Genomic DNA, 144,179 nt, shown 5'->3' on the forward strand with positions numbered 1-144,179 from the left:
TGTGTGTGTGTGTGTCTTTTCATGAAAGAGGTAAAAGTTGTAAAATGAACTTACACCTTTGATGAAGACTCAACACGACCTGAGGTCACAAACAGACAGATAAATGAATAGTTGACAATTTCTCAGTTAAATTAATAATCTGTAACATTTACATTTGCACACATTTCTTTGCTATCACCTATGACTACGGTAACGTAACAGAAATGCAACCTGCAGCAACAACAAGAAGTATGAAACAAAAGAAGCAATAAAAAAAACAAGTAGAAATTTAATTAGGTTAAAAAACAGTTACAAGTAGGCCAAACGGTAAAGAAAAGAGCAAATGGGGACATTAAACACCAACATTTTAAATACTGGAATGTATCATAAATCGTTCACATGTATGGAGCATCGTGTTCAGAGCACTGAAGTCGCACTTGTATCGGCTGATGGGCCTCAGCTGTTTCTAATCATTGGCTCATTTCACAGCTGCATGGACAGTAACTTCCAATCACATTCCTGCAGGTGTTTACAGAGCTGACATTATAACCTGACCCTGTCACAGCTCACTGCTCAGATTCAGATTTAATTTGTTTTAATTTAGGTAAACCATCCCCTAAAAGGTGGCGATTGTTAAGGATACAACATGAAACTGCAGAGTTCATCTCATCAGCTTACCTGCAATTTGTATGGTCAAAACAAATTACTGACAATGCTTTTAACAGCATTATATGACAATACACTTTTCTACAATAACTTAAATACAACTAAAAGAGAAAGAGACTTTAAATCAGTTTTATTATCTGTTATTATCTCTACTAGATAAACCAAATGTTCTTCTATTTCAGACACAAACGTCTTCTCAGTGTTTCTCACCTCCAGTGCTGCTGCTGCTGCTGTTGGTGGCTTGTGAGGAATTTCCACATCCCATCTCTCACCTGAGTCTGTAAAAGCACAGAAGAAGAGGAAGGAAAGAATAGATGAATGAGAGGAAGAAGCAGTAAAGAACAAGACATGTACCAAGAAATAAATAGGGAGCAGGTGCTTTCTGTCTTTCCTTTTTCTTTTCCTCTGTGTCTATCTACTGAACCTCTCAGCATGGAGGAAGGATTAAAATGACGGCAAGAAAAGAGGGGAGGGGAGAGAGAGAGAGAGAGAGAGAGAGAGAGAGAGAGAGAGAGAGAGAGAGAGAGAGAGAGAGAGAGAGAGAGAGAGAGAGAGATAGGGAGGAAACTGCTAGAAGCAGTGTGTTCACCCCTGCTGTTGAGAAAGTGTATGTGTTTTAATGTGTGTTTTAGCGTGTCCGCTGCTTTGAAATCTCTGCACAATTTGAAGGCAGTAGATCAAAGTCAGCTTGAATCAATTTAATTTCTGCCTGAATACAATAGTAGTGGACTTGAGTGGGATTAAGGGAGAGCAGAAGGGACAGTAAAATGTGGAAGTTCAGCTGGAAACACACCTGAAGAAAACCAACTTCTACCAACACACACACACACACACACACACACACACACACACACACATACATTTATGTCTTCACAGTCAGACATGAGCAACTAAGTAAATGCAGAGCTACTGTACTGTAAACTAGTCTCCAGATATTATTAGATGTATTTTTTTGTGTTTTTGTGTATTTAAAGTGTAATATAAGTGTTTACAAAATGGTGAACTTGAGGTAGCATTTCAAAGTGTTGCAGTGATGCAGTTACACGTCAAATAATTGAATGCATGGAGGGAGTTCCTGAAAATATTTTTTTCTAAAATATCAATAACAATCTACTGCAGTCTGGCACAAGAATGCAGTGTTTTGCACAAGTTCTCACGCGTGACTGCAGCGGAGCAGTTTGCACATAAAAGGGGAGGAAACTGAGGAAAACATCTAGGTGAAATGGTGGATGAATATGTGACAATATAAGTTTTCCGTTAACACACAACAGAAACACATGATATAAAATATTAATGTACAGCAATTTCTTTTTGTACACCTGCTAAAGGTATTACCATACTGCATGTGTGTGAGCAGCCGATGTCAGACCGTACTGACCCACAGGCAGGCTTTAAATGGTTTTATAATGAAACACAGTGTCTCCACATGTCCACAGGTCAGCTGACTGAGCAGATTACTGTGTGATGTAGAAACAGATGTATAAGGGGGGAAATGGAGGCTTCACTGATGCTAAAACGTTATAACATGCATTGTGTTAAATCATTCCTAAAACGACCTGGTTAGACTGTAAGGTCCCATGGCATGAAAATTTCACTTAATGAGGTTTTTTTTTAACATTAATATGAGTTCCCCCAGCCTGCCTATGGTCCCCCAGTGGCTAGAAATGGTGATAGGTGTAAACCGAGCCCTGGGTATCCTGCTCTGCCTTTGAGAAAATGAAAGCTCAGATGGGCCGATCTAGAATCTTCCCTTTATGACGTCATAAGGGGAAAGGTTACCTCCCCTTTCTCTGTGTTGCCCTCCCAGAGAATTTGGCCCACCCATGAGAAAGAGAGAGACATCATGGCTTGAAAACAAGCGAAGCATGGCAGTTGGTCAAGGCCACACCCCCACCCTCCACCTTGCCCCCCCCTCTCTCCTCCTCAATAGCATTTAAAGCTACAGACACAGAAATAGCACATCCTAAGTAAAGGTCTTTGTGGGACTGGCTCTAGTGGCTGTAATTCTGCACCAAGGCTGAATTTCGGAAAGAGACTTCAGATACAGTATTACCACTAAGGCCTTTAAATCCTTCATCATTCTCCGGTTGGTGGGATTGATGCTGTTGTTCATGAGCAGGTGTAGGAAGTCAGAGGTGGGAAACATAATTATCAAGCTCTGTGTAAAACCAACAACAACCAGATGCCTCCAGTGACATGTTTGTTTGATTTCTCACAACTATTAATTGTGGCATGCTGAAGCAGTTAACATTATCGCACTGGTGTGATGATTTATAAATAAACGTGCAGAAAATCTTCAACCAATTACAGACAATCTTGTGATGCTTTACATTCTAATCTTAACACTGGAAGTATCAGCTCCAAAAGCCCCAGACAGGAGAGCATCTTCTTTTCTGGTTAACTGACAAATAATGTGTTATTTGGATGAGTTTGGCCTCTTTCCAAGCACAATGACACCTTTAGGCTTAAAGCTGGTGTAGGCAGTTTCCTGGAAAAAGGAAAACAAATGCCAGAATTTGAAAATCCAGCCTCCTCCTGCAGCCTTTCCCTCTCTATCCTCAGCCCCTCCCCTAATACAGTACGAGTCATTTATTTCAATCATCTCCATCGTCATACTGATCCCGATGCCATTATATAGCTGCAATTCTATGAGAATGACCATCCTGTTTTCTTTGTAAAGCCCTTTGAGATGACAGACTGTGATTCGAGGCTCTAGCTCGCTACAGAAACATGAACTTGAATTAGCCGCAGCCGAGAGCTTTTGGCTACGGTTAGCAGAAGGCTAAACTATTAGCAACATTTTCTCTTTATCTCTGAAACGCTTTGCCGATATTGACACGTGTTTTATTGCGTTTGTTGTCAGACCTTCTCTAAGACTCTTTGTGAGAAGTCAGTCTTCCTTTATTGGGTTGCTTTGCAGTTTAGGCAGTTGTTGCCAATGCTGGAATAGCAACTTTTTCTGCAGGACTTTCGGCCATTGAATCATGGTTTCACCATCTTAAGGGACGTGCACGCACATTTGCATTTATAGAACAGCCAATAGAAGTGCCTTATTTTTGAAATGACCTGTGATTGGCCAAAGTCTCCCATCACGGGCTAGATTATCTAAAGCCTGAAAACAGAGAGGAGGTGCAGAAGTCTAGTTTTCTCTCAGACCACTCGAATTACAATATGCTGAAAGGTTATTATGGAATTTTTGACCCCCAAAAAACTGTCTAAACAGCTAGTCTCTAACTGTATGTTTTTGGTGCTGAGCAGGTAGTGTACAGCACAGTGGGTTTATAGAGCTTTAATGCTGCCTGCTGTGGCTGAAAACGACACCGAGTGGAGAGAGGGAATCATAACAGTAAAGTTGTGGGTCAGACAGCTAAACATTGACCTAAAACACTTCTAGATTTTCTTATAGCACCCAAGAGCATCCGCAAATTCCCCAAAATCCTTCTGGCCTTCCGTTGTTGATAAGGGGGTTTAGAGTAGCAGTAGCTCAGTCCGTATGGAGTTTGGTTGGGAACCGGAGGGTGGTAGGTCCCCGTACAGAGTGTTGCTCGGTAGCTGGAGAGGTGCCAGTTCACCTCCTGGGCACTGCCAAGGTGCCCTTGAGCAAGGCCCTCCCTCTGACATCTATCCATTAGTGTGAATAACATGTATAGGTCCTGAGCATGTGTGTGTGTGTGTGTATTTCAGGCCTGTGTGTAATGTGTGTGCAACTGTACTAACAGAGTGAAAAATGTGAATTTCGGGATAAATAAAGGCATTGTTATGGTTTCGTACTTTTCTGTTGTCTGTATTGTTTGTGTATGTTTTTCCTGTGTTCTCTGTCCTCCCTTGTGTTTAGTGTTGTGTCAAGTTTCTGTGTTTAGTTGATGTCATGTTTTCTGTCTGCTTTTTCTCTTTCCTGTTTTATTTTGATAGTCTGTTTTCTGCCTTGTCTTGTCCTGCTTTACTTTGTGTTTTCCCGCCTGTGTGATTGTCTGATGTGCTCCACCTGTTCCCCAGCCCTGGTGTCACCTGTCCTGCGTCTTCTCGTTACCCAGTTTATTTAGCCCCTGTGTTTCTTTTGTCTCTTGTCAGATCATTTTGTGTCCTGGTGCCGTCAGTTTGTGTGTTCTCTGTGTCTGTTCTGGTCCGTTTCTTCCCCTCCTGTATTTCCCTGGTTTTTGACTCCCTTGGTTTGTTTTTGGATGCCTTTTCTTGTTTTGGGAATCGTTTTTTTTGCCTGCTGCTTCATCCAGGACTCCCTTTGTTCATTTTTGTGTTTGGACTAATAAATCAGACCTAACAAACCTTCTCCTGCCTTCCTGCCTGCCTCTCACTCTGCGTTTGGGTCCACTATTCCTCACTCTACATAACAGGCATGTCTTCTGTCTAAACTGAAACCCTTCAAAACATCAACAGCAAGCTAGGAGGACTTTTGGTGATTTGTGGAGCTGTAACGTCACTGCCAGAGCAATCAATATTATTTTTGTAATTTAACTGTTTTGCAAAAGCCCATTATTGATAGATTCTTGTCTGTGATTGGTTGATATTAATAACAGACTTTACGTTTCTGTCTCACTGCAGAAGAAAAAACACTGTTCCTCCACTAGGCTCAGAAGTACGTCTTGTTTTTCACCAACCTCGTCCTCTCTGCTCCTGAATCTTAGAATGACTCATGCCACCCACACACATGAGCTTGATATACACACACACACACACACACACACAGACTCTTCTACGCTCACCTGAATTACAGGGCTAAGCAAAGTGACTCTCAGAACATAATTAATAATTTCCAGCAGGAAGTGAAAATTACTCCTGGACAGATGCTAAGGAATTTCATCAAGCACTCAAGTTTTAATGTGCAGCATTTATATAAAAACCTCTGTTTGTTCAGTGGTTTTATTTAGAAAGATTTAAAAGAAAGACAATTCTACGTTTCTCTGACTCTCTGTAAGCTGGCATTTAGTTTTTAGACATTTGACTGGCCTCTGATGTTTTCTGGAGCTACCAATTTAAAAGTGTAAAGTGTGTTTTGTCGGACAGGTTTTCCCTTATGTATAGATGAGTCCAGATTTGCACATTTAAGGAAAATAAATGTCAGGGTTCTGGGAGGTAAAACTGGTTTATAAGCTGCAGTGAGGCAGCATCTTTGTCTGATCCATTTCCAGCTCAACACTGACACATGTGAATACAGCAGCCAGCAGACATTACATAGAGCAGAGCTTGATTTGTACAGTATATGTTATTGTGAAAGATCGAGGTAAAGAATAAAGACAATTTAAACAAACAGGATATGAACACATGACTCAACAACAGTGTTTGAGTTGTAGCGTTTGAAGCTGTAGTTCCTCATTAGGAACAGAAGGTGGCAGTGTTGTCACATATGTATCAGATTTAAAACGAGGCATTTGAATTTATTTGAGCCATTTTGAAACAGATTTGCACCGACCCAAAAATATTTCTTGTTTTTATGTTTGTGTCCTTAAAGAAGTCTGTATATGCGGTTCAGATTCTGTTTAGATGGACTCTGTCTTTGTCTCTGAATTAATTATTAATAACACAAAATATAATCAACAAAATAAATGAGGATGTGATAGTATAGATAAAGATAAAACTTTATTTATATCTGGGAGGGAATTAACAAATTACCCAGCAGTATATATATTGTATATATATTTATTTTAATGTATATTCAGCAGTATATAAAGTAATTAAAATGACCCCACCATTACCAGCTGGCACATGAATGTGATGAAAACATAAAAGCATCAATACTTATAATCCAATTATATAATGTACATTATTCTGAAATGGGCCAATCTGCATAATGAGTACTTCTACTTTTGGTATTGTAAGTATATTTTGATGCTAATACCTTTGTAATTAAGTAACACATTTTGAATGTATGACTTTTACTTGTAACAGAGTATTTCTACACTGTGGAATTGCTACTTTTACTTAAGTATAAGATCTAAGTACATTTCCCGCCACTGCTGATCTATAAATGTTACACTGGTCTTCTGTGGCACTATCCACACGTCATACTCTCTGTAGTCCTTAGTTTGGCACTTTCCACACACCATAGACCCTACTTACGGACTTCTACAAGAAAACTCCTCCTGCCTCCAACTTCACTCTTCATACTCACACTGTCTCTCTCAGCTGCAGGACGCATCAACATCATCGACAAGACGTGCTGTCGATGTTCCTCACTTGGAAATGTCACTCATAATCCACTTTGTAACAGCTTTGGGTGAGTTAAGTTTTCATTGTTAAAGTTTTTTTTTTAAATGTCAAACCTTTCTGAGGTGCTGTCAGGACGCTGGGTGGAATTCATTCTGCTGTAGCCTAGCTGCCAAAAAAGTTCGTTCCCACGCCTGCAGCAACAACACATGTAATGAGATCCATATGTAAACCATTATTCATTTGTTTTCACCAGAAATTATGGTGTATTTAAAGATGAGAAAACGTGAAACTGCGGCAGGAAATTTTTTTCTTAGGGTGGTGATGGTGCAGTGGATATGACAAATACCTTTGGTGTGGGAGACCTGGGTTCGAATCCCACTGCGATACATCAACCAATATCTCCCTATATAATTCCTACTCAATTGTTGTATCATAGATAATCCATGTGATTTTAATTTAAATGAACTGCTCCTGAGTTGTATAATTGAAAGCAAAATATGACAAGCTTCGCTGATTTGTGACAGCATTCCCAGTTTTTTTTTTTTTTTAAATCTGGGCTTCAGGACTTTCACTGACATCTGTTTTCCTGCGTGCAGCCCTGTGGTGGCCCGTCAGGGCGCTGCTGCCAGAGTTCGGGGATGTTTGCACCAAAGGCAGCTGCTACCCCGCCACAGGTGACCTGCTGATCGGCCGCGCGCACAGGCTCAGCGTCTCCTCCACCTGCGGCCTCAAGCGGCCGGAGCGCTTCTGCATCGTCGGACATCTGGAGGTAAGAAAAGGGGGCTGCTGGGAAAATAAACTCTGAGCTTGTGAGCAGTAAAGTAACCCAGGGCCTCATGGGTGAGCTGTTGCTTTTTCTCTGCAGAATGTAGAACAAAATACACATTTGGGAAGTTTGATTAATGCGTTTTTGTCTGGAGTTTTATTTAACACCATGAATGACTTCTGGTGGGAAAAAAAATGCTAATCTTGGACTCTGCTGAAGAGGTATAATGATTTATCATTCCTGCTTTATAGGTTTATCTGCAAGGAGCAGAATGAGCTCCAGAGTGTCCTTGAGCTTATAATGTTGTTTGATACAGTAGTTACTTTGGAACTACACAGAGTGAGAATGTTTCTTCAGCTCGGAATGTTCTTTGGTTTTTGCTTTTGTCTCTGTTGTGACTGTAGAGTGCAAGCAAGAATGCAAACTTGAGTTACATATATATATATATATATATACACACATATACATATACATATAACACTTTTCAAAACAGCAGTTACAAAGTGCTTTACAGGGGGGAAATGGGGGAAAGGAGGAGACGAGAAGACGAACAAGAAATCACCCGCAACGTGAAAGTTATAAATCAAAACAAAGAGAATAAATGAGTGCATGTATTGTTTTGACCACATTTGTAGAATGATAAAGATTTGGATAAAAATCCTCCATTAAACACATGCATGTCATGTTAAGATAGAGAAAGACTCTAAAGTGATCAGAATAACAAGTAGAAAACAGTTGCATGTGATTCCACCTGACATAAAAACTTCAATTACGTTTCAATCAGTCATAAGACGTCTAAAATATGCAATAGCATTCACTGTCAGTCGAAGCAGACTGTACATTTACTCTCATTTTATGCACAGAAAACCACATTTGCATATAGAAAAACATTTTTGCACTTTTTATACCACAGCCCTGTACATATTGTAGTATATATAGTGACAAGCTGAACTTTATATATATCTATTTCTGGTGTCCTGTATAATAGGAGATAGATGTTTGCCTTTATAAGTTTAGATGTACGTCTGTATATCCTCCTTTAATTGTCATATATATGTTAACAATATCAGCCAGATTGAAGTCATAACGATGCATAATGATTACCAAACAGTACAGACGTCCTGTTGCCAAGAACAACGGCATTTTATACTAATATGATCATTACTGCAACTTTATTTTAAAATGAATAAATCAGGCTATACATTGGCTTTGATTAAACAAATTAGGTAATTAGTAATGATTTATTGTCTCTTACTGTAATTTGCCACTTTGTTGGCAATAAAGTCAGTCTGTTCTTTACAGAAGTTGATTTAAAATGTATCAGCACTGCCGGCCTTGTACAGTACATGGCATTGTCATGACCCTGACTTATTGCTTATTCTCTGTGACTTCTTGCAAAAGAAAGAGGGCCGGTTGAAGTCAGCCATGATTCCCTCATATTTAAGAGCCCAATAAATCTACACTGGTATGATTATGATGAAAAAAACAGGATTCAACCCTGTACACCAGCTTGTTTTGTGTTTTTGTAACTTTAGTGATAATACAACCAGAGATCAACTCTCTGTTTTTTGTCATTGTGTTTAAAATGTCACAGAAATAGAGAAATATGGCCATCATAAATTCCCAGAACCTAAGGCGACGTCTTGAAATTGTTTGTTTAATCAACAGCCCAAACCCCAAAATATATTTAGTTTACTGTCCAATAAGATGAAGAAAAGCAGCAAATTTTCACATTTGAAAAGCCAGTGTTTGGTATTTTTTCTCTTAAAAAAAATGACTCAAACTGTTAACTGATTATCCAAATCTATCAACTAATCAATTCATTGGCTAATAGTTTCAGCTCTACATCGTGTGCGGGAGAATGCAGATGTACAGTATCTGCTTGCTGTCTTGTCTTGTCGAGTGGGAGTTCAGACATTCCTCTCCACAATAAAAGCGCTGTGTGGCTCACAATCCCTTCCCTGTGTGCATATGAACCGGGGGCGAGGTAGGGGGATATTCTCCTTTTATCAAACACCCTATGGCGAGTTGACTGTATGAATGGTGTCCTTATGAAATGACACACTGTGGGGCCTTTTCTGAGCTTCCTGAGGATGAGCACAATCCTCAAGAATGAGCTACACGATAAAGGAGGAGAGAGGAAGTGAGCCTCAAGTAGAAGACATTTTTCCACCAAGCAGTGTTAAGTGAGGCCACTTAGAGAGACTCCGCTCACATTTCAACACTGACATTTGGCAGGGGCTCGGTGAAATTGAGAAACTCTTCTTGTTTATTCACATGTTGCAGTATTGTGGGATTTAACAGTGTGTGTGTGTGTGTGTGTGTGTGTGTGTGTGTGTGTGTGTGTGTGTGTGTGTGTGTGTGAACCGGAGTATAGCCTGTGTCCATGCCAAACCATCTAGTGTGCTGTTGACAAATGCAGTGAACATGATATATACTGTACATCCTTAATTTAAATTCACGTTTAATGGGTCTCTTTCATCACACATAATACCAAAGTGGCCAAAAGTATGTGGACACCTTAAACTTACACCCAGATGTGATTTTTGAATACTCATTCCAAAGCCACAAGTTTTATTTTGCTGCTGTAACAGCCTCCACTCCTTCAGGGAAAACCTATTCACAAGATTCCGGAGCCTGGCTACAGAGATTTGCTCCCATTTAGCTACATTAGTCAGGTCGGACACTGAAGTTGATAAAATCAACACTGAAACAGCCCTACAACTATAACTAACTATATATAACTATAACTATATATATATTGAAACAACTATATTGACTATATTGAAACAAGGCTGACAAACAGTAACATACCTTGGCAAATGTTAGATGCTTGTTAGCAGAACAATAGTAAGGTGCCAACATACAGCAGTGAAAGGCGATGTTGACAGGCTTTCAGGGGGTTATTGTTGTTGTTTCACAGAGATTGTAGTTGACTGAATAAGAGTGGTGTTGGCTAAAAGGCTCTGGATTGTAACAATAAGGGGAAACGTTATGAAATGTCTACCTTCACTCTTTCAATTAGGCTACTGTGACCCTCTCTCTGTAGTTGACTGAAAAAGAGTAGTGTTGGCTAAATATCAAAACGAAAAATATCTCATCCCCCCTCACGGTGTGCAATCGCTCGTAGTATATCTGGACAAGTCTTTGCATTCCATCTGCCACAGTACACTTGCACGCTGTATGTTAGGAAGAGGTGTTAGGCCTGACTCACAGTTCATCCCAAAAGGTGCTGGATAGGGTCGAAGTCAGGGCTTGGTGCAGGCCAGTCAAGTTCTTCCACACCAAACTGGGATGCTCAGGTGCATCATCTTACCCAAATTGTGGCAAAGCTGAAAACACACTGTATAACATTTTATTTATTTATTGTTTGCTGTTGATTTAAGATTTCCTTAATTGGAACTAATTGGCCAACTTCAACCAGGAACCAAACCATTAATAACCCCACCATCAAACTTTACAGTTTAGAGCTAAAGTTAATTAATCAATAAGTGGATCAACAGAAAATCACTGCAACTATTGCCATCACATGCAGGCTCATTGGAATATACCGCCCCCCATCCACAGCTTGAGAACTACCTTTGCAAAGGTGCGCCATATTTTTCTCGCGAGCCAATCAGAGCAGCCTAAGCAAACTTTTTTTTGGGAGGTGGGCTTAAAGAGACAGGCGTTTCAGACATTGTTTTTTTGAACATTAAAGCATGTTCCATTTTCTTTGGAACTACTTTCTATCAAATAAGTCACTATAAAAACTGTTTATATCTTTCATGGATTAACCAGAGTAACAGAGATACTATCATTCACCTTTGTGTTGTATTCACTGTACATTTTTAAACCTGGGTGAATAAAATGCAAAACTATCAGCATATTTAACTGTTTACCACTCTCTGTGTGTCAGGACGAGAAGAAATGTTTTGTGTGCGACTCCAGGAAGCCGTTCAACGAGTACAACAACCAAGGCAGCCACACCATCGAGAACCTGGTCACCACCTTCGCCCACAACCGCCTCAAGACCTGGTGGCAGTCGGAGAACGGTGAGAGACAGAAAACACATGGGAGGAAAAAAGTGTGTTTGTTGTTGAATGAAAGAGACAGAACTCCTGTTCACTCCTGGTTTGAAATGAATGCACAGCAGCATATATGTGGCGTGTGAGCTCTGACTGAGGCTGTTCTCATGGGAACTGTAATGACTAGACAGGAGATCACAGAGCCTCTCACTGCAGCCAATCACAGCAGGGCCAGGGGGCGGGGCTTACAGGTGTGCTGAGGAGAACAGGTGTGCGGACAAGAAACAGATGTGTGTCATCACTTGAACACAGACAGATGTTTAAAGTTGAGAGCAACAGGAAGCGTATAATGAGACCGGTGCTTCAGAGAGCTCCACAGGGAGAACAAGAAACATGGGTGGAGGAAGTATTCAGATACTTTACTTAAGTAAAAGTACTATCACCACATTGTAAAAAAAAACAAAAAAAAACTCCAAGCCCTGTATTTAAAATGTAACCTAATGTAAGTATAATCAGGAAAATGTACTTGAAGTATCAAAAGTAAAAGTACTCATTGCAGAAAAATGGCCTCTGTGAATGCATATAGCTACGATTAGCAGCATTTTATTCTTGTAGTTGGTTGAGGTGGAGCTAATTTTTATCTATTTTGTAAAAGGCTGCATTATTTATTATTCTGCTGATTTTTTTCTTGATCAATTTGTTTAATGTTTGGTTTTATAATATGTAAGAAAATATTGAGAAATGCCCCTCGTCACAATTAGTGACACTTCAAATGTCTTTTGTCTGACCAACAGTCCAAACCTCAATATTATTCTAAGTAACAAAGCATGCAGGCAATATTCAGATGTAAACCAACAAATTAATCAAACAGATGAATTGACTCAGCAGAAACAACAGTATCAAATTCAGTCAATTTGATGGTTTTAGACAAACTAAAAGAGTTCAGGTGCTGAAACCGAAGAGGCAGGCTGTGTTTAAAGTGACTAAGCTCATTTGTTTTGCTGGTTTTAACACTCAATTGAACGCTAATGATGCTCGAAACGCTGATCCGCCTGATCAACAGCACACTAGTTACTCTGGGCAAACAGATAATCATCACATCCTTATAATTTGAGCCCTGAAAGAAATCACACTACAGTAAGTAAGTTCCCATACAGACTAAAACAACGCCTGCCTCTTTACTCCCACATTCATGCTGTACACTGTTCCCTCTCTGAGTGGTGGGAATCTGTCGGAGGTCTGAGTCATGGAGGGAGCGGCAGCCAGCAGTGCAGATGTCTTTGAAACAGCAGGAAGCTGCAGACACACAATGGTTTTGCTTGGGATTTCCTAATTCCCTCACAGTCATCCTCCAGCTCCATCTTGGCTTTCTGAGCCATTTGCACTAGCTGTTAAGTTTAATTTTAACTAAGTTTTACCTCTCCCAAGGAGGTCATGTTTTCGGTTTGGTTTGTTTCTCTGTCTGTTATTCAGCAGGAAAGTATGGAAAAACTTCTGGCCCGATTTTCATGAAACTTAAAGGAATGGGCCAAGGAAGAACCTATTACATTACACTAATTATTTTTCAATTTCATTAACATTGGGAGATAAGGCATTTGGCCTCTCCGAGTGACTCTTAGTTCATTTGTGTTTGGTTTGGATAACTACACATCACTAAATTAAAACAAGTTGCACCACACTAACTATTTTTTATACACAAATGACAGTAAGATTAATTATCTTAATTAAATATATCCCTCCAGATATTTATATATAAACAAAAATAAAGACTACAACCATGCTGTGAGGATGTACTTTGGCACAACGGTGCTTTCAGCTAAATGTTGACAGGTATAATGTTAACCATGTTCAGCATCTTAATTTTGCACATTGGCATGCTAACCTTTGCACTAAACACACAGAGGCTGATGGGAATGTCATTAGTTTTGCAGGTATTTGGTCAAAACAAAGCAGAGTGATGCCTACATTCACAAAGTGTCAGCAGTTACGTTTGATATATTGTATAAGTTATGTTGCTAGCTCTAGATGCTAAAGTGACTTCTTAGTTACACGGTTGATTGCTGTTGATTGGACAGTGCTACAAATGTTTACTAGCAACCAATTAACACATTACTAAGACATGTCCTTACGTTTTAATGTTGCAAACCAAGGTAGTAAAAGTTAAAACCACATTTACACATGAACATACTAAAGAATTTAGGAGGAGCTGGTGCAAAACAATCCAGAACCGGAGCTTTAGATTGATTAGACTCGTATGGGAATGCTCGAAAGCCACAGCTGCATAAACATGTGCAGAAAGAATCTGTAAATAATTAAATAAATGGTGTTGAAGTGTCTGAGAAAGTGTGTCTGGGGTGTGTTGACAGTTCCTATGATTGACTTGTTTTATGAATGGGAATCAGTCGAGAAAGAGATTTAATTGTTAATTTCCTGTGTGTTTCCTTTCACCTGCAGGTGTGGAGAATGTGACCATCCAGCTGGACCTGGAGGCCGAGTTTCACTTCACACACCTTATCATGACCTTCAGGGTGCCTGTTCTCTCTGTTTCTCACACACACACACACACACACACACACACACACACACACACACACACACACGTGTGTTTCATTATCTTTGTGGGGACCCATCATTGACATAATGCATTCCCTAGCCCCTTACCCTAACCTTAACCATCACAACTAAATGCCTAACCTTAACCCTTACCCTAACCCTAACCATAACCTAATTCTAACCCTAATCCTAAAACCAAGTCTTAACCCTCAAACAGCCCTTTAACCTTGTGGGGTCCAGCATTTTGGGCCCCACAAGGCTGTGCAGACCCCACAAGTATACTGTATTCCCTGGTTTTTGGACCCCACGAATATAGTAAAACAAGCACACACACACACACACACACACACACACACACACACACACATATATATTATACACTCCCGTACCCACGGAGATAAACACAGCGTCAGACAGCTGTGCTGGAGGAATGTGGAAAATCGTTCTGGTCTCTGGAGAACGGTGGGAAAAGAAGAAGGAGGGAGAGGATGAGTTTGAGGCTGCTCTCATGGTTGGCCATGACGGTGGCCAGCTGGATTTGTCTCTGTAACTCTACATTATAGTCAAAACACACACTCAAAGACACACTTTCCATGTGTATCCTGTCCCATCCTGTTATGGGATTAGATGGCAGAAAAGATCAACACATCTAACAGCCTCCACCCTTTCAGGAATATCATTACTTTATGTTCAAGTTATGTTTATTATAGACAGACAGACGGACAGCAGTTTAGAGCATTTAAGACCAAAAAGCAAAGACATATACAATAAACAGTGACTTAATAATAATAATAACGAAGAATTGTAATATTATAGGTACATTATTGTAATGAAAATTTTCTACAGTACATCTTGATAAAAAATGGCAGGAAATGTACTTTATCCAACATAAAAAGATCCCAAAACTTCTATTTTATCAGAAATAGTTTAATGTAGTTTGTTTTTTCCTGATCATTTACACCGAAATTTGCATGTAAAATGATGAATGCAAAGAAGTAATTAGTTGAGATAAAACTGGATGTTAATGACATGAAAAAGCCTTAACAATATTTGGTTTCCAGTGGAAATTAAAGGAAAAGAAATTGACATCTGAGGGCGAGAGAGCAGATTGGCTTTTCTTTCACAATAATAGTTGAAAATGTACTACCACTACAGTTTGGTTTTCCTGATCATTCACACAGACACAACCATCCTGACATCTGTGAGTACAAGAAGATACAGAAAATCAATATGATGATTTATATTTAGTGATTTTTCCCTCCATCTCTGTTGACAGACGTTTCGGCCGGCTGCCATGTTGATCGAGCGGTCCATGGACTTTGGGAAAACATGGCAGGTTTATCGTTACTTTGCCTACGACTGCGAGTCATCCTTCCCCGGCGTGCCCTCCAGGCCGATGGTCAAAGTGGACGAAGTTGTCTGCGACTCCCATTACTCAGACATCGAACCATCCACAGAGGGAGAAGTGAGTTTTACTTTTTATTTACATTTTTGAAGGTTTTTCTTCTGATAAGAGTGTCTCGATTAGATTGTAGGATATACATATATAAAAAGTGTGTCTCTCTAAAGTCACTTTCAGTACAAACTTTCCTCTGGTTTTCTCTTTTTGTCTTATAGGTGATATTTCGGGTGCTGGACCCCGTCTTTAAGATTGAGGACCCCTACAGCCTGAGGATACAGAGTAAGCTGCTCCTAAATTGCCGTAGTGCATGTCCCCGGGAACTTTGGGTGGAAACTTGGCTTGAGAGAGCAATTAGTTGAAATCAATTAATTACAAACTGTCTCTATTATCCCTTTTATCAGGACCAAATTTGGTAGTTATTTTTAGTAAACGTACTGGAAATATATGGATATTATGGACCTGTAAGATAAAATGTGACTAAATAATCAAGATAAAACAGACAGTGGTAGACAAAAGGTGAGGGGCCAAAGGAAAGACAAAGAGAAAGATCCAGTGAACACACGACAGTAATGAAATGAATTGTAGTATCTTTTAGTCGTCTGTAGTCCAGGTAACAGCTACCTGGAGCAGAGTTTCAGGGGTCAGACGGGAAGAGCGCTGCATGGAATTTCACATGTGGGAGTAACTGGGCCATCGTACACTCTCCACCAGACTGAGACACACTCACACACACGCATGCAGAGGCCTCATGTTAAGTATGTGGTGAATGCTGTGGGTGTGTGAGGAACAATGGCGGCCTATTTGAAGTCTGAAACTCAGCAAGAAACTTGAAAAATGTATAAATAAAGCTCTATAAACTTGTAATATACTTAACACTCAATTTCCTGTGTGTGTGTGTGTGTATGTATGTGTGTGCAGACATGCTGAAGATCACTAATCTCCGGGTGAAGTTCACCAAGCTCCACACGTTGGGTGACAACCTGCTGGACTCCCGCGATGATGTGATAGAGAAGTACTACTACTCCCTCTATGACATGGTTGTCCGCGGCAACTGCTTCTGCTATGGTCACGCCTCGGAGTGCGCCCCTATGGATGGAGCAACGTTTGATGCTGAGGGCATGGTACATCAAACACATCTAATGGTCTTTAACTGCAAAAGGCACTTCGAAAAAGCTGGATCTTGAGGAGAGATTGTGTGTTCACAAGGTCTAGAATGAACTTCCATGTCCAAAACTGCCTGAATGTTTTGTATCTTGCTAATTGATACTAAAACCTTGAAAGGAAATAAAAGATCCAGTTATGAAGCTTGAAACCGAATTCAACATAACTCTGGTACTACAAATGGTGTAAATTTATTTTGTGTGTGTGCAGGTCCATGGCCGTTGCGCATGCAATCACAACACAGAGGGATTAAACTGTGAGCGCTGTCAAGACTTTTACCATGATATGCCTTGGAGACCTGCAGAGGGACAAAACACCCACGCCTGCAAGAGTAAGAACACAAACATAAATACAGAGTTCACTTCTCTTTCTGTTTTTGCTTTAGCTTTGTGCCTGTTCACATTTTCGATAATACGCTTATAAAGTTTTAAGAGAAGATTGACATGTCTGTACGTTAATTACAATATAGAGCTAGTGTCAGCTGGTTAGCTTAGCTTAGCATTAAGTTTGAAAACGGGGAAACAGTTGTCCTGGCTCTGTCCAAAGGTGACAAAGGCCACCTCCAAAGCTCACTAATCAACACATTACATCTAATTTGTTTAATCTGTATAAAAATGAAGTGTGAAAACGACAATTTGTGGTTAACCAAACTACGCTAGCTGTTTTCCCCTGCTTCCAGTCTTCAGGCTAAGCTAAGCTAACCTGCTGCTGGTGGTGGTTAGCTTCATTTTTAAGAAAGTGGTATCAATCTTCTCTTAAGAAGAAAACAAATAAAGGTATTTTCCAAAGTGACAAACTGTTCCTTTAATGTCCTTCACTTACATGTCCTTCACAAAAAAAGCACTTTACAGACATGACGCTAGAGCTGCAATTAATGATTAGTCGATTAGTCGATCTGCAACTATTTAATAATCGATTAAAGATAAAAATGTCAAACACTCCCTGTCCCATCTTCTTAAATACAAGGATTTTCTGCTTTCCTCTTTTAAATTGAATTAAATATATTTGATTATTGGACTGGCATTTTTGATAGTTGTAGCCTTATAGTGTATAACACAGAATTGAAACAATAAGATAACAAATAAATACTCACAAGCAATGCAAAATACAAGAGTAAAGTCTATACACTTTACTTATTTTAGATTCTTTTTAATTTTCTATTCTCTTGGCTCTTTAATGACAGTTTTCAGTTGTACTTAAATGTCCTAAATGTCTTAAATGTTTTTTTATAAAGCACTTTGCCTTGTTGTACTGTGCTATATAAAAAACCTGCCTTGCCTTTATACTGTGCTTGAAAATGAAATAAAATGCACAATTCCTAAAGAAAGACGAGCAGCAAATCTCACTTTCTTTCTCAGAGTGCGAGTGTAATCTTCACTCCACATCGTGTCACTTCGACCTGGCTGTGTACATGACGACCGGCAACATTAGCGGAGGCGTGTGCGACGACTGTCAACACAACACGATGGGCCGACAGTGCGAGCAGTGTGCACCCTTCTACTTCCAGCACCCAAACCGAGACCTGAGGGACCCCAACGTCTGTGAGCGTAAGTCACCTCTACGTTACCTCTCTGAGTGTTCTCCACTGCGGTGTTCCTCTTTATGGTCCACGCTACTCATTACATGGACAGTCTGCTGAAATGTTGGTGTCCTCCTCCAGGACATGTTTCTTTCAGCACCATCTGGAGCTGCATCCTTTGAAGTGAAAAGCAGAAAGTAGCTGTTGTTACATCATGATTGTAATTACCTGCTGAGTACTGGGTACAAGTGGAAATAGTGCAGTAAAGTGAAATACAGCCTCCCCCTCTCTTTTCCTCTTTACTAGACTTTTAATTACACACTGCTTTTGCAGCTCTTTGGGCTTCACTATCTTGTCCAGTGACAAATAGCTTACCGGTGATGTAATGTTACCACAAAATAAGCTAATGTCATTTTGAATTTTTATTTTTTAACAAAATGAAAGGAAATCCCTTCATTGTCCATCAATCAGCTACAGAGCAAGATTTTTCAACATTTACTGACCAAAATCTGTTGTGTATATTTGTGATCCCGAGAGAATTTTGTTGAGGCTCCATCTTTTTGTGTTGCTTCACCATTAGGCTAACTTTTTCCACTTAAATATCATAATCTACTGGGCAGATTTCCCTCACTATGTCTGTCCATTGTGAAATATGTTAATCTTTTCACATGACCATAAGATGTTGGAATGATAAGCATTCATGTGTCCACGCAGTCTCGCTAATGTCATTTTTCATGTCTCCACAGCATGTAACTGTGACCCCTCCGGGTCTCTGCAGGGCGGACTGTGTGACTCGCACACTGATGTGGCCGCCGGGATGATCTCAGGCCAGTGTCGCTGCAAAGCCAATGTGGAGGGCGAACGCTGCGACCACTGCAGACAGGGACACCACGGACTGGGACAGGGGCCTCACGGCTGCCTGTGTAAGTCACAATTAGTTATAATTCTGTTTAGGCCCTTATTATGCCCCAAGTTTGTTTGTATTGTCTGTTAAATATCTCAGTTCACATAAAAAAAAAAAATCATCCTTTTGCTCAGAAAAACCAAAGTAGTTATATACATTTTGCTGCCATATTTATTCTAGCTCTCTGTGTGAACAGTTGACTACATTTTCGTTATTATTATTAGGTGAATTAATGGATTTTTTTGTTTTTGGAGAACTTCAAATTAAAACTGACACAAACATCCACAGTGTGGATAAACTACAGTCAGTCAAACAGACTGACATAGTTGGATCTGTTGCTTCATTGTTTGGATGTGTGTTTTGGCAGCTTGTACCTGTAACCCGCTGGGAACTCTGCCTGGAGGAAACCCCTGTGATTCAAACACAGGGAGGTGCTTCTGCAAACGCCTCGTCGACGGACATAACTGCGATCAGTGTCTGGTGCGCAAACACAGCTCAGTTTGGATACTTTTACCTCTATACATGTGTTTGTGCAGTGTGTATGAACAAATGTCTGTTCTCCATTCTTTTCCCTGTAGCCGCAGCACTGGGGTCTGTCCAATGACATGGATGGCTGCAGATCATGTGACTGTGACCAGGGTGGGGCTGTAAACAATAAGTATGTTTATATATCTCTTTTATTAATTACTTATTTAAGTTTAGAGCTCATAGCATGCAATGTAGTTTTATATTTATTGTTGGATGTACTAAGAGTACAGATACAGGAGTTGGATTTCATTTCATTTCAACACAAATGCACAATAACAGAAAAATATAGGTACTGAGATACATATAATACCAAATCTCTCCTTCTACAGCTGTGAGCCTCACACAGGACAGTGTGTGTGCAGGGAGCACATGTTTGGACGACGCTGCGATCAAGTCGAGTCCGGCTTCTACTTCATCGCTCTGGATCACTACACCTACGAGGCTGAGGACGCCGAGCATGGACCTGTGAGTGTGTTTATTGTACCGCCCCATCTATTTACCCCAATGTGTAAACTACAGCTTTGTTGATCTCTTTCTGTCTGTCAGGGTGTGACGGTGGTACCGAGGCCTTACCCTCTGGATCGCAGTCCGACATGGACCGGTATGGGTTTTGTTAATGTGCCAGAAGGAGCTTACTTAGAGTTCACCATTAACAACATCCCAGAGTCCATGGACTATGACATCCTTATTCGCTATGAGCCGCAGGTCAGCACACACACACACACACACACACACACACACACACACACACACATAAACATACTGTGGTTTCTGTCCATATTGTAAGTTTAATGTGTATCTACACTTTGGTATATAAGTGTATAATAAGATCAAGAACAACGCTACAAACACAGAATATTTGTGGTTTTAATTTGTAATTTCATTAAAGTTTTAAGTGAAAAAATAATACATGTGTCTGTATATGTTTGCAGCTGCCAGACCAGTGGGAGCAGGTGGACATCCGAGTGCAGCGTCCCCTCTTCAACCCTCCAAACTACTCCTCTCACTGCGGCAACTCCATCCAGAGTGGAGACGAGCAGTCCATCTCTCTTTCACCTGGATCCAGGTAAAAACATTAGTTTACTTCACTACTGTGTCTCTCTAGCAAGACATCCACTCCTCACACTGACTCTCTGCTGTGTTTCAGACACGTGTTGCTGGTGACGCCGGTGTGTTTCGAGCAAGGACTGAACTACACGATCCGTCTCACTCTGCCTCTCTACTCGTCAGTCAGTGACGTCCAGAGCCCGTACACACTCATCGACTCCGTACGTTGAATTTCATTCCTCAACCCCCAACTTATCTTAAAGGACAGTCCTTGTCCTTGTTGATCTTCCTTCCTGTTAAGAGATCAGACTATAGACACTAAAATCATCCATGTACACCTTGTAGATTGGTGGCTCCATGCTAATACTTAAACACACATTATTAAATGTTTTTTCTGTCAGTTTGGTATGGCAAAAGGCTTTAAAATACTACACCCTTAAGGCTCAGTTGTGGTTCCTGAAGAGAAGCCAACCAGAGGCGTGAATCAAAGTTGAAGCAAATTCAAAACTCTTTGTCGTTGTAATCAGGAACAAAACTCTGCACCATAGTTGATAAATTCATCCAAATGGACCCAGAATACAAAATTAAATGAAAAAACTGAACCGGGCTTTTAATTTGGCTCCCTAAACATCTGAAATAACGCCTGCTACTCTATTTCTTAAAACCAGTTTTTTTATTATGGTTTCCATTCCCCTTGACCTCCTCCTCCTCTTCCTCCTCCTCCTCTCTTCATAGTTGGTGCTGATGCCCCGGGTCAGGGAGCTGGATATGTTCCATGGGATCGATGGTGACGGAGCGTGGGATACGTTTCAGCGCTACCGGTGTCTGGAGAGCAGCCAGAGCGTCGTCAAAAGCCCCCTGACTGACATCTGTAGCGACTATATCTTCAGCGTCTCTGCTCTGCTCCACAAAGGAGCCATGGGTACGTAGTTTCATGTGTGTGTATATAATGTGTTTGTACAGTGGCAGACATTTTGTTATTTTCTTTTTGGAAAACATATAAATTGAAATATGTTTATCTGTCTATCATTTAAGGCTACATTACAACTAATGATTGTCAAGTAATATTCCTCATAATATTCTCATAAATGTCCACCTTTCTTTCTCTCGTCTTATCTCCCAGCATGCCAGTGTGACCCTCAGGGTTCACTAAGCGCTGTGTGTGAGCCCAGTGGAGGTCAGTGCAGGTGTCGATCCAACGTGGTTGGCAGGAACTGCGACCACTGTGCCCCGGCTACGTTTCTCTTCAGCCCCAGCGGCTGCAGGTGTAAGTTTTACATGAATGTACGGTTTGATGCTTATTATAGGCCAGACGCAGCAGGCAAAAACATTGTTTTCGTTTCTTCATGTAGTGATCAATGTTGAGATTTTGAGCTGTCTGCTTTCAGACTAGTGGAATTTTACTGCTTTTTCTATTTGAGTCTGTAGATTCCCTAAGGTTATAGGATACATTTAGCATACAAGGTATAGGATGCTGAGGATTTGATTAGATATTATATCTGTAAACAGTGTTTTCCAATAAAAGGTATGCAATTTTGCAATACATATCTTTAAAGGCAGTTTCCTCAAAATCAGTTTGTTCTCAGAATTTTGAACCTGGCTTTGTGCAATGTTCAGATTTCTCTTTAATAAGATAATGCCTCATTTGCAAATTCAAACATAAAAACTTCAGAAATAAAAAAACATTATCCTAATGTAAGTAATCAACTGGGGAAGTTACATGGTGCTATCTATTAGTTAAGATGTCTTACCCTATTCCCCTGTAATGTCTTAACCCAGTAACAAGAAGAAGTGTAATGATTAAAATGTCTCCCTCAGCTTGCGACTGTGACCCTCGGGGTTCGATCAGCGCCTTCTGCCACGAGGCGACAGGCCAGTGTGAGTGTGTCCCTGGGGCCACAGGGCGCCAGTGTTCCCACTGCCTGCCCGGCTTCTGGGGCTTCCCTCAGTGTAGACCGTGCCAGTGTAACGGCCACAGCGAGTACTGCCACCCTCAGACTGGAGAGTGTCAAGGCTGCAGAGACTTTACCACTGGACACCACTGTGAGAGGTAGAAGCTAGGCAGAAAGCTAAATTAAAGTGATTAGAGTCAAGTGAACTGGAAATATTTCTACTTTACCCCCTTTTCTTCACTTCCAGGTGTTTGGACAGTTACCATGGCAACCCAGAGTTGGGTTCAGGTGGCCACTGCCGCCCCTGTATGTGCCCCGATGGACCGCGCAGTGGACGGCAGTTTTCTGACAGCTGTTACCTTGTGGCTAATAGTAACCAGCTGGTGTGTGTGTGCAGCCCTGGCTACAAAGGTATATAAACACACACACACAGACACACACACACACACACACACACACAGTAATTATTAATAACAGATTTGTTTTTATGTAAGCAGTTTTTCAAGTGCTCAAAGCATCACAATGTCATCATGTCTTCACATGTTAGAACCCCAAACAACACTTGAGTTCCCCTCTCATTAGCCCGCTGAACATGAATTGACTTCCTGTTTCCTTTCCTCATCCAGGTGCCAGGTGTGATGAGTGTGCTCCCGGTTACTTTGGGAACCCTCTGGTGCCCGGTGGGCGCTGCATGCCCTGCCAGTGTAACAGCAACATCGACATGCACGACCCAGGGTCCTGTGACGCTCGGACGGGCGCCTGTCTCAAATGCCTGTACCACACTGAGGGCTACGGGTGTCAGCACTGCAAACAGGGTTACTACGGCAACGCTGGCACTCAGAGCTGCAGGAGTGAGTACAGAATTCAGTCTAATTCCATGTTTATATCCTGTATAAATACAAGCAGAGGTGGAAAAAGTACAAAAATATTGCACTCAAGTAAAAGTACCAATACTTTGATGAGATATTACTCAAGTACAATTGAAATTACCTACCTAATTACTCAAGTAAAAGTAATAAGTAGTTCATTTAAAATGTACTTTAAGTAAAAGTTACTTAGTTGCATTAAAAAAAAACTGTAAAACGGGGCAGGGGGATCTCTCTCATGTAGTGAAAATAGGACAAGGGGTCATAAATCCTAAACTATTTTGTTTTTAATTAAAGAAAAATTTATACAAATGTATAATCATCTAAACACTTACCAAAATATGCTTCCGCAGATTAGATGTGGAGTTATTGAATGCTGCCAGTTCAGTCACCTTTGGCAGGCACATCTGGCATTGCATGATGACACTATTGGCCCTCTTGAATTTAAATGAAAAACAGTCTTTCAAATGTGGCCAAGGATTTTCGTCGTTTTGGGCAGCAGAATTCGATGTTTCAGCTAGCATTTCTACTGAAACAGCCTTTGATCCGTCGTCGCTCGCCTGATCCAGCTCCATCTCGTTCTCAATCTCCTACAGAAAGGCTTGCTTGGCGCCTGGTAGGCAGCCTAGATGCTGATCATTCGTCACTGTAGTGGTTCCGGGCACAATTTTTTTTCTTCCTTTCGGTTTTCGTTAGTCAAAGTTTTTTTTTTTACTCAGTAACGGATGGGATTTGTAATGTAGCGAAAAACGATACTTCACTCAAAACGTAATCAAGTACATTTTAAATTACAGATTTTAAAAACTACTTGAAAAATACACAACAAAACTACTCAATACAGTAACGTGAGTCAATGTATTTCGTTATTTTCCACCTCTGAATACATGTACAACACTGTCTCTTCAACAGTCCCAAAAATCCAGTATCAGTTGGGCCCTAACATCAATCTTGTTTTACAGTGGGTTCCCGCAGTGTTCCTTTAAATATAATGAATACTCACGCTCACAATTTTTACCCAAAGATGTGGGTACAAATGTCCGAAAGCCAAAGCTTGTTGAACCCTGATCAACATCTGTCCTCCTCTGCGCAGAGTGTATGTGTTACTCGGCGGGCACATCACCTCAGGCCTGTTCCTCCCCTGATGAGTGTCAGTGTAATCAGCACAGCGGCCAGTGTCCCTGCCAGCCTAACGTGGTCGGTCAGAACTGCGACCGCTGTGCTGTTGATACGTGGAACATCGCCAGCAGGACGGGCTGCCAGCGCTGCGACTGCCACCCCGTCCACTCTTCTGGATCCTCCTGCAATGAGGTGAGTCAGACACTGTGATGAAAACCAAGACCCATAACCACTCAACATCCCACCTAACATCCAACATCTGTCTGCATCGTCTCCTGCATTAGCATTGCAACAGCTGCTTTAATTTTCTCTCCCACGTTAAGATGTATAGCTGAACTGAATCCCAGCGCTGCACCACAAAAACTTACTTTACGTACTCAGTGAACTGTTGTTGGCAGAGTTTTCCTTACGCAATGTGGGGACTGGCTCGGACGTTTTCCAAACAATTCTCATTGAGAGCAAAGTTGCAGGGCGGTTGTAAGTCACTGTGACCAACCCATCTAATCACAGAGGCCTGTGTTTGTGTTATATTTTTTGATATATGGACTCCAGCTGTTTGGGCAAAGCAGAGCTGCAGAACTAACAGAGAGAAGCAATTCCCAAATGCACAGATCTGCATGTGTATGCACAGAAACATGCACATAAAGAACATGATAGTGTGTGCACACACACTCGCACACACAAACAGTTGGGTTTCTGTGTTTACTGGCTGCTCTCCATCAGAGGAAGGAAGTCTCAGAATACACTGTGGAATAACTGAATACACATTTCTCTAAGAGGAGTGAGTTGTATCAAACTACACAGGCCCATTGTGTCTGCATGTGAAATAAAAAACATAAAACATGCTGCATTAATCCAAAAGTAACTATTTTAGACACAAAATCCACCGTACACTTACTGTCTTATATTGTGTTGACCTGATGTTCTCTGTGTCCCTGTAGGTCACAGGACAGTGCTTGTGCAAACCCGGTTTTGGTGGCAAGACGTGTCGGGAGTGCAGAGAGCTCTTCTGGGGGGATCCAGAGGTCAAATGTCATGGTAAGTCACCCATCACCAATACATGAGCAAACATAAAAACATTCCCAGCAGACCAGGGAGGATCATAAATCTGTTCATGCTTCCATTGCTCTATTTTTTTCATCTGAATATTTCTGTGAATGTTGTGTTTACAGTGTGTTTTTGCTGCCCTCTGGTGGCCAAGTCAGTTAATGGAGGTTCAAATATTCGGTTACAAATTCTCTGTTTTCTTTAGTAATGCTCTGCCAGGCCTGGCCTACAGCCACAGTCACCTCCTGCTTTTTTCAGGAGCTTTCACCGTGGCCCTCAGTATGTGAAACATATTAACAGTCAGGTAAAAGACTTGGCCAGCCAAGAACATGCCACGTTTAGGCCATAAAAGAACTCCTCAGTTGCCTTGTTCGTATGTTCGAGATCACTGTCCACACACTGGGGAACTATGGATCAAAAAGGTCCTACACTGTTCACCCAATAAGGATGTGAACACTCTTATACAGCCTTACTTTAAATCTCATGGTCACTTTTTCATTTCAAATCCAATGTGCTGGAGTACAGAGCCAAAACATCACTGTCCAAATACTGCCTGCCTGTATTCTCAAGTTTATATAACTCATTAGATCTTTTTTTTCTCCCTGCAAGTTAAAGTTCTTTTGGATATGGTTCCCTGAGTCACCGTGTTGGAGGACTTGAGCTTTATATTGTTTTTCCATGTTTTTTTTGCTCTTTTTTGTGTGTTTTGGTCCTTCTGTGTGCAGTTCATTATGTATGAGGAAGCATACCAGCGGTGGCTGTGAAATTACTTTGGTGAGTTAAGTGAATGAGTTGGTTACATGTCAGCAGCAGTGAATTAGCGTTTTATTGTCTGCTGAACAAGCTGCTGGAGAGCCCATCTGCAGAAATGTGCGCCTCACAGTAGCTGGCTCACCCTCAAAGAAAGAGAGAGAGAGGGAGGGAGGAGATCTAGGAATGACCTCTCGCTTCCTGCTCATGAGAACCAGATGTTTTCCAGAACTCCCAAACATCCCATTTTCGTCATGCACCTATGCCCAGAGGACCCAGGAATTATTACGGCTGTATTCCCCAAAGGTCTCTTAAGCTGTTAAACCAGCTGAACCTCGCTGCCCATCTCCACAGATGATACACTTATGGAAATCTGAGCACTGTGGCCCCCGTACTGAGAAATGTGTGGGAGTAATGTGTAGTTACCCGAGAGAGTGTTGACAATAAAGCCTCTTAAAGATGCTGCCACAGCTGAGAGGTTGTTCTAAAGTCCGGGTTTCAATGTCTGAGGTCTAAATGTTTGTCTTGTCGTCATCTTTGTCTGCGTGGTGTAACCAAACAGGGCGACTGTTATAAGTATGTGGCTCGTGTATGGCACGTTAATGGCCCTTAATCACCGTGTATGTTCTGACCCTAATGTGCTTTTAAAAACAGGCGTACTATTCCCTGACAAAAACAAAACGTCAAACCCTACACTCACCTTCTGCTCCATAAATCATGCAAATAAATGCAGCAACACTGATGGTTGAAACCTCTCAAACGCTGCATTCCTTCTTTCTGACTTACACCAAAACTCCTCCTCTTCTTTCAATTCTTCTTCCCTGGGGGTGGGGGGGGGGTTCATTCATGTCTGACATTCATGTCTGACTTTATTAACTGGAGGTTGAACATAATTTGTTTTCAAATGGCTCATTTCCCTGGAGAGACTTAAAAAACGCTAACACAGTGTCATATAACTGTGTTATTGTCAATAAAAATGGAGTTCTTTAGGCCTCACGTAAGCTTTAGACCAAAAATAAGTTATTATACTGTATATATATATATATCTTAATGTCCGGATATTTTGTTGACCTTCCATGCCAAATGAAATGGAAAGCCAACAAAGAAATACATTTTTTTTACATTTATTTCCTTAAGTATGCACATGTATTGTTTCATAATTTCTACTTTATTTCACCTTATTTCTTTGTTGAGTTTTGTATTAATTAGGCATAGTTGAAGCTGACCATTGAGAACACAGTTAGATTTTTTTGGGAATATGAAGACTTGAGGGCACTTTACATTTTATAATTTTAAGTTATGCAATGTGTTTGTTTTTTAAAAAAAGAAGATCGCAATATTGTTTTAGATGCAGTATCCTGAGATTTGATAATTTTTAGGCCAAGAAAAAATAAAAAATACATAAATGAATTTAACAAATCTTCCCACCAGAATTTATTACTGACAGAGTAGAGAAAACTCTCACTTGTGAAAACCTTTCACCATTATGTAGAGAAACTTACTAATACAATATAATAGAACACTTTAATGAATTAAACATGTAAAAGTATTCAAATTTCAGTATTTGGTATTTTTAGTCTCCTCAAAGTTATCTGAGGCAGGAAGGGGTACTTGAACTTACATTAATTCTTCTTCATGGCGTATGCCTCTTCCAGGATTTATTTGGATTCCTGGAATTAGTTTCCCCCTGACTTTCCTCCCTGTGTGTCTCCAGCTTGTGACTGCGACTCTCGGGGAATCTCCAGCAATCAGTGCCATCGTGCGACAGGTCAGTGTACTTGTGCGAAGGGCGTGTCCGGCCGACGCTGTGACGAGTGTGCCAGAGGCTACATGGGTGAGTTCCCCACCTGTGAACCCTGCCACCAGTGCTTTGCTGTCTGGGACACCGTGGTGGGCGAGCTGACCAATCAAACCCAACGTCTGGAGGCCCAAGTAACACAGCTGCAGACCAGCGGGGTGACAGCGCCATATAAAGACCTGGTCGGCAGCCTGGAGAGAAACGCCAAAGCTGTCAGAGAAATAGTAGAGAACAACCCTGCTGCAGTGAAGCTGGAGAAGATTCAGGACCTGATGCATCAGATTACGTACGTACATGAACAAATAGAGAGCTACAGAAAGATGTAGCAGACACGTTTTTGTTTGAGTTCATCACAGTCTTGTTGTTTCTTCAGCGGTGTGATGTCCTACCTACACGGAAAGCTGAACACGACAGAGGAGAACTTGAACGTTCTCCACAGTGATGCCAACGCCACCGACGCAGACTTGGACGCACTGACTGCCGAGGCCAACCAGCTGGAGCTGAGTGTCCAGGACTTGAGACAGCAGGTTCACAAAGCAAAGGACGCCAACATCCAGGGTGAGAAACCAAACGGAATGAGAGAAACTGTGTGTTTTTAAAAACCTTAAACTAAGAAGCGTGTCATCAGTATATTGCGTCACATTCATCCTAATAATAATAATAATAATAATAATACATTTTATGGGCGTCTTTCACAACACTCACAGACACCTTACATGTACAAATAATAAAAGATAAAAACAGATGAACAACGATAAAACTAAATAATAAGACCAAACAGAAATACAAAGCAGTACACTGAGTATGACAGTTTGAAGAGGTAGAGGTATCTGTCATACTTATTCTCACCCTGGAGCTGTCACTTAAAACTGTTTGGTAGTTAGCTTATCTGAAGAAAATGCTGAATGATTTCAATTAAATGTGGTAGAAAGTTAGGGCATGGACCCAAGGACAGCTGATTCGGTTTGGTACAATTCCAGAAATTTGTTTTAAATGATTTCTTCACTCTGCAAGATATGAACATTTCTGCTATTTTCTCGTAATAACTGCACTTACCTGAAAAAAAGTTTCCAAGAAATTGCCTTAACTAGTATTAAGACAAGTTTTGGTTTAACTTAATCAGAATCATATCTAGGCAGCATAGTCATCACAGGATTCCTGACTTGCCCCTGAAGTAAGCTTTTATAACCACCAGGTAGCGTTTTTCATCAAAAGAGCTGAGTCATGTTGAACCTGTGCTGAAAACAGATAAGATAAGATAAGATAGACTTTATTAATCCCACACTGGGGAAATTCCTGTGCTACAGCATCTCAAAAGAAAGATGTACACACATCAGAATAACACAAATACACATTAAGTACACATAGGAGAAAAGATATACATAAAATATAGGGAATGGAAAAATAGAATAGAAATCGTTATTATAATAATAATAATAATAATAATAGTAATAAAACAACCGTATTTACACAATAAACAACTTTATATAAACAGGCAGTATATAAACACAGATATACAGATGAGTAAGGTGCGAATGAATAGAGATGACATATTGCACAGTTGGAGGTGACACAGAGTAATAAATAGATAAATGTAACCCCTAAAACCACCATTAATTTAATAAAAAACTATATGCCACTATATTCTTGTCATGTAACCTAACCTTAGCGTACACGTGTGTGTGTGTGTGTGTGTGTGTGTGTGTGTGTGTGTGTGTGTGTGTGTGTGTTTTCAGGTGCCATGGACACCATTGCAGCTGCACACATGCAGTCTAAGACGGCAGAGCTCCGCGCCAACACCTCCACCAGTAATCCCGGAAACACAGTGGAGGGGTCGGCCACAGTACGGAAAGCCACGGAGGACAAACTGAGCAGCGCTCAGAAGGAGTTTGACCGCAAGCACCAAAGAAACTCGCAGAAGCTGGATAAACTGTCCACTGAGCTGGACAAATTTGACCTGTCACCACTTAGCAAGAAGGTGAGAAAGACTTTCTGTATTGTTTCTATTACAAAAAGGCAAGAGTAAAGTTTCATCTGAAAGAGCCCGTATTATACTCCTTTTTAGCATCATATTTGTACTCTTGAGGTCTCCTAGAATAGGTTTACATGCTTTGATGTTGAAAAAACATATTATGTTTCTCATACTGCCCATTGCTGCAGTGCCTCCACCTGAAACACTCTGTCTGAGCTCTTGGCCCACCTTCCTGAAAAAGCCCAGTCTGCTCTGATTGGTCAGCTGGCCATACTGAAACAAACTGCTGGGCGGGCTATACTTGCTCAGGCAGTGCCAATGGGCTGCACATTTGAAAAACTGGGCTGCCATTCTCAATAAATGACTCATTACTTGAGGAATTTCAATTTCAAACCACTAGTGGGTGGTGATGGCGCAGTGGATATAACACATGCCTTTGGTGTGGGAGATCTGGGTTTGATTCCCACTGCGATACATCAACCAACGTGTCCCTGAGCAAGACACTTATCCCCTAGTTGCTCCAACCTCTGATATATATAGCAATTGTAAGTCGCTTTGGATACAAGCATCAGCTAAATGACAATGTAATGTAAAACAGGAATGTGGGAGAGCTATTTTTTAAGCAGTTGAGAAAACTCCATTTGGAGTGTAATGTGTTTTTACATGTCTATTACATACATAAACTATGTAATACACTAAACGATGGCAAAATCCAAAAAAGCATAATAGGGGCTCTTTAACACTGAATGTTTTTATCTCTCTCTGCAGACATGTGGTGGTGCAGCTGAAGGGGACGGCTGCCCTGGCTCCCCCTGCGGTGGTTTGGGTTGTGTCGGTGAGGACGGAGCGCCTCAGTGTGGCGGAGAAGGATGCGAAGGCCTCGTCACGACCTCCCAAACTGCTCTCAAATCAGCCAAAGACCTGGACCAGGATATCCTCACAGCAATGCAGGAGGTGGACAAGCTCTCCAGGATGGTGAGTGAACGTAGTTAAAACTAAACTCATGTAGAATAACTTAAGATGGCTGTGAGCAGGTCATTGATTTTTGTTTGTGGTCAGGTGTGGGAAGCCAACAACCGCGCAAACGAAGCCAAGGTGAACGCTTTGGAGGTGCTGATCAAATCCAACCGGAGCAAAGAGAGAGTGGAGCAGAGCAACGAGCAGCTCCGCAACCTCATCAAAGAGATACGAGACCTGCTCACCAGTGAGTACACCGCAAAGTAACTTTATTTTCCGTTTTATGGCAGCTTGAAAAAAGTAAGAGTTATGGCTCAGAAAATGATTTTTGATTTGAGTGATTTATTAAAGAAGACACCTTTGAATATTATTGTAACTGGATAGAAGTAGCTGGAGGCAAACCTTTAACTATGACTGGACTGCAAATACCTTTATCTTTATGCTTTAGTGCGTAACTTTTTGATATTAATGAACGTCTGTTACATTCAAGCCATGCCAAATGAGTTGCTACAAAGCTAATTAAGACTATCAGGGGGGTGGGGGGTGCCGTGCGCGGTCATGGAAGGCTTGTATCATGTGGACGCGCCAACAGTCATTAATTAGAATTCCTCATGGGGGCGGCAGAAACTACGCACTATAGCTTTAAGGCTATGATACAGTATACTGTATGTCAAATAGTGGAAAGACTGGACTAAAGATATACATGTATGTGCTTAAATCTATTGGACTAAGTCTATTCTGTCAAGATAAGTGATTTTTGGAAGTGTGAAGTTTGAAATGTTGCAAAATTCTGAGAGTTGGGTAAAAACAATTATGCAAATTGTAAAATATTGTGTACAGAAAAATGAATGTCTATTTTTTTTTCAATATAAAAGGGTCTAAAATAAAAGGACTTAAGCTCTGATTGACGCTGAAGTATTGATTGTTAGTTAGAGAACTCGACAAACTCAAAGAAACAAACTCAGAGAGAAAAAAAGCATCCACTATGTTTTGTTTCTGATTATCTGATTATCCAGATGAGAAGGCAGATGTGTCAGTGATCGAGGCGGTGGCCAACGAGGTGTTGGCTCTGGAGATGCCGACCTCGACAGAAAAGCTGAAGGAGCTGACGAAGGAGATCAGGGAGAAGGTGGGCACTCTGACCAGCGTGGAGACCATCCTCAGTCAGAGTGCTGACGACATCCAGGCTGCAGAGACGCTGCTGAAACAGGCCAAGGCTGCCAGGTAACATGCGCGCTTACGTTTGGATCGTCTTGGATGTTTTAAAAATTTAAATACATTGTTAATATTCAACATAACAAATGTCCCAGCCGCTCACAATAATCCACAGAACACTCCTGTTAATAGAGCATGGAGTTCCACATTTAACAACGTATGAGTCTGGGTTCATTTTAGTTCATTTTTGCTGACTTTTCTGTGCATTTGTATATAATCACTCAAAATATTATTATAGAACAGTTGAAAAAAAATAATATTGTTTTACCTTTTTTATATGCATGAATACAGCAGGAGAATGTAAGAAATACAACTATAATACAGTTTATTTACATGTAAAGTGATTTTATCCCCCTTTCTTTTTTTTTTAATAGTCTCTACATGATATATAAATAAAGTTATGTTGCTATAAATAAAACATACCCAGTGTATTAACTGTTAACATATATATATAATATACACTATCTGTCCATCAGTGAAGAGGCGTCTAACATGAAGGAGACAGCAGATGTAGTGAGAGCAGCCCTGGTTGAGACTGAGCGTGCTCAGAGTATCGCCATGGACGCCATCCAACTGGCCCAGAACAACACAAAGAGTACTCTGGACCTGCTGATCTCTGTGAGTTTTACCTCTGACCTGCAAGGTTACTGTTGTCATGGAGATAAAACCACTAACAGCTTGTAAATGTTGGTGTTTTAATAAATATTAGACCTGTTTTATTCCCTAATGTGATGGATGTCAGTGATGACTGATTCAACTATAAGGACTGAGTGTTCATTATTCTTTTAACCACTGATTTTTTTTTCATTTGTCTGTCTGTAAAATGTCTGAAATTATTATGTCCAGCACGATTTTTCTAACACAGAAATCAAGCTCCCTGTCCTGTGAACTCACATTTAATCAGAAGCTCACATAGACTGTATATAAAGATCTTCCCAATTTGCAAAAGTGAACGCAAAATATCCCGGAGATAAAAGAGAAATTTTGAAGCCAGGGTCTCCGCAGTAGTGATCGGGCAGTGGAGCCGCAGTATCAAGGCTCCGCCCATACAGCCGCTTCGAATAACTAATAGAATGTAATGTAATGACTTACAATGCCCTTGATGTTAAAAAGAAACTTACATTGTCTTTTTATGTAACATAGATCTACATCTGGCCACAGTTGTGCACATATTATAATGATACAGAAGCAATGTCTTATACTTTAATGTGTGTGTGTGTGTGTGTGTGTGTGTGTGTGTGTGTGTGTGTGTGTGTGTGTGTGTGTGTGTGTCAGGTGGAGTCGGAGACGGCGATGTCGGAGCTGAAGCTCGGTAACACCACGGGGCGTCTGGTTCAGCTGGAAAGGGAGGTCGGCCTGCTGAGACAGAACAACCTGGAGGTGGACCGCCTGGCGAAGACGGCCGACTGGACCACCGACCAGGCCAGACTGAACGCCGAGGAGGCCCAGCAGGTCTCTCACACACACACACACACACACACACACAGACACACACACAGACACACGCACTGTCAACATTTGGAATGTGGGTAATGACTACTTTCCATCAGTCTAACAATGTGAAAAAAGGTGCATTTTCATCTGCTGCTGTCATCCAAGTAATGTGGTTATTTGTTTCTGTGCATGTGTGAAGGAGTTTGACACGGAGGTGAAAGATAAAATGGTTGAGGTGGAGGACCTGGTGGAGGATAAAGGGGAATCGGTGCTGCAGGCGAGGAGAAGAGCAGACATACTGCAGCAGGAGGCCAAAGAGCTGCTCGCCCAGAGCAGCATCAAGCTGCAGGAACTCGGAGGTAGCCGCCAAATGTTTGATGGATTTTCATTTTACATGATTTTACCATTTTCAGTATATTTCATTTAGGACAATTATAAAATATAATGCATGCATTTCATGTCACGTTCAGGGGCCGCACAAAATTATTTTGATGACATACTATACTATGACTTTTTTTTAAACATTTTTATTACATACTATGACTTTCTTTTTTTACACTGTGATGACATACTATGCCAAGACTTTTTTATCACATTTTGACGACATACCATACTATGATTTTTTTATGAACGTTTTATGACATACTACACCATGAATGTTTTTCATCCATTTTTGTGACAATCTAAATATGACAAAAGTTTAAACTTCCTGTGTTTTCAGAGTTGGAGAGTTCCTACGAGGCCAACCAGTTCATCCTGGAGGCAAAAGCTGCAGAGCTGGCCGAGTTGGAGCGAACCGCCCGTAGGCTCCTAGAGGAAATCAGCCACAAAGTGACGCTGTACAGCACCTGTCTGTGATCTACCTGGACGCTCCAACACCTCAAACTCTTTACTGTCCTCCAGTGTACTGGCTGGGATTTTAATGGTGTCAAATGTTTTTAAAGCATTTCAAAATACTGCTCCCAGATGATTCCCAGAGTATTTTATAGCTTTTAGGACCAAACACTGTAATATGTTTGACACTGTCAGTGCCAACAACTTAACATTCAAGTATGTTGAACAGCTGTGCCAAAAAGGATTTTAACAATGGAAACAAGTTGTAAAGCTGCCAAAGACCATTAAAGTATTGAAGTAACGAGTCCCAAAGGAAACCACTAAAAGCCAATGTGACCTCAGTGCTCAAAACCAGGAATGTGTAGAGAATATAGAACAAATTTAGCTGTATAAGATACTACAATCTGTGTATTTAAATATATGACTGAACATATTTGATAGAAACATTTTATACATACCTAATAAGCCCAAAGATATAAAAACATTATGTGGACCAAAAAGCATTTGTAAATGTTTCTGTGAAATGAAAAAATATTAAATTGTGATTTGAAAACAAAGTTCTTAAATCTTTCCTGTTGGTCTTTAATTGTGTTTTTGGTGTATGGTTGAGTGCCTAGAAATTATGTTTTTCCTATACATATTTCCCCGATTTTGATCAGTTACACCTGCATTAATCAATAAGATCCAAATATATATAGATAACACAACGGCAGAGGACAGATAGGATGAAATCCAGTAAGAAAAGTTTGAAGCTAGTTAGCTTTTAGCATGACTAACAGTTTCTCTGGTGTTACATTTTTTCCAAAGTTGTTATGTAACGAAAGTACAAATACTTTTTTACTGTACTTGAGTAGAATTTTCACGTATTTGTACTTTACTTGGTTATTTATATTTCTGTAAATTTTCCTTTTCACGCCACATTTCCTAAATAAAATATTTACTTTTACTCCGATACATCTCCCCAAAGCATCTTTGTTACTTGTTACTACAAAGTAAAATCAGAAGAAATTTGTTACACTGCAAAAAAGGAGTTTGGCGAATCATTACTCATTGTCTATGTGTGTATGTGTCTAGGTCTATGCTTACTGTCTATGTCTATATTGTTGTCTATATTGATTGTCGTCCTGATGTGTCGACTTACTATTATTAAGCACAACCCCAGATTTTTTTCCCCCATGACTGCAATGAGAATATGTTACACAAAGACCAGATTTCTTTAAAATCAAATTAAAATCTAGTCACAAATGTACTTTTTAATCAGAGTTAGTGTTACTCTTAAAATGAATTGACATCTTTTGGCCAAACTGCATTGAGATGTAAACTTTGAAGTTGAGTAAAACGCTTCTTGAGGCAACAATCCTCAAACAGTATTTATTGAGATCTGGTTATTAGAGACAATATAAACTAATTTAGACTTTTGTGGGCTATTGTTATTTTTACAATGGACATTATGATGAACATTGTTGGCCTAGTATTTTGTGAAAACAATAGTCATTATTATTTTTATATTATATCAGAAAATTACTTTTAATACTTAGGTATAGCAAATATCGGATACTTTTACTCAATTAATATTAATATAATAATATATTTTTTTTATTAATTTTTTCAACATACTATACTATGACTTTATCACTTTTTCGACATACTATACTATGACTTTTTTATCACTTTTTTCGACATACTATACTATGACTTTTTTTTCCGACATACTATAATATGACTTTTTTCGACATAATATACTATGACTTTTTTATGATTTTTTCGACATAATATACTATGACTTTTTTGTGATTTTTCGAGGTACTATACTGATTTTTTTCGACATACTATACATAGATTTTTAATGGCTTTTTTCCGCATACTGTACTATGACTTTTTCATAATTTTTTTCGACATACTCTACTATGACTTTTTTTTTCGACATACTATAATATGACTTTTTTCGACATAATATACTATGACTTTTTTATGATTTTTTCGACATAATATACTATGACTTTTTTGTGATTTTTCGAGGTACTATACTGATTTTTTTCGACATACTATACATAGATTTTTAATGGCTTTTTTCCGCATACTATACTATGACTTTTTTTTCCGACAATACTATACTATGACTTTTTCATCATTTTTTTCGACATACTCTACTATGACTTTTTTTTCGACATACTATAATATGACTTTTTTTTCGACATAATATACTATGATTTTTTTGTGATTTTTCGAGGTACTATACTGATTTTTTTCGACATACTATACTGACTTTTTCCAACATGCTATACTATGACTTTTTTATGACTTTTTCAACATACTATACTATGACTTTTTTGATTTTTTTCGACATACTATACTATGACTTTTTTGATTTTTTTCGACATACTATACTATGACTTTTTTGACCTTATTGAAATACTATACTATGACTTTTTTCAACACACAATACTGTCTTTTAGACACACTATACTTCATTTACTTTGACAACTATACTACTGAAAATGTCATTGGCATGCCATAAGTCATAAAAATCAAGACACAAACACATAATATTAGAAAATAACAATCAAAATATGTACAATACAATACAATTAAAATGTAAGAGCTGTACACTTTTTATAAGTGTTAATTTTCTGCAGAAATGTGCAAAATTGTACAAGAAATGTTCAAAGGTTCATAGTACAAAGTACAGCATAAAAACAATATGCAATGTACAGAGATATAGTCCCAAATATGTCTACTATAATAACGTACATAGATGTGAAAGCAGAGCCTCCTGCCAGTGGAGTGATTTGAAGAGTTTGTCCATGGTGGGTGGGGGGTTCAGTCAGAATCTTTCCTGCCTGCCTCGTGGTCCTGGAGGCATACAGGTCCTGGAGGGATGGCAGATTGCAGCTAAATCACCTTCTTAGTGGAACGAATGATACGCTGCAGTCTGGTTCTTGGCTGTAGTAGCAGTGTAAGGGTATCATCTGCAACCTTTTTAACTTCATGTCCCGGGTGATGATGGAGCCGAGGAAGCGAGGACTCAACAGTGTTACTTACATACTGTACTGTGACTTTTTTGTGATTTTTCGAGGTACTATACTATGACTATTTCTACTTACTATACTATGACTTTTTCATGATTTCTTTCAACATACTCTACTATGACTTTTTTTCCGACATACTATAATATGACTTTTTTCGACATACTATACTGACTTTTTTTTCGACATAATATACTGACTTTTTTATGATCTTTTCGACATAATATACTATGATTTTTTTGTGAATTTTCGAGGTACTATACTATGACTATTTTGACATACTATACTGACTTTTTTATGATTTTTTTCAACATACTATACTATGACTTTTTTCAACATACTATACTGACTTTTTTCGACATACTATACTATGACTTTTTTGATTTTTTTTCAACATACTATACTGTCTTGTTTCAATATACTATAGTATTATTTTTTTATCAGTTTTTTCAACATGCTATACTATGACTTTTTAATCGCTTTTTCGACATATTATACTGACTTTTTTAAACATACTCTACTGTGACTTTATCACTTTTTTCGACATACTATACTATTATTTATTACTTTTTCGTTATGAGTTTATCACTTTTTTAGACATACTATGACTTTTTCCCTGAATATTTTGTTTCACAAGTGTATTAATTGTTATTGTATCAGAGGTTTGTTGTTCTGTTTGAATAGGTAAGGTAACTGTACCATTTTTACTATAATTGAGGATTATTTTATTTTATTAAGTCTTAATAGCTAAAGTAACTAGTTACCAAAGTTATCAGATAATTTTAGTGCAGAAAAAAAATCACAATATTTCCCTCTGAAATATAGTGAGTAAAAAGTAGCATGAAAAAAAATACTCAAGCACCTTCAATTTGTACTTCAGTACAGTACTTATGTAGCAAGTTAAATATTATTTTTAAAGGGTTTTTGAAACTTAAAAAAGACAACATTTAAAGAGCAGCAACATTATACATGTTAAGACAAAGATGACTAACTTATCTACAAGAACATATTTATTTGCATTATTCGGCATTCAGAATATTTGTTCCTGTTAAAATAGAGCATCCTCCATGAAATAAAAAATAATTCAATATTACAAAAGATGACTCCTACAACAAAGGCTGAACTTTTACAGTAGTTACAACAGATAAGACTTAAATGTATTCAGCTGTCCATCAATTTGTCAAATGAATACATGTGCTGTATTTGTATAATGAAAGACAACATATTCTCATTATATACCAGTTAGATGTTATGGCTCTGTTATTATGTAGCACTTCCAACAGCACAGCACTAGCAGCAACATTTGTATGGATTCATGTGATTATATTTGCCCAATGGTGACAGGTGTGGGGTTTTAAAGGATAAAACTGACATAGAATCAAGTTGTATTCTTGAAGGCAAAACCTGAAATAAAAACAAAAAATCCCACCACCATGGGATAACTGAAATTTGCATTTACATCAAGTTGTTTGTTGAATATTAGCAGCTTGATAAGGAAGGGTGACAACACTGAAAGGGGGAAATCCTCCCACAACACACTGGAATGATCTCCTTGTTTAGACATCTGGTGTAAAAATAAATGGAGTTGTGGTCTGAGAGGACCCCTCAGATATGAAGCTTAAATCAAAATGTTGACCCCATTTATACTCTTCGCCACCTACAGCTTTTATGCTCCAAAACAAAACATTACAACTTGACATAAAGACCATAAAAGTGCTTTGGATCTTTTTCCTTTTCTGTAACTCATAGGGGTAAGGAGCTCCCAGGTCTAGTCCCTGCTGCGGGGGTTGTGAGGTGCAGGAGCTCCTTCCACAGGAGCCGAGCTGGGAACGGAGAGCAGCTGGCCGGCGTGGATGCGTTCGTTGACGCGCAGCTGACACCCATCCTGCAGCATGCGCAGAGCTATCCTGGCGATGTTGCGTGAATCGTCCAGCCCAGAGTGAGGACGGCCTTCGTACTTCAGACCCAACTTCTCCAACATGGTGCTCAGCTTCGTTTGCGTGCGGGGGACCTGGGGGAGGAAAACAGCTGGTTGGTGTGGTTTCTGATGGGGCTTCAATTAACAAAGAAATCCTGAAATAGTACACCTGCATTTAACTTTTGCCATTAACAGCTCCATTAAGCACATTTAGTCACAAAGTGTCGTCATTGAAGTGAGGTATGTAGGTGAACAGAAACACAGCAGATTGCATCATATTTGTTAATTTAAAGCACTGGTGCCCAAGAAAAGATGACATGCACTAGCTTTTTAACTTGCGACAAAAACTGTACGACAACTGTAAATACATTCTTCATGAATGTGGGTTATCATCTAATATATTGATATCTCCACGACTGAGCTTTAAATATAATAACCCACATTCATGAAGAATGTGTTAAACCTTCCATAATGACAGATATTTACCTGTGTCATACAGTTTCTGCAGGATGATCATAAATACAGAATATATTACATGTCAAGTAGAGCTCCGACTCAAGGATATGGATGATATGGGTCATCAGGATTGGCATGATTAGATTCATAATAACCCTCTGTGTAATAAATATAGGTTGCCAAAGACTAGTTTTGTTTTTGTTTAGGTCTGTATAAAACTAATCTGTATGAATTTAGATATGGAGGTTATAATCTGCCAATTTCAAAGAAGAGAAACGTATCATTACATATTAATTTGTGTCTGTTCTAATGAGAAAAAAAAAACATTAAACAACGATTCATCCAAACACTGTTAAATTAGAAAAATTATTCTCACTAAGTTTGTTAAATTATTTCTTTCTTCTTTGAGGTACTAAACACTGACCAGAATGTGTTTGTTTGCATATTTGTTTATTTAATTACGAAACATATTCTTCTTTGTCATATGTCTTTTATTTTATGAGTAACTATGTCCATATACCTCCTTGAGGGGTCATTGTGAAATAAAGAAAAAGTCTAGAAAAGACATTTACATTCAGTCTCCTATCTTAAAACAATTAAAAACACAAACCTTGTAGAAGTTCCCGTATGATTTCCTGATGTTGATCCACTTCTTTGCAAACTGAGGATATCTGATCCGGCTAAGCCGACACTGGATGTTGAGGAACTTGCTCATATCCCAGGCCCTTAAGAAGATGTAGACACCAAAGTAGTGTAAGATTTCACTAAACTGACGAGAAGCAGCACAAATACAGGTAAAATTTGGCACCATTAGTGAATTCAAACATACCCGTCAGTTAGGATGGCGTATTTGTACGTTGTCCCGAGCTCCCTCTCCTGAAGCCAAGCGACGACCTGCTGAAGTACTGCTGGAAACAGCTCTGCTTCATCCACCATTTTCTGCTCAACAAAACAACATTTTATTCATGTACATTTCATTTCATGTTTATCTGAATAGGGACAGATGCTACAAATCTCCAATGTACAGCATTTATAGCTATTGCTAGTTTCCAGTGACTGTCCCTAGAAGGGCTTTACAAGGGTACACAATAACTCCTGATTACTATGACACTTTGCTATAAACTAAGCTCACCCGACCTGTGTTATTCCTGTTAACTTCACACAAAAGTCTGAAAGCTGTGGGTTCAACTCTGGTTTCACATATGCCTGAAAGGAGTCCACCTGCAAAATAAATGAAAAAACAAAAACAAATAAACATTCATAAATACAAAAGTGGCTCTGCAGTTTAAAAACTGAACATCTCAAACTTAACTTACAATTTCTAAGGTGTGCGTGTTGATAAGAACCATGGGGAACTCAATGATTTCATGATGGAAGTCGGAGGGATTATCCTCTTCACACGTTGCTTCAAAGTCCACCACGCAGATGTAGTCGTAGTAGGTGTCAGTGGGTCCTCCCTCAGATGCAGACTGCAGAAGCTTCTGCTTCTTATAGTGGCTCTTCAACCTCTTCTTCATCACATCCTTTACACCTCTTTACACACAAAGAGAAAAGAAGTTTAGGAAACAGTAGCTCTCTATGTTGAGAAGTTTAGTAGCTTTTAATACTGAAGGTTGATGAATTGAACTTGAGATTTCGGCAAATAAATTTAATTTTTGCGTGCAGTCCAATTTGTTTATACAGTGTTTCCCACACACTAATGTGTGGCGGTGCACCTCACTATCAACACCGGCCGCCGCACATTGTGTTTCGTTATTACATTTTTTTTTTTTTTTTTTAAACGGTATTTAAAACACGTTCTTCTGCATTTCCTTTCCCTGCTCTCCTCCGTCTCTCTGTCACTTGTGTCACACACACACACACACACACACACACACACACACACACACACACACACACACACACACACACACACACACACACACACACACACACACACACACACACACACACACACACACACACACACACCGTGCGGTGTTTGGTGTTTTTAGACCCCAACGCAGGCAGCGCGGCAATGGTTTTGTCAAAGAAGTTATGTTAGTGTTAAGGTGAGGGTTAGCTGCCTGTAAGGCGACATTGGAGGCTTAAAACACCATCGAGCCCACCGTGCACACAGCGTCTGTCTCCATAAAGGAGTAAAGACGGCTGGCGAACTTCACAAGTTCACTAAAGGCTGGTATCTATCTCGTGAACACCTTTACACAATCACACATTCACAATCACCGACCCGACTCTCAGCAAACAAGCGATTGCGCCTGCTTTAGAAAGTTAACTAGTCGCAAGTTTGCGGTAAAATGCAGTTGGGTTGTTGAGGTCAAAACACTATATAGCAGCTGTGAATCAAATAAACGTATAATAAATAATGTTATGTAATTTTTTACTCTTACTCTTAGTTTCCATTTTTACTTCCATTCGTATTCAGGGCTTCTACAGGTTTCAACAAAGTCAAATTTAAGACTTCTTAAGACCTTTTAAAGACCATTATGAATGAAATTTAATGAAAACATAAAAAAAGAGTCAGATGTCAGAGTCTGGAAACATTGTCTGAAACAATTCCCCAATTTACTCATCGGCATTTTAGGACTAGTGTCTAGATTGGCTGCAATAGAAGTTGCATATTGGTCCCATTTGTAGTCGTAATGCAGAAAGTTATATTTGGACTAGCGACATCAAGGGCGTAACTTTGGGTTCAAAATGGGGGGGGGGGGTTGAGCTCTCCAACTATCAAGGGAGGTCCCAGGTCATGTATGCATGTATTGAAAAAAGCGACAAAAAACATCAAAAATTACAGAAAAAAAGAGACACAAACTTCCAAACAAACTGAACTAAAAGGTGACAAAAACATTGAAAAAAGCAACAAAAACATTGAAAATGTGACAAAAACGTCCAAAGTAATTTTGAAATTTTAGACTTTTTAAGACCACGCGGAAGCCCTGGTATTTAATTTACATACCTTTTATAACTTATTTGTTTACGGTCTCTATATATCTGTACTTATTCTGTCCTTGTGCTGCTGCAACAACTAAATTTCCCCACAGAGGATCAATAAAGGCTTATCTTATCTTATGTTTACTGTATTGGGGACACTATTACCTTGTGTCAAGCTGCAGCTCTGCTAACTTGATCCGAAGCTCCTCCTTGGACATGCGGTTGATGTGTCCATTAGCCAGAGCGATCTCTTTGTACACCGGATGACTGAAGTCGCTGTTAGACTGAGACGGGGACCCCTGAGGAGCAGATTCTTCATCAGGACATATCCTGCTGCAAGACTTTGCCTAAAGAGAAATTATATCAGTCAGTATGTGTCACAGAAACACAACATACAGAGAAATAAACATATTTACAAAAAAGAGTGAAGTCCAAAAATGTGACAGTTCTGATCATCTGTGAAGGCATACAGGTCAGGTCACAATTGTCACTCAATATCTTTCTTAATCGACAGATAACCCTCTTTACTTTGGTTTACAGGTGGGCAACACATTTAAGGAAAAATCATAAAGTGTCTTAGTAAGGTGTTGGGCCACCACAAGCTTTCAGATCAGATTCAATACTCCTTGGCAGAGATTCTTAAAGTCTCTTCTGGAGGAATAAACACCATTATTCAAAAAAATATTCACTCTTTTGGTGTTTTAAGGATGGTGGTAAAGGTTTTTCCTGTCACCCATCTCTACATTGTCCAGAAATTAGAGGATTATACAAATGATTTTGCTTTGTTTTACACCAATGAGTGGAAAACTGAAATATTTTACATTAATTGCTCAACTTCTTCCTGGATATTATGTTTCATGAACTAAATGCTGGGAGGACAAATGCAGCCACTTTACCACCGTTGTGTCATGAGAACATTTAGTGGCTACTTCAAAATAAATAATAACTGTCTTTTAAAAAGGAGCAATGTGTAGGATTTAGGAATACATTATTCACCTGAAACTAAGAATAGTTGTGTTATCGTTAGCTTAAAATGAGCCCTTCATATTTACATACTAGAGAGCAGGTTTAGGTTTATATAGCCTACCTTTTATTTGCTTCTGTTTATCTATTTAAGCTACTTTATACTTCTACTTAACTACATTAGTTACTGGTTTACAGATTTATAAGAAACTAAAATTAGCCACCTTCACCAGCTGCAACATTAGTGATGCTTAAACATTGTTGCATCACTAATTATAATCCAATAATATAATATATATTATTTTGAAACGGGCTATTATTCCTAAAGAGTAAATAAGTAACATTTTGAATGCAGGACTTAACGTTGTCTACTTTATATCAGAATACTTCTTCCACCACTTCTAAAACACCGATATGGTTTTTTAACGCTTAACGTTACCAACAATAAGACAATAAGACGATTTTATAGCTGGTTCCTTTAACATTACCACGTTTTGTAGAAATAGCTTCAATTTAGTAGCTATATTAGGTTTAAAATGCAAATGCATTAAATAAATCTGTGAACCAAATACATGTTCAACAGTATTTCAAGGTAGCTAACGTTGACGTTATAACATTTAAGCTAACGTTAGCTCGCTGTTTACCATAGCTGTTTACACCTTCTATATACAGTCTATGGTCTAGCTACACCAACCTTTTCAGCCTTCTCTCTTGTGTTCGACATCTTCACATTGACGTCCTTGGCGTGAATGTTCTCCTTGTGCTCATCCATTTAAAGTGGAAGTTAATCCAGAAACTAATCAGCAAGTTAGAAGAATAACCTAATGTGAATTTAACGTTAATTCGTGAAAGTAGCGTTAACGTCACATCTAAGTTAACGGTTTAGCTACACTTGCTAACATTAGCTAACAGGTTAGCACAACATTCCTGTGTGACTTCTTCGGGGTTGTCCAATTTAAAGCCGCTAAGTACGGTGCTAATTCGTTCCGTTATTATTATTACATACGTCAAAATTAATCAATAACAAAACGTTTAATCAATAACGTTAGCTACTTTTTCAGCGGCAATCGCAGCTGGTCTCCGCAGCAACATTAAACTTCTTTAAGGCGGACAGTTGTGACGACTTCCGCTTTGCGCCAAAACATTCGGACGCTCACTGTCGCCATCTGGTGTTGTGGATGACCGCTAGCTCACATCGTTCTCTATATTATACTTTGTTCCTGACTTTCGGAACCTAAATTGTTTGCTTCCTTTCTTTTATTACTAGAAGGGCAAATATGAGATGCATATGTGTATGAGATGCATATGTGTATTCAATTATCTGTAAATTAATACTGGATATAACACATCAAAATAGAATAGGCCTACACAAGATGTATCATGATTTTCTGAATGTTTACTGTTGGTCATTTTGTATTTATATACCCTAACTAGTGTGTATTATAATCACAATTGTTTTTCTTTATGTTTGTGTACTGCTTTATCTGCTTTGGTCGTATTTGTATAAATAACCTTTTAAAACACATTTGTGAGAGACATTGACCGCTAGGTGGCAGTCTCCTCTACGTTGTATTTCATGCCATGCATTAATACATAGAGAATATACAGTAATGTATGCAGACCTTCAATGTTCTCAGTGCAGGTGTTTAAACCTAACCTGTCACGGTGAGCCGTGCTTTTCTGAGGAAAATGAACTCGGGCAGAAACAGAGCAAAGAGCAGGAGGAAATAAAATGAGCAAAACAGGTCTGAATATTGAATCTGAATAAAAAGATAAAATATGTATGACCGACAAAACAGCTGGGACATCCTTGCTACTTGTTCTATGTGCAATAAAACACATATAATACACATATAATAACAGTGTTGGGAATTTTGGGAACTATGTGTATTCATTTTCTTGCAGAGAACACTAGAAAGAACATACTTTAATGAGGTTTCTCTCCACCAGTGCATCACACTGTGCAGCTGGTGTTAATCAGTCATTTACACCCATTTTATGTATAAATTCCTTGTGATGCTTGCAGTGGTTTGAACTCCTGTCCTAACATCACATCACACAGCCTGTCTGATGGATCATGTATAATGGGAAACATGTTAGGAATGGAAAAAAAGGAGCCTTATGAAACAGAAATCTGGAACAATCTTAGAAAAACAAAGATTTATTTTCTCATTTGAAAAAGAAAAAATGAAATGATGGAAACCCACAACCAGAAACTAATGCACATAGAAGAGACAGAAATGTGAAATTATACACTATGGACTTACAAACCGCTTTGGAGAGGAGGTTCATGTCTCTCCCGCAGAGCAGACAAATAGTTTTTGAGCTAACAAAAAAAAAAAAAAAAAATCAAAGACTGATGGTAAGAAAACAGAAAATATTTTTTTTAAATACTCATTTCAGTGTTACTTAGAAAGGCTTATGTGCCTTAAAATACCCACATTTGGCTTCTGAAGGGATGCAACTAGAATACAAAGAAGAAAATAAGCTGCACTGAAAAGGCATCAGTCTCATTTCATCCCCCTCATCATCACAGTGATACAGGGTTAGGGAGCACGGAGCTACATTGTTCAGTTTCCTCCATCTAATCTGTAATGCTGCATTCAAGTCATGTGGGAAAAACAGTCGTTATGGTGTTGATATTACTAACTATGGAAGTTTCAAGTGGTAAACGCTGCTTAGGGATTTATTAACATTTCAGTATTATAGTACAAGAGCAGACATACTTATTTAAAGTAAAACAACCTTCATCCTCCAAGTCATTACAATTCATAAGTCTTAAAATATGATGACAGGGCAAGACTTTCTATTGCAGTTTTCATCTCATTTCCAGCTGTGAGTCATTTTCCAGCTGTGAGTCATTTTCCAGCTGTGCGAGAGAGTCATGTGTGAAAAGGCTGAAAGGAATTATTATGGGTAATTGAAATGTAGTAGCAATCACGCCCAGTCTCTCTGTGGCTTAAAAACAAATTTCAACAGGTAGGAATCCTTTCAAGTCAAGACTTTGAACTGTCAGCACATTGCTGTTGTTTTCCCCACAGGACTTGAATGCAGCAAAGGTATCACACAAACGTTAATTTGTTCTGTTCAACTCGTAAAAAGGCCATTCAATTAAAGTAAAACGTGATCGCATTTAGAGATTTTTTCTAATCGTCTAGGCCTTCCTCACAGTTTACATGCAAGCTGGTCGTCAACTCACTGTTACCCGAAAAACATAAAACAGATTATACATGACGAAAACCCCAGAGCATCAAATCAACAAGACGGGATGCAGTTTAAAATCTATAGTTTGACATTATGGGGAATATTCATATAAGCTTCCTTGCAGAGAGTTAGCTGAGAAGATTGATACCGCTCTCATGTCCATACAGTAAATATGAAACTACAGCCAGCAGCTGGTCGGCATAGCTTAGCACAAAGACTGGAAACAGTCGTCCAAAGGTAACAAAATCCACCTACCAGCACCTTTAAAGCTTACTGACTTACATGTTATTTTACCATTGTGTAAAAACAGGTGGCAGAAATGTAATGCTTCTATCCAAGAAATAGTCCTGCACATAACCCCGATAATAGCACAAATTGTTCTGCTTACACTATTTTTGTATAATTATGTTACATAGTGAGCTTTACAGGTGCTGGGAGGTGGATTTTATGACCTTCAGATAGAGCCAGGCTAGCGGTTTGCCCTATGTTTTCAGTATTTATGCTAAGCTAATTACCCTCCGGCTCTAGCTTCATATTTAGACATGAGTGATGTTGATGTTCTCACCAATAAAGCAAATATATATATGTGAAACACTGCAGACACACATAAGCAGGCGTGCAGTACATGAACGAACACTCAGACAAACACAAACACCCACAGTTTAAAACAACGGCTTAAAAATTTCCTTTTGAATGAGACACTGACAAGAAAAACTAAAGTTTACAGAACAGTTTAGTACACAGTACAAATCAACCTTCAGGTAGATGTGTCTGTGTACGAGGAGGCGTACTGTGCGGGGTCAAGACTGGCCACACACAGCCAGTGAGTGTTTGTTTAGAGGTGCAAGGTGGTGCTATAACAAATACTCTTCCCTATAAGGACAGGAAATAATCACTGTATTTCCATGCACCAATGAAATCCTCTATATTTAGATTTTAGTGTCTGCTGTTGGTGCAATCCAGAATCTTGTGATGACCACATGAGAGCAGGTGGGGAATCAAAAAGCCAATACCATGGCTGATCAATTCCAGCCGATTCATGTTTTAGCGGTATGGTACTTTGGACTGTAGTGATGCACTTTAATGCCAACATTGTGCAAAGTTTATATGTTTGCACTTTCAGCCTTGTAGACAGCAGTTGCAGATCTTTGTCACAGTTATAACTTATATGAGCTTACATCTGTGTGTTGGAATTACAGTGGAGGTGCATTGTGGGAAAGGCTTTGTGTGGACCCCATTTAGACATGCAAAGCGCAGAGCCATTTATAATCATGTCACGGGGAGCACAACATCACTGGGGAACTAGGGCTGGTGTAAGGCTACATGTAAACTCCCCCTATCACGGAGCCCCCAGGGCTGATGGAAGTTTTCTGCTCTCATCTGTGCTTCCTATTATCAGTGCGGGAGAAGCAATCGTTCCAAAGCACACTGTAAATGTTCCCAGTTCTTCCACAGCAGCGCTAACACGGACAGGGCCACGCAGGTGAGCGCCAGGTGGAGGCGGCTTCGCAGCAGCGGGGCCGTGAACTTGGCCGCCGTGGAAACGCACACCAAGATCACGGTGACGATAGCCAGCATGATGTTGATGCATTTTCCCAGCAGCACCTTGGCGTCGGTGTTTTCCACCTGAACCGTCTGTTGCTGCTGCTGCTGGAGCTCCAGCTTTGACACACGAGTCTGGCACGACTCCAGGACCTCCTGCACACACACAAAATACACACACAAGTACACAATTTGATTAAGATCAGGGAAATACTGCAGAACAATGAGTCATAAGGGAGGGGCAGTGGAATTGGATTAGATATGCATTTACATCAACAGCAGTTGTGTTTCACATAAGAAATTAATGCTGGAGGCAACTCAGTGGCACAGGTGTCTTACTCGTCTTCTTAAAAAAATACAAATTCCCAAAATTATAAAAGAAAACAAAAAAATTGGAATTGTACAACCAATTTGAAGAACAGATTTTTTTCTTTTAATGATATCCTTAATTTTATTTCACATAGACCTACAGAAAGTTACCCAACAATTTACCTTATGGGTTTAAATTATGATCAGTTTTTTTCAACTTTTTTTTTGGGAAATCAGGTTTTTGTTTTTGTCAGTTTGGTGGACGGAATACTACAACACCCACGAGCCTCGGCTGCTGTGAGGAGAAGAAGCCAGTCAGAGGCACAAATCAGAGTTATAGCGAATTCAAAATGCTTTGTTGTGCCATAATTCATCCAAAATTGGCCCAGAATCTGAGAGTTCATTTATTTAAGCTGCAGGCTACAGTTATATTTTCAGTTTTTCTTTAGTTCGCCTTTTAAGCTTTGTGGTTGAGTGGTTCCTTCTGAAATGTTCCTTGGGATTCATAGTTAACTTATCTTAGGCCCTGTTTACACGAATACGCTCGCGGGTGAAAACGTAAAAATATTTTATCAGATGTGTCTTTCGTTTAGACGGTGACGGCGTTTTTGGGGCTTGAAAACGCAAAAAAGTTAAACCACCCTCCAGAGTGGAAATCTTCAAAACGCTCAGCCGTCGCGTACCTGTCTAAAGGGTAAAAACGCACTGTGCGAGTGTGTGTGTGTGTGTGCCGCGCGTGTGCGTGCTGCATTTGTGTGCGCGCCGCATGTGTGTGTGTGTGTGTGTGTGTGCCGCGTGTGTGTGTGTGTGTGTGTGTGTGTGTGTGTGTGTGTGTGTGCTACTTGGGCAGAGTGATATGCTTGCAGCACCTGATAAGCCCCGAGCAGATCAGCAACACTTGGAACCGGTTACCTCCAGCATCTGTGCTAGGCTAAGCTACCGGTGGGGCCATCGGACAGAGTTACAACACACACAGAGATGAGAAGGGTATGGATGGACATATCTAACTCTGGGGGTTACGGTGAATAAGCTAAAGTCCCAATAAGTCGGCATGTTCATTTAAGTCAAATAATAATTTCAGTACTAGAGGTTAGTGTCTGTATACTCGAAACAGAGGAATTCCAGCACTGTACTTATTCAAATATATGTTAAATGTAAGTCCGTAGTGTGTTATATAACTAGTTCTTATATGCATGTATACAAAACACACATTACCTGTATGTCCCTGGCCCTCTCGTAGGCCTGGTAGGCCACCTTCTCCTCAATACTGGCCAGTTCCTGCTTCAGATTACAGGTCTCATGTTGGTGGAGCTCCGTCAGGTCATTTAACTGGTCCTCCAACCGCTCATACCTGACACACACACACACACACACACACACACACACACACAATGATGCATAATGTGTGTATGCACATGTATGTGTGGGTGAGTAACAGTACAGCAGTTCGTCTACTACTGCAACTAAGCTGCTGAAAACATTTGCCCCTGGTTGACTTAGTAACAGTCTGGAGGTGTGTGTTTAAGCTCTGCCATCTATTTTTAGCATACAGAAGCTTGTAGTAACTGTCAATAGCTCTTTAAAGATCCAAAGATGTACAAACAAAATGTGTCACTCCCATGTAGGAGGGTTACTGCGGGGTGAGGATTATTGACACACCTGCAGCAGAAGTTAAAATATTTGCCTTGATATGTTGGAATAGCCTTTTTGGCTTGTGGCCCTTTAAAATGAAGTACTGTACTTGTGATCCTTCATACTTCTACAGGCTATGGCTTTAGTGTGGCCATGCATTATGAGCTGCTCAACCAATGAGTAATTTTTCCTTCTGGAATGGTTATATTTGAAGGACTTTAAGCGTGAGAAAGTTAAAGTATTTTGCAAGAAAAAAGAAGAATTCAATTTTGTTTAACCTTTCTTGGACCCCTCAGATTTATCTTGGGTCCTGGCCCCAATTTAGGATTCACTGATCTAGATTATAGCATAAATATTTAAAAAGGGGCACAAATTAATTTACAAGTGACAAGAAGAACCACTCAAATATACTATAAAGACTCCCATGCATCACACACTCACTGAAACATCCATGTGTTTACTAATCTAATAGAGTGCTGCTTGACCTACAGTACTTATTCATGAATACTACTTTGTGTATTTTAACAGACCAGATGTTAATGTGTGTCCTATATGGGTATAACATGGCACCAGTATTGCCAGGGTGAGTGGTTAAATTCCTTGATCTTCTGATGCTGTACCTACCTGTATTTCTCCTCCTGCATCATCTGAGTGAAGTAGCTGTAATCCCGTTTGAACTGTGTATTCAGAGTCTCCATGTCGTCTGCCAGCAGTGCCTGAGCCTCCCTCATCTCCCGCACCATGTCCAGCACCTCCCCCAGCCGCGCGTTGGAGTCTGACCTCCCCGGACCTCCAGATCCCGCCCCGGAGCCCCCGGCCGGGTTCCCGTTTGAGTCAGCGGATGCAGACGTCCCCGTGGAGCACTCGTCGTCGCTCTGGTACTTGGTCGCCTTGGCTACTGTGGTGGCGCTCCCGCTCAGACCCCTCGACGCGCCGTCCGCCTGCAGCCCCGACCCCGAATCCATGTGGTTCTTGAGGTGGGCGATGTTGTCGGCGCTGCCAAACTTGTTCCTGATGAGGTTGGCGAACTCCCGTGACTTGTTGAAGAAGAATGGCGGCGAGAGCGACACCCCAGGCCCGATTGTCTTCACTTTATCCAGAGCCGGGTGCCGTCCGGTGGCGCTGACGTCCCGCAGGCTGCCCTCCTTACTGTGAGTCCCGGACTCCTTGTTGCTGCCATCCTTGTGGCTGTGCTTCCCGTTGGTCTCGCTGTCCTTCACACGGCGATGGTACTGTTCCAGCTTCCTCTGCAGCCGGGCGATGGTTTGCGCCGACTTCTGGTTCTTCTTCTCAAAGACCTGGCGTATTCGTCCCACCTGCTGCTTGTCGGCATTGTTCACCAGCTTCAGGTACTCTGCGACGTTCTGGTCCCGAGCTGTCTGCTCCACCTTCATCTGCTCCGTCACCTTAAGGCAGATTGAAAGGAGAAAAAGATGGATTTAGACAACGCTGTATTTAAAAATGTTAGAAAAAAAAAACCTGCTTGCAAATATTTTAAGAGAAAGGAAATTCATTCAACACGTTTGTTTGACTTCAAGGGTTCATACTTAGAGAGTAGACTTTTGGTGAGTGACAGTGAATGAAAACATAATTGTTTGTTGGTTTGTTTACAAGAAAAACTCCTGGGAAACCTTTAATGAGATGCCGATACTGATCTGAGCATCCTCAATAATAACTTAAACATAATCCAATGCCGTTTTAAAACGTCATTTTAAGGAGAAGTGTCGGGGTCATTACAAACAAAACGTCACTTCTTGAAACTTGCTACACGTGTTTATTGCTTTGTTTATATTACTCACTGGGAGCAGCAATTTATTACGTTATTTGTTAATAATCCCTTCATTAGGTTTTGGTTATGGACCCAAAATACTTTCAAAAATTTGAATAAACAATAGAATCTACTGAGAGTGATCAAACTAAATTGCAGTGAAGCCTAATGTTCATATGGTGGAAAGCTTAGACAAGGGCTATGATGAGAATGGATCAGAAGATGACCAATTAATTTAATAGCTGCTTTGATTGGTATCCGTTGTAGTAATAACTAATGGACAACAGAAATTTGACTGCTCTACAAAGCACCACCAAACCGAGCAAAGGAGGTAATTTAATTTAGTCTTTGTGATTTTGTTCAGAGGGCCTAAGTCAAACATACCACAAAGAGGCCACACAGGAGGTGACTAATGTTTCCTCTGACCTTTAGGATCTTCTGCTGCAGGCTGTCGATGCCCAGCGCTCCCTTGGTGAAATCCAGGCCCACTCCGTCATCCCCAACACTGTCCACCAGGTTGGACTCTGAGCCGCCGCGACGAAGGGGCACCGGGACGCTGAGGATGTTGGCATCGCAAGTGCGCTCCGCCTGTGAACACACACACACACACACACACACACACACGAGGAGGGTTAATATTTGGACTGCAACTGTAAAATCAACAAATATAATCTTTTTAATGTAAAAATATCCATAACTTTTTTTCCAGAACACAAGGTGACATGAAATGTCTTGTTTTATTCGACTGACAGCACACAACATAAAACTACTGTTGAGACCAGTGACTGTAAAATATATGGAAGAAGTGTCCCTGACGTCACCCATTGGTTTCTGAAGAGCCCAAATGACGCTCAAAGTGGGCGGCTCCCGCAGTCGGGGTGGGGGAGGGGGGGTGGGCTGAATGAAGCCTGGTTGCTAAAACTACACCCACCTCCCTCAAAGTCCCAAGCTAGCAATGGCTAAGAAGCTAGGCTAAGCTACACTGTTGCTTGCCCTGTTGTGATGCTGCTCGCTCGGCTACTGAGACTAGTATTTGAGAGGTGAAAAACTGTATAATGCTTAATTAAACAACTTCGGAGAGAAAATTAAAGCTCTTCTGAAGTATAATAAGTGGTATACCGACAGTAAAAACATATTTTGCAGACAAAAGACCGACTTTGACCTTAGATGCTGCTGTCTGTTGCCTGGTCCTACCAGGCTCTCGTACATTTCATTTGTACAGAGAGTCTGGCCACTCTCCATTGACAAGTGTTAACTTCCTTGAAGGCGGGTACTCTGTTGAAGTTTAAAACTATTGGATCTGCCCAGAGCCACTCTGGATCTGCCATAACCAATCGCTAACGTTTGGTAGTGACGTATGTCATGCGCGTGGGCAACAAGAGGGGAGACCGACAACTATCGGCTTATATTTAGCATTAGCATTGCTAGTGTTAACCTTAGCCAACTCCTTCACCACTAACAGAGTGAGCTGGTGGAGGAGGGCCACAACATCATGGCCACCAACACAACTCAGCAAAGATTGTTTTTGCTCGGGCTTTAACTTCTGGATATTCGGCAGCATTGCCACATCGGACCGAATGGCTTCGCTCGCATCTTTCTAGCGCACGTCGTATAGCTGTCTGTACAGACTTTCAGGCTAAACTAATGTACCAAAAACCTGCTGCACAATCTTGTGCCATTGATATAAAACATAAGGTGTCTTTAGGTGTGTTTATGTGGCCTCATAGAAAAGCTTTTTCATCATTTGAGTTCACCGTTTTCTTTCCATCTCTCACTTAACTGTCTCTCTTGTCTTTTGGCAAGAAAGACAGAAAATAAGAGCAGAGCTAAAGAAAAAAAACAAGAGGATCAGAAGAGTATCGAGCGCATAGTCTTGAGAGGATTCTTGTATTTAGACTGGAGGGAAAGAGGGTAAAAAAAGGCAGCTGATGAGACAGTAAGTATGTGTGAAGACTGCACAATGGTCAGTTAGTGGAGCAGTGTGGAACTCAAGGCTCCAAACAAACAGCCTCCAGAGCATCTTGTGCTGAAAATCCACTCTGTATTGACAATAGCAGATGATTACACAAGGCAACCTAAAATATAAGTATGTGGTAACTCTTGTTGCCACGGCAGCAAAGCGCACATAGACAGACTAAGCACTAAAACATAGACACACGAGCAAACTGCTGACAAACCCTGAAGGCGGGTTTTTTTTTCTTTTTACACAGAAGCTTGACATTTTAATTGTGTCCTGTGGCTTTGTGATACACCCTGCAGTCAGCAACCATCAACCCAAGCCATGAATAATAGATGAATATTATAATAGGTGTAATATCAAACAGTCACTAACTTAGCGTCACTTTTTATTAACATAAAAAGTCATTCATGTAAATCCTTTGGTTTGAATTATACTGTAACTGTACTTCTTCTTGCTACTCCTGAGTACAGATGGCTATCACCCTCAGAACAGCACACATAACACGTCCATCGGTCCAACCAGACGGCCAGAAATGCAACCTGAACAAACCTGTGCTGTAAATAAATACTGATACAATCAACATTAAGTAAAAATACAGAACATTTTTAGCTTCACAAATTGAAGATTTGTTTGGTTTTCTCTTCTTTTATTAAACGATAAAATCAATAATTTGGGGATTTGTTTGACTGCTGGTCAGACTCTGGTAGCTGCTGATGAGATTTTAATAATTTATAGTTGTAAGGATGAGGCCATAGACCCTTAGAGACACCATATTCTTAAGGTTTTCATTTTTATTTACTTTAGTCTATTTTTTTATTTTGTTCAGTTATACTGGGTTTTCTATACATGTCTGTGTGCCTCAAACAAAAAAGACAGCTCGTTTCTCATGTTGGAGGCTACATTAGCCTGCTACTAGCATAACATATATAAGAACAATAATATTTTTTTTCCATTGGTATTTTATTTATTTTTTGCTTAATCATTTTCTGTATGGGTCTTACTGTATTTTAACAATTTCACTTGAAGCACTTTGTGACCTTGTCTATAAAAGGTGCTACATCAAATAAACTTATTATAAAAAGTTATTAACACACCCAAATCTCTGACCCAGCTATCGGTTGAGTTGCTATGTGGGTAATGTAGGCACCAGGTTTTGCCAAGGAAGAATGAGAGGAATAAAAAAGACGACATCTCTGATTCTGCTGCATCGATTTTGATCCTTTTTTTATTTATTTTTATTTTATTTATTTTTTATTTATTTATATTTTTTATTTTTTTTAATTAATCCTCACGGATGACTGAGCTTCTCACCCTATCTCTAAGGGAGACGCCAGCCACCCTCCTGAGGAAACCCATTTTGGCTGCTTGTACCCTGGATCTCGTTCTTTCGGTCATGACCCAGCCTTCATGACCATAGGTGAGGGTAGGAACGAAAACTGACTGAAGAGCAGACATATCAATGGCATATCATTTCGGTAGCCAGGGTTGGCAGGAAGAAGATTTTTACAAGTAAATGTTCCAGTTAATGATCCAGGCAGCACATTCTCGTCTTCCTCCTTCATTTTACAGTCGAGTGGTGGCTAGAACGGCTCCGGGTCAAACGTCAATATGGAATGGATTAATCTGCGTTATTTTTTTTTAACGCATTATTTTTTCTCAGATTAATTAATCGAAATTAACGCGTTATTTTGACAGCCCTAGTTAATATTAATGTAATAGCGTGCTGCAGCTGGAACAGTGGGTGGTAAAAGTGTAATCATAAAAATAATGAACAGATGATTTAATAATTAAGTCTAATCAGCTGCAGCCTGATGACTAGTGGACGATTACACTGTGAGTCTATGGCAATGAACAAGAAACGGTGCATCATCCTCCTACTGCAGCATACACTTAACCTCCTGCTTTGGACTCGCAAAAAACACAAACCTTGAATATTTTACATTTAAAACCAGATCACGCTTCCTTACATTTGTAACAACCAAACCAAACATGTTTGCCCTTCCTCATACATACAAATAACCTGGTTACGTGTATAAACATGCAGTTGGCAGTGGCTCACACTCAGCAGTCCACACACGTATGAGAGTGGAAAAATATGTGAAAATATATAAAATATATAAAAATATGTGAACACACAAGAGGCACCATATGTCTCTGAGGGGCACACGTGTCTGCTCTACAGAGCAAATATCAGGTCACAACTCATCCTATGACCCTGTTGGTCTGCGCTGAGGCCATTTAGATTATTATACAGATGGGTGGACACACAAACACACAAACACACCAGGGCATCTGTCCACCGGAAAAATATAAAGGAGATATTCGGATAGGTCTGAAAATAGGTGATTCAACTAGTCTCTAAGAAATAAAAAAAAAAATGCATTAATGATGCGAATGCAGAATCTCTTAAAAAATGAAATATGGCCTCCAATCGATTTTCTTGGAGGGAACTTCTGACCATAAACCTCCCTGCAAAAATGTTCTGAATTCGATTTTTCACAGCAAACCGCCTACAAGTCAAAAAGCTGACAAAAAAATGTAATGTCCTGGTGGCTTAGTTGATTAATTTACATATCTGCAGCTTCCTGTGTTTAAATCTGGACTCGAGGCTTTGATGCATAAACATCTATCTATATATGTATATGATAAAATCTCACATACTCTACTGCTGTTCAATCTTCCTTCCATAAACGACCACACAAATACATGAATACTGTTAACTATTTCTGAAAAGATTAGTAGATTGATTCATAGATCAACACATTTAAAGGTGCTGTAGGTAGGATTATGAAGATCCAGGACTTAGCCAAAGAATTTGAACATCGACAACTTCTCAGTCCCTCCCCCCTTTCTGCTAAAGCCCAAATGGTCTCCTAAGCCCTGTGTGTGTAACTATTCTGTGTTTCAGGCTGTGAAGTAATTCCTTTTTGACTTTTGTACCTTCGGTCACACAAAACAAACAACTTGAAGAAGTCAACTTTGGTCTGGGAATTCAGATTGATAGATTTTTAGATTACTCTAAAAACAAGACGAAGAGTCTACAGCCATGCTATCAGCTCTATGAGGCTGTACTTTGGCCCGGAAATGCTTTGAACTAAACATTAGCATGCCAACAGGCTTAAAATGACAATGGCAATATGCTGATGTTTACCAGGTAATGTCTGCTATTTTCACCATATTGGTTTAGCATCTTAGAATGCTAATACCTGCTAATAAGTACTAAAAACAAAGTACAGCTGAGGCTGATGGGAATGTGATTAGTTTTGCAGGTATTTGGTCACAAACCGAAGTAGTGGAGAAGTTCAAATGTTGCCCAGATGATGGCGCTGGATGAAAAGTCAGATTGTCACCAGAGTTATTACAATTCATCCTGAGGAGGACATGAATGTTTGTACCAGATTTTCATGGAAATCCATCCAATAGCTGTCGAGACATTTCACTCAAAACCACACATGAATTTAATGGTGGTGCTAGAGGAAACGTCAGGGGATCACTAAAGTAAGTAGGATGTATAGTTACAGAACCATGTATGTCTGAACAAAAGTGTGTGCCAATCTATCTAGTAGATGAGGGAGATATTTCAGTCTGGACCAAAGTAATAGACCGATTGACCTTGTCACTGCTAGAGCCATGCCGCTAGTGTGGCTAAAAATAATCTACAGATTAACTGATAATGAAAACAATGATCACTTGAAGGCAACAACTCAACCAAAAACCAACAAGTAAAGCATGCAACATTACACGAAGCAAATATAGTGTGTCTCTGCGTTGGCGTGTGAGTTGCATTGGCATTCTATATCCAAAATCTAAGATTAGAGACTGAAGAGGAAGCTCGGGGTCTGTACTGTATGTGGAAAAGAGAGAAATAGAGTGGGCCAGCGAGTGCTACTCCAACTCCCACTAAGCCAGCTCATTTAGGCATCTCATTGATGGGAGCTGGGAGTGGGGACATTGCCATGGGGAGACAACAGCCAGGCACAACACACACAGGAAATTGCTAAGAGAAACCTTTCTTTTGTTGCTTCCGGCAGTCAGAAGCTCTTTATTACTGCCTCCGATCCATCAATTTATTTTCCACTAACAAGAGCCAGAGGTAGACACAAGTCAGAAACAAGTAAACATGTTGTCCCTCATGAACGACACAATACTCCCCTTCAGCTAATCAGTGTAATTTTGGCAAAACGCAGAGGTGACACATAACTTTTTTGTCAAAAACCAATCAGCAGCAGTGCGCCAGTGACACATTATCCCCAACACCAATCCATCACATCAAGGCTGTTTACAGGAAATGTAAAATCCCCTTAAGATAAGTACTGGTCATAAATGTTATTTGTCAGTGTCAACAGTCACATCAGAAGCTAGTGCAATAGTATCTCACCTAAGCTATACATACTAATGTGCTGATAAGACATCACACTCCTATACGTGTTTAGATAACTTATGGTAACCTACAGTTCAAGGCTGTAAGGTATAGTAATTAACTATATGGAATAGAGCGGCAAGGATTTAAAGCAAAAATGCCAACAATTTGCTGGTTCCAGCTTCTCAAATGTGGAGATTTGATGTGTTTCTTTGACTTACATGACAGTAAAATGAATATTTTTGTCTTTTGGACTTTTGGCTGGACAAAAACAAAAACAGTTGAAGATGTCAGCTTGGGCTGTGGGGAATTTTATTTTCTGATATTTAATTGACAAAAACAAGAAAAGCATCTGCAGTTTAAACAATAATGAAATTAATCATTAAATTACAGCCTTAATGTTAAAATATAACCATGTCTAGCTTGGCAGGTGCAGTTTCTTTTCTTTTTTGAGAAAACAGCTTTTAATTAGTGGAAATTAGCCATCCTCTGTTTTTTGGACTGTTAATTGTATAAGACAACATTCACTAGACTATTTTCTGACATTATACAAACCCAAAGATTAATCAATTAATCTAAACAAATTGATCAGTTTCTTATTAGTATCAGAGAGAGAATGTAAAACAAAATATGTGAAAGCCAAAGCCAATAATATTAGTTGGATCTAAACAACGTGGAGCCACACAGTCTGAACCCGCACACCAGATTAGCACCAGCTGAATTAAACTGGAGTGTGTTTAGAGTGTAGGGGAGGAAATAATGGGATAGGGAGATCAAGAGATTAAGTGGAGGAGATGTTTAAAACCAGACTTCTTAAGCCAATAACAGGAAGCTAGCTCACCATAGAGAGGTGACATGTAACTGCCCCATACATGGATGCTCCAACCTATGCCATAAATGAATGCTCCTTGAATGTTTGTTAGAAATATAACGGCAATCGTTGAGATATTTCAGAAATATCAAAGATGTCGACCAACTGACCAACGTCCCTACAGCTACGTCGCTAGCGTGGCTAAAAATGGATGTTCCGTTTTGTTTTTGCAGTTTTTCAGTTCTCCTCGTCCACCATTATCGCTCTCCTACCTAACTTAAACTACTCTTTGGACTAATATGGCGATGTACTCAGACCATAATTTATAACAATCTAGCAAACCCGGTTAGGTTTGCCAAGGCCACTCTGTTCCAACAGACTTGAGAATAACACAGATGAGTATCCCTGGTAATTTATGACTGTACTTCCTAAGGGGCTCAAGAGAAAAGCTTGTACACCGAGGCTAATGCATCATGCTGCTGCAGAACAAGGTGCAGGTTACACAAACCACTGCACCTGCCGGTGAATTCAAATCCATTCGAGAGGCACAAATGAAATCTGAAATGCTAGAAATAAAGGAGCATTTTGTGCATGCTTAAAACTCTTTCTGCAACAACTCAAACAAAAATGGTGCAAAATTATTGTTTCTATTGTATGAATAATAAATGAAACGGCCACATACTGGGTCTCTAATAGAGCTATTAATCATTAGGATTACAGTGTGCTCTCTGTTTGCTACTAAACGCTGTGTCGTATAATTTTCACATTATCTTAATGCTGTTTTTTAATTTTTATATCACCACTTCACTTTTATATCTGCCGCTAGGATTTGAGGGCTCATAACTTTTCTTATCTTCTCAAATGACTTCAATGGAACAGATTTGAATAATTAAGGAAGGAGGAACTGCCTATATCCAATACTGCAATTGAAAGGAAACCTCTGAGTATCTTAACACATTATGCATATTTGATGCGCTGATGTCCAACAGTTAAATTGTTAGTAAATCATTTGTGTCAGGAAGACAGAAAAAAAATAACAGAACTGGTTTTGGTGACAAGATATCCTCTCCAGGTGTGTTCATTCAACCGTTTCCATTTTAAAAACTGCATTCAAATCACGTACAGAAGTAGAAAAGAGTTGTCAGTTCACCTATGATAAAAAAAAGAGGGGACAGGTTAAGGTGAAATGAGACATTTGGTTCATGTGAATTGGACTGGAGAGCCTCCTGCCTGGAGGATCAGCCGTGACTCTGTGGCCAGAGAAGAGGAGCCTCCTCTGGGGAGGAGGCACTGGCAGACAGGCACACCACCTCCCCATGGGGCTCCAAAAATACGCCCGAGAACGACCCAAGAGAATAAATGGAAAGCACAGAGCAGACAGAAAATGAGAAATGGGCTAGAATACAAACATGTAGAGTTTATGCAATTTTTTAGGAAAGTCAGAATACAACTGACTTGACTACAGGTATATGATAATTTGGTATATATACACCAGAAAATAGTAAAAAAACACAGTGGGTGACTTCCAAAATAATGATTGACTTTCGGTGGAATTGTACCATGGTCATATTGTGTTATTTTAGAAATATCGGGTTGTCAAAATTAATGATTCCAAGCAAATTAAAAACCCTAAATATTTTACTATTTAGATTTTTGCATATATTTGCCATATCATATTACATACTGTTATCAGACAATTTTTTTATATTGTTATTATCTTGACTAGGGTTGCAACTAAGGATTATTTTTTATTATTATCGATTAATAAACTGTAAAGTGCCTGAAAAAGCTTGCCTGATGAACTTAGACTTACAAAATCACCATCTTCTTTTAAATCCCTTCTTGCCCATTGCCTTCTTATAATTAAATATGTAACATGCAAGATCTACAATATTATGTGGATGAGAGTCAGAACAAAACAGAGAGCTCTCTATTTATTCTTCAGCCCTCGCTTTATGTTGACAACGCCACCTTTGTTCTACCTGCGGTAATACACAGACACACTGAGGCCAAACCCAAGGTGGGGCTGAGGAGAAGTAAACAGCGCATGTCTGATTACTGTGTCGCTGCACTCACTGAAAACCGATTACAAGTCTTAACAGGCTGCTCTCCGCACACACCCACACATACTAAACTTGTGGTGGGCTGAACAGGACACATATCATCCAGAGGCTGCAAGTACTGCAAGAGACACAAAGGTGATGTCAGACCACGCAACAGTCGGCAACAAGCTGCCATGTTTAATGGATCCCACATTACTTTGCTTTTGTTTGACTATAATGACTGACATTGCTTTGGCACTGTAATTGCGCTCGCCACAGCACTTCAAATCATTACTGCTTCCCTATTATGTTTAATCATGCTTATATAGCCTCTTTATTTGATTCAATAGCACTTTAATCATGTGCCAAAATTGGACAGATTATTTTTAAATGACTTGTGCATGGCAAGAATAATCAATACAGAAATGATTCTGTTACTGAAAGAGGCAGCATTCTATTTGAAAAATAGCTCAATATTAACATTTAGGCCTGTGTTATGTATTCATTTGATATCCATTTAATAGATCTAGAGTTTCTAACCTTTTGCAGTCTCTCTCTGGTCTTTCATCAGAATCTACAGACTCCTAAACCCAGAGGTGTGTAAACTGGCACAGGATTTATACTAAATTTGAAAAGTTAACTGAAATATTTGGGAGAGATCATCAAAAGTTGAAACATCCCATAAAGTCATGAAATTTGCATTTTTACGCAACACTTGATGTGCAGCTGGGTGCAATATGTGTGATAAGAAAAGCAACCAAATTTCCAGCAGCTCTGTAGTTTCTTAGACTGGGATGTCATACAGTATGAAAGTGGCATAGTGTCGCAGTGACATGACCTAGGAAAACCCCCCAGAGGCTCATCAACACACCACAGATGGAGGGATGAGAGACTGACTGAGATATCCTGCCCTCATCCCCTCCTCTTTTTTACACTCACTGTAAATTTAAACTGTGATGTTCACAGATGTTCCCAGAGGAAAACATGGCTGGTGTAGACTTAAAAAACAGAGCAAACTAGAAAGTAAAGTTTTTCTAAAATAAATTATGTTATGTGTTATATGAGCTTAATTGTGTAAAATGTGTTCTTCAAGGGTTACATGGTCTACAGAACTACAGCCACTCAAACCAATACAAATACTCGACTAGTACTTTAGAAGAATCAGGGCTAAGAGTCTACACAACCAAGCCAACAGCTCTGTGAGGATGTGCTAAAACCCATGGTTCTTGAATGTGCTTTGCATTTAAATTTTGTTCTTCTAACAATTCCAACTCTCTCTCTCTCTCTCTCTCTCTCTCTCCTCTCTCTCTCTCCTCTCTCTCTCTCTCTCTCTCTCCTCTCTCTCTCTCTCTCCTCTCTCTCTCTCTCTCTCTCTCTCTCTCTCTCTCTCTCTCTCTCTCTCTCTCTCTCTCTCTCTCTCTCTCTCTCTCTCTCTCTCTCTCTCTCTCTCTCTCTCTCTCTCTCTCTCTCTCTCTCTCTCTCTCTCTCTCTCTCTCTCTCTCTATATATATATATTATATATATATATATATATATATATATATATATATATATATAGATATATATATATATATATATTATATATATATATATATATATATATATATATATAATATATATATATATTTTACAAGCATACTGATGCAAATAGGATGCTGCTGCTTGTCTCCACTCTCCAGCCGTTCTGTTGCAGGGTCAGAAGGATAAGAGTCGACGACAGCCTTTCATAACAACAATACATTTTAAAGTATTTAGTTGAAACTAAGCAGAACAATACACATGATTTGCTTTGACATCTGAAGTGCGCACAATGTTAAACGCAGTGTGCAGCTGCCAATCCTTTCGGTGGATTTATTCATTTGTAGTAAACTAATGTCTCTAAATGAATGCTGCTAATGATATTTCATTATAAAGTGCTATATTTAGAGAGAAGTTGATTTCATTTTAAATAGAGTTGATATGGAACATCTCCTACAATTTAAGGAATCACTAGTATCAGTAGTATCTTCCTGTGGTAAGCCCAAATAAACTTTTGTAGAGCTCTTTCGGCAGCCCTGTCTTCTAAAAAATGATATCCCCATACAACAAAACTGTATTCTGAATTATGTTTCGAGGGAAACGTATCACAAATCTGTTCCTAATCAAAGTCTGCTAACCTCTGGAGGACGGGGTGGATGGATGGGTTAAACAAACACGAGGCTTTCAGCCAGTAGATTGCTGATAGTGTCCCGTGTGAAACCAAAAGTCAGCATTAACTTGTTAACACGTGTAACCTACGTAATAGGGCTCCACAATTATTTGCTGCGCAATATTTGTTAAAGGCAAAATATGTGTCAAACCATTCTAAAATAAAGTATTGTGGTGCTGCAGAGACATCCCGGCCTACAAATCCTATCCTACAGACTAAAGAAAAAAATCTTTGTTTGGTACAGATCCTCGCAAAAGAAAAAGAAAAAAAATGTAATCACACTTCAATCATTTTTTTCAAATATATATTTCAATGAAAATGAGAATAATGATACAAAAATGATCATTCCCTCCAATAAAATCATCTTTTAAGATTTACCGTATCTTCGTTTTTTGGTGAAATGGCCTTTTGAATGGGAGTCCTAGGGGCACTTTTATGCTAGCCTCAAAATAGCTATTTTTAAAACACTAAGAAGGCTCGACACAACATGAGACTTTGCTCCAAGTATGACCAAGGGCTCTACACATGAACTCCAGCATTGAGAACATTGTTTGTGTACACAGAGTTTACTAAAAAGAGAGGTTTTGAGCAACTCACGTTAGCAGTTGTTGTTTACGCTATCCGCCATTTTCCCAGTCAAAAATAGGTGATCTCAGAATGCGAATGAACAGACTCCATAGGAGGAAATGTCATTCCTATATGAGGCTCCTTTTTGAACTACAAGGTCAATATTGTTTTTCACTAACGACAAAACAACAAATTATCAGTGCATTTATATGGAACTAAGCTTTAGGAGCTTTCCATCTTTACTCTCCTCCCTCGACTATTTCTTGACTGGCTCGATGGACGGCGACCGGAAGAACAACTGCTACAGTGAGTTGCTGAAAACCTTTCTTTTTAGTAAACTCTGTGTACACAAACAATGTTCTCAATGCTTTCATTAAGGTGTAGAGCCCCTGGTCATACTTGGAGCAAAGCCTCATGTTGTGTCGAGCCTTCTTAGTGTTTTAAAAATAGCTATTTTGAGGCTGGCATAAAAGTGCCCCTAGCACTCCCACTCAAAAGACCATTTGACCGAAAAACGATAATACGGTAAATCTTAAAAGTGACGCTTCCGTCCTAAATATGCTTTTAAACGAAAGTTTGACTTCATGTACTGGTCGCTAGAAAACATGTTTTCGCCAAAACGTTATTTAGAATGCAGTATGGTTATATGGTAAAGTAATTTTCTAGGAGACAGGGTTGCTTTTAGAGAACATTTTTTTAGCAGCAGAAAGAAAAGAGCAACATCCTTCTGTGATGTACACTGTGAGGTCATTCAGTTTGCTGCGTTGCTCTGGTGACTACACCAGAGAGAAACTAGGTAATACAACAAATCAATTAATCACACTCCAGCGAAAAAGAGAGAGGTCTAAATGGATATCGAGTTAGAAATCAATCAACAGTTGGCGATCCATTTTTGATGTGGGGAGCTCCAGCATCAGAGACAACACACATAGGCCTATATAAAGCTTTTAAACTGAGCACAACATGTAATACACAAGCTAAAGGACGGGACAATATCTCTACACAATCTGAACCACGTGTATGTTTGTATATGACCTGCTTTACACACCCACATGCAAAAAAAAAAAAAAAGTTGTAATCCCTCCTCTTTTCTGGTAATCTCAGATTTTAATCTGCTGCTCTTCAGAGCAAAGATTACCCAGCAGCCCTCGCTCCCATTCTAAAATGCTCGGGGAGGAAAGCAAGAAAGAAAGCGATGGGGTGAGAATGCAGATGTGTGAGGCTGTAATCTTGAGAAAAAGACAGAAATAATAAACAAGATTTAAAAAGGACATGAAAGTGATGGAGATAGAGTGACAGAAGAAGAAAGGAGAAAGAGAGTGGAGGTCAGTGTTAGAACCCCCCAGGTGGACCAGAATCAGATTAGAGTTTTAAACGATAAAGCAACAAGGTCAGAGTTTATACTGTGGCCTTTAAGGGAACATTTGCCCATTTTAAATCACAACAGTAGCCTAGTTTGACCAACCATTGACCAAACTGATATATGGTCAAATGAATATATTAATTTTATATCCCATACCTCATGGGATTATTCATAAATAAATAAATAAATAAACTCCAGCATCTAACAGCACAATGTTCTGGCCTCATTACATTATTTTCTCCATTATGATGTCTAAACATAAAACAAAACAAAAAGAGTAAAAAATGTCCATCACAAGTTCCCAAAACTCAAGGTGGGGATCTCATCGCTGCTTTTTGCAGATGATGTGGTCCTGATGGCATCGTCGGCCTGTGACCTTCAGCACTCACTGGATCGGTTCGCAGCCGAGTGTGAAGCGGCTGGGATGAGGATCAGCACCTCTAAATCTGAGGCCATGGTTCTCAGCAGGAAACCGATGGAGTGCCTTCTCCAGGTAGGGAATGAGTCTTTACCCCAAGTGAAGGAGTTCAAGTACCTTGGAGTCTTGTTCGCGAGTGAGGGAACAATGGAGCGGGAGATTGGTCGGAGAATCGGCGCAGCGGGTGCGGTATTACACTCAATTTATCGCACCGTTGTGACGAAAAGAGAGCTGAGCCAGAAGGCAAAGCTCTCAATCTACCGGTCAGTTTTCGTTCCTACCCTCACCTATGGTCATGAAGGCTGGGTCATGACCGAAAGAACGAGATCCAGGGTACAAGCGGCCGAAATGGGTTTCCTCAGGAGGGTGGCTGGCGTCTCCCTTAGAGATAGGGTGAGAAGCTCAGTCATCCGTGAGGAGCTCGGAGTAGAGCCGCTGCTCCTTCGCGTCGAAAGGAGCCAGTTGAGGTGGTTCGGGCATCTGGTAAGGATGCCCCCTGGGCGCCTCCCTAGGGAGGTTTTCCAGGCACGTCCAGCTGGGAGGAGGCCTCGGGGAAGACCCAGGACTAGGTGGAGGGATTATATCTCTAACCTGGCCTGGGAACGCCTCGGGATCCCCCAGTCGGAGCTGGTTAATGTGGCTCGGGAAAGGGAAGTTTGGGGTCACCTGCTGGAGCTGCTACCCCCGCGACCCGTTACCGGATAAGCGGAAGAAGATGAAGAATGAAGAAGACAAGTTCCCAAAACTCAAGGTGGCGTCTTCAACATTCAGTTCACTATCAAATAAGATTTCAGCAAATTCTCACATTTGAGAAGCTGGAACCTGTGTTTCGCATTTTTGCTTGAAAAATAACTTGCTGATTAATTTTCTGTTGATCAACTAATCGATTAATTAAATAATCGATTTATCTTAGCAGCAGCTCTAAAAACAAACATATCCTAAACAAAACATCTACATTTATTTACCCATTCATATCAACTAACACATTGTGCGCCTGTGCCTTTTAGTCTCCTATTCGAAGATTCAGGAACATATTCAGAAAATACAAAAACATGGCTGAAAAAGTTTTCCATTAAAGCTCAACACACACACACCCACACACACACACCCACACCCATTTGCCCCTGGTTGACTTAGTAAGTCTGGAGGATACCAAATGTAACACAGGAGTTCAGCTACATTCAACTCCTATCGAGAAAGGCTCCATTTATAGACACCTGATTCATAACACCACAGTGCTCTGCAGTTGCAACAAACTCACTGACACAATAACGTACTTACTAGAGCCGAGTACACTGAAATGTTGGCATGAGTACAAGCCAAAGCTATTGTGATCGTAACTTTAAAATGTGTCCACACAGTCTGAATGGCCCTGCATCCTTCTGTCAACATACATGCAAAACACTCCCTGTGAATTACATAACGGGGACTCTTTATTATTCATTTTACGATACAGACATTATTTACACTAGAGCTGAATTAGTCAGTTAACTGACAAAAATAAAAACAAAAAATATTTCAAAATGAATCCTTTTTTTAACCAATAATGCCAAGTCAAAGGTGAATAATTGTTGGTTTTCTTTGTTTTCTATGATGGTTAATTGAATTTTGAAAGGGTGTGAAGACATCACTTTTAGTTCTGGGAAACTGTTATGGATATTTCTCACTCTTAATCCATTTTAAAGATTGATCAATTAATTAATTAGTCCAATTAATAATAAAATCAATAGTTGCAGCCCTAAATTAACCACAGCACATCTGCTGGAGTAGACCTACTATGTCTGTAGCCTATATCCATGACGTTCCACTTCCGGGATTCTTCAGGTGCCGCCGGAAATTCCGCCGGATGTCTTTCATTCGGCCGGATGTCCATTTTCCTTACGCTTTCTTTATGTTGGCATTTCAAACTCCGGTGGATTTATGAGGACTATGGTTAACTGCTCCTCAGATCTCTGCAGGGTAAATCCAGACAGCTAGCTAGACTATCTGTCCAATCTGAGTTTTCTGTTGCACGACTAAAACAACCTTTGAACTTACACAAACCCAAATAAGTTCCTTCCCGAGGCTATTTTGCAGAGGTGCCGTTGCTCCATGCAGCGCATAGCGCCACCCAAGACGATTGTGATTGGTTTAAAGAAATGTCAATAAACCAGAGCATGTTTTTCTCCCATCCTGGAATGTTGTGGACTATTCATTCATGCGTGTCCCTGCATCTGCATTTTTTTTATATTTCTGACTAAAGTGTCCCTGAACCGGTTGTAATGATTATGCACAAGCTCTTCTGTTGAGTTTGAGCAGTTTCAAAACTAAATGCTAAATGGGTCGAACCAAATTAGGCAGCTATCTTAACACATCTGCTCACAGAGTGTAATAATGGGCAATGAATCAGCGTTATACAATATGACTAGGGGGGAAACAGGCTGTGTGTATGTGTGTGTTAGCCCAACACATGATCTCTGATGGGCAGAGTATTTTTGTGTTTGTTAATCCACACCGTGTTACTCACACCCGGCATCACTGCTGGTGTGTGTCGATTCACTGTCAGCTTAGCCCACACAATCCCTAATCCAAAAGCACACGGACAGAGATAAACCTGTGTACCTCCATAATTTACATTTCACAGATTGTACTCCGTCCTCCTGTCACGCTCACATCACTTCCCTCATTTTATGAAGCATTATTTATTCCGATATACGACACAGATTCCACCGGTTGCCCTGACAACATACGCCATTGAGAAGCGCTGGGCTCGCACCTCGCTGAAATGACTAATGAAGCGAGTCGAAGACCATCAGTCAGCTCCCATTCAACAACATTCACTCCTCCCATTTTGTTCGCTCTCAATGGCCAAACAAAGACCACGGCTCAGCTCATTACTGTGATTTGTGGTGCTGATGGGGGACTGCGTGTGTGTGTGTGTTGGTGTGTGGGTGTGTGGTGTGTGTGTGTACTGCCCATAAAACTAGGCCTGCTGCAAAACATGTTCCCTATATAATACAGAAGCGGAGCAAAAAACAAGTTCTGACCTGTTGAGTATGATTAAATGTTGCATTGTTTAGGGCAACAACCATTAACACCCGAGGCCGGGAACATTTTCTATTCTATTTACACGCTCTTTTTTTGTATGCATATATCTAAAGCGTTATCATTTAGAGAATGATTTATTTTACATCTCAAATCTTAGGTCTTAAAATGAGCCTGAACAGAGAGCTAAAGAGAGGTAACAAAAAGGAAGGTAGGCCTGCCTAAATCCCAAGTTGATGTCTTGACGTTGCTTGCTTATCAAAAATATTCAGTTCACATAAGACAAATAACAGCAGAAAATTTAAGAAGCTGAAAGCAGCGAATGTTTTGCATTTGTGCTTAAAGATTGCTCAATTGGGTGCCTGGGTAGCTCACCTGGTAGAGCAGGTGCCCATATATAGAGGTTTACTCCTCGACGCAGCGGCCGCAGGTTCAACTCCACCCTGCGGCCCTTTGCTGCATGTCATTCCCCCCTCTCTCTCCCCTTTCATGTCTTCAAGTGTCCTATATACATAAAGGCCTAAAATGCCCAAAAAAGAATCTTCAAAAAAAAAAAAAGTTTGCTCAATTAATGGATTCAGCTGTAAGCAAAGTAGTAATAATCAATAGGCTAAACAATGACAATTTTATTTAAATGGCCAACGTTTTAACCCCAGTCAAATCGTAAGCAGGTCAAAGAAATTATATTTATTATATTATATTATTTTATTTATTTATATTATATTTATATTATATTTGTCATTGCTATGGGGAATTACGATTAACCCCAGGGCAGAAACCAGTCATAGTCAGTGAGGGTGAAATCCATAAAATGGAAGTTTTGTTCACATATTAGGTGAACACAAATGTTCCTCTTACATTTTTCTTTTTATTAAATCATTGGTAACAGCCCACCACACACACACACACACACACACGGCTGGTAGCACCATGAGGAATTCAAGAGTCTAAATATAAAAAGGCGAAGAGCAGAGCCTGTCCCTCCCTTTGTTATGTGTTTATTATGTCAGCTGGTAGTTGTGGAGGTGCAACTAACTGTTATTTTCCCAACAGACTGATCCGTCGATTATTTGTTCTATTCATCCTATATCCTAATTGTCAGAAAATACTTAAAAGAAATAGCCAACCACAATTTGCCAGAACCCAGAATGACTTCGTTATACGTAGATATTCAGTTTACAATGATAAATAACAGAGAAAAGCAGCAAATCCTCCCATTTGAGAAGCTCGAACCAAAGAATATTTGCCATTTTTGCTGATAAATGACCCAATTGATTTAGAGCTGCAGTGTTTACTTGATTAGTCGATCAAAAGAAAAACCGTAATCAACAATTCTGTTAATGAATTAATTGTGTAAGCAAAAAATGCAGTTTCCTGCTTTTCTTTGCCTTACAGGAATGTACATTTTTGGGGGGTTTTGGACTGTTGGTTGGACAAATCCAATCAAGATGTCACCTTGACCTGGGGGAACCTTTAATGGACATTTTGTTTTACCATTTTCTGACATTTTATTTTACCATTTTCTGACATTTTATACGCCAAACAATTAAGGATTTGTGTCAGATTCATCAATTTATGCATCTAATTATTAATTGCAGCCTCAAATTGATCATCACAAGAGTTGCAGATTCCTTTTTCTGTCCATTAACTAATCGCTGCAGCCCTAATTGGAAGACAGTTATTGTTAATGAATTCAGCAAAAAATACAGCACTGGAAGGAATAACTGCAAGACAAGACTGTACCTGAAACTACAAAGGGCATTTAAATGAAAGAATCATGTCAATATATTACACACTATCCTAGACACAAAACGATCCATTCACGTGTGCCATAAAGTGGGGAAATTATTTGCTTTTTCCCAGACGTCTAATGCTCCAACACCGAGGCTTGGTGAAGACCGTCTACCCTGGATGATCTTACACAAGTCTTTGCATGACGCATTTCTCATCCAAACAAACCTGACTTGACTGATGGCAGACAAATGCTCTTTAAGAAACTAACAAAAAATCCTGTTATGTCTTTGCCAAGAAAATGGAATTAGACCTTGGGCAGAAGAACAAGAATCTTAGAAAAACACACTGCTGCCCAGAGGGAATACTGTCAGAAGCTCAGAGAAGGAACCGCCGCCCCCCCCCCCCCCCATCCTCTTTCCTCTAGATCAAAAACACAGGCACACAAAATTCCAGCTTGCAGAGGACTAAATCTTCCTCTTTGAAACCGATATAATGATAGCAAGAGAAAAGGCTACTTGATGCATTAATTATACACCGCCACCCCCACACACACTGTTTAGGCTAATGTAAACACACACTAGACCTTTAAGCACCATCCATATTGATATTTCAATAAATCAAGACCACTACAGTCATTCTACCTGAATAAACAAATCAAGTTCCTCACAGATATCAGTCGTCTTCCCTTTACATCATAGAAGAGGTGAGCTCAGCATGACTCCTGTATCAGTTTGACAGTTAACACTAGGGCTGAACGATTTTTGAAAATAATCTAATTGCGATTTTTTTCCCAAATATTGCGATTGCGATTCGATTATTTTTTTAAGCTTTGTCTTCTGTATTATATATAGTATAAGAAACAATAAATCATTTTATAGTATGAACAACACACAATTACACACTAGACAGTTAAAAAAGTAAAAATATAGTATATATACACACACACAACAGTGTATTTTTTTTTTTACAGTGCACAGAGAGGAGCTGCCTCCAGCCCCTCCCCCTCGTGAAGTTGCGTGCTGCCGTGTGCACTTGTTCAGAGAGGCTATCGTTGCGTTAGCTAGTTGCTGGTGTTCTTGCCGTGGGATTAACTGTACTAATAAAACCGTTGAAACACCGCGGCCACGCTGCTGTGAAAGCTCCCCGAACGTCATTTATCAGAGTCTGGTTGTTACCCCTCTCAGTGGCAGCTCCTTTGCCTCTCTCTCTCTCCTCAGCTCCACTCCATATCTTTATAACGGAGCTAACCGCTAACCGGAGCTAACCGCTAATCAGAGCTAGTTGCCAACCGAGCCTTCAGGTCTGTGTGTCTGTATCCATTAACTGCACGTATGGACTCGAACCAGAATAAAACCCTTCATTTTATTAAAATGGCTGTAAAAGTTTTAAACTACAACTCAGAGTTGTTTGAATGACAGAAATCAGCTCAAGGTACAGCGTAGCGTTAGCATGCTAAGTTGAGGCTTTCTCTGCGGAGTGCAGACTGATTTGCTCTCGCGAGTCATGTGACCTAATCGCAGCCTTTGCGATTAGGAAATCGCGTTTTAACATATCGCGATATTATCGCAAATGCAATTAATCGTTCAGCCCTAGTTAACACACATAGTGGTCCTCCAGAAGAGCACAACCCTCTGAACTGAAGAGACACCGAGACACAATTTTTTTCTCCTTGCTGTATACGCCGGCCTCCAACTAGAAATGATAATTACGATTTTTTTTTTAAGACCAATAGCCGACCCTTAAACTGATCATTAACCGTTAACAGACAAGCAGCCAAATGAGTCCCAGTTCGGCCACCGGGGAGAGTTAGCAGCCATGATGTTGCGTGCGTTATCGTGGACACAGGCAGCCATCACATCACAGACTGATCTCATGAAGTGGCGTATGTATGACACCCCGATTCATTGCGATTGCGTGTGAATTGACGCCGTAGCGAGTAGTATGAAAGGGCAAAAAATCCGCGTAGGGAGGTTGGATGGGGTGGAGGTTGGGTAATACACAGGACTTTCACCCAGGAGAGTGGGGCTTGTGTCCCGCGTGTGACGTTTCCTTTCCACGTTTGTTGTTTTCCTAAACCCAACTCCGTTCTTCTTTTCCTAAACCCAACCGTAGCCTCGCGATAACACACCACTTGGCTTAAGAAAGTGGGCGTGTATGTTTACGCAAAGTCATGATATTACGGTGCACATCATTACATCAACATGGGCTGTCAGAACTAATACAAGCATTCTCACAACTGTTCAACATTTTATAGACAAAACAATGAATTAGGAAAATAGCCTGGGCGCCCGGATAGCTCAGTTGGTAGAGCAGACGCCCATACACAGAGGTTTACTCCTCGATGCAGCAGGTCCGGGTTTGACTCCGACCTGCGGCCCTTTGCTGCGTGTCATTCCCCCCCTCTCTCTCCCCTTTCATGTCTTCAGCTTTCCTGTCAAAATAAAGGCCAAAAATGCCCCCAAAAAATAATCTTAAAAAAGAAAATAGCCTGCAGATTAATTGATGATGAAAATAATCTTTAGTTGCAGCCAATCAACAAGATCAAATGTTCTGTCCCAATTTAAAAAACAGCTGAGAACTCTGGTTACCAAGATATAATGAAATGAAACCAGTGAAGAGAAAGAGGGAGGTAGTTACAGTGGAAACCAAACTTTAGTCAACAGATACTACTCTCTCTAGTCCCTCCAAATCCTCCTCCCTTACACACACTAGACTTTACAGCCACTGTCTGGAAAATGTGCTTAAGGGCATTGACTAATGCTAAATCCTTCCACAACAACTACCACTCAGGTTCCCTTTGGCAAGGCTCTTCATCCCGCACCAACATAGCTGCTCAGCAGGAAGCTATGTTTGCACCGGGCAGCTCCCCGGTCGCTGGAAAGATGCTCAGTCGACACTTTCATAAGAATCATCTGAGGGTTGTCAAATAAAGGTTAACAACTGAAGACAGGATGATCTGCCTCCAGTCCTTAAAAGGTGTCATGTGTTGAAAAATGCCTCTGTGTGTTATCTTGTGTACCTGGGTGTACTGATGGCTAACAGACAGCAGGACTATGTACCACAGAGACATGGTTGACTAATTGCAAGTGTCAGCAGGCAAAAAATCCCATCTCTCTCTAAAAGGATTGTGGCAATCTGAGTGGCTCTTTAACAATTACATTCAAATGAAGTCAAACTGAATGAGAAAATGGGGATTTTAAAGCAAATGGGACCTTTAAATTGAGGTTCACTCGAGACTTGTGAATTGCATGGCAACACAAACGTAAGTGCACCTCATCTCCATTTAGACCTCCTCCTCTTTTGAAAGCTGTCACATAACGCTTAGCCTATAAGTATGTTTTGTACAGAACTACACAAAAAAGCCCCACCCTCCAACTGGGTCAAAGAAGAATCAGTTTTTCTGTTATAACACATCATGTTATTCAACCTATGGGAGGAATAACATTGTGACACATAGGGCTGGGTTAAAAAAAAAAATCAATTTTCTAATTCAAATCGATCTTCATTTGAATGATCCAATATCGATTCATAGAATCCAGAGATGGATCTTTTAACAGGCTCCATTTTAAAGCTGGACTGAAGACGTCGGTATCAAATTAAACTAGACGATCTAAGGAATCCATGTCATGCTAAATAACGCTCCAAAGTCAGGCAAAATTATTGTAAGGGAAAAACTGCCGTGGCCATTGTCACAGATGTATGGCTTTAGGTATACTGTCTCTGCACTGAAGAAAGCACTTGGATCATTTGTACTGTCTCTATGTAACTGCTTTGGGGTCAATTCTTAACATGAACATTAATATTTTTAATAATGCACCAGGTTAGAGGGTTCCTTGTACAATGTACAGCATAAGTTCTGAGGATCTTTTATATCATGCAAAATTGGTATAGTAACTGAAATATCCCTAATCGAATCGACATTGAATCGAACATCAAATCGGGACCTTGTGAATTGGAATCGAATCGAATCAGGAAATCAGTGGCGACTAGGGCTGGGATGGTTACCGCAATACCAATACCTGCATGCTTGTTTCGTAGCCTAAAACAGAGCGGCTTATATTGGAGAGCAACAAGTTAGCGGACTGTCAAGTCGCCCTCTCTGCTCTCTGTCTGCTCAGCTGCTAGACGGGCTGCACTCAGGCTGCAACAAATGTTGTAAGGTTTAAAGCGTAACTCTCGCCAAAATGCAACCTAGGGTCTTTTTGTGAATGTACCCGAGTCAAACTTTTGTTTAAAAGCATATTTAGGACGGAAGCGTCACTTTTAAGATTTACCGTATTATCGTTTTTCGGTCAAATGGCCTTTTGAATGGGAGTGCTAGGGACACTTTTATGCTAGCCTCAAAATCACTATTTTTAAAACACTAAGCAGGCTCGACACAACATGAGACTTTGCTCCAAGTATGACCAGGGTCTCTACACATGAACTCCAGCATTGAGAACATTGTTTGTGTACACAGAGTTTACTAAAAAGAGAGGTTTTGAGCAACTCACTGTAGCTGTTGTTGTTCCGGTCGCCGTCTATCGAGCCAGTCAAAAATAGTAAAGGGAGGAGAGTAAAGATGGAAAGCTCCAAAAGCTTAGTTCCATAGAAATGCACAGATAATTTCTTGTTTTGTCGTTAGTGAAAAACAATATTGACCTTTATGCTTTTAAACGAAAGTATGGCTCGGGTACATTCACAAAAAGACCCTAGGTTGCATTTTGGCGAGAGTTACGCTTTAAGCCGATGTTTTTCGGGGGTAACGCCATTCACTTTACCGGCAGTATTGACAATAGATAAAGCTCCTGTGTCTTGAGAAGCTCTAGCTTGTTGTTTTATTGTTCACTTTTAACTCACTTTACATCAACTTTGCTATCTCTTTTTCCTCTCGCTTTTCCTCACAGCGGCACTCATACGCTACTCTCCATTACCGCTCGCTCTCCTTGCGCGACCACACAGGCAGTGACGTCACTCATGGCACCCTGCCATTCTCGCTCTAACTTATGCTACTCTCGTAAGGAGGTTGTGGTAGACCGCTCTACCGCGGGAATTTCTTGCTTTTCAACCGCGGTAAGAAAAAACTAGTGACACAAGCATGTCACCATAGCATGTGTCGCATCTAGGGCTGGGCAATATATCGAGATTATATCGATATGGTGATATGAGACTAGGTATCGTCTTAGATTTTGGATATCGTAAAAAAAAAAGTGTGGTCTTTTCCTGGAAGGCTGCATTACAGTAAAGTGATCTTAGCAGGCTGTTCTAGCTGTTCTATTATTTGCCTTTACACACTTTGTCATCATTCTGATGATTATTTATGAAAAATCTCATTGTGTAAATAATATTTTGTTAAAGCACCAATTGTCAATCCTACAATATCGTCGCAATATCAACATCAAGGTATTTGGTCAAGAATATCGTGATATTTCATTTTCTCCATATCGCCCAGCCTAGTTGCATCCATGCAAAACATAACAGGAAGGCACATGCTGTGTTCTCCTTTAAAGAAGGAGCTCTGTGATACAACAGGAACGTGGACACACCTTGAGAAAACAGCAACCTTTTTTTCCATATCCACTCAATTTTAGTGGATATAATTGTAATAGTGTGTTTTGTGTATATTCCAGCTAACTTTATTTTCTTAAGTGGTACTGTCTCAAAAGGGGAAACAGGATATTCCATTTGTCGACAATGACAGGGGGGGAGGGGAGTGTGGATTTTACTACCTTCTTATGTCATTTAAAATGCAGTGATTGTGTTAGATTAGCCTTGTCACTGTTGTTGAATTGTTTTCAGCCCAAAAGAAAGCAGTAATGTTTCATGTACATTTATTTTCGTTTAGATATGTTGATAATTGTGATCAGCGAATCACCTGTGTATTGTGGTACATGCGCATGAGCGTCTCTCTCTCAGTCTGTTTTGGAAACTGAGAGAGACAGGTACGTTGACAGAGTATTCCACTTATAAATGTAATTCCAATGTTGATGCACTATGCCATGACTATGTTCTGGAGGAGTGATGAAGGACAGATGTGGTGTGTAGGGCTGGAGTCTGTATTGTAATGTGTTTCAAAGTTATTGCGGAAGTTTGTATTGCACTGTGACCCTTTTGAAGTGCCGCTGCTTTGCCGCTGCATGCTCAGTCGCGCCTCACGACGCTCGACATTATGGGAAATGTAGTTTCCCTGTGGGATTTGTATAGAATGAATGTGATGTGTATTTGTACTGTTCTAGTGTGTGTGCACATATGAGGTTCTGTGTTTACCTGTGATCTATTACACATGAGGCAGGGCATGTTTACTTTATTTTGCATTTGTTTTACTTTATTATTTTATGTATCCCTCACAGTAGTCTGAGAAGAGGGTGTGTGGAATTGATGCAGTCCCTGTCACATGTTGTGTCATTACAGGTATGATTGTCAAAGAAAATAACCACTATACGATCATTTCGTTTTACTAAACTGTGTAAATGTTTTGTTATCTTTAGACTGTGCAAATGTTTTGTTATGCTCAGTCTGTTTTGGAAACTGAGAGACAGTAGTCTGAGAAGAGGGTGTGTGGAATTGATGCAGTCCCTGTCACATGTTGTGTCATTACAGACTCACTCAGTAAAACAAAGATCCAAAGAGAGCTGTGGTGTCGTGGTGATTTTGTGGTGTGTCCTGAGTCCGCTACATAATAACAGGAAAATGATTTGAATCTACACCTGCAGACAGACTGGATAAACCCGCTCCCCCACTTGGCTTTGCCTGTGGGTGCATATATTGCTTTGCAAACAGTTTACATGATGTCTAGATGACAAAGAAAAATGTTTACATCATAAGAGGTCGCCTTGGAACAGCGTCAAGATGACTTAAAACATTATGACAAGTTCACTGTCTGGCCTGCAGATGATCTTGAGGAAGCTTGGTTCATCAGCAACAAACTCCATTATAAAATCCATCAATTGAATGATCCCTCACATACATGTATGAGTGCATAATCAAGCATACAGTAGTATAACATGATCAATTAAGAGCTTCCTGACACTTCTCCATAGCGCATGCCGCAGTGCATTTTTCGTAGCACACGATTGTGTGAATAAGTAGATAGTATGAGACCGATATTAAGAATGGAAAATGTAGGCTAAGCGAAAACGCAGTGAATGGTGTATCTAACCTGTGCAGAAATGCAGAAAAGCTCCTACAGATCCATACGGAGTGTCTAAATATGTTGTGCTGTAGCCTATATGCACATTTTCAGACTAGCAAAGAATGATTTAAGATTTTGTAAACGACATGTCTGTGTCCTCGCAGAAGAAAACCAAACGTGTCGGGACTAGTCGACAGAGAGCGGTGTGTCAGCTGAAAAAATTTGCTTGGAAAAGAGCAGGATTTCCAACTCCACTTCTTCTCTCATGACAGCTGGCTAGTTTTAAAGACGTAACGTTACATTCATAAGAATAACTTGTCAACTCTTTGAACGTGTATTAAACTAGACAGTTTCAACCTAATTAACATCATATTTGCATTTTATCGACGTGGCTAGACATGACACAACGTAAACTTAATGTATGGGATGGGATAAGTCGCTTGTTTTTAAGAATAAATGAGCACCTTGAGCAATGTTATTGAGGCTAGTTAGCACAGGTTAGCCAACTTCGTAATAGTAGAAAACGCATATTTACCATATTACCACCGCTGGTGAAACAGTATTCCTAACGTTACTCCTGATAAACTTTTCTCCAAAGCAGCACAACAAGCTCCAGTCCGGACATAATCTCGGGACTCAAACTGGATCTCCCGTTTTCTTGTCCTCAAGTGTTGGGTTGACTGTTAACGTCGTCGGTGCAACACATGCCATTACGGCTCCCACTCGCTGCCACCGCTGCTGGAAAACCGAGCGAGGACGGCGACGGTATGATTCGTTCCCCAGCCAGCCCACCGCGGTAATCCTTCTAAACCCAGCGAGCCAGGGAAACACAATGTGTGATTACGCCCCGCCCATCGCATTACACAGAGGGAGGGGCTGCGGGGGATATCGAATACACCACCACATTAATTAATTCATAACTACGAAATAGATTGCTCCAAATTAAAGTAGCCTAGTTGTTTTACTCAAATATAAACCAAGTATTTGTACTACGTAAGTCAAAGCATACAAAAGTACTCATTGTGCTGAACGGGCCCTTTCAGAGTGTTACATTATTATATAATTTATATTATTGTATTATTATTATTATTGAAACGTGTAAGCCCAATTGAGATTAATTAATTAATTAATTAAAACAACTTCATAGACTGTTTAATTTAATCTACAGAATATGCATAATATGGCTGGTCAAATGTTAATCTGATATAGTAACTATAATTGTCAGATAAATGTAGTGGAGGGAAAAGTACAGTATTTGCCTTCCTTTGAAATGTAGCCTACTGAAGCAGTAGTACAAAATACAAAGTACAAAATAGAAAAAAATAGAAAAATTCAAGTAAAATACAAGGACTTCAATAGTAAATGTATTTTGTTGCATTCCACCACTAGAATGAAATAAGACGTTATGTGAGCCTTCATGCATCAGGTGGTTCTTTGTCAACAATGATAATTTCCTGGTTATTTTAGCCTGATAGTGTTTCTGAAGCTTTATATTCACCCCCAGTAATCATCAGCTCTTCTCTTTACTACGTTCCCCATCATTTAGAGGCAGACCTTTTTAAAAGCTCACGTTTACAGCTGATTTAAACACATAGTCACCTTGATAATTAGCTCAAATAGATAAATATGACACTGGCCAAGTGAAAGGATAGATGAATTACCCCACAAAGGTCTGGGGAATGAGTCATGAATTATTTAAAAGGCACAGCAGGTCTAATCTGGCCCTACTGATAAAGAAACCAATTAGAGTGGTTAGTGGCCCTGTCATTGGATATGGGCCTGCTAATAGTCTACTGTCCGGGCTCACATTAAGTATTCATTTACATAATATTAGTCGACTCTTGCACCTGCCATCTCAGAAAACACTGACATACATATAGAGTTTGTCCCTGTCTTAATCACTTTCTCCTCTCTCATGCACACGTCGACCTGAAACCCACTTTATGAGGACTGTGAGTGAGTCAGCCATTTTTTAATCATTGTGACAAGTGCGTCTGCTGACAAGTTGGACACTTTGAGGCCGGGTAATTCAGCCTGCAGGGCAGAGAACAGCACCTGGCACTGGGGCTGCTTGCATGGCAAGAGATTATAATTTCCGTAAATTCATGTGTGCATATTTAGAAAGTCATTAGATAGCTCTTGTATAGAGCCACAACAAATCATTCTGCTATGATCAATCCTAATAACCTAATACACTTCCAGTCCATTCCCCACCGGGGAATCGATTTATTATATCCATGCTTATGCGTGTGTGAACTAGAGGTAGCAGGCGGAGTTAAATGTGACATTTAATTAGGTCCAGATTGGTGCTGTCTTTGTACTTTAGCATTGATTTGATTCAGAGGGGGCATTGATCGTGGGCTCACAAAAAACAACTTTAGCCTTATATAATGCCATTAAGAGCTGATCTCTAATGGGTATTTCAGCACAGCATGGCACTTGTAAGGCTGTAAAACCACAACAAAAAAGCATTTTAAGACTATTTTCTCTCTACCTGCTTAGACTCGTTGCAAGGAAATAAAAACAACGCGCGCACACACACACACACACACACACACACACACACACACACACACACACATTCTCCGACATGCACGCAGTTGCGATTCTTCATCTAAATGTCACCATATTTGACTTTTGTTGAGTGCAGTAGAGTTTAAAATCCAATTATCTGGCACAAAGAGAGATGCTGCACGGCATTTTTTATCTGCATTGTATATTAATCTTAAAATTCATGGTTACAAGATGATGTAAAACCCATGTGTGTGTCAAGGATTTGAAGCATTTGTGTGTATACATAAAATTCACAATTCATTGTTAATGACAAGATGCTATTGTTCCCGTTCGCCCCAGCGATCTTTGTTTTCTTTATGGACTTCCTGCAACACTTCCTGTCTCCATCTCAGCAATGACATCAGCCTGACCTCCGTAACGCCTGACCTCCGTAACACCAGTGGCTTTCCAGAACACTAATACTGGTCAGCGGCGTTTAGGTGGGGCTCTGGATTGTTTTGGACAGGGACGAGGATCACGACGTTCTGGCGAGGCTCTGTAATGTTTGAGGGAGTTTGGAACATTATGGATGGATTCTGTTGCTGTGGGATTTGGGAATCTTCAAAGGGGGGAATTGGAACATTCTGTAGAGGTTCTGCAATGTTTAAGTTAGGGGTGTTTCCGTGTGATTCAGGATGTCCTGGTGGGATTATCGAATGTGTAAGGGGCATCAGATGACTCTTATGGGGTTCTTCAAAGGTCACATGGCATGAAAATTTCACTTTATGAGGTTTTTTAACATTAATATGCATTCCCCCAGCCTGCCTATGGTCCCCCAGTAGCTAGAAATGGTGATAGGTGTAAACCGAGCCCTGGGTATCCTGCTCTGCCTTTGAGAAAATGAAAGCTCAGATGGGCTGATCTGGAATCTTGCTCCTTATGAGCTCATAAGGGGAAAGGTTACCTCCCCTTTCTCTGCTTTGCCCGCCCAGAGAATTTGCCCCACCCATGAGAGAGAGACATCATGGCTTTCAAACGAGCAAAGTGGCAGTTGGTCAAGGCCACACCCCCACCCTCCAGCTTGCCCCCCCTCTCTCCTCCTCAATAGCTACAGACACAGAAATGGCACATACTAAGGAAAGCTCATTGTGGGACTGGCTCTAGCGGCTGTAATTCTGCACCAAGGCTGAATTTCGGGAAAGAGACTTCAGATACAGTATTAGGGGACCACTAAGGTCTATATAAAAGCATCCAAAGAGCACCATGTAATGGGACCTTTAATGTTTAATTGCGGGGGGGGGGGGAGGGGGGGGGGGCAAGTAGACTGCCAAGTAGACCAAAGAAAAGAATGCAGCTTTAAAATCATGTCACACAACTAATTTCATTATTACTTCTCTGCAAGTATAACAGACTTCAGTGCAACTGCAGTACCCAAAAAAAAATAGAAACACCTGCAATGCAACACTATAACCATAGACTGTTAATATTAATGTACAAAGCATCCGGTTTGGCGAAGCTGCAAATGCGGAAGTGCCTTAAACCTGCATTCTATCTGAATTCCAGCAGAGGGCGACACATGCGGTTGCAAAAGGAGGCCGGTTTCTGTAGAAGTCTATGAGAAAGTGACCCACTTCTCACTTGATTTATTACCTCAGTAAACATTTTTATAATGAGTTTATGGTGTCAATCGCTAGTTTTAACTCTACTTCAATACAGAATGATGTTCATTTTTTTAAATTGTGGTCTTGTTGAGTTTAAAATCGGCGATAAAGCAGGGGGTGTTTTAGGGCGTGGCTATGATGTGATTGCCAGTGAAAGTGTGTAACGTAACGTGGCTCCTCCCTCACTCTTCCCTCTCGTCTAAAATCGTCACATCCGCAACCAGGATGGCTGCGCCCGTAACGGCAAACTTCATAGCAGATCTCCACAAACCAATGGGAGACGACGTCACACATGCTCTGTCCATTAATATTATACAGTCTATGGCTATAAACTTGCATTACTTAAGATGTTCTCTTTTAATTGAGACTTCTACATTAGTTGTTTGAATGTTGGCTCCATTTTATTTCTATGGTTGGCTCAGTTCTATGATATATTTTGAGGCTATACTTGTTTTGTTGTTGACTGCATTATGTTGAAAATATTTCTAATATTTTGTCCACCTAATTTACACATATAGAGAATAAATGCCAGTAAAGCTGACACCAACGCTAATATCAGTTCCCATACGTCACTGACAGTAAAACTGACTTCTTCCAATACATGTGAGAAAAGAAACTGACTGACGGAGAGAGGAAGTGAGACAAGAAGCTGAGAACTAATTGACAAACGGCTGTGCTATTTCGGCCCGGTTCTTGCTGTATCCGAGTCAGACAGGAAGGGAAAATCTCCAGAGCAGACTGCGTTCAGAAGTCGTTCTGTGAGAAGAAACATCTCATTGCTTTCTCATTTCTTTTGCGCCTTGTAAGATAGCACTGCTACTCAGACAGTCGGAGACAGACACTCGGTACACACACACACACACACACAGACTTTATGGATGTGACACAGACTGTCAAATCAACTGATGTTATGGAGATGAGATTACACCAAGAGGAGACCATGTTTAATCAATCTTGCGTACATTTGTATCCATTACACAGACAGGGAGATGTACGTGTATGAGAAATAAATTATATCATATAACCTTTGGAGCGCTGGGAAAAAGCGTGGACATTATGTGGAGAAAATTACATTAAGATCTTGAATAATTCACAGTTAGACTCCCGCCTAATTTATTGCTAATATATCACTGTCGCAGAGACCCCTAATGTGTTTATAATTCTGCTATTGTCAGTTGGAAATTTGTCTACATCCAGATGAGCAGAGGCATGAAGCTGCAACCCACTGCTGTGTGCATCTGTAGGTAAAACTCTTTTTTTTATCCTTAGTGTCATGCAGGGAAAAGACAGAATCAATTGAACAGGGAGACGCTTACACATACACATGCACATCCTTTGGGCTCAGTAATTGGAGCAGTGAGGTTATGATGTATTTTTGGATTACATAACCCTCACAGACAGAAGCCCCGTCCAAAAAAAACGTGTGTAACATGTCCTCAAATTACACTCTCATTTTACTAAAGCTGTCAACTTCCTGCTCACTTTTTTTATTATGCCATTTTTTCTTTCACGATGTGTCTCCTTCCCTGCCTGTTTCTCACCTCTTGGCTTTTATTTCTCCCACAGTCTTCCCTTCCTTTCTTTCTCACCAGTTGCTTGCACCTTTTTGACTTTACAACTCCTTGCTTCAATCTAACCGGGCGCATCATCTGTGTCACCTTGAAAAGCTAAAATGTATGTAATCCCTCCGGATCTCTGCCAAAAAAAGATGGATTTGTCAGCAAAAGCTAGTTTTAACTACATAAATGTTCTTTTCGCCATGTGCCATTGATGCCGATAAGCCCCGTTAGACTCAGTAGTGGACGAGTAATGATCCTTTCTCGCACATAAACATGTTGCAACAGAAAAGGGGTAAAGGGCATGAGGGATTGCTGATGCTGTGGCTACCATTTGGCAATGGGGACAGTGACTAATCCGCCTGAGCATCCACATAGTATGTCACCAGGCAGAAGAAATCCACAGAGAGGACTCAGTCTGACACACTCCAGCGACAGGGTCAGCCATGATACAAAGCCTGTTTGAAATGTATCATGATACAAAGCCTGTTTGGAATGTAGACTTAAAGTGCTCATATTATGCTTATCTTCAGGTTCATAATTGTATTTTGAGGTTGTACCAGAATAGGTTTACATGGTTTAATTTTCAAAAAACACCAACTTTTTGTCATACTGCACACTGCTGCAGCTCCTCTTTTCACCCTGTGTGTTGAGCTCTCTGTTTTAGCTACAGAGTGAGACATCTCACTTCTGCTCCATCTTTGTTGGGAGTGCATATGCGCAGTAGCTAGGTAAGGACTACTAGCTAGTCAGAAGCAGAGTATGAGGGAGTGCCACGCTAGCAGCTGGGCGAGCATTATAACGTGTGTTACAAAGTGATGCACGTTTGTCTCTGAAGTAAAGGCTGGACTACAATAGAGCTGTTTGGAGCAGTTTGTGAACAGTGTTTTCTGTTGGAGATGGTAAGTCCCTTTGGGGTGGAATTTGGGCTTTTTCACTTTCTAAACCTATAACGCACACAAAAAAGATATATAACACAATAAGGGGAAAAGCCAAAAAGCAAAATATGAGCACTTTAAGTCCTTCCCAAGTAGTTACAGCTAGTGAGTTTTTAACTAGTGAGTTACTGATTCAGGTTGCATTACTAAAACTTACACCTGCAATATTTTTGCCCCTAGGCAGCAGAAACAAGCTGTGAACACAACAGTCAGATTATTATCACCCTTTAGGTTGAACTTGTTAGCAAACAGTTGCTTATTTACACATTACATTACATGTCATTTAGCTGACGCTGTTATCCAAAGTGACTTCAACCTGCTTTCAACCTTGAAGGTACAAACTCCGGACAGCAAGAAGTTAGTCTTTTCTTTTTTTCCAAGGTGCAGTCGGAAGAGATGTGTTTTTAGTCCAGATGTCAATGGGGAGCTGATTCCACTATTTAGGAGCCAGGACAGCAAACACATGCAGTAGATACAACTTTAGCATTCATTTGGAGTCACGTTCCTGGCCATATGAAGAATGTAAGCTCTCCATTTAGCTCTGTTTCGAGTCCCCATCAGCTCCTCTGTAAAATATCTGTCTCTTTAGCTGCTAAATGCCCCAGTTTCTTTACCAGGCAGTCGCTAACTTTGTCTGCCATTTGGTGCAAGACTTTAAGTACATAACATAAGTATGTTTTTATTTGTATATGGAGAAATATGTGTCTCAAAGTCAATAGTATTCACTTTTTCACTACCTCTCCTCTCTTTGCTACCTCAAAAGCAACTCTCTCTTTCAAACAAACAAACAAACGCTGTTGCTCCCTCCTCCTCACGCTCCTCAAGCTCTTTTCAGCCTATATAATAGCATTTCTTCAGGGAGGGATAAGGTTCCCTGCTTTCCAGCCGTTTCTTTTGTCCCAGCATAGTAGGGGAACTAAATCAATGGGGCACTTGAATAGGGATGCTGGGACTAAAAAGGGGTTGGCTTTTTTAAGGGACTCTGGCAGTAAAAAGACTGGAGTTCAGCAGCTTTGCGGCAGATATTTGCAGTACTGTCAAGGTTAATGACACGGCCACTATTTCACAATCCCTGACGCAGTTTTATTGCATACAGTAATTGAGTACAATAAAGCATATTTTTGGGAATGAAACAGATGGTCTTCTGAATAGGCAGAACAGAGACAGGGTTTTGGTGGCCCAGAGGTGAAAGGAGCCCAGGTTATAAATCCCCCATGGTTTCCCCTCCCTTAGTCTCACATTGCCAAAGTGCTTAAAAAAGTTTAAAAAAAAGTGCTTATTAGCTACTTATTAGATACATCAACTGTCAGTAGATATGATCCAGGGCTGTAGCTAAAAATTCATCTGTATTGTTTGAGGGAATTTGGGGGAAACTTGGGGGGAGTTTACATTGTACAATTGAAAACTTAACACATGGTGGGCATTTTACAGGCTGATTGCAGTGTTTTTAGCCCCAATATACTTTAACTTGTTTACTTTTAGGCCAACAAAAAATACATTAATAAAGGACTACTCCAGTACTCAAGTACAATTTTGAGGTACTACTACTTTTACTTTTACTCCACTCTGTCAAAGCAGAAAATTGTACTTTTTTTCTCCAAATTTTTTTTTTTGATATTAGTTACTTTGCAGATTTAGAAAATGAATACAAAATCAACAAAAACATTCTGGTGTATTATTATAGATACCCAGCAGCATATAAAGTATTTAAATGATCTCCAACGTAACCAGCTGCAACAGCAAAGTGATGGAAACATTAATCCATAAAAAATTATAATTATATAATATACTGTATAATATTCTGAAATGGGTCATTCTGCATAAAGAGTACTTCTACTTTCAGTACTTTAGGTACATTTTGCTGTAAATACTTTTGTACTTTTACTCAAGTTAAAGGGGTGATAGAATGCAAAACAGAGTTTACCTTGTTATAGTTGAATTACGAGAGTTTGGTGGGTAAAAAGGACATACATAGAACCTCAAAGTCCCATTGACACCTCTTTCCTATGCAAATCTCACAATTTCAAACTGCTGCTGAAAACAGGCGAATCTCAACAAAGCTAATAGTTGACGTCAACTCGGTGGCTGTACCTTATTTGGCTCTTCCTTGTACCTTTGTCACACCCCAAAATTGACATAGGACAATGATCTGGGACCAGTTTGTCTTGTGAATCTAGGTCGCGCAGATCTCAGAAATTTTATACATTGTTCTTCTGCTATTTCATACTAAATTCACTTCTGAGACTTTTTTATGCGAGAAATCAACTATGTAGAGCTCAGATATGGACTGTTTTACGAAAATTGATGGCTATTTTGCAAATTTAGTCCGACTGTGTCTGAGTTCAAGAGCTCCGCAGTCTAACGTGACAGCGGCCATTGCCTGCCTGGGTTGCTGCATCGCCGCCCGGCCTGTCCTCCTTCACAGAACTCGCTGTTAGTTTCAACATAAATTTAGTATATTTACACTTTGAATTTCGTCACGGCATTTATATCACAGCTACCCCAAGGTCTTACAAAGCTAACACTTTTGTCTGATTTCAATTTAATGCATTTTTGTGAATTTTAGAGGTCTCGTTAGGAAGAGGCTAGCTAGCTATGTTTCCCATTCAATCCTATGGGAAAAGATTGCGGGTACACTTTTGGCATACATTTTGTATATTTACACTTTGAATTTCGTGACAGCATTTTTATCACAGCTACCCTAAGGTCTTACAAAGCTAACACTTTTGTCCGATTTCAATTTAATGCATTTTTGTGAATTTTAGAGGTCTCGTTAGGAGGAGGCTATGTTTGCCATTCATTCCTATGACCCCAGAAACGGTGACTTTGCGCTGGGTATGGAGCGCAACGGGCTGCCAGCCGTGGAGCTCCGTCAGGGCAGTGGCATTTGGTAGTCCAGTAACCCAGAAACTGTGACTTTGCGGTGGACAGGCCGGGCGGCAAGGCAGCAACCCAGGCAGCACTGGCCGCTGTCACGTTTTTCTCGCATAAAAAAGTGTCAGAAGTGCATTTATGAAATAGCAGACAAACAATGTATTTCTGTGCAGTGTGTGTGACGTGGTGTGCATGGAGCGGCACGGAGGGGGACAGGCTGTGTGTGTGTGTGTGTGTGTGTGTGTGTGTGTGTGTGTGTGTGTGTGTGTGTGTGTGTGCTTCAACCAACCAATCAGTGCGCAGCTCATCTAAATATTCATGAGCATGCTATATAAGCAGTGTTGGGGAGCAACGGAATACATGTACTGGCGTTACGTATTCAGAATACAAATTATGAGTAACTGTATTCCGTTACAGTTACAATTTAAATAGTTGGTATTTAGAATACAGTTACATTGTTGAAATCAATAGATTACATGACGATACTTCTCTGTTTCACAAGTGTATTCACCCTCTGAATAAATTAAGGCAACTCCATGCATTTCCCAGAAGCCCCAATATGAAAACGAAAAAATTTGCTATTTGCGTGATCACTGATAGAGGTAGAGATGGAGCTGGAACCGGCACAACAGAGCCAGGGCAGGAATTTCTATCTTGGAAATTCAAACAGCATTTCACATTAAAGAAAGAACAGGGAGAACGAAATATAATGTGCAGTGCAACCTCTGCTTGCCAGCAACCAACCTCCTTTCAGCGTCCAAATTACTCCACCTCCAACCTGAAGAAGCATCTTAAAGTAAGTTTTTTTTTTTAATTAGCCAAGGGTAGTCGTCTGCTGTAGTTTTACTGCTCACCTTGCTATTTTATAGTTGACGTGCGACCCTACATTCTCCTACGTGCTGATTTACTAGCCCCAGAGCCGTTGAAAGACTGACTAGCCCTGTTTGAAATGCTAGCTAACGTTAGCTAAAATTAGCTTGTGGTAGCTTAGACTGCGGTTAGATTTTTGTAGTATGCAGTTCGGGACTACAAATACAAAAATCTATCTGCTTGTTCAGGTACACATTCAGCCAGTTGGAACAGAAGAACACACCAGAATAGGCCTGTTTAGTAAGCTGTATGTGATGGCCGCATTCCTACACTTATAAAATGCAATTCAATGTGGAAGTAATCCAAGTATTAAGAATATGTTACTCAGATTGAGTAACGTAACGGAATACGTTACATATTACATTTTTGGGCATGTATTCTGTATTCTGTGACGGAATACGTCTTGAAAGTATCCTTCCCAACACTGCATATAAGGAAAAAAACCTGTAATTTCAATCAGGCCTATTTCACAGGGTTGCATTAGGGCCCATAGAACAGCACCCGGGCCATTTTCAGCCCAACCAATGTTACATACCCTATGAGGAGACCTTAAGGAACAGTGTGAAATACCCTATATAACCATTCTATCACCCCTTTAAAGGGATTTTAGTTGTCACAAAGTATTTCTGCACTGTTGTATTGGTACTTTTACCTCAGTAAGTACTTCTTCCACCACTGGGCATACCTGTTAAACATGGATTGTTGCCTGTTGCATGTTTTATCTTCTCTTTTGTTTACATCGTTAATGTATTCTAGTGACCCACACACTGCAGCCACAGTGTAATGTGAGCCCAACTGTCTTCCAGAAGGTGTGCATGCTTTCATAAAGGACAGTGCGGCCTCTCTGAGTGAACACGGGCACCAGAGGTCGTTTGAAATAAATATCTAAGGGGTCAAACTTTCAAAGCATACGTGGGAAGGAGGCGTGGGGCACCAGCCATGCTTTCATGTGTCATCGCTGCAACATGTCCATGTCACTGCCCACACTGCCCCACCAGCTTGTGACATTTAATTTCCCTTTATCTTCTTCTGAGTGGTTTGAGATCTCTTTGGATAATTAATTCATTTTTCTAGAGTGAATGACAGCTGCTTTGATATGTAGGCATAAAGAGAGAAAGTTAAGGGGATGTGACATTAAAGCAAAGGTCAGAGAGAGACAAAAGGTTACAGTACAACATACATGTACAGAGGCTACATCTACTGTACGCTACTACGTTTTGGTTTAAAAACAAATATCTTTTTGCTACATATATGCCTTGCGTCCACACTACCCCGCTGTTTCCGAGCCCCTAAAACAAAGACATTTGGAAACACTGCTGTTCCCGTTTTGGTTTTAAAACTTCGGGGTTGCACTGTACTCTGGACAAGCACAAACAGAGACTTTGTAAACGGTGATGCACGTCAGTCAGTCAGTCAGTCAGTCAGTCTTACCGGTTGGATAGGCTTACACAAGCTGTGCCAGAACAACAAATTCGCTAGATCAACAAATGCCGGCTAATAATAACAAATGCCAGTTCACCCTGTTTGCATAAAAATCTAACTGGTTTAAACTCGTAAACCAGAGCGGCTAAACTGGAACTCGACCCAACTGTCGTACAGACATGAGAGTGCTATCAATCTTCTCATCTAACTCCAGAGGGAACATTTGCTGCGTTTGTCATTATTAGTGAGTGTGTATACTTATGCTAGTTTAGATGTAATAAGAAAGCAAAATATTAGCAGCATCTCTCAGTATAAATAAATGTAAGTAGAGAGCAGAACAAACAACAGCCTCCAAAATGACTATAAAGTTGAATCAACTCCTCTCTGAAAGTCTTTGAACCAACATAATAACTTTTAAGAAGGATTTATTGTAGTGCTGCTGTTGTATCAGAGCTCATAAACTGCCAACTGGAGTGAACATAAAGTCAAGACAGTATGAAATTAAGAACAGAGAGAATGTGTTTATTTTGTGTTTATTTTTTTTCTGCTGACTTGACTGAGAAAAGACCAAACCTCTGTTTACAGTACAGAGTATGTTTTTCCTCCAGGTAGCTGGAGGCTACTGACACAGACAAGGTTATATGTTAATAAGGCTGCGTACGCACACACACGCACACATACACACACACACACACACACGCACACATACACATACACATACACACACACACACACGCACACATACACATACACATACACACACACACACACACACACACACGCTCCTGTCTAACTTTGATTTAACCAGACCAAGTCAACTATGAATAAATCTTAACATATCTGGTGTAATGTTATTCACATACATGGAAAGAAAATATGCTTTTTTTCTTTAATACTTACATCACAAAATAAATAATAATCACAACAATTCTATGTGGGCGGAGAAAGCTGCATGCAGCACAATGCAGAGGTGAAAAAGTTGGGAATTCTACACATGATAGCTTTAGTTAATCATAAATAATGAACAGTTGTTCAGTTTTTGCCATAGAGTTGTGCTGATTTTAGACTTTACTTTACAGATGCAAAGGGGGAAGGAGATTCATGAGAAATGCAGGTCTATTGAAAGCACTGGGGAAGTACAATTTGCACCACAAATATCACTTACACCCTCAGCTCATATCATGCTTTTTGGCTTCTTCCCTTTACTTTTTTGTGTTATATCTTTTTTGTGCATGTAATAAGTTTACAAAGTGAAAGCCCAAAGTCCACCTCAAAGGGACATACCATCTCCAACAGAAAACACTGTTCACTAACTGCTCCAAACAGCTCTATTGTAGTCCAGCCTTTATTTCCGTGACGAACGTGCGTCACTTTGTAACACGTTATAATGCTCGCCTAGCTGCTAGCGTGGCACGCCCTCATACTCTGCTTCTGACTAGCTAGTAGTCCTTACCTAGTGCGACTCCCAACAAAGATGGAACAGAAGTGAGATGTCTCACTCTGTAGCTAAAACAGAGAGCTCAACACACAGGGAGAAAAGAGGAGCTGCAGCAATGTGCAGTACAACAAAAATATGGTGTTTTTTGAAAATTAAACCATGCAAACCTATTTTGATATAATATATATATATATATTAATAAATATATAATATAAAATAAATACAATTATGAACCTGAAAATGAGCATAATATGAGCACTTTAACATAACCTAAAATTAAATCCTACTTAAAATTTTGGTTTCAGGGTAGCCAATATGGACAAAAAACATGATATCATTAGATATACTTATTATAGTACATTTTTATAAAAGTATTGGACAAATACAAATTTTGACCTGATAATGGCACTAGCGGAAAAGTCAAAGTCAGTAGGACTCATCCTCTGGGGAACATGAATGTCTGTACAAGATTTCATGACAATCCATACAGTAGTTGTTGAGATATTTCGAGCCAAATAGAGCCCTCCTTAGTGCTTTGCAACATTGCCACAATGGCCTAATACTCAGAGAGGTGATGAGGGATAGCTACCATGTCATTTTATATGTCATTTTATTTATATATCTTAAACGAACCCCTTGTAGTGGCGAGAACCTGCAAAATGTCTTTCCACTGCATAATTTCTTTCCTTAGAGCTTGTAAGGATAAAAGCAGAAGAACAGAAACAGCTGCTCAATGAGCCATATTAGCGAGATAAATGTGTTGTTGACACGTTACACTGTGATGTCCTCTATTATGGTATAAACACAAACAGCTTAACAAGAGAGAACAGGAGGGCAATAAAAGCAGAGCTTCGACCGAGGTCTTTGAGTACTGTCTGAGACACTGTGATGGTTACCATGGTAAACGGATGGAAGTTACCACAGTAAACAGTTGGAGGGCATTTCTAAGGCTATACTGTACACAGAGGATTTGACAACATATTAGGGGTGCAGTAGCTGTGAAAACACTGTGACTTGTTGCAGGACTCTTCTGCAGAGCTGAGAACTTGAGGAGGGTGGAAACAAACTGGGGAGCCATAAAAAAGCAACGTCCTGCTGCTTCTACCTTCTACTATTTCCTTGTATGTGAACTGTTGGCTTGACAGGAAGAGCCCCATTATACTGGAACGGTTACATAACATTATTTTTTTATGGCATTTTGTTGTGCATAAACTGGCAGACTGAGGCACAAAATGCATGCACACAAAAACACACAGCGTCAGGGCAGCCCAAAGCACAGCGAACATCTAGGGATTGGCTCAGGGATGCCTCTCTTTTTAGCCACAACAACAATCAGACATTTTGACAGAGCAGCTGGAATTGTGATAGACAGATAAAGACAGGAGGAAAACAAACGTGACTGCTCGAGCACTCAAAGCCATGACGGAGAAACTTCAGGGATAAGCGAGAAAGAGAGAGAAAATGAAAACAAGCTCTGCAATTTAAGAGGTGCTTGCATGATATATGGCTTGCTATACACATTCCTCAGATGTTACTCGAGCAGCAAAGGCCAATCACATGCTTCACACATAGACACAAACGTGATGAAACTTGCCTGACTCAACCTTCAACTGTTAAAAAACAACTTCCATGATCATCTCTGGTTGCAAAACACAAAATACAGTAACTAATTTATCTACATGGCTGTAATGAACAAAACCATATAACATCAATGTCCTTCTTTATAGTCCTGCCTTTAAAACCTATTATCTAATCAGAGCAAGCTATACCAAGGATAGAAGCCTGGAAAGCTATACAAATGTAGAATCTTGGTATGTAGCAGAGACCATTTCAGTGGTAAACAAAAAAGGTTTTCTATCTCACAGCTTCTCATGTGAGCCACGGAAATGTTGAGTTATAAGGGCAATAATGCACTTCTGATTACATGTGACTCTGTAACTGACTTCATTTGACCCTACTGTATATAACCAGCAAGAGAAGTGATTCACTTCTATCAATATCTATTCTATCTAGGATCTATCTAGCTATACTATCCATCACATTGAACAAAGAAGAAAGTCAAAGTCAAATAGTTATTCGTAACAAGTGCAAACGCTACCTCTGTCAGATAGATGAGCGGAATAGCGCTGTAGTTCTTCCTCATGCCTCCTCTTCCTCACAGCCTGAGGTCAAAGTGCATGCCACAGCAGCTTCAGAAGACCCCTGCACATCTGAGAGCTCTGTCTGTCTCTTTGAAGTGTTAGCCCTCTGAGGGAGGAGCAGTATGTGTGTGTGCCTGTCTGGTCGCGTGTGTGCAACCCTCTTATTGTGAAATATTTTGCTTCCTGTGTAGGCAGCTATCAGGCTCAAACCAGCGGTTCCCTGTGCACTACGTTGCTTCCTCCTGGGGTGCGCTCCCAAGCCGTCCTGTTCTGTGCCGTTCTCACACATTTAGGAAAAGACCACCTTAAAAGGAATGAAGCAGCCCGAGCCGGACATTTTTTTATCCCTATCAGTCACCCTCCACTGGCCCGGGCACGCTTCGCCACATTAACAACAACCTCAACTGCCAGTCAGGAGGGAGGGAGCATGCAGACAGAGGATAGAGAGCAGGTGACGGGGAGAGAGAGAGAGAGAGAGAGAGAGAGAGAGAGGGAGAGGGGGTGGGGAGGCAGGAGGAAGGGGAGAGATTTTAAGGGAATGAATGAGTGTGAGAATGTTGAGTTAGTGCAGGAATATCCTGCCAGAGTCGCTCCCTGAGGGGTGAACACACTCTGCAGGACTGCAAAGCCAGATAACAGATGTGTGCGCGTGTGTGTGTGTGTGTGTGTGTGTGTGTGTGTGTGTGTGTGTGTGTGCGTGCTTGCGTGAGACCGAGGCTGGACTCTGCACCGACTCATGCCCAAAGGTGCACTTTACAAGTGGGAGCGGGAACAGGGTCAAGGTTTTCTTGTCATCGAGCCAAACCAAAGCATAATGTTTTTAATCATCAATTCCACTGAAGACCCCACAACTAACAACACATTTATCCTGCTGCCAACTATACTATTTCTAAATTAGTGAGATAATCGTATATTTAGATTTAAAATCTAGTCAGACATGTTTTGAGTATGGTTTAGATTTTTCTAGTGATAGACAGACAGACAGACAGACAGACATACAGACATACAGACAGATAGATAGACAGAATGATAGATACATAGATAGATAGATAGTGCCTGACCTATGCTTTTCAAGTTTCAAAAGGCTATATGTATATATATATATATATATATGGCTATACAGATAATTACTTAATTTCTAATGGAATAATTTCAGTGTTGGTCTTTCCATTTATTTGTTGATAATAATTCAAAGGAAGAAAAATTATTAATTATTAAAATTATGTCAGTCTTATCCTTTAAATAAACAATTTGAGACATGTCCAAATCATTACTGCGTCCTTTACACTTTTAGGCATTTGGGAAATTTTTTTACGGCAGGACTTGTTTGCAGAAAAGCACAGGTGTTGTAATTAACCAGAACTGCAACACCTACATGTAATCCGGCTTTAAAGCTTTAGCGCGTAACTTTTTGATATTAATGAACTTCCGTTACATTCCGGCCATTGCCAAATGAGTTGCTACAAAGCTAATTAAGACCATCAGCTCCACACAACTCTCTCTGTATTTCTCAGTATGGCTATGTTCAGAAGATTGGGTCGTCCGGGGACTTTCCCGCACAGAAGCTAGAGTGAAGATAATTACCTCTTCTGAAGAGTCTATCATGTTTTTTTAATCCTCCGTGTCCTCCTTGGTTACTAGCAACTGTGTGAAGGGGGCGTGGGGGCTGTGTGCGATCACGTAAGGCTTGTATCATGTGGACGCGCCGACAGTTTTGTTGTCATTACTTAGAATTCCTCACGGGGGCGACAGAAACTACGCACTATAGCTTTTTTTTGAAGATTATTTTTTGGGGGCTTTTTCCCTTTATTATATAGTGACAGTGGATAGACAGGAAAGGGGGAGAGAGATGGGGGATGACACTCAGCAAAGGGCAGCAGGTCGGATTCGAACCCACGCCGCTGCAGGACTCAGCCTACATAGGCCAAAACGCTCTTACTGGGTGAGCTAGAGGCCGCCCCTACGCACTATAGCTTTAATTAACTTAATTAGTTATACCTGCACTTTTCTTGCTGGGAGATATCAAAATGCCTGGCATGAAAAAGGGTTCTTTCCTAATAAAAACAATTTGTTCTGCAAGAATAGTGACCAACCTACAGACAAAAGAAGAAATGAGACCTCACTGGTGGTCACGACGATGGACAGGTGAACCCTGAGAATTACAGTCAAAACAAAATTCAAAAAATCTTGACAGCTTTAGCTTGATTTTTCTTCCCATCTAGCTCTGAGTTTATCCCTCTTGTGTCCAGAAACACACATGGGAAGAGGCCAGAACTGGGACGTGGGTATTTTTACAGACAAAATGCTAAGAGGGAAGCTTAAAAAATAAAAGACCCAAGGCTCCGACTCTGACCCATTAAGCACAGCTAACATGCGGCAAATTAGAGATAAAAATGGAAGCCTGGATCATCAAGAATCTCACACTCAAATCCACGCATGGGGAGGAAGTTGGGCATGAATGATGCAAGAAGAGAGGACGGGGAGGGAAGAAAAAAAAGCAAAAGACAGTGATGTTAAAGAGAGGAGATGGAGGATCAAAGAAGTGGAGTTGATGGACTATGAATACAGATGAGGTATATGACAATTGGCAGGAGGGAAGATGGAAGAGGAAAGAGGGCCGACATGGAGTGTGCCTGGACATCAAGACGACCCTCTTTAGCCTCTTCCTGGTGCCCTGCTGGCATCACTAGCAGCAGCTTCAGTATACTGCTGCATCAGCACTTATGAAGGCTGGGAGAGATTATGTGCTCCATTTTGCAGAGGATGAATCAGACAATAGCTATCAGCTATCGGCTCATTTAAATGCCACTCAGGCTTATTGTCATCTGTCAAAGCATGTCCGGCTCATTCTTCTTAACTAATTTCAATGTATAGAGACAATGCCTGCCTCCATTCTCTAACCAAAGTTTCCACTGTTTTTTAAATATAGACGAGAGAGGTTTGTTGTACACTAATATTCTGACTCATGCAGATGCCAAAAGCCCTTTTTCATTGTCTTGCTGATCTTGCACCGATACAGTAACAGGGCTGACTCACAAGCCATAGTCTAAATGAAAAGGAACAATGCCCCCTCTTGGATATGACACACTATTACAGACACGTGTGTGCTGAACTGTTTTAATGTCTATGGTGCTGAAGCTTACATTGAGATGACTTTCTTCTTTTTCTTCTTCTTCCTCCAAACAATCCCCTCGAGGTAAAAGTGATGGAACAGTGAATCTCCTCATTTAACAGCTCCAGATCCCTGAAACTAGAAAGTCAATTAATGTCTCAACTACCTAAACACAAACGTAAGAAGTAGTAGCAATAGCACAAATACTGTTACAAGTAAAAGTCATGTATTCAAATTTTACTTAAAGGTGCACTATGAGTTCCTGCATGGTCACTTCTGTTGACGTTCCAAATAAATTTCAGACAAAACAGAGCAAGCTCGCCCCTCCCCCCATGTTTCCATAACTGTCATGACTAACTGACTAACTGTCACTATAAGTGTAGTAATAATATTCTATTATTTTGCATTTCAGAACTGTTTTTAAGTACATATTAACAATGGAAAGCCATTCTTACCAGTGTATCTTGATTGGGAATCAAATGAATGCAAAGAAAATGACTTTATGAACTTGATTTTAAGATTTGTATTTGTTACCAATCGTTTCGCAAAATAAAGCGTTCAGGTTGGCTACTATGTTCTTCGCCTTTGTTTAACGTGTTAGCATGCTAAAATTTGCTAATTAGCACTGGACACAAAGTACAGCTGATGGGAATATCATAAGCTTTGCAGATATTTGGTCATTAACTAAAGTAACATTTTTAATTTTGACCTGATGATGGCGCTAAATGAAAGCCTCAGGATCACCAAAGTTATTCCTTGTTCGCTAATATGCATTTCCTAGGATGGCCAAGACATGACCTGCTCTACTCTGTCTGATTGGCTAGTACTCGTTGCCTCCCGTTGGTTGGATCGATTAGGTCCAGGAATGAGGAGTGATATTGGTTATAAGAATACAAGGGTACGCCAATCAGAGGCCTAGTAAGGCAGAGTAGGGCGGGTCATGCCTTGCCATCCTGGGAAACGCAAATACCGAAGTGTTACCACCCGGTTACAGCCGTTGGAAATGTACATTTAATTTATTTTGGATACATAACACAGACAAATGAGATTAAAGTTCACTTCCAGGTACTTTTTAAGATATTTACAAATTTATTTATCTTCATAAAATATTATTATTATATTATTAAATATTTTTATTATCATTATCATAAAAAATGTCATCTAACTACTTCTTCTCCCTTATAGAAAAAATCTGAATCTATGCAGATAAATTGCCAGTGTAATAGAGCTAGGCAATACTAGTTCTGCAATAAATCCTCCCTTCAGGAAGGTTATAATGTTCAGGTTTTGTTCAAATTGTTTTAAAACAATGTTGATTTAACTTTTGGTCTTGTTGAGAAGTAGTTCTGTTATTTACTCTAACCTCATTGATATAAACAGGTGGGACTAAATAGTAGAGACACCTAATATTAATTTAACAGCACTACAAACTACACCCTCCAACATTACCAGAGTTAAATTCACCCCTCTCTTTAACAAGTCCAAATCAAAACCAAGCCTTCATAAAAATAGGATTTATTGCAGGACAGGACTGACAGCGTATACCTAATTTAACATAAAGTAACAGGTGAAAAATGACTCAAATATCTACAGCTACCTATAATATTCAAAAAGTGGAAATAATAAACAAGCACACAAACCTCTTGTTCTGCTCCTAGTTGTTTCAAAGGGACTCACTTTCACACAGTCTGACCAGTCAGCTCTGGAGAATCTCTGCACACCTCAGTGTCAAATGCTGCATGCTGCAACTTTCCTTCGGCTCAGCATAATCCTGCAGCGATTAACTCGTAACAGACACAGTGCTGTAAGCTCACTGTTACACAGTCTCTGCTAACAAGCGTGTTGTTGCTACTTCACCACCCGACTGGGGCTTAAACGATTAGTCAATTAGTCAATTAGTAGCCAGACATTTTGATAATCAAATTGTTTCAGTCGTTCGCAAAAAGGTCAAACATTCTCTGATTACAACTTCTCAAATGTGATTATTTGATGCTATTGTTTATCAAATACGATAGAAAATGTATGTAATATCTCTTTGTTACCTATGGGATCTGGTACAGTAAATGATAATGGAATTTATTTTTTTACTATACATGATATTGCTCATTCGAGAATACTACTGGTAGATTTATTATATTAGTCACAGCCTTATAGCCAACTAGGTCAGGCTCAAGTAAGGTCGGACCAAATGTTAAAAAACAACTTCGTAACACCAACTGATATTTCTGAACACAGGCTTTGTCAGGGTGTTTTATGAAGGTAAAAAAAACTTTGTTAGTTACAAAAAATTTGAGGATATAAAAAATAACCCTAACCCTGAATAATAATGATTTAATAACACATTTTGAAGTTTATTTTAACATAAAAAAGTCCCGTGAATTTATCTGGGCAGTCCACCTAGCATTAGAATTTTTCTTTGAGTTCTAACAGTGACAAATATCCTTAAAAAACACGCATGGAAATGCTGTTGAAGTGTAGGGATTTAACATTGAGAGAGAATCAACACATATTGTACATGCTGCTCCAGCTCTTCATTGAAGCTTTCTAAAGAGAGTGAAAGTGTTTTTTATGGCTGCACCCTTCCATCAAATGGAAATGTTTTCAACTAGAGCTGGGCGATATGGAAAAAATCAAATATCATATTTTTGACCAAATACCTCAATATCGATATTGCGGCGATATTGTAGAGTTGACAATTGGTGCTTACAAAAAATATTTACACAATGAGAGTTTTGATAAATAATCATCATTAATGTGTATATAATGACTAAGTGGGTAAAGGCAAATAATAGAAAAGCTAGAACAGTCTGGTAAGTTCAAAAAATTAAATCACTTTAACTGTAGTTGCACAAATACAAATTACGATATGTTTAGGAACACTTTCACATATCACAGATCATTTGTATTTGTGCTGGCATTTATGTCTACTTAGGGCTGGCCAATATATCAATAATATATATCAATATTGTGATATGAGACTGGATATCGTCTTAGATTTTGGATATCGTAATATCGTGATATGACACAAGTGTTATCTGTCCCTGTTATCTGTCCCTGGTTTTAAAGAACAGATAACACTTGTCATTTTACGATATTAAGATATCCAAAATCTAAGACGATATCCAGTCTCATATCACGATATCGATATAATATCGATATATTGCCCAGCGCTATTCAACCTGTGGGGAACATTGCTATTGTCAAATTGTAAGGACCGCCACTCCCATCATAAATGTCTGTTTAGAGATTTTATTTAGGACATGTTGGCAGGATACCATAATTTACAAATATGCAGTAAAGCAGTTCACTGAGCTCCAGCTTTGGGTGGAACCCACTCGTGGATCTTCTTGCGGGTGGTGGAGTAGGGCACGTACTGCTGGGAGCTGCCACTCACGTTGAACTGGTGGACCTCAGCCAGGAACTTCTTTGGCTCTGGTGGGTGTGTGGTGGGAGGGTCGTCTGTCATACAGTGCAGCCAGCGATGCCTGAAGAGTGAACAGGAAGAAGGTAGCTGGCTTACATTATAGCACCAAGACAGTACAGTAGAAAACAACAAAAAAAAACAGTTATAGTGCTCATATTATGCTCATTTTCAGTTTCATAATTGTATTTAGAGGTTATATCAGAATAGGTTTCCATAGTTTAATTTTCAAAAAACACCATATTTGTGTTGTACTGCACATTGCTGCAGCTCCTCTTTTCACCCTGTGTGTTGAGCTCTCTGTTTTAGCTACAGAGTGAGACATCTCACTTCTGTTCCATCTTTGTTGGGAGTCGCACATGTGCAGTAGCTAGGTAAGGACTACTAGCCAGTCAGAAGCAGAGTATGAGGGAGTGCCACGCTAGCAGCTAGGCGAGCATTATAACGTGTGTTACAAAGGGACCACATTTGTCTCTGAAGTAAAGGCTGGACTACAATAGAGCTGTTTGGAGCAGTTTGTGAACAGTGTTTCCTGTTGGAGATGGTAAGTCTCTTTGGGGTGGACTTTGGGCTTTTTACTTTGTAAACCTATAACGCGCACAAAAAAGATATATAACACAATAAAGGAAAGGGAAAAAGCCAAAAAGCATAATATGAGCACTTTAATGTTTTTAAGTCATTTTTACTGGACTACTATAATGTGGATTGTTTTAGTTCTACTAGGATCTAAAAAAACATGTGTTTAAGGTGAATAGCGTGCATTCCAAATTTTGCCTAGAAAACCTGAAGAGTTTTAGCCAAAATGGTCCTTGCTTGCATTAATACTATAACAAACTGCATGTGGTACCATTCAGCTGGAACCATGCTGCCGTCCACCTCCCACATGGTGTTCTTTCCGTTCATCTCTGTGGTGTAGATCACCCAGCGGTGACGTCCTGAAAAAAACATTTTTGACACAGACAATAGTTGGTTTTACCATATCACACGTGTCACTATGAAGCAGCATTTGTTTGCAACATATTTGGTATAAGACAGTGATAAAACAGCACCCAAATTTGCAAAATCCTCCTGAAAACCACCATATTTTTGATGCAAATGTAGTGCACGTGCACATTGGGGAGAAACTTGACTCACCAAAGAAGTAGTGCTTGCTGTCCTCATAGTATTTGTTTCCATATTTATCCACGCCAACCAGGGCTCCTGTCTTCACATCATTCACCCTGCCAATGAAATGATGATAGGTTGTCCACTTTTGTATTGAGTTACAGCACACTTTCAACAAAGACGCACACACTCAGAGAGGCAGGTCTGTGTTACAAAAAGTCATATTTTCCAACATGACCACTGCCAAGGACAAGGGCAGACTGCAGCGTGTCATTCGGTCTGCAGAAAAGGGGATTGGCTGCAATCTGCCGCCGCTCCAGGACCTATATACGCCACCAGGACTCTGAAGCGTGCTGGAAAGATTGTGGCTGACCCCTCTCACCCCGGACACAAACTCTTTGAGCCACTCCCCTCTGGCAGGAGGCTGAGGTCCATCAGGACCTCAACCACACGCCACATAAACAGTTTTTTCCCCTCCACCACTAGCCTTATCAACAAGGCCCGGTACCCACCCTGACTCTCTCCACACTACCTACTCTGCTGTAGCATTCCTTTTTACTACTTGTTTTATTATGTATTTACATTTATTTTATCATTATTAATACATAATGTGTGTATATGTTTATACTTATATTGTTTATATTCTTTTTATCCTTATATTTGAATGTGTGACATGCACCAACAACACCATGACAAATTCCTTGTATGTGCAAAAACGTACTTGGCAATAAAGCCCTTTCTGATTCTGATTCATCTGCAAAAAACAGACACTATGAACCAATTGCAGAAGCTGAGATGTTGCTCAAATAAACAGTGCATAGTTAGTGACTAACTTGTGAGCCGAATTTATCAGTAACGTTAGTTCCTTAAGTTTTCCTCAGTCGTGATAGTACGTTTAAAGCGAGAGAACAAGTGCTGCTGAACCCAAACTTAAATTGTGACATTTTTGAATGGAGTTTGGCGCAACGTTCTATTAATACACCAGCTAAAGTAATGTATCTGTATCAAACGTTTCACAGCTATTTTAAATGTTTGTCATCATTTCACGTCTGCTGTAGGTCCAGACGTTTGGTCCAGACCATATTACTAATAATATACAGTCTATGGTCCAGACTCGGTTAGCTGGCTGGTTTAAAGTTAGCTGTCAACATGCTAACTCTGCTCTGAACAGAAACACCCGGGTCACACATGTTTATAAAGCTCTCACAGTCATCCACAGTGGGTCATTACAGACAATACAACCTGTGAGATAAACTGACCTGAAAAACTGAGTTAGAAAACCTCGGACTCCACCATGACCTCCTATTTGCCCCAAAGCCCTTCGGACGAGGTTCGCATACTCCGCCATCTTGCGACGGAAGAATTACCGAGCCGGACTGTTGTACATTAAAAACAGGCCCGAGTATCACCAACCACCCTGTCAACATTTAGTTCCACATACAGATAAAAAGGTGTGTATGGTAACTTATACAATTATAACTAAGCATAAGTTACTATTTAAAAAATAATGTAATGTTCAACACTATATTAGCTTGAAGACCAAGACAAAATTGCCCTGCAGGACAATAAAATATATCTTATCTCTTATATATATTATATCTCACAGCCAATTGACTTCATACACAGAAGACACACTTACAATTAAAATACAGGTAAAATATAGCGGAAATATAAAACTCACAAAGCCCAGAAGAACATAACTTCATAAGACATAAGACATAAGAAAACGTAAAAAAAACACACACACACACACACACACACGCACGCACGCACGCACGCACGCACGCAAACACACACACACACACACACACACACACACACACACACACACACACACACACAAAAGATGCATACAAGGTGAACAATTACCATTACAAATGCCTAGATATTAAAAGTTGTCAAACTATAGAGAAGCAGCCTTTTGTAATAAGCTTCTATATAATTTCAAATCCTTCACACATCAAACATGAATGAATGGTGAATAAAAAAAGTAAATCAGAACGCAATCCTGGTGTATTCAGCGTGTTGCTTGAACACTCTTCTGGGCCCACACTGGAAAAGGAGAATCGCATCAAGGGCCAAACAGAGTTTATTTTCATGCTTCTATTTCAAAAAAGTCAAATATCTTTGACTGTATTATTCCATGTCTCATATAGTCTTCTCACTTACAGTTTGGTCCACATAAAGCGCTAAAAAGGCAGCAAATAGTTCCTTAGAAATCTTAGAATTTACCAAATCAAGCAAAACAAAGATCACATTTTAAAAGTCGACTCACAGCAACCTGTTTCCCAGCTTTAATTTCGAAAACTCTCTGCTTCTGTGGACATTTCTGGGAGTCCCAAAGTTGGCAAATCTACCAAATTCTGCTCTAAAGTGTAGTTGCCGTTTGAAAAAACAGTTTCCTGTCTTTTTGTTTTGGTGCACAACTAGGCAAGCCAACATTTATTGTGAACCTAAATTGATATGCGGGCCGGATCAAAACCTGCCAGGGGCCGGGTTCGGCCTGCGGGCCTTGAGTTTGACACATGTGCTCTACTGCCTGAGAGGATGGATCTAACATCGAGTGTTGCAGCTCAGGGAGAAGTTTAGAGGGGGAAATAGAGTTTAAAGTAAAATTCAGAGCTCTGGCATCAGTGACTACTATTGTGACTATTATTGCCACTGTTCATCACATCCCCAACCGGCACCGTCAGACACCGCCTACCAAGAGCCTGGGTCTGTCCGAGGTTTCTTCCTAAAAGGGAGTTTTTCCTCGCCACTGTCGCACTAAATGCTTGATCTTGGGGGAATTACTAGAATTGTTGGGGTTGGAGTGTGGTCTAGACCTACTCTTATCCGTAAAGTGTCTCGAGATAACTCTTGTTATGATTTGATACTATAAATTGAATTAAAAAAAATGTCTTATCACACAAACCAGTGCTTTGATCGCTTGCTCCAAGAGACCCAGACGATAGATGCAAATGACAAACAGTTGAACTACTTCCTCCCACATGCATTTGTCTGCACTCTGCAATTAAGTAGTGACAGTGGTTTGTACAGCTCCCTGCTTTTCATCCTTTGAAGTCACAGAACAGGAAATGAATACAGGACAAGATATGTATTTATATATATTTTATTAAAAACTGTTGCCTGACAGTTTAGAATCATTGTTTATAGGAGAATCTAACTCTAATAGAGTAGATGTTTACAAATGGCCGAAGTTAATGTACAATCATCAAGAAATACATGCTTACTAGCTCCTGACTAGCAGATGTATACCTCACTAACACAAATCTGAAAGAGGCACACATTGTATGACGACATCAGCCAATGAGCTAAAATGACAGAAGTATCCCTTCACTAAAAAAGAGTAGGAATTTGGGTTTCTCCCACTGTGAAATCTGCCATAACAGGGTAGTGCAACATGGCAACCTAACCAAGAAGAAACATACCTTCAAAAATGACTTGAATGAATGAATTTTTGAAACTACAAACCTCGAGTACCCTGGCTAGACAGTGAGTAGTCATGCGAACTGGATGCTTAAATTTGTCATTATTTTGTGAAAAATGTCAAACAGAGCACCTATATTATTACAATTCATCTCAAAACAGGAGATATACGGCACAGTTTCTGCAAAATTAAAAATGTTTTCTTCCTTTTGAGCATTTCCTTAGAAATATAGTTCATGCATACTTTCCACAGTATTTGCCCATAACAAAAAAAATCCCCTTTTTCTTTACGTTTTCTTTTTAATTTAAAAGAATAATTGTTGGAAACATATTTCCTAACAAACCCTGACACCCTAAATAAGCGGCAGCCTGTGCTTTACAAACAATAAATTTTCCTATTTTATAAATATTAGCTTTTGGCTTTGATATAAAAAAAAAAGGTCAATGTTGCTCTTTTATGTCTATACACCGTTTTACCCATTAACCATATCTAATGTGGCTAAACAGGCAAAACAAAAAACATTTTAATTGCATGAAAAATATCTACATTATTCAGGACATTTCCAGTTTTTTCCAGGATGCTGTTTCTTTAACCCATCACTTAAATGTTTTGTACGTTCAATTTAAAAATACAGGTGTAAAACCTCTTAACCAGAGAGATCAACCTAGAGAGCAGAATATCAACTTCCTGTTTCTTTGTAGAAGCTGGATTTTCACAGTAAAATCCCACCCTGTTACGTCATTAAACTCTTGAACACACACCAACGAGACTTTGCATCCACGATACAGATGAAACATCTTACCATTTTGAATATTTTATGTGTCGTGTTTTTTCAATTCTACGTTTAGATTTTGCCTTAACAAAATGACATGGTAGGTTTTATTAAACTACTAAGAAGGCGGCCAGTTGTGTATATTTTGTTTCACACAAAAAGTAGCTCCTTCATCCATTTACATTTAAAAATACTTCCTAGACTTCCTAGGATTTCTGAGGGCTTTAAATATTCCTGACAACTGTTCTGTCTCACTTCCACACACACACACACACACACACACACACACACACGCGCGCTCCTGGACTTGACCTTTGACCCACAGCTGTGACAAACTATTAAACTCTGACCTCAGCTGAGCATCAGTAACGTTAGCTGTTGTTGGTAGAAAATGTGTTAAGAGAAAAAGAATCCACTTCTTTGAGGGAAAAGCAGTTCGGTTTCCCCACATAAAGTACAGTAAATGTGGCGTTCTGCAGTGGGTTTCTGTTGAACAGTCCATCGGGAGTCCTTCCTGAGCTGGTGACCCCTGACCTAAGATCAATCGGGGGTCGTAAGTTGTCTATCAACTGGCTCCGGGGCTGTGATGCTGTAAAACCAAATTACTGTTCAAGAATCATTGCCTCTTGGAAGGCTTCGATCCATCTAAAAGATAAAAACACAACAGAACATTAGCTACAAATTTAAACAAACACATTCAAGTGAACAATACTATACCTTTACTTAATAACATCATTTAAAGTTATAATGGTATAATATATTAATATAGAATCATTTAAAGATTTTCATAAAACAAACCATAATGAATGATTTTTTTATCGTTGAAATTTCTTTAGCAATAGCCATTTAATATATATATATAGATATATAGTAGATAGATACATTTTAGTGTCATTAAATGTGTTTCCACAGAGTGCATTATGTGTGCCTCCTGAAAATAGATACATTTACTGTACATACAACTAAAAAACATTACAGAATACATAGTAATAATTGTCTATATATGGTATTTGTTTTTATTTTCAGTGGTGGAGTCCGCCATTCCGGTTATGGATTTAAATTTAAACGCATGAGGGATTCACAGGAAACTATGCAGCATGTAATTTAGCGTTATGCAAAGCTAACATTTCCTACTGCTGCTTCACATTAAAAGCATCCAATTGGTGACACATGTACCTTTTATTGTGAAGCAGTCACAGGAAATGCAATGTATTTGACCACATCAAAAATAAGTCTTCAAAACAAGACCATTTTTTGACAGTGGATCCGTTTTAAATATTGCAGGGAGTAATGAAACAAGACCTGCAACTTTACTGTGCCCTACTCTGGCTGTGTGCAGGATGTAATCAAATCGCAGCTTTAACTTTTATTGACTTTTTTATTGAAACAATGCGTGTTTGTTTGGCTGCACTGTAAACAGAAACACCTCCTCTGCTGTATTTCTGACAAAGAAGCGGCTCATTGAGTGTTTGCTGTCGTAGTAAAGGTGCTCTAAGCGATGTCAAGCATTTTTTAGACTACAATGTTTTTTGACACATACAGCAAACATCTCCTCACTATCCGCTAGCTGCCTGTCCCCTGAACACACTGTAAAGAAACGCCACCAAAAACAAACTGCGCCAACCTGCACCACTAAATATAACAAACAGTGTTCCAGCCAATAACCGACAAGAAGGACTTGGGGGTGGGGGTTGGGGTGTTAGTACGCGGAAGGGAGGGGGAGGGGACGGGATGAGGAGGAGGGAGGGGCAAGCTAGCCTCGTTTTGTTTGACAATACTTTGAACGTCAACAAGAAGTGCTGTCACCCAACATCGCTTAGAGCACCTTTAAACTGCACTTGCTATTACCACGATAACCGCTGGGGTCGCCAAATCAACCACGACTAAAATGTTATAGGATTACAAACTGAAGGCACTGCCTGCCATTCAAATTCAAATACCTTTGTGCGGTGGGGATGTCGTCAGCTTTAAAGATGTAAAACAGCGTATTTTTGTGATACAGCTTAAACTGCAGCTTCTGAGCCGGCCCGTTCTTCTCCTCCCTCAGGAAGAAACCGAGCAACGGCTGACTCTCCAAAGCTGCAACATCCTAGAGGCAGAAATAATTACTCAACCAAAAAGGTATAAAAGCTATACAGAGTTAAGTAAAAACCAAAAAAAATCAACAGTGTGAGTACCTCGCTGGCAGCGTAGGTGTACAGGACTTTATTCTTGATGACAAACCACAGCCTCTTCCACTGCTTTTTGTTGCCTTTGGACCTGTTTAAGTAACCGCTCATGGAGGAGTTCTCAGTGTTGGCGGACACCTGGAAAAACAGAATGAGAAAAAAACAAATAACTTCACATACTCGCTACACATAAGATGCTAAAAATGAACCCAAAACATACCAAGGAAATGTTAATTTATGTTCCTTGCCTCTTTTAGTGCAGCAGGAATCTTCTTCTGTTTTCTAGTGAAGGAGAAAGCTCCAGATTTGATAGGAGAAACTGATGTTGAGGCACAGCGGTCACCTAAAAAAAAACAAAAAAACAGTAAATTGACCATTTGGTTCCATCACAAGTAAATAATGTCATGTTTAAAGATGCTCTAAGCGACGTCACACGTTTTTTTAGGCTACAACATTTTTTGTCACATACAGCAAACATCTCCTCACTATCCACTAGCTGCCTGTCCCCTGAACACACTGTAAAAAAACGCGGTCTCTGTGGACAGCCCAGGCTCCACAAACAAAAACAAACATAACAAACAGTGTTCCAGCCAATAACCGACAAGAAGGATTTGGGGGTGGGGGTTGGGGGGTTAGTGCGACGGAAGGGAGAGGGAGGGGACGGGATGAGGAGGAGGGAGGGGCGAGCTAGCCTCTGTTTTGTTTGACAATATTTCGAACGTCAACAAGAAGTGACTTCACCCAACATCGCTTAGAGCACCTTTAAGGATACGTCTGGTGGTTTTCTATACTTTTTTAATTGTCAGTATCATCAACAAATCCCAGGAAAAGACCAAAACAAACAAACTTGTTAGTAGATACATTCATTATTGTTCATTATTTTTGGTTTTTTAAATATGATGAAACTGAACTCCATCTTTACTTACTGTTCTCCTGCAGTTTAACAAAGCAGTGATCACACACACGTGCCGGCTGGTTCTTCAAGTACTCTAGGTAGTACTTATTGGCAGAGCATGCCTGACACACCACCTGTCAGACATACATGTAATTGCGTTGAGAAGGCGGTTAATGAAACAATGTGTTGTAGGAGTAGTGGTAGTCAGAGTGGTACAGACCCGGCCACAGGCGCGACAGTGATGCCTCCTCCAGGTGAGGGTGAACTCGCAGGTGCAGATCATACACATGGTGGCCCTCAGGTCTGGGATCCAGATGGGAGCCTTTGAGCCTAATGGGGCTCCGGTGTCCACAACACCCTCTGCCTGAGTCAAGACAGATCGAGGGTTAACATGGACACATTCAGGGCTGATTTAGAACTAGCCTATATCCACGACGTTCCACTTCTGGGATTGCTCCGGTGCCGCAGGATATTCCGCCGGATGCATATCTTTTTGCCGATGTCCGTTACCTCCCGCTTTCTTTGTGTTGTCATTTTAAACTCCAGTGGATTTATGAGGACTATGATTAACTTCTCCTCAGATCTCTGCAGGGTAAATCCAGACAGCTAGCTAGACTATCTGTCCAATCTGAGTTTTCTGTTGCACAACTAAAACAACCTTTGAACGTACACTTTCCACAAAAACAAGTTCCTTCCCGAGGCTATTTTGCAGTGGCTCTGCACGGAGCTTAGCGCCGCCCATGACGATTGTGATTGGTTTAAAGAAATGCCAATAAACCAGAGCACGTTTTTCTCCCATCCCAGAATGCTGTGTGGACTAGCCAGACCCTCCTCCGCAGCGCTGTGAAGGAAGGTCTGGCAATGCGAGACTAACTTAGAACATCACCAACACACCCACACAGATTTTTTAGTTTTACCTCCTCCTGACTTCGACTTGATATGAAGGTTATTTTCTTCTTCGTGTAGTCGTCTATGGCCTTAGCGATGGCCTCCAGCCACTCGTCTCTCTCTGTAGCTGAGCTGCAAGCACAAAATACATCCAAAGCTACAGCTACAGCGAACACAACCAATTACATTTAAAGCTCATTATGGGCAGAATCTGATGAAGACTGGACTGCTGACCTGGCAGACAGGATGAAAGAGCGTTCAACACTTTCAATGTTCAGCTCATTCTGATAGGCCTCCTGGCTGGGTTTACTCACCTAGAAAAATACACCAGAAATCCATTAATAACCACCAGAGATTGTGCACCATGTACAATGTATGAGCAATGTTCAAACTGTTGCTGAAAACTCAGCCTCAATAATTCCCTAGACCCAAAGTTTCTGTGTGGATTAACACAAAAAATGCAATATGGAAGCAAATATTAAAAATAAATAAAGAACAACCTTAAACATGAGAACAAAGAGACAACATAGTCGGTAGAAATAGGAATAATCAGTGTAGATTGAGGAAGTAAGTATATAAAAGAAATTTAAAGTGCCCATATTATGCTCATTTTCAGGTTCATAATTGTATTTAGAGGTTGTACCAGAATAGGTTTATGTGGTTTAATTTTCAGAAAACACCATATTTTTGTTGTACTGCACATTGCTGCAGCTCCTCTTTTCACCCTGTGTGTTGAACTCTGTGTTTTAGCTACAGAGTGAGGCATCTCACTTCGCACATGTGCAGTAAGTACTGTTAGGTTAGTACAGTTGCAGAGTATGAGGGAGTGCCATGCTAGCAGCTAGTAACATGTGTTACAAAGTGACGCATGTTTGTTTGTCTCTGAAGTAAAGGCTGGACTACAATAGAGCTGTTTGGAGCAGTTTGTGAACAGTGTTTTCTCTGGAAGATGGTAAGTCCCTTTGGGGTGGACTTTGGGCTTTTTCACTTTGTAAACCTATAACGCGAACAAAAAAGATATTTAACACAATAAAGGAAAGTGAAAAAGCCAAAAAGCATAATATGAGCACTTTAAAGTAAAGAATTTAAATAAAAAATGACTGGGGCACCATTACAGTGTGTTGTGTTTGCAGTGCATCTCTAACCTTCATCCCAGCCAGAGAGAGGACACTGTTGAGTTTATACTGGCCAGACTGGACCGGAGTGGTGTACATGAGTGCATCATTAAACTGAAGAAAACACAATAAGTAAAACATACAGACAGATTTACAGAGGTACAAGAAAATGCAAACATATATTTAAATCAACTCCATTTTGAGAGTAAAGACAGGTAAGAGAAACGTAAAAGCAAAATGTAAACTGGAGTCACAAACAATGTTTCATGTATCGCTCACCAGAAAGAACACTCGTGGCTGCATGACTTTCCTGGACAGCTTCATTAGTGTGCCCTCCTTCAGAAACACCTGCAAATATCAACACGTTCGGTCTCAATGGGTTGCATTTAAAAAAACACATATAGTATTTAGAGTCCAGTGGCTACAGAATATTTTAATTTTCTAAAAATAAGTTTAAAATAACCAAGACAGAAACAGGAACCATCGGAAGCACAGAAGAGGGTGAATGTAGGAGCATATTTGGCATTATTATTATCAGTTAAGAGACCTGTTGAGTCTGCAGTATTTTGTATTTATTTACTTAAAGATATATTCAAATGTGTTTTAAAGTCTTGTTATTTAATTAATGTGAATTTCGGTGCAGATAAAATATTTCTATGTCTCGTATTTGTTAAACAGCTATTTGAAATATCAGCAACACTGGTATTTGGCAGTCTTTTGAGAGAATTTACACATGTGTGATAATTCTGCGCCAGTGTTTGTGTATGTGTGTGTGTGTGTGGGTGTGTGTGGGTGTTGGCCCGTCCCCGCAAAGCTCCGACCTGCAGACAGCAGAGGAGCAGAAGAAAGTAGCTGCACCTTCGCCAAAATGAAGACTGAAAAACAGAACTATTTTGATACAAACATTTTGGTTTGGGGAGGGGTTTTACATGTTGGTCCTGGCAACACTTTTGAGACTTACCCTGCCTGGCTGAACGATCTCATGGTGACCATTGAGACTGTACTGAATCTGCATCAGCTTCTGAAAGTTATCCTGAAAAATAACATCAGAGAGGTGAGGAGAAACCCGAGGCTGAGGTAGACGACATTTAAAGCATTGTGCGGGATAAGGTCTTACCCCTTGTTTCATAATATCATTTGCATGGTTGGCCACTTCTTTCACTATGCTGAGAGCAGCTGCACGGATAGCAAAAATAAAAACATTAGTGTTTTGGCATACGTTCTCTTTGTTAACAGCGCAAATTGATGTCCTGGTAGACACTAATGGTGAGTATTGTCTAACCTTGTGTGTCTTTATAATCCTCAGAGTCCTCTGGGAGGTTCTTCAGATAATCTGAAAAAGAGGTTTCAATTCATTTTGAGCAAAAAAGGTGGATAGTGTGGACCAGCTGGGTAAAGGTGCAGGACAAACAGAACCGCGACAAGAGAAAAGGAGAGGCTGATCCCAGATGTATTTTGTAATACAACGTTTCGACCTGCAAGGCCAACATCCACCTACAGTTTGTACATTGTGCAGAATATGAATTATAAGAAACAAATCAATTTTTGCTCTACATGTTAGCACCAGTGGGAGACATAAAACCCCAACATTACAAGATTTAATATCCTTTATACCTTCTTTGATGATTTAACAAGTGTTTTATGCCAAATTCATAATTTTCAGTGTTCAGACAGCTCCTCATTTGCCTTAAAAATGAATTTTTATTTGCAAATTGTTCTGCAGAATTTGACCCGTGTGTCAAACAGGAACGCCTCAGGTTTATATTACTGTTACTGTCCACTGGGTGCCAGTATGGTGCCCTATGTATATGCTTGAGCCACTGTTGAATGCCATTTGCCTGAGGAAGACCCAGCAGGGTCGAAACGTTTCAGCACAGTAAAGGTATGGGAGTATTAGCAGAGTGCGGGCATTTCATTCATTTCAGTTGTATCCAGCCCCTTTTTGCCCTGCACATGAGGTGGGGATGTGCATACTACCACTACTGCTCTACCAAGACAAAGAAAGACGTGACTCTAGACCTCAGTTCCATTCACGTGTGACCAATAAAGGAGTGCCCTGATTCAATAAACTCTTTGACCTTTGCACAGGATTGTAGAACAGATAACAGGGAGTGGATGTGTGTCATGGTGTTGGTACCTGTGAGCAGCAGCTGGTACTGAGGGATCCTCTGCACAGGCTTCAGCAGGTAGTGTTTCAGAGCCAGACTGGCACATCTTGGACTCATCTGAGACGAAACAAACGGACACTGAAGCTTCCAATTAACCGTTTGAGATACGTGTAGAGTGTTTTGGTGGCTGCTACATGCTTCTAGATTAAAGTTGTAGACAGCTGAACTATGTTATTTTTATAATGTCTGTAGTTACTGTGAAGGTATGATTTTTTTAGATAATGTAAAATAAACAATCCGCATTAAAATCCTGCTTGAAAAGGTGCTGATGTGCTTTAGTCTACCGAGTGATTAGATGTTTGAAAGAAAATGACAAAAAGGCCTGATAAAAAGTTAATCGAGATACCAGGAAAACTAAATTGGCTTGTTACAGCTTTATAAAATGAAAAAGAAGAAAAGACTTGATTACATTTTTGTCAATTAATTAATAACTTAGCCAAAAAGATAGATCATTCATTAGTGGAAATAATTGTTAGCTGGAGCCAAGAGTAATAATGCAATAACAATAAGAAAAGTAATGCTATTCCAACCTTCACTGCAGGAAAACACATAATAAAAAAACAAACACACAACCCTTTTTGCAGCTTTACCTCAAACTCTCTGACAACAGCGGCAAATGCGGTGTTTTTCCTGCACTGTTCGTCTAACAGAGCCACGTTGTTGTCAAACTGCCGGATATAGGTGGAGTACATCTTCAGGTAAGGACCCTTCTGGACAAAGATGTCCGCCAGTCTCTGGTGGTCGCTCCTGTAACGAGACAGAAATAAACAGCTCCCTTCAATAACATTGCTAAAAAAAAGAGTCCAGTAGAGCAGCAGCATGAGGACATGAGGAGGAAATGATCCGAGAACCTTAACCCTTCAGTTAAACACAAAGTAGGTAAAAAACACTTAGTGGTATTTGGAAGAAAACTGATAATGGTGAAAGTGCCCAAACTGTCCATTAAAATTGTTAATCGCATTGTAAAACTGCACAAAGGTAACAATTACAACAAGTCAATATTGAAACAGGAAACAGCTCTGCAAAATGTAACATCTGACTTATACAACAGACTGTTTGGATGTTAACTTTAGCATTCACCTTTGTTTAAAATATAAGTGGTTTGAATAAGTTTATTTATTTATGTTATTTTTTTATAAATTGTACTGCTCAGAGTCATTACTCAGTCAAATCTGAACACAAGGACATGATACACATATTTTAGATTCAGTTTGACTTACACTTCCTGAGGAAAACATTATCTCAGATCTCCATCGAGAAAATACGATACCATAAATCCACTTTGAAATCATAGAAAAAAGACACTCCTTAGAACTGCAGAACTTGAATGAGAATCTTTATGTTTTGACGTTTTCTTCAGTATCAAAGTAATCCAGTGATGGTTGTTTGTACATCAATGGGTGCACTGCAAAAAGGAACCACTAATAGCTAATATTGCATAATGGTGCTAGTTTGCCAAAATGTTAACAAATACAGGCTAAAAAAATGCAGGGCTCAAGTATGCCCACATGGTAACTCATTGAATTGTGGCAACATCCCCCAGAGCATTATGGGAGCTGTAGTTGCAAAAATGTGAGTGTGTGTGTGTGTGTGTGTGTGTGTGTGTGTTTACCAATGTGCCACTCTGTCCTCCAGCTCCCTCAGCAGGTCTCGGTTGAGCTGGTAGAGTTGTGGCAGGTAATACAGGATCTGGCTGAGGATTCGCTCATCCACCACGGGCTTCCCATTCTGACGGGTTGCCTTGGCAACAGCATCCCGAAAGTCCTGAAGAGACAAGGAGGGGGAATGTAATCATTATTTCACACAACCACAGCTGTACAGGGTGGGGTGACATGACAACATACTGTATTGCAGCTGAACAGGAACACCTGGTTATCACCTCATAAACTGCCCCCCCCCCCCTCCCACACACACACACACACACCTGACTCAGCACTCTTGACTTTGTCCAGCGTGCCAACACACACATACACCTGGAAGGAAGCAGGGAGGCCATGCAGGATCCCAATGTCCTGGTTAATATGTGCTCTTTCCCACTCTCTCTCACACACACACACACACACACACACACACACACACACACACAAGTACGTAATATACACCTCGAATGGACTGCAACATTTCAGGTGACAAGCAGATTTAATTTAGCATTAAAGAAAAACGTGATAAAACATTTTTATAGATTTAATTTGATGTGATATGTATTTGTGATGAAGTGTTTATCTTGTATAATCTTTATACAAAATGTCATGCTCAATGTTTCTCATCAGGTTTATTATATCAACTACAAGAAACAAGACGAGCCAATTACATTTCTCCATTTCCCAACACTCATGCTGAAACAGATACACAACTAACAAAAACAAATACCAAAGCTTAACAAAGAAGAAGGAAAAATTTTAGGGTTCATACAAATTTTATTTAAATATATTTTAATTATAATGCACTATTATCACGGCTTATAAATCAACCACTTGTGCACTTATAATGTGACACAAAAAAAATGGCCACTATCAGTCCTGACAAAACCGCCATCTTATTCACACAAAACACACATGGACGTTGGTTACAAATAAACCAACTTCAAAAATAGGGACAAAAATGTAAACACATCGGCTGGACGACTTGCCACAAATATGGCAATATATGACACATAGTCACCAACCCACACACACACACACCTGCACAAACACTGCACATTGACACACAGAGGATTATCTAAGGTATGTGTGTGTCTGGAGGTCTTCTCTGTGGCCTGAGGAAGCAGCTGCCAGGCCGTCGGCGCAGAGAGAAGAATGCGATATGACCTCTTTTCTTGGACAGAGCACCACGCCCTCCCCCCGTCAATCACAGGACCAAGTATTCTACTTAATCCTGCCGTGGGTTTCACTAAAGCCATGTCTGAGGCGGCCAGACAGGTGGACCCTCGACCCGTCTCACCTGGGATCCCCCTCAGGACAGACCGACTACAGACTCTGTCCTTGTCATAAACATGAACATATATAAAGGCAGAGCTTCCCTGTCAAATGTTACAACTAACAAACAAAAATACATACAAAGACATAAAAAGTACTTTAATATATTACACGCTAAGTTTACAAATACTGACATTAAAAGGCACAACCTGATTTTTCTCATGTCATTGTGTACTGTTCATTTTTTTTTTTTTTTTACACACACTTTCCCTAAAAAAACTACAACAACCAGACGTCATCCAGTCACATAGTTCCTGTTAGTCTTCATTCAAAACAGAGACGCATGCAACACGATGAGCGATAATACAGCATTTTAGCATATTTCTTTGAAACAGAATCTTTGGGTGGTGATGGCGCAGTGGATATAACGCATGCCTTTGGTGTGGGAGATCCGGGTTTGATTCCCACTGCGATACATCAACCAATGTGTCCCTGAGCAAGACACTTAACCCCTAGTTGCGACCTCATATACAGTATATAGCAATTGTAAGTCGCTTTGGATAAAAATAAATGACATGTGATGTTTAAAGCAGAGCATGTTACAGACTCAGGGAACCCTAACAACCACAAGTATGTATTTAAATGTATAATTAATTGTGACTGTCATTTGGATTTGTATACACATTGGCCAGCCTTACATAGACATACTAAAACAAAACTACAAAAGTTATCTTTTCAGTGCAGTAAAAGTCCCTTTTTAAATACTTCTTGGTAATAGCTGACCATTTTCATAATTTCTGTTTATTTTCATTTTCTGTTATTGGCAACAGATTAATAAGATAATGATAATTCTCCAAAAAAAAAAAACAAAGATGGGAAAAAAATGTTTTGCCATTTAAATTCACCAGACAAACTAGGCAGCTCACGTCAACAGAGCCAAACCAAACCTGGGCTGAAGAAACACTCATGCTCACTTTTGCTCGCACAAAAACAAACACACTCTTGCCTGACAGCGTTCCCTGGTAATGGGACTGATCAAAGCACAGCCTCCCTACTTGTGGCCATGCGTTTACCTGCCCAATGCTGCCCACGGGAAACCAAAACTGTCCGACACAGCAACTTTAAAAGCCTCAGCTGGTAAGGAACTGCATTATTCAACTCTGTACGGGCACTTGAGCAACACCAGCCAAGACCTCATTAATTCATGCCTATCCCTGGGAAAAAGCTTTTGAACACCATTCAAAACAAACAAGTGTCGGCGCGAGTAACAAAACATACAGGAGGATTTATTATGTTGGGCACTCTTCTTCCCTCCACTGCAAAAAAACTAAAATTAATAAATAAATAAGTACACTTACTATGTGAAGAAGCTTCAGGACATCCACAAACCTGATACAAGAGCAGAAATACATCAGTTAGATAACCATAAAGTACAGCACATTTGAGATTATACTTTAGGAGTGTTATGTGTCCCTGGTTCATTATAAAACCACTCACACTTTCTCTGAGCTCATAATCTCCTGGGCAATGTGCACCACTTTCTTCCTCTTCATCTCATCCTCTTGCTGAAAGAAGAGAAACACAAACAGTTCAGCAATGCTACAGAAATGCTAACAGCGACCGACTTTACCAAAACATATCACTGTACGGTACACTCACAGGCTCGCTGCAAATCACCATGATCACTCAGATCCTGTTTCGCTCTGTAAAACCATCAGGTTTGAGTTTACAGCCCAAACAACAGCTCAGTCAGGCCCTGAATTAAAGCAGCAAGCTTTTTCTTTCTCCCTCTCTCTCTCTCTCCTCTCCCTGTGTCTTTCTGATGGTGTGTGTTGTTGAATGGTAATGGGGCGGTCTTTCAATGACTTAATTTGGACAGCGGCCTTGGCCCCCCACTTGACTGAAATGTCCTACTGGTCCTATCGGAGCCTGTATTTGTGATACCCTGGAGGTTTGTGGGGCGTTGGACACAGGTGCTGACAGTATCATAGAGAGGGTCACACAGGACAAAAAAAAAAAAGAAGCTCATTGAGAGAGCTATTCCTGAACCTGTAACCCTTGTGTGTTTGCTCACCATCCCCCTTTCAACACATACACACACTTCTGGAAAGCTGTAACGAACACACTTGGCAGCAAATGTGCACACAATCTCCAGTAGCTGCAGTGACAGTTTAGTCACCGGCAGTGATGTGAGACGTCCATTGTAATCTGTAAATGCTCTGCCAAGTCTACATGTTGGCATCATGTCTAAAAAACAGCTCAGAGCCATTTTTCCAAAAAAGTTGGTTCTTGGTCCTTTAGTTATGACCTGGTAACATTTCTGTAGCATTTTCCTCATCTCTTAAAGCGTAACTCTCGCCAAAATGCAACCTAGGGTCTTTTTGTGAATGTACCCGAGTCCAATTTTCGTTTAAAAGCATATTTAGGACGGAATCGCCACTTTTAACATTTACCGTATTTTCGTTTTTCGGTCAAATGGCCTTTTGAATGGGAGTCCTAGGGGCACTTTGATGCTAGCCTCAAAATAGCTATTTTTAAAACACCAAGAAGGCTCGACACAACAACTTTGCTCCAAGTATCACCAGGGTCTCTACATCTTAATGAAAGCATTGACAACATTGTTTGTGTACCCAGAGTTTACTAAAAAGAAAGGTTTTGATCAACTAACCGTAGGTCTTGTTGTTTCCGGCCGCTACCACCTCGGCAGTCAAAACGAGTCAATATCCGAATGCGAATGCACGGACTCCATATGAGGCTCCTTTTTCAACTACGAGGTCAATATTGTTTTTCAATAACGACAAAACAAGAAATTTTCCGTGCATTTATATGGAACTAAGCTTTAGGTTTCCATCTTTACTCTCCTTCCTGTTATGTTGCATTCGGAAATCAATTGTTTTTGACTGACTAAAATGGCTGCAGCCGGAAACGACAAGACCTACGGTGAGTTGTTCAAAACCTTTTTTAGTAAACTCTGTGTACACAAACAATGTTGTCAATGCTTTCGTTAAGGTGTAGAGACCCTGGTCATACTTGGAGCAAAGTCTCATGTTGTGTCGAGCCTGCTTAGTGTTTTAAAAATAGCTATTTTGAGGCTGGCATAAAAGTGCCCCTAGGACTCCCATTCAAAAGGCCATTTGACCGAAAAACGAAAATACGGTAAATCTTAAAAGTGGCGATTCCGTCTTAAATATGCTTTTAAGCGAAAGTTGGACTCGGGTACATTCACAAAAAGACCCTAGGTTGCATTTTGGCGAGAGTTACGCTTTAAGTGTGAATAAAAGTAGCCTTATCAAAGCAGTGGCTCCAAACATGGAGTTCAGGAACCCTCAAGGGGTCGCAAGATACATCTGAGAGGTCAAAACATTTCTGTTGCACAATTCTTTTTTATGACTTCTCGTAAATCTTTGCTATTAAGAGTTTGAATGACTTTTCAACCAAAAATGGAAAACATTTGGCTTTGGACTGTTTCCTCAGACAAAACCAATTTGAAGATGTCACTGTGGTCTCTAAAATGGCAAATTTTCTGTCATTTTATAGATACAACAAATAATGTGTGTTTTCATTTATTTCAGCCATAATGAGTCTTGTGTAGCCAGACCCATCTCCACAGCGCTGTGTCTGCGATAGAGAAAGGTATGGAAGCAGCCATTATCATTCAGCTATGTAGGAAAAAAAACGCTCTGGCTTGTTTGTATTTCTTTAAACACGATCACAATCGTCTTGGGTGGGGCTAAGCCCCGACTGCAGCGACAGAGCCCTTGCAAAATAGCGGAGATAGAGGAAGGGCAGGAGAATGCCGGCCTAAAAAGCCAGCCAATGGCAAGCTTACACTAACAGTCTACATTCAGTGAGTCAGACTACACCATAATGGACTATTTCTGTTAAAATGACAGTTTCAAAAGAATTAAAGTTGACATCTAATTTTCTGTGCCTTTCTAAAAAAATATTGTTTAAGACTTATGGGAACTGCTAGCTATTGAAAAACATATACCAACAAGGTTGTTAAACCAAATTTTTGTAAACTAGAGGCATGTCGTCGTAGGCAAACTAAATACATTTGTATTGGTTTTATAACCGGCCTAAACAAGAACAGAAATGATCCGTCATCAGGTGCTGGCAAACACTTCAGTTTCAGTTTGATACATACTTAATTTGTTTATTACTTTATATTCATTGCTGTATAACTACTGAAGTCCCCTCACAGTTTATAGGGAGGTGATTACCTGTCGGTCTGCTACGTCCAGGTGCTCCTTGCTGGAGGTGGAGCTGTGGTCCTCTTCATCTGAACTGTGGATCTCCTCCTCCTCAGAGTGGACGTCCTGCCCCAGCCAGCCACTGCAGACACCACACATTCAACACAACAAATGGGGACAGAGGGACAGTCAGAGAAAGATTAAATGGTACAGAATGTAGCTTTGCTTTAGAAGGAATGTTTAAATGTGTGCAGGAGAAGCAGAGCGGGGCTGCAGAGGAGCGTTAGTGTGAGTTCAGAAAAACACTCCCTGGATAAATAAAGATTAAAGTTTTGTGCAAGAGGGAGACTTAATGATAAATTGAGCACACATAATCTTTACTCAAAAGAAGCATATGAGTCAGTACAAGAGTGAAACTCATTCAGAGTTCTTGTACAATGAAAAATATTGATCACGCATCTTTAACGATAAGAATAATTTCTATATAATAATTTTTCATTTTGGAGGTTTAAAGAAAATGCTGGTTGAGTAGAATTTGAAAAGACCTTGCATGAGATAAAATATAGACGAGAAGACTGATCAATGAGGGATTGTATTTCAGTAATACACAGATTGAGGGGCAAAAAGCCCCTAAAACAGATTAAAGGGTTACTATACACCCCCTTAAATAAGAAAAGATCTTATTTAATGTGTGCTATTGTTATTACTATTAGAGCTAAAGCAATCAGGATATGAATTAGTTTCAAGCAAAAACAGTGAGTTGTAATAGTGATTAGGAAGTTATGGGTATTGTTTTTCAACATTTTATACACCCAAAAAAAGAATTTAAAAAAACGAGCAGATGAATCAATCAATTCAATGATAATGAAAATAATGGTTAGCTGCAGCAGTAATTATTATTTCTATTATTTCATTATGAATTCAGTATTATCAAACCTTGACTTTTGTATTGAGGTCGATATGATGCAATCATTTCACAAAATCTTTGTTGTTTAACAAGTTTGTTACTGAATTCAAACAAATTGTTATCAGATGAATATGGGCTCGCCATGCACCAAAAACAACACATGACATATATTGATATTCTTTTATTGTTATGTAGATTTCAGCCTTAAAAAAAAACATAACCTCCTTGGTGGCGATAATAAGGACTTATTATCGCCACCAAGGAGGTTATGTTTTTTTTTATATTATCATGTTTTAAGTATGCCTATATCCATAGACATATAATACTTTTTCTTGCCATTATGACTAACTTGCTGCTGGCAGCGAGACAACCTGTTGGTTCTGCTCTACTCAAAAAGTGTTGCCTGCCAGGTTACAGGTTACAGTACAAGCAGCAACATGTGTTTGTGTGTCACTTATGTTTTAATCGTTTCTCTACAGTTACGCTGTCTGATTTCAAAGGCTGATGAAATAAAATGAGGAAGACTAAATGTGTTGATTTTGCCTCCTCAGCCCTGACCTGCTGTTTCTTTCCTACACAGCGCTGCATAGCGGCTTATAGATGTTGTAGCTTGGCAAAAAAAAGGGTGAATGATCAGAATAAATATCATTAGGAAAGACTGTGGGACTGCAAACATTCTCACATTTCCTTTCACTCTCATCAGCAATAGCCCACTCTCTCCACTTCCTTGTTTTTCTTACGTGCCACCCGACAGTTTCTTTTACCTAAATCGTAATACACACCTCCCCTTCCCCCCACCCCCCCAACTTCTTTCTCTCTCATGCTTTTTCTACAGTGGAGCATTCCAAAACACTGGATCAGGCACAGAGCGCCACTTGTTTACAGCCTGAGGCTACTTACATAAACTTAACAGGCTCAGATGCCTGGGAAACACTACAGATTCACTCGCTCCCTCTTTCTCCTCTCTAAATCACCCGCTAAACACTCTGCATACCGGACAGAATTAAGAAGCAGGGGTACATCTTAATTGTTTCAACGGCTGATTTCACACCAGTGAGCCTCATCGTCACCTAACGCGGCCTCGACTTCATCACTTGTAGTGCAACGGTCGGACAGAGGAAACAGGAAGCGTGGCAGCTATCATGGGAACAGCTCCTCATCACAACAGTGTGGACTGGGCCTAATATCAAGAACAGAGTGGGTCAATGGGATCTTAATGGCATAAATGGGACTGAGTGAAAGTTGCTGTCCCTCGACGCTTCTAACACACTAGTTCTGACAATCGATTATTTGTTTTCATGTAGTCATTTACCGAGCAGAATGCCAAAGATTCTCCACTTTGAGTCTCTTAAAGCTGCACTAATCAATATTGTTTACATTAAATAGATTACATTACATTACATTACATGTCATTTAGCGGACGCTTTTATCCAAAGCGACTTCCAATTAAGTGCTTTCAACCCTGAAGGTGCAAACTCCAGACACAAAGTAGTAATTGCAAGTACATTAGCTTTAAATAAGCAAAACTACAAAGAGCCATATGAAAGTGCAGCTTTAAGAAATACAAAAGTACAAAGTATTGTATTATTACTATTGTACTAACAGGGTTAGTTGTAGCGACAAACCCACTGAGAACTATCACTGGACTCAGCTCTACAGCTCATTGTTTTGGTTCTGAAGCCTGCAACTTTACTGCTCTGATTGAGCGCTCTTATCAGTGTCGTTTTCAGCGGAAATGCTCTGATAAACCCTCTGTACACGGACTGCCTTTTTTCCTGTATAGCCCTCTGCTGCTTTTCCACAGGTGTGATTTAAATGATGATTTATTTGTTCATTTACCGGGATAAGAACAGAAACTCACTCACAGAAAAGCGGAGTGATGAGGTTAGGAAGAGGCTAAACGCAGTGCGAGGGCGTGCAGGCTGAGGAGGAGGAGGCTGGTGGTTGCTGGAGGTTTATTTTCCCTGTTCTAGAGAGCTGTGTGGCGATTCTCAGACATTTCCTGCTCTGGCCACTGGAAATAACCCACAGGAAAACAGGCCGACCTGCTGCACATCAATGCACCATTCAAATTCAATGCCACTGGCTCAAAGGTTGACTTTTACACTCTTGTAAATACAAACCACTATTGTCACCTGTGCAACCTGTCGCACTCAGCGCTTCCCACACTGAAGCTACGGGTCACTTGAAACTGCATGGTGGCAGCAACTGTTGTACAGCAGGTCTGGACCTCGGCCTACAGCGACCCTCAGGCTCTTTTCATCACAAACACAAGCTGCCATTGTTCACAGCAACAACATAAAAACTTTTTTTCTCATCTTCATATACGCCACCTGTTACTGCTGGATCACTTTAGAAAGACAATTTAAAGACAAGATGAGTGCTAAAACGATTAGTCGTTAATCTATTAGTTGCAGTGTTGTGTTAGTGGTCATTTAGGAAGGGGAAATGCATAACATTTGCTGTGTCCAGCTTCTTAAAAGTGACAATTTGCTACTTTTCTGTGTTTTATGTCACTGCAAATGATATATGTCTGGGTTTTGGATTGACAAAAAGACATTTAATAGACTTAACAATTAAATCAATCAATCATAAAAATGGAAGAGAGATGTGGTTAGGGGTTAAGGCAACATTCCAGGTTTCAATCTGGCTAGCAAACTTTGTTAAGTCATTCCCCATCCCTCTCTTCCCTAAATTTGTGTCATCTCTCTACTGTAATCTCTCTAATAAATGCATAAAATGCCACAAAAAATAGACCGATTAATACAAATAATCATTAGTTGCACCCTTACAATATGTTTACAAACTTCTAAATATGCAAAATGGCGTACCCCTCGTACTCATGTTCGTGGTAGCTGTGATAGGGATCCTGCACTTCATAGATGTCTGAATCTGCTCCGTCGGAGTCATGTGGCCAGCCCAGCCTCGCACTGTGAAACGGCAGGTTCATGTACTCGGGGATCTCCTCATACAGAGGAACGTTCTCATACTCCACTGATCCCTCTCCATTTTCTCCGCAAATATCAGCCTCCACTATGCAGCTATTGGGCCGCTCCAGGCTTTTCTCCCCCCGGCTTGAGTCCACGCTGGTACAGTCCAGAGACTGCCCTCCCTTGGCCAGCAGCTTTGGCAGCATCTTGACAGACAGCCGGAGCTCCAGCAGCTTCCGGAAAGAGAGGCTCCTCTTTTGAGAGTCGGCCCGGGTTGCCAGGTCAGCTGCAGAGAAGGACTGTGCCCTCTGCTTGCCCCCCAGCGCTGGAGCTCGGCTCTTTGGCGGCACGCTGCTCCTGGACGGCATCTGCCTGCTGAAGAAGGTCACGTAGGGTCGGGAGAAGCGCCAGGCTGTTTTCTCCTGAGGAGGCGCAGGCAGCTCCCTCATTGGGGTGTTAGCATGTGGAGGTGCAGGAGGGCAGATGGAGGGTGGAGGGGCTGCTGGCAGGCTGTGTCTTTGAGGTTTTCTGGGCGGCGCCCTCGGCGACTGCTGATCGTCGGCGGAAAAGGCTTTCCTTGCATTAGCCAGAGGAGGGTGACAGCCAAGTTTGATCTGTTTGGGGAGGCTGTGAGTGATCGGGTAGCGCTCAAAGTCGCCGTACCCGTCCCCTTCATCCTCCTCCAACCGGTGCTCCTCGCCCCCTTTTGTGTGGCTCATTGAGTCAGCATGTGAGAGCAGGACTAAGGAGTGGGAGGTGTTTTTGTTAAGAGAGGGTGGCATGTGGACTGTTCTGTAAAGGCGTGGCGAGAGTGAGGTCTGTCGAGGAGGTGGGACGGGTGCGTTGGTCTCATCATCTCCAATCCCTGAGTCTTTTTGGGGTAAAAGGTTGTCACATGTGTCCTGTTTGAGCTCCTCGTCCTCTGAACTGAGACACAGACCAGCTAGAGTCAGTTTCCCCTCATCCTCTCGCATCTCAAGCCCCTGCTTCTGTTCCTCCGCCACCTGATCCTGGGCTCTGTCCTCCAGGCCATCCTGCCTCACCAGGGCTGGCTTTCTAGGTTTGCGTGGGTGAGGGACCGGGAGAGGCTTACTGGGAGCAGCAGGGACCTGCAGATCAGGGTGTAACCTGGTAGGAGATGCTTGGCTAATAGGCTCACTGCATTCTCCCTGAAAGGATTCTTCAGAAGACTCATGAGGAATGGCACTTTGGGAGACAATGATGCTGCCTGCAACATCACAGGCTGAGTCTGTTAAATCTGTGTTTTTGGTCTCAGTCTGTACATCTGCTTTTGAAACCTCAGGCTCAGCAACAGCCCTTTCCTGATGTTTTAAAGTATCTGAAGCTTTCTGCTCCTCAGGCCTCTGTGCCTCTTTGTTAACCCTGTCCAGGTGTCTCTGTCTTTGAGGTTTATCCCTGGGCTTCTTGCTAATCCCTCCACCTTCACCCTTTTCGACAGCTACTCCCTCCTCCCGGTTTTCTGCTTTCTCTTGTTGCCTCGTCCCTGTGAATCCTTCTGTAGTAATCCCATTCTGCAACAGCTCTTGGTGCAAATCGCTCCCAATCTCAGTTGTATTTCCGTTTTCCAGACGCTGGCACTGGGAACAGTCCTGGAGCCCACAGGAGCAGGTGGGAATGATGTAATCCGAGTCACGTTTGTTCGTCTCTGATAAAATCCCATTTCTAGAGTTGAGAAGGGAGAGGTTATTGCCTAAAGATTCCTGCTGTTCCTGAGATAAGATAAAGGGTTCACTGGGTTTAGGTGGCGGGGGTGAAACAGGGGAAGACGAGGCTGTGGATTTGGGAATGCATGGTTTGGGGGCAACAGCCGGTTTTGTCCTCTTGAGAGTAGCAGGGGAAGGTTGGGAGATGAGAGAAGACTGGGAGAGAAGACCTGGTTTGGGGGCGATGGGTGGGGGAGAGGGTTTGGTGGTAGCAGGGAGTTTAGGTTTGGGAGCTAATGGAGGCTTCTTCACACCTGCATGTAAAAAAAGAGGGAGGAGATTTACAGAAAAGTCAAAAATAATTTACTCACACTTCCTTTGAAATGAATCATGCAACACCAGCACACCACATAAGAGCATGCTTCATCCACACGTCCTCCTCTACTATGACCACAGACAGCTGCGAGCTGTGGTTAAAGCTCGGGTCACAGGTCACTCTTAGGGTCAAAGAACTAAGGGTTGGAGTAATCTGTGAAATAAATTCAGGCATCAAAATCAGGAGTACTGAAGGGCTTACATTTCACTTGAGGCAGGAAATACAAAGTAAAACTGGATTGATTCAATTCAGATTCACAATTGAATTTGTTCCCTCCTTCCTACTTGAGAAAGCTTGGCATGTCTTTAGTTCTTGTCTTAATTAAATTGTACAAACTAGCCTACACCAGCAGCAACCAATAATATAAACATAATTGGTATATTTCTGTTGTGTCCTCCTACTGGTAACTGTCTGCTTCTGACAGTTTGTGTTCCTACATTTTTAAAAGTCATGGTTTTGTTGTCAGAACTGAGTTACACTAAAGTGCATTGTATTGTATGCATTCTCCCCCACATGGAACTACTAAAAACATTATACTAATAAATAAATTCTACTATTATTATTAATTTAAGGTTGATGAGACCACCTCACTGTAATTAACCTGGTTAAATAAAGTTGAAATAAAAAACAGAGTCGCTACACTAATAGAAAGCTGTGAATTGAGATAGTAGGCGATATTTTTCCGCTCTACTGGCTGAAAGTCTTGGCTGGCCGACACCACGAGAAGTGGAGTCATCGAGCGGATGTTTCCGAAAAGGCCAACGACCAAAATTCGCTCTGCCCCCAATACATGCTGTTCTGCCTTTGCAGATAGAGCCTCGCTCCAAACTCTGTTTTAAAACCATTAAGTATAACGTCATTGCGCTTAAAAACAACAATACGTACGTTGTGAGACAGTAATTAACATTTGGTACTTATCATTTAGGGCGACTTTTCAATTCGGCATTCGCTTTATATTAGAAAAGTTTAACTTTAAGAATTGGTTCACACAAATGCATATCTAAATTTACCATGGATGGCGGTGATAAGCAAGGAGAAACTTTATCAAAAATGTTAATTGGTCTCTTTATCTATACGCCGAATTTGCCAGTACATGCTTACAATACCAGCAAAGTTAATAAACTATGAACTCGGAGATATAAGCCCACTAATAACTTAAGTAACATTAAACTTTTTTCAAAGATTTTTGAGGGGAGTTTGGCCTTATGTTTTCGCTGTAAAAGGCAACGCCAGGTACCTGGACTAAACCCGCTCATGTCGTGGAAAGACAAACAATCATAATAATACTATCGCACATATACCATTTCACTGAGGGCACCCCTCTTCATTCAGGCAGAACTGTTTTATATGTGAGATGTTAACACTGCAGCTTATTATCGAGTCCGACTTGTTGCATCAACAGCAGGACAGATGTTTTAAGACAAAGGATTTAACCCCCTCCAGCTGTAACAGTAGCTGTAAAATCAAACGGAAAGGGACATTTTTGACTGTGAGTGATTGCGTTTTTAGAAAGCACTCAAATTGAGGTCGAGCCCGTCCTCTTTTATATCTTTTTGAAAGCTGTTATTAAGAAAAACTGTAATTAACTGTGGCTGAGTAAAAATAGAGTAGATGCTATCGACCGTTATAACATTCAAATTACATAGTTTCCCACTTTCTGCGAATAAACTCAATACGTATTTATATTTAGTTTTAGCTAACCACAATATGCGCTTGCACAGCAGATTTTGCTAAGTTAAGTTAGCTCCCCCACGAAACAAACCTGTGCTCATGACTCCCGACTTGCTCCTTTCTCCATGAGTAAATTTACTTTCAATGGAAATACGAGAAAATCTAAGTTTTTTCCTCCTTCGACACCATTGTCAGTTTGGAAGCCACTCCAGGAAGAAAACATGCACATCCATCGCTGTTGCTCCTTATCTCGGCAGCGGATGCACGGATAAAGTCTTTACGCCTGTTACTTTTTCCATTTTCCCCGAAGTTTTTAGCCACGGTGCTTTTCCCAATAACGTCAAGTAGGACACAATAAAACAACACAGTTCCGTTTGTACATTTCAAAACAAATGTATTGTTAGATAATATCTATTGTAGTTGTTGTAATACGACGTAAAGTACAGAAGTAGGCATTCAGATATGTTCAACTGTATATTTTCAGTAAATAAAAAAAAATTCTACTGTTTGCTGTGATTCTGATTGACAAAACATTGTTAAAATGTGTTTTTTATTTTGAAGGCAATTTCCGGTAATGCAGTGGCTGTTTCTCGCTAACCTTACACGCTTTTCTTGCCTAGCTTTCCAAACGGTGTGACCACTGCCTTTCGCGCCCACCGGAGGCGCTCTAACTAGCACGAAAACTTGTTTGTTGCTAGCGAGCAAGCGGCGGTTGAAGACGAGCATTATGGGAATTGTAGTTTTAGCGACGTTTTAGCAACCGGCTAACCACCAACTTCTCAACGGCTGGCTGTTCCTCACTACTGTCGCCTACAACTTCAGAATGCAGAACGGGCTGTGTATAGATGGCGGAGAGCAATGACTGAGGAGTTTGACGAAGATGTGGTATTTGAGGTTTGTATTACAGCCGCTGCTTGTTTTTTATTGAAACTTACGGATGCTTTGTCATACCTTTCGAGTTCTGACGCTGGGTTCCCGATTCATTAACGGCAGCTTAGCTCTATGGCTCACACACTCACACAGATAGCTTAACAAGCTAGTAGGCGTGCGAGCTTCACATAAGCAGCCGTTTGCCCTGTTGCCATTCATTGGCAATCCAAAACAAATCCACATATTTGGCCGGCTGCTAACTGTGTTTCTGCCAAGGAGCTTTTGGTGGTCATGAGAGGGAGCTGAGCTGTGCGAGTGTGCGCATTGTTATTGGTGTTTCATCATAAGCTACTAGATTGGGAGAGAGGTGGGGTGGGGATGACCAGATCCAATGCGTCGGTTCTGAAAAAAAGAAAGAAATCCTTGACACACACGTAGCTACGTCTGGATGGTGACAACATGAGCTGCTGCGACTTCGTGTGACAATGCATGTGAGTAGCATTTAGCTAATTGTTATGCTGCTATCTAGGCATATAGCGTATTATGATGGGTCATTTAGCTACATTAAACTGAGATGCCCCTGTGCAGCTGTGCAGAGGCACCAAAACACAGCAAATATGCTAAGTAATGTTTTCCCAGCAGCTGGGGGAGAACTGGGTCAGACATCTTTTGGACATATTCTGGCATGGGGTGTTTTTCCTCCTCTCTGCTTATTTCATGGCTGATTTGATTCTGAGCTTTCTTTGTTTAGGGTAAGAAACATCATCGCCTGTGTTTATCCCTCTATGAGTAGATAGGATTATTACATTATGACTTGTGCTTAGATGTAGTCCAGTTTCCATGGTGCAATGAGAGGCTCCAAAGACAGTCCTGGCATCTGTATGAGTGATTTACAGATTCACATGTGAAGGCACTTAGCTTTACAACATTCCTCCCAGAACAGAAAAGTAAGCTGCATGGAGGAGATATGGGAGATGTGGGTGAGGGAGGTGCCTCAACTTCAGCTGATGAATCCTGAGGGAAGGTAGACTGGCTTGACGAATCAGTTCCCTCGCTTATCAGAGTCAGGACACTTTTGGATTCACTCTGGGGAAAAACTAGAGCAGAATAAGCTCAACCCGCATCAGACTGATGACCACATTTTCTCCCCCTATCCTTCCATCTGGCACTATTGAAAGTCTGGCTCTCCATTCCCCTCCTTCTTATCCATCATTCCTCAACAACTGCTCAATCTGCCTCTCTTTCTCTTTGCAGAACTCCCCTCTTTTCCAGTACCTGCATGATCTAGGGCACACAGACTTTGAGGCATGTCCAACAGCATCACAGGACGACGAATATGGCGAACAAGAGGGAGACCTCACCACTCCTGACGAAGATCCACGGAAAACTTCAGTGAGTTCCTCCCATCCTTGACACGAATATCACACATGCCTGTCCTCTCCTAAAGACATTTTAATTTCCTCAAGTGTCAAGAAGCATCTCAGTCCTGTGTAAGGCAAAGCATGTATTGGATCACAAATCACTTCATATTCTATATTGTTCACTGGTTTTACCTTATTTAAATTACTGTGTGGAGGTCTGGGGGAAAACACCTATAAAAGCACACTGCAACCACTGATCACGCTACAAAAAAAGAGCCATAAGAACAGTTCATAAAGCAGGATATTATGCATCCTGATAAAGTTCCCTTGGCCTTTGGAATTAAAATAGCCCCACATCATCACATACCCTTCACCATACCTAGAGACTGGCATGGTTTTATGTCGGTTAGCCTGATAGCTGGTTTGATTTGCATTGAGAGATGATTTTATAGAAAGTACCCCATGCCAATCTCTAGGTATGGTGAAGGGTATGTGATGATGTGGGGGTATGGTGAAGGGTATGTGATGATGTGGGGCTATTTTAATTCCAAAGGCCAAGGGAACTTTATCAGGATGCATAGTATCCTGGATCCATGAAATAACTGGCCTTTAAAAATAAAAATCTGCCTGCCTCTATGGGAATTTAACATAGGGGTGTACTGACTTTTGTTGCCAGCGGTTTAGACATTAATGGCTGTGTCTTGAGTTATTTTGAGAGGACAGCACATTTACACTGTTATACAAGCTGTACACTTAATACTTTACATTGTAGCAAAGTGTAATTTCTTCAGTGTTGTCCCATTAAAAGATATAATGAAATATTTACAAAAATGTGAGGGATGTATTCACTTTTGTGAGATACTATATATATATATATATATATATATATATATATATATATATATATATATATATATATGTATATATATATATATATATATATATATATATATATATATATATGTATATATATATATATATATATATATATATATATATGTATATATATATGTATATGTGTATATATATATATATGTATATATATATATGTATATGTGTGTTTATATATGTATATGTGATAAATATAAATAAGATATAAATATGTGGTAAATGAAATAATAATAATTTACTGAGTTATGGAAAAGGGGTAGGATTAAATAAGTGTATACTTCTTCCTACTCCTTTTCAGACAGGTCTATGTTGGCTGATGTTACTTATTGTTTATTGAATGTTTTGCTTATTTAAGTTATTAGTACATTTTTTTTTTGATGTTTTGTTTGGTTTATTTTTGATATGTCTGAAATAAATGTCTTCATTCATTCATTCATTCATTGTGATCGTAAGGATCTTCGGTTGTGGACGGTTAGTTGGACAAAACGAGACATTAGATGATGCGACAAGGCAGTTTTACTATTTGCTGACTTTTTTTTTTATAGACCAAACAATTAATAAAGAAAATGGTCTGCAGATGAATCAATAATTAAAATAAGGATTATTTGCATCTTTAGATGAATCAAGACCCCATCAGGTCAAAATCAGTCGACTATGTGACTGAGAGGGGCTAGGCCTAACTCACTCCATCACTATTCAAACAGTCTGCATCCCTGACCCGGGGCTGTGTGTGTCTGTCTACGTGTGTTTGTCACAGAAAGTAATTCATTTGACTATTGACTCCAAACAGTGACACGTATTGGCAAACAATCACCCACAGACCGTTATGTGCACTGGTCTTCTTTGCTTCGCTTTAATCAGACAAAGCATGGCAACCAGGGCTTCCTACACACAGATGCAGGTATTTTGCGTTGCATGTTCTTTAATCTTTAATCTCACACACATACGGCAGATTCCTTTTCTGCATCTCTCTCCTGCTGTTGTCCTGATTTTTAGAAGAGATAGTCTGAATGTGATAACTGCGACCACACTCTGCTCTCCCCTTGACGTAATTCCTGAACCTACTCTTACAAATAGTTTGCGTTTTGTTGACATTTACACATGTGTGCTTGGTTTTGGATCTGTGTGCGCTTCACCTCCGCAATCAAAGGAACTTGTGAACTTTGAATTGCACTTGCATTAATCCACCCGTCGATGACTGTAATTTGAGTCGACCTGTGATTCACACAGACTTGTCCTGGGAAGCTTCAGGATCAGATGACTCTGCCTCTCCTCGTTCTCCCCCCTCCTTATTTTCGACGGGAAACAGTTTTGTGTTTGTTTCGTTCAGGAACTTTCCGTACATGTCACGCTTCCTCTCTGGTACGCTGTTGTTCTAAGGAGTTAAAGAGGATGAGGGATTCGGATGAGAGGGGTCGTCCCTGTGTGGCCAGTTTCCTGGAGCTCAGATAAAGTCGGAGCCGAGGCAAAACACCTCGTTCACATAGACGGACCACAGTTTATCTTTTTTTTTTTTTTTTTTTTTTTACATTACCAGTAAAAGGTCTTACTAAACACAGCCCACATACACATTTGTGGTACGTACTGTATATGTGAATGTCCTTGACCTGAAATGCTGATAATTTGGATGTCATGTCAATTAATTTGTATGTTGAAGCAGGATTAGCCCAAAACTTTTGCAAGTGGGATCATAATCGCAAAGGCTGCTGGTTCAAATCTATTATAGAAGTAATAAAGAAAACCAGCAAATATTCACATTTGAGATGTGGAACCAGTTAGACTGTCTGACAAAAACCCAAAAGATATACAGTTCACAATGATATAAACGAGAAAAAAATCCGCAAATTCTCACATTTGAGAAGCTGGAAACAGAGGAATTATTGGCTTGATAGGTGAAACCCCAGCTTGATGTTTTTACACATAGGTTTTTGTTTGGATTAAAGAAGATATAATGTGTTTGTTAGCAAGCTTTAGAGGCGCTGGTAGGATTTTGTTTGGACAGAGCTAGGCTAGCTGTTTCCCCCTGTTTCCAGTCTTTCTGCTAAGCTAAGCTAATCATCTCCTGCCTCTGTACTGAATGGACAGATTTTCTTTCCCCTTCCAAAATGTTGAACTATTTCCTCAAAGCACTACATGCTTTACACATAGATTTGTTAACAAATGCAGCTATCTGTGCTGTGTGTGTGTCCGTTCACTCACGTAGTACCCATCAGTCCAGTGTCTGGAAGCTGGAGTGTTTTCTGTATGACACCAGGAGAATACTGATGAGCAGGAACTGACTGTTGCAGGATATTATACAGTAGTGGGAGTGCAGGCATCTGTGAGTTAATCTGTACGTGGTTTACATCATCTCTGTGGTAGGATTAGCCGCTTTGATACTACAGAGAAGACGGAACAGGGGCTGTGGCCTACTTGGAGGCTGATGACTGTTGTGTGAATCCCCAGTCCTGAAACTCAGTCTCAAATAAGTAATCAATACTACTGCGACCGTTGGAATAATAACACTTGTGCTTCACCCCACAGAAAAGGGGTCAGCTGAGCTCACAGGCTGCCCAGTCTGAATCAATAACCGGCTGGAGTGCACACACACTCCACAGGATGTTATGATGCTGGTTTCTACAGGATTCTCAGTTTTTTAACCCTCCTGTTATCCTCGGGTCAAATTGACCCATTTTCAAAAAGTTTCTATATCAGAAATTTGATTTTCTTTCAACCGAATTGTCCAAAAAAAGAACGTGGATGGTTCCCTACAACGCTCTTCACAAGTAAAATAAATGGTCAGTTCACTACTTTCATTGAATTTGGGTGTTTTATTCAAGTTTATAGCATTTGAAGAAAAAAAATGATAAAAGAACGTTGAAAAAAATGATAAAATCTTTGGAAATAGCTTCAAAAAAGAAGAAAAAATGTTTTTAAGAAAAAGCGCAGAAACAAACGGCAAAAGTGACAAAAAACTTGGACAAAAAAGTGACAAAAGTGTGAAAAAAAAAAGAAGTTTTGATTTCAAATCTTGACCCAGAAAAACAAAAAGTTGCTTGGTCGAGGGAAGACAACACAAGGGTTAAAGGAACTTTTAAAATGAGTCCCAACACTCTAAGCAGATTAGTTAGAATAATAGATCCTATTCATGATTAGGCATTACACAGTTTGGGATTTTTGTAGGCTATTTAGCACTTGCATGAAAAACTTGCAACAACTTGCACATTTTGAACCACCTGAGGTATGTTCTGCATTGAAATGTCAACGCACTTTAAAATGTTGGCCACTATGTCACTCTGGTTGTGATTGGATGTCTCAGACTGTTTACAGTGCGAGTCCACGGTGCAGAGACTCCTTAGAAGCAAGAAATAAAACAGAAGTCTGTGTTTGTTTCTGTGTGGTGTACGCAGTGTCTCCATTGAAAGGCGTACAAACTTGTTTCTTTTTCTAGAACCAAAGCAATCCTTCCTTTCCATCTGTCAACCGTGTAATTTCAGAGAATAAAAGCTTTAGTTTTATTGATGCCGAAAATGTAAACATCTAGTTATAACACTGAAATGGAAATTCAACAAATTGATGTGGGTTTTTTTGCCACAACAGAGCTATGTAAGACCCGGGAGTGAGTGTTTTTACAAACACACATTGCACATATTGTTGTCGCCTCAAAGAGTTTGTCTCCTGGGATACTCCTTTTGACCGAGTGTGTGTTTTTGAGTGCACACAGTTGCTATTTATTAGATGTGTGATTCCTGGGAAATAAAGCCAAGCTAAAGGAAGCACACCAAAATGACATTTGGTATTATAATCTGGAATATATTTTACTTATCCATTGTGGGCATAAAATAATGGAAAGCCCTGAATAAAACTGGAACGGAGTCGTTACTTAATGAACTGATTTATAACCCTTTCCCTGTCTGTGATTTGCAGGGAGGACGCTTCTGGAGACTGGCTGAAGCGTTGTGGAGATGGAGTCCGATTCACCAGGCGGCTGCCTCTCGTAAGATGGGCCAGCAGCTGGTAGGTAGAATGGCAAACGGAAAGGAATGCTGGCACTGAAACCAGCAACTTCACTCTGTTTTACATTTAAAGGCATCTCTTTGTTTTATGCACTTTTTCTTCAATGTGTTTCTCTTTCTCTTGTAGGACTCTGTCTTCGGCCAGTACTCTGTGAAGTGCATTCTGGACCAGGACGTGCTGCTGCAGGAGGATGTGGAGCTGATCGAGCTGTTGGACCCGAGTCTGCTCACCCTCGGCTCGTCCGTCTCTGGCTCATCCAGCCGAGCGAGCAGCCTGCCCAGACCAAGCCTCATAGCCAGGCCCTCCCTATGGTACACTGTTAGGAAACAAATACATAGAGACACCACAGTGGATGGGCAAAGCAAGAGAATAGAATGCATTCCAATACAACCCCAGCACAAACTGAAACTATGGCCTCTAAAACAATAGTAAAAGTAAACGTTCAGAAAACTATCATAGTTTTTGGAAGGAAAGTCTCTTAAAGATTATGTATTGCAGGGATAACGTTTTGGATTGAGTGCTATTGTGGAATGTTCCTCTTAGTCCATCCCATCTATATTTGATTTGATTTTATTAGGATCCCCATTAGCTGATGCAGAACATCAGCTACTCTTCCTGGGGTCCATATCCTGGGTATATGCAGTCATTTTTGTTTATTAATTAGTGTAAGCACTGAAGTTTTCAACAAAGACCTGCAAAAAGAGCACCTTCTGACAAGACAAGAAATTGAAATTTGACAAAACACAGATGCAAAAGACTAGTATTTGTATCTACAGCATTATTAATATAACAAAATAAAATATTTTCATTTAATGACATTTGAAACGAATGAAATCAGTTCAGTGTATTTATTACAGCCTTGGTATTCTCGGGATGCTACAAAGATAACTTAAAGAAACTTAAAAAAAAAAAAGTAATTGCTAGTGAATTGATTCTAATAATAGTGTCTTATTAAAGGGACACTCCAGGAATTTAGTATTGCACTTTCATCTAAACTAATCACAACTCCCTCCTGTTGTCCTCACTCAGGGACGTGGCGGGGCTGGTCGGCCTGTCTGCGGTGCTGCTGGGTCTCTGCTCTGAGGGCCTGTGGTCGCTGGCGGCAGCCCCGTGGGGCCTGGCACTGCTGGGCTGGCTTGGACTGAGGGGAGTCATGCTGTGGAGAATGGGCCGCATGCAGAGAGCCGTGCACGCACGGGCCACGCAGCTCCAGACTCTGGTCCACAACAGCAAGACTCTGACCGGGCTGTCTCGTAAAGCCCTGCGCCTGGTGCAGGAGACGGAGGTCATCTCCAGAGGGTTCACCCTGTAAGTGTGCTTGTTTTATGTTTACCTACATGCGTATCACCCAATCTCAGAATGTTCATGTGCATTTCCTGTCATGTCTCCTACTGTCACTGCTTGGTTCAAGCCTCCTCAGTTGATTCACTCTTTTTTCTTTTGGTGGTGTCTTAGTTAAGTTACCTTCTCTCAGGTAGTGTGTCTGTAGGTGTTTTATTATTTATGTCAGCTCTTGTTTTAGACACAATTTGTCACTGTCTGTGTGTGTATAGCTTTAGCATTGTCTATAAAAGCACGTACTTTAATCACTTAAGTAAGTTAAATGAATACTTTTGCTCTCTTCTAGAGAGTTAGATGAGAAGATTGATACCACTTTCATGTTTGTACGGGAAATATGAAGCCATAGCACGCAGCCAATTAGCTTAGCTTAGCTTAGCATAAAGACAGGACATGGGAAAACCGCTAGCCTGGATCCGAAAGTCCTACCAGAACGTCCTCTTTACCCTTTAGTTTTTGTAAGAACTAAACAAACAAGATATAGGATGTTAATTATTGAGCTTTGGAAGGTGCTGGTAGGTGGATTTTGTTACATTTGGACAGAGCCATTCTAGCTGTTTGACCCTGTTTCCAGTCTTTAGCTTAGCTTAGCTAACCAGCTGCAGCTGTAGCTCCATATTTACCACACAGACATGGGTGCTTACGATGTTGTCATGTAACTCCTGGTAAGAAAGGGATTTAAGCATATTATATTTCCTAAAATGTCAAACTATTCCTTTAATAGCATGTCATATTGTCTTGTTCGTCACAACTGCATTGTGTTTTTAACACTCCTGTGTTAGCGCTCATTGTCTGAGTTTGTTGGTTAGTTTCGTGTGTCGTCTTTAGTGATGTGGTGTTCAGTGTTGCGTGTGCCCCCCTGCCTCTTTGGGACGTCTCCACAGTTGTATCACATTTCACTTGTCAAGTTTGCTCGACAGGGTGAGTGCGGCCAACTCCTTTAGCAGGGCGGGGCCGGGGGCGGTGCCACGAGGCCAGCAGCTGATCGGACTGAGGAAGGCCCTGTACCGGGCGCTCCGGACGGCCTTCAGAGCGTCTCGTAGAGCCACCTGTCACATGCTCAAGGCATATCCTTTACCTTGAGATAAAGACTTAATAACTCAAAATAGTGCTCTTATTTTGGAACTCCTTTCTAGTGGCACAGCGGGTAATTAGCCTGGTTTTGGCATCATAAGTATAAAGCAGACTGCATAAATTCATACCCTTTTGTGACAAAGACTTGTACTTGTTTTTATAACTTGTTTTATTTCAGATGCACACATATGCTTAAAGATACTCTCGATCAAAAAGGAGTGTGTATATATATATATATATATATAGTTAGTATAGTGTATATATATAGAGTATGGAGGGAAAATGTCATTGGTAACTTGTTTTTTGAGGTTAACGGCTATTACTCAGCAAGACGAGAATGTTGATTGAGGTCGGAAATCCCCAGACCTCTTTTGATCTCATTCAGTTGTTGACGATTTGTAGACTTTTATAGGCATTAATATGCTATTTGAAATATGAAATGACTCTGTATAAATCTAGAATTTTGTGAGGTAATGTTTTTATGAGACACAAATAGGTGCACACTGTTTTTTTTCAAAGAAGTGTAATGTGTCCTTAACCCCCTCCCCTCCAACGTTCCCTCTGAACTCTGAGATCGATAATGTGACCAACTACGTGTCTGCGGTGCCTCTGAAGGAGCTGGGACTCGGCCTGGGGATTGAGCACCTGGGTGACGAGCAGGCTCAGGAGCTGACTGATGACTACAGCCTGCCTGCCCTGAAGGTAAGGCCTTGCAGACAGAGTGGCTAGCTGATTCCCCGTCTTTCCAGGCTCAACTAAGCTAACCGGCTGCTGGCGGAAGCCTCGACCTACCGCACAGACATGAAAGTGGTAATGATCTGCTCAGCTAACTCTCAACAAGAACGGGAAGAAGCTTAATCTTAATCTACTTTATCCACTTCTCTGCTATCTATCCTGTAATATGAGTATTTTGCAAACACCTACAGTTTTGTCACATAGCCTATTGAGTGTATTCATGAACTGATCTCATTTTGGCTCTTGAATTAAAAGGACGGAAACAAGCAACAATTGACAGCTGAAAGAGCCAAAGAAAGGAATGGTGCTGGTTCTGTGATGAAGGGCTTATATGCATATATGTTGTTCAGCAGATGTTTGTTGTTTTGTCCTGTAGATGCTGTTCCAGCTGTGGGTGGGACAAAGCTCTGAATGTTTCCGTCGACTGGCTCTTCTCCTGTCACATCGAAGAGTAGAGGAGCCAGAAGAGGGCAAACCCAACGAAGACACCTCCCCACCTCCTCCCCCGCTGCACCGCTCCATCGCCGCTGTGACCGAGCCCCTCCATCACGCTCTGGGCAGCTGCCTCTGCGAAGTGCAGCGCAGCTACGACTTCCACCGACACTTTGAGACCCATCTGAGGACGACGGGCTCTGACAGGACGGGGAGAGCAAGGGAGAAATGCCGGGAGCTCAACACCCTGCACACCTCTATCCGAAGCCTGCAGCTGCACCTCAAGGCCCTGCTCAGCGAGTGAGACACACACACACACACACACACACACACACATACACACTCACACTCACACTCTCACAATCCTGACTGCCCTCATTCTACACTTCCCATAAGAGGAGATGAGACTTTAATGATCAGTGAGGGGAAACTGGGTCATTCCACCAGCAAAGCAGTATTAGTACAAAGTAAAGAAATAAATAAGGGTATAGAAAGTAGGATTGTAGGGATGTACTAGAAATATATTAAAAGTAAGAAATAAATTACACCATTTTAAATAGTGCTACGTTGTACTAAAAAATTTAATTATTTACAGTTTAATTGATCAAAAAACACAACATTTCTGCAATATATTATTATAATGCAGAAAATACAGAAAAAACTACTAAATGGACCTTGAGTTGAGATTTTCTTGTCAAATATGAAAATAATATTAAAAATGACATACATTTAAAAGGCATGAGTCACAAATAAAAGACACAAAATTAATGAAAGGGCAAATATGAATTTTCAAACTTTACACTGAATGTAAAAAAACTAGGGACTAAATAAGAAACTATTTGTACTTTTAATAAAGCAGACAGATAGCCGTTATCCCTCAATGATTTCCTTTATTAAATTCATAGCACTCACAATGGAGCCGATGGAGATGAAGAAAAACAGTTCGAGAAAGATTTGTAAATTCTGAGACTACCAAGAAGTAGATTGTGGAAAAGGCTCTAAAGTATATGAGTCACCGGAATATAAAAGTGCCATTTACTATGAGCCCCAGCATCAAAGTTTATAGTTATGACCACACATTGAAGCCCTAACAAGAAAGGGTTGAGCAAATTATAAAAAAAAAACAGCATGTAATCACTTTTATTGAAAGTGTTTTAACTTGCTGTATTATCTGCTGGTTCAGAAAAGCAACTGAGTCACAGAAAAAGACAATCAGAAAAACAGTTACAACTGCCAGCAAGTTACTTGGGATAACACTACCGAGCATTGAACACATTTACAAAGACAGACTGGTGAGAAAGGCCAACGACATTGTATGTGACTGCACACACCCCCTGGCATCTCATTTTAAACTACTGCCATCTAGGCGTCGTTTCTGCCCACCCCTTCTGACCAAGAACAGATCCAAATTCTCTTTTGTACCACAAGCCATTTTCTTTTTTTTTTTTTTTTATTATTATTATTATTATTTTTTGGGGCATTTTTAGGTCTTTATTCACAGGGCAGCTGAAGAAATGAAAGGGGAGAGAGAGGGGGGGAATGACATGCAGCAAAGGGCCGCAGGTCGGAGTCGAACCCGGGCCTGCTGCATCGAGGAGTAAACCTCTATATATGGGCGCCAGCTCTACCAACTGAGCTATCCGGGCGTCCATGTACGGACTATTTGTTGGTGTCATATGTCTGATGTCCTGTCATGAAGTGCCTTGCGACTGGGCCGCAAACCCAACTGCCCCACGTGGACAATAAAGTTATCTACCACTACAACAATCGCAGTTTTGTAAATGACAACTTACATTTTGACGCCTCTTCCCCCATTTATGTTTGGATGTCATGTTTGTGAAACTTAACATTTAGACAGAAAACTATATAAACCTAACTTAAAGCAGCCAAGTCTAGCTTGAGTTTCGTCTGCACTTTCTGTTTCATTTCTTGGCAAAACATACAGCGTAAAAGTCGCCTAATTGTCAATGTCAACATTCCTCCTCCTTCGGTTTTTGATATCATCAGGATGATCATCCTGGAGGACGACCTGGAGAAACTGATGGTGTCCAAGGAACCGACGGAGTTGACATTCGAGGGCTACCAGGACCTCAGTGACCGGCTGCACCAGCTGCAGCCTCACATGCAGGCCAGCACCGGCTGCTGGGAGGACACCATCTGCCAGGTGGAGCGCATGCTGAGACGGGCCAACGCTTGTCCAGGTGAGCTGGTTCCAACGCAAACACTCTCATGGCTGTTCGTTAAATATAACACCACGGCTGACAGCCAATACAGAACAGTGACATCACCGTTAGTAGTATATTAGTTTCCATATTTACACAGGGCTTATTTTTAGCGCAGGCTTCCTCCTTCCTTTACCATGACTCAAGACTATTGACAGTGCTGGTGGAAGTGGCTCCATCACAATGTAGGACAAGAAACAGACCAACCAGAGCACGACAGTCAGTTTGCAATAACGCACACCATCTCTGCAGGTTATGCCGAGGGTCTGGAGCAGTGTGGTACCCCTGTAACCGAGATTCCTGCTCCTCCTCCATCCTACCCGTTGATCCTGGACAGAGACCCTGTGCCAGAAGAGCTGGTAAGATGAAATGTCCACCTGGCATCTTGCATTGTGTGCCTCCTATTTACACCCAAGATTTCCTCTCCACAGTCAAGATTTATGTCCCTAGTATGTGGCCTTTAAAACTGCCATGAAACAGTCATTCTCCATCCTGATCTGTTTCCCTGTTGTCAACCTCCCCTGCTGTTTCATTGGACCAGGAGTGGGAGGCCTACGTGTCCGACTCCGAATCTGACGGTGAAGGCAGAGGGTCTTGGTCTGACATCTTGTCACCGGAGGAACGGGAGCGGCAGCGCCGGGAGAGGGAGGAGTCCCGTCGCGTCCTGTCGGAGCTCAAAGCTGTGCTGGGCTTCCGTGCGTCAGAGGGGGAGAGGATGAAGAGGAAGCAGCTGCTTTTCAACGACCAAGGTCTGCACTGACCCATGTCACCTCTCTCCTGTGATCATTTATAGATGAGGACGTTAGAGTTTGACTGGTGGTGATTTTGCTGGTATTGTTAATATTCTTGGATTGAGCCTGTGACGGACTTGCCAATATCAGATTTGTAATACAAGGTTAAAACTGCAAATCAATATATGAGTTCAACCCTAAGTGATATATTTCCTCTTCTTTCGTGCAGCTGCTGTGACACCTTCAGCTCACAGTGAGAGTTCAGATCCTGCCACAAAGCCGTCAGACGCTCCGACTTCTCTGGGATCTATAGAAAGTGACGACAAAGAAGGAAACCACTTTTCAGAGTGCTCTGCAGGAAACAAAGGGGAGGAAGAGGAAGGAAAAGATGGCAGGGTGAGGCCTGACCCCTTCGCAGAGCCGGTGACGGAGTTCAGCTGTGGTTTGGAGGAGAAGGAAGGGGATTTGGGAGGAACCTCGGTGCGTACCAGAGGAGGAGGAGGAGCGTCTGAGCTACACCAATACGACGGTGTCCTGGAGGAGGGCCAGAACGGTCTGGACTGCTTCCTGAAGCCTAAAGTCCCTGCCGTCACAGTGATGGACAGACTGACGGAGCTCCACGGCCCAGAGGCTCTCAGCTTCAGCTCCGCCCTCGCCGCTCAGGTGGCGGCACGCTCGCACTCGCTCATCGCCATGGAGGAGCAGACGTTCGGTGATGATGAGGAGGAGGAGGACGAGGATGAAGAGGAGAGCGACAGTCAAACCCTTGAGAAGGACTTAAATTAAAAACCCCGCTGCTTTAACCTAGCACTGAGCAGAGACTGTATTTATGTCTGATTGTCTGGGTGTCTTTTATCGATGGGTCTGTGTTACATCTTAACCGTTTCTTGTGTGGAGGCATTTCAAATTTATGCCACTCTCTCTATACCCATCCGTCCATTTTACTGTACATTACCCACAATTCTTACTGCTCTTTTGCTGTTAAAACTCAGGTACCAGAACCACTAAAGACTGTCTAAAGATTGTAGGAAACATTGGCTCTATATATATATATATATATATATATATATATATATATATATATATATATATATATATATATATATATATATATATATATATATATATATATATATATATATATATAAAGTGAGATGCAAACAGCTGTCTGCCTGATTTTTAAAAAAATGTCATGTTATTCGACAAATTTCAAGCTTATCTCGGAGTTTCATGAAACGTCCAGAAATAAAAGGAAAGAGAGTATACCACAATGTAAAAATACTCAAGTAACAGTCTTGCATTCAGAATTCAACTGAACCTAAATATTGTCAACAAAATGTAGTTAAAGTGTAAAAATAAAAGTGCTCATAAAGCATAATAGCCCATTTCAGAGTATTTATAAAACAAACAAAGTTAAGATTTTTTTATTTTTTAGGATTTCCGGTGCTCAAATTTGTACTTAGGTACAGTACTTGGGTAAATGTTTCCACTACTGCAGTAGTTAGTGTATTGAATGTTTCAGGTGAAAAAATAGTCCAGAAGTCAAGTTCATGCGAATGACGCAAGGGGAAAATATGCTTCACTTTCTATCCGAACACACCTGAAGAAGAAGGTTGAACTCGGCTGACTTTAATTCCTAGAGTCAGACAGTTCTATGCACACACAATGTGTGAGAGGGAACTCTGCATGAAGAGGAAGTAGAATGCTATTTTTACTATCAGCGCTTTATTTTTGTCTGGCCCTTTCTGCGATCCATCTCCCTACTTACTGTCTACTGGACGCGATGGCGATCGGACACATAGCCGACATTCACAACCCTATTTCGAATACAACGCTATTGTATCTAAGAACAATTCATGAAGACTGAAACAGTCCCATTTTTCAGCGTCTGTGTTTACAGGGGCACGCTGGGAGGAAAGATCACAAAGACTTGTTTATGACTCTACACTTTATGGACTGAACTGTGTGCTGCTGTGAGGTTTTTAAATCAAATAGCTGTACGGGTATAGTAATAAAGGTTGATTTTCTCTCATGTGAGGGCAATCTATAACTTTTATGTTTCTTATTAAGTTGCCATAAAAGTCTTGACAGCCCTGGTTAATGTCCCACCACACTTCATCTTCCCAGTCTTTCTTGTCACCATGTCTGCCTTGTCCTGACCCTTTCTGCACCCTCTCTTTGGGTGAGGTCTACCCCTCCTGCATTTTCCAACTTGAAATAAAATACCATTCTGGAAGCGTTCAATGTATCCTGAAGTCTTTTGTGGTGCTCATGTTTCAGAGGCTCTCACGGTAGGGGTAGAGAAACAGGTTTGGTGAGTTATTTGATATGTTTTGTGGGATTTTGCATTTGTCTCACCCACAACAGCTGGTGCTCCACTTTAAAGCCATTCCTGCCTTTGGAGAGTTACATACAGACCTGGTGAAGTGGACTAAAGACTTAACATATAAGTGCCCCTGTCTTGGGATTTAGTACACTTAAAAAGGGAAACCCCATATTTCAGTAACTCTACCTCTGACATTTTAGTTTGCCATTAAACACATCAGATAAGGATTTGACTCCAACAAAAGCAACAAATACTGGAACTGTCTTTTCCTGTGCAAATGTGAATCAAGTGGCATAAATGCTTCTAAATATAAAGCACCACACAATTTTATTAATGACTATTTTTTATTAGATTGCTAACTGTTACAGGTTTGCCCCCTAGTGGCCAATTCTGTGACTGACGCGTTCTTTTGGCAATAATGCAGGATTTTTTATGCATATAGTTTTGTGTGAAAATTAACTTAAAACCCATAAATAATGCTATGGACTGTTTTAGTGTTTAGTTTGATTGTTTTTGCTCACAGATCACACCTTTAATTTGTTTGTTTTTTAGCCTAGTAAATGTTACCCTTTTTATATTTACATGATATTGATTATATTTTAATCAGTGCAGTTTATAGTTTATACCTCTCCACGTGGTCCTAACCCACTCCTCATTAGGCTCACACAGTGCACGAGCTCCCCTTCAGCTGATTCGGCATGTTTTACTTTATGCTGCCTTCAAGTGCTCCCATTAAGCTCCGATTTCTGGGGAGACATGTTTAAAGGTCCAGTCACGAATGCTATCAAACCTATCAAACACACAGAAATTGACTCTCTTAAGATGTTGTTTTATTTTAGAAAAACAGCACTTAGTTCATTAGAGCAGAATGAGAAAGACAACACACACTTTGACACAGAATCGTCTTTTTGGTGCAGTTTTGCATATTAAAACATATATTTAATGTGTGCACAACATTTGATTGTTAAACAATTAGTGAAACCAGACGTTTATATAGCATTAGATGCTCAAGGTGCCTGAAGGCTCACTGCATTATAACACAAGAGCCTTAATAATTACTGTATAATTACTGTGCTTACATGATGCATGTTCCTAACTTTTCTTTTACATAATAGTAGCCTATTAATATAACTACTAGTACTAATACTGCCAAGAATAACAATAAGAAGAGGAAGA

The 144,179-nt window shown here is 40.4% G+C and overlaps 7 protein-coding genes across 13 annotated transcripts in view; 2 read left to right on the forward strand and 5 right to left on the reverse strand.

The window, feature by feature from the left end:
- The window catches only part of LOC116059961 (overexpressed in colon carcinoma 1 protein homolog), an 8,360-nt gene extending 7,279 nt beyond the window's left edge, over nt 1-1,081 (reverse strand). The window contains exons 1-2 of the mRNA XM_031313228.2: nt 856-1,081; nt 55-79 (exon numbers count right to left, since the gene is read on the reverse strand). Of these exons, the coding sequence (XP_031169088.1) occupies nt 55-79; nt 856-910 (80 nt within the window). The 5' untranslated portion in view covers nt 911-1,081. The remainder of the gene's footprint in view (nt 1-54; nt 80-855) is intronic.
- A 5,643-nt stretch (nt 1,082-6,724) lies between these two features.
- On the forward strand, nt 6,725-35,135 carry lamb1b (laminin, beta 1b). The gene is made up of 33 exons (XM_031313526.2): nt 6,725-6,877; nt 7,407-7,579; nt 11,475-11,610; nt 14,038-14,111; nt 15,413-15,601; nt 15,754-15,817; nt 16,457-16,659; nt 16,910-17,030; nt 18,058-18,246; nt 18,965-19,141; nt 19,490-19,602; nt 19,701-19,780; nt 19,980-20,115; nt 20,197-20,355; nt 20,583-20,716; nt 20,798-20,918; nt 21,433-21,619; nt 21,821-21,964; nt 22,516-22,747; nt 22,837-23,000; nt 23,216-23,440; nt 24,546-24,763; nt 25,513-25,609; nt 28,083-28,452; nt 28,540-28,724; nt 29,903-30,144; nt 30,907-31,113; nt 31,198-31,342; nt 32,112-32,319; nt 32,787-32,928; nt 33,586-33,762; nt 33,944-34,103; nt 34,466-35,135. The coding sequence occupies exons 1-33, from the start codon at nt 6,844-6,846 to the stop codon at nt 34,600-34,602; spliced, it is 5,343 nt and encodes a 1,780-aa protein (XP_031169386.1). The 5' UTR covers nt 6,725-6,843; the 3' UTR covers nt 34,603-35,135.
- Nucleotides 35,136-38,596: 3,461 nt separating this feature from the next.
- On the reverse strand, nt 38,597-45,036 carry eri1 (exoribonuclease 1). Of its 2 annotated transcripts, none has more exons than XM_031313587.2 (7): nt 44,567-45,036; nt 43,075-43,256; nt 41,295-41,511; nt 41,116-41,202; nt 40,808-40,917; nt 40,589-40,703; nt 38,597-39,615 (listed from the first exon to the last, which is right to left on the reverse strand). In XM_031313587.2, the coding sequence occupies exons 1-7, from the start codon at nt 44,642-44,644 to the stop codon at nt 39,373-39,375; spliced, it is 1,032 nt and encodes a 343-aa protein (XP_031169447.1). In that variant the 5' UTR covers nt 44,645-45,036; the 3' UTR covers nt 38,597-39,372. The 2 variants fall into 2 exon arrangements, with proteins under 2 accessions (XP_031169447.1, XP_031169448.1); XM_031313588.2 differs by having other exon boundaries at nt 41,116-41,199; nt 44,567-45,032.
- Nucleotides 45,037-46,014: 978 nt separating this feature from the next.
- On the reverse strand, nt 46,015-98,100 carry tmcc3 (transmembrane and coiled-coil domain family 3). 3 transcript variants are annotated; one of them, XM_031313384.2, is made up of 6 exons: nt 98,051-98,100; nt 96,442-96,548; nt 52,754-52,915; nt 51,184-51,965; nt 50,143-50,278; nt 46,015-48,774 (listed from the first exon to the last, which is right to left on the reverse strand). In XM_031313384.2, the coding sequence occupies exons 2-6, from the start codon at nt 96,523-96,525 to the stop codon at nt 48,472-48,474; spliced, it is 1,467 nt and encodes a 488-aa protein (XP_031169244.1). In that variant the 5' UTR covers nt 96,526-96,548; nt 98,051-98,100; the 3' UTR covers nt 46,015-48,471. The 3 variants fall into 3 exon arrangements, with proteins under 3 accessions (XP_031169244.1, XP_031169246.1, XP_031169247.1); XM_031313386.2 differs by lacking the exons at nt 96,442-96,548; nt 98,051-98,100 and adding an exon at nt 93,256-93,627; XM_031313387.2 differs by lacking the exons at nt 96,442-96,548; nt 98,051-98,100 and adding an exon at nt 78,441-78,720.
- Nucleotides 98,101-99,643: 1,543 nt separating this feature from the next.
- ndufa12 (NADH:ubiquinone oxidoreductase subunit A12) lies at nt 99,644-102,368 on the reverse strand. Its single transcript, XM_031313388.2, has 4 exons — nt 102,195-102,368; nt 100,966-101,051; nt 100,679-100,766; nt 99,644-99,895 (listed from the first exon to the last, which is right to left on the reverse strand). The coding sequence occupies exons 1-4, from the start codon at nt 102,281-102,283 to the stop codon at nt 99,715-99,717; spliced, it is 444 nt and encodes a 147-aa protein (XP_031169248.1). The 5' UTR covers nt 102,284-102,368; the 3' UTR covers nt 99,644-99,714.
- A 1,665-nt stretch (nt 102,369-104,033) lies between these two features.
- Nucleotides 104,034-127,385, reverse strand: fgd6 (FYVE, RhoGEF and PH domain containing 6). Of its 2 annotated transcripts, none has more exons than XM_031313511.2 (21): nt 127,119-127,385; nt 123,227-125,294; nt 119,510-119,621; nt 116,784-116,851; nt 116,645-116,675; nt 113,984-114,135; nt 112,962-113,118; nt 112,341-112,428; nt 111,486-111,536; nt 111,321-111,379; nt 111,165-111,236; nt 110,483-110,551; nt 110,234-110,317; nt 109,323-109,402; nt 109,118-109,220; nt 108,421-108,564; nt 108,232-108,334; nt 107,554-107,648; nt 107,315-107,443; nt 107,078-107,226; nt 104,034-105,782 (listed from the first exon to the last, which is right to left on the reverse strand). In XM_031313511.2, the coding sequence occupies exons 1-21, from the start codon at nt 127,126-127,128 to the stop codon at nt 105,740-105,742; spliced, it is 3,867 nt and encodes a 1,288-aa protein (XP_031169371.1). In that variant the 5' UTR covers nt 127,129-127,385; the 3' UTR covers nt 104,034-105,739. The 2 variants fall into 2 exon arrangements, with proteins under 2 accessions (XP_031169371.1, XP_031169370.1); XM_031313510.2 differs by having other exon boundaries at nt 123,218-125,294.
- Nucleotides 127,386-127,648: 263 nt separating this feature from the next.
- On the forward strand, nt 127,649-141,507 carry vezt (vezatin, adherens junctions transmembrane protein). 3 transcript variants are annotated; one of them, XM_031313708.2, is made up of 12 exons: nt 127,649-127,921; nt 129,152-129,289; nt 134,056-134,145; nt 134,272-134,456; nt 135,175-135,453; nt 136,392-136,550; nt 137,112-137,259; nt 137,669-138,024; nt 139,732-139,925; nt 140,199-140,305; nt 140,488-140,695; nt 140,907-141,507. In XM_031313708.2, exons 1-12 carry the CDS (start codon nt 127,886-127,888, stop codon nt 141,461-141,463), a joined length of 2,457 nt encoding a protein of 818 aa, XP_031169568.1. In that variant the 5' UTR covers nt 127,649-127,885; the 3' UTR covers nt 141,464-141,507. The 3 variants fall into 3 exon arrangements, with proteins under 3 accessions (XP_031169568.1, XP_031169569.1, XP_031169570.1); XM_031313709.2 differs by having other exon boundaries at nt 136,404-136,550; XM_031313710.2 differs by lacking the exon at nt 127,649-127,921 and adding an exon at nt 128,234-128,388.
- Nucleotides 141,508-144,179: the final 2,672 nt, after the last annotated feature.

This window comes from Sander lucioperca, chromosome 20 (genome assembly GCF_008315115.2).
Source record: "Sander lucioperca isolate FBNREF2018 chromosome 20, SLUC_FBN_1.2, whole genome shotgun sequence".
NCBI classification, from domain to species: domain Eukaryota; kingdom Metazoa; phylum Chordata; class Actinopteri; order Perciformes; family Percidae; genus Sander; species Sander lucioperca.

What these genes read in the sequence shown, in the direction of transcription:
- ndufa12 (XM_031313388.2), bottom strand. Translation starts at nt 102,283, where the DNA reads ATGGCGGAGTATGCGAACCTCGTCCGAAGGGCTTTGGGGCAAATAGGA. An exon ending in CAGCAAGCACTACTTCTTTG is followed by an intron (nt 100,767 to 100,965) that starts GTGAGTCAAGTT and finishes TGTTTTTTTCAG; the next exon opens with GACGTCACCGCTGGGTGATC. An exon ending in AGCATGGTTCCAGCTGAATG is followed by an intron (nt 99,896 to 100,678) that starts GTACCACATGCA and finishes TTCACTCTTCAG; the next exon opens with GCATCGCTGGCTGCACTGTA.
- tmcc3 (XM_031313384.2), bottom strand. Translation starts at nt 96,525, where the DNA reads ATGAGGAGATTCACTGTTCCATCACTTTTACCTCGAGGGGATTGTTTG. An exon ending in AAGAAGAAAGTCATCTCAAT is followed by an intron (nt 52,916 to 96,441) that starts GTAAGCTTCAGC and finishes GTGTGTTCACAG; the next exon opens with GCGGAGCGCACTTGCGATGC. An exon ending in ATGCAGGAGGAGAAATACAG is followed by an intron (nt 50,279 to 51,183) that starts GTAGGTACAGCA and finishes TGTGTGTGTCAG; the next exon opens with GTATGAGCGGTTGGAGGACC.
- eri1 (XM_031313587.2), bottom strand. Translation starts at nt 44,644, where the DNA reads ATGGATGAGCACAAGGAGAACATTCACGCCAAGGACGTCAATGTGAAG. An exon ending in CAAGAGAGAAGGCTGAAAAG is followed by an intron (nt 43,257 to 44,566) that starts GTTGGTGTAGCT and finishes ATTTCTCTTTAG; the next exon opens with GCAAAGTCTTGCAGCAGGAT. An exon ending in TACGCCATCCTAACTGACGG is followed by an intron (nt 40,704 to 40,807) that starts GTATGTTTGAAT and finishes CATCTTCTTAAG; the next exon opens with GGCCTGGGATATGAGCAAGT.
- vezt (XM_031313708.2), top strand. Translation starts at nt 127,886, where the DNA reads ATGACTGAGGAGTTTGACGAAGATGTGGTATTTGAG. An exon ending in ACCTGTCACATGCTCAAGGC is followed by an intron (nt 136,551 to 137,111) that starts ATATCCTTTACC and finishes CTCCCCTCCAAC; the next exon opens with GTTCCCTCTGAACTCTGAGA. An exon ending in ACCCTGTGCCAGAAGAGCTG is followed by an intron (nt 140,306 to 140,487) that starts GTAAGATGAAAT and finishes TCATTGGACCAG; the next exon opens with GAGTGGGAGGCCTACGTGTC.
- fgd6 (XM_031313510.2), bottom strand. An exon ending in TGTTAAACTGCAGGAGAACA is followed by an intron (nt 107,649 to 108,231) that starts GTAAGTAAAGAT and finishes GTTTTTTTTTAG; the next exon opens with GTGACCGCTGTGCCTCAACA. An exon ending in GACATCCCCACCGCACAAAG is followed by an intron (nt 105,783 to 107,077) that starts GTATTTGAATTT and finishes TTTATCTTTTAG; the next exon opens with ATGGATCGAAGCCTTCCAAG.
- lamb1b (XM_031313526.2), top strand. Translation starts at nt 6,844, where the DNA reads ATGTCACTCATAATCCACTTTGTAACAGCTTTGG. An exon ending in CGTACACACTCATCGACTCC is followed by an intron (nt 20,919 to 21,432) that starts GTACGTTGAATT and finishes CTCTCTTCATAG; the next exon opens with TTGGTGCTGATGCCCCGGGT. An exon ending in GTGCAGCCCTGGCTACAAAG is followed by an intron (nt 23,001 to 23,215) that starts GTATATAAACAC and finishes TTCCTCATCCAG; the next exon opens with GTGCCAGGTGTGATGAGTGT.